Source organism: Schistocerca nitens, chromosome 5 (genome assembly GCF_023898315.1).
Source record: "Schistocerca nitens isolate TAMUIC-IGC-003100 chromosome 5, iqSchNite1.1, whole genome shotgun sequence".
Classification (NCBI taxonomy): Eukaryota; Metazoa; Arthropoda; class Insecta; order Orthoptera; family Acrididae; genus Schistocerca; species Schistocerca nitens.
In genome coordinates, this window is record NC_064618.1 from 243,255,696 (window position 1) to 243,399,874 (window position 144,179).

At 41.7% G+C, this 144,179-nt stretch overlaps 1 protein-coding gene, 1 long non-coding RNA gene and 1 pseudogene across 2 annotated transcripts; all 3 read right to left on the reverse strand.

Moving 5' to 3' along the window:
- Positions 1-15,228: 15,228 nt before the first annotated feature.
- LOC126259184 (uncharacterized) lies at positions 15,229-15,949 on the reverse strand. The gene is made up of 3 exons (XR_007546481.1): positions 15,832-15,949; positions 15,567-15,673; positions 15,229-15,390 (listed from the first exon to the last, which is right to left on the reverse strand). It is a non-coding gene; the product is annotated as an uncharacterized LOC126259184 (long non-coding RNA).
- A 38,870-nt stretch (positions 15,950-54,819) lies between these two features.
- Positions 54,820-113,631, reverse strand: LOC126260364 (outer dense fiber protein 3-like). The gene is made up of 4 exons (XM_049957692.1): positions 113,553-113,631; positions 112,336-112,554; positions 84,034-84,235; positions 54,820-55,099 (listed from the first exon to the last, which is right to left on the reverse strand). The coding sequence occupies exons 1-4, from the start codon at positions 113,629-113,631 to the stop codon at positions 54,820-54,822; spliced, it is 780 nt and encodes a 259-aa protein (XP_049813649.1).
- Positions 113,632-132,344: 18,713 nt separating this feature from the next.
- LOC126261226 (5S ribosomal RNA) lies at positions 132,345-132,462 on the reverse strand (annotated as a pseudogene).
- Between the last annotated feature and the right edge of the window lie 11,717 nt (positions 132,463-144,179).

A 144,179-nucleotide genomic window follows, 5' to 3' on the forward strand; every position in this document is an offset into this window, starting at 1 on the left:
GAGAGCTTTGATAGTGACACATTTGTGGCAGCAGTTGATATAAACGCTTCGTTATGGAACACGTGAGGCAATACTGACCTTACGCCTTATCTTAGAAGAAAGATTAAGGAAAGGCAAACCTACGTTTCTAGCATTTGTAGACTTAGAGAAAGCTTGTGACAATGTTGACTGGAATACTCTCTTTCAAATTCTGAAGGTGTCAGGGGTAAAATACAGGGAGCGAAAGGCTATTTACAATTTGTACAGAAACCGGATGGCAGCTATAAGAGTCGAGGGGCATGAAAGGAAAGCAGTGTTTGGGAAGGGAGTGAGACAGGGTTGTAGCCTGTCCCCGATGTTATTCAATCTGTATATTGAGCAAGCAGTAAAGGAAACAAAAGAAAAATTCGGAGTAGGTATTAAAATACATGGAGAAGAAATAAAAACTTTGAGGTTCGCCGATGACATTGTAATTCTGTCAGAGACAGCAAAGTACTTGGAAGAGCAGTTGAACGGAATGGACAGTGTCTTAAAAGGAGGATATAAAATGAACATCAACAAAAGCAAAACGAGGATAATGGAATGCAGTCGAATTAAGTCGGGTGATGCTGAGGGAATTAGATTAGGAAATGAGACACTTAAAGTAGTAAAGGAGTTTTGCTATTTGGGGAGCAAAATAACTGATGATGGTCGAAGTAGAGAAGATATAAATGTAGACTGGCAATGGCAAGGAAAGCGTTTCTGAAGAAGAGGAATTTGTTAAAATCGAGTATAGATTTAAGTGTCAGGAAGTCGTTTCTGAAAGTATTTGTATGGAGTGTAGCCATGTATGGAAGTGAAACATGGACGATAAATAGTTTGGACAAGAAGAGAATAGAAGCTTTCAAAATGTGATGTTACAGAAGAATGCTGAAGATTAGATGGGTAGATCACGTAACTAATGAGGAGGTATTGAATAGAATAGCGGAGAAGAGGAGTTCGTGGCACAACTTGACAAGAAGAAGGGATCGGTTGGTAGAACATGTTCTGAGGCATCAAGGGATCACCAATTTAGTATTGGAGGGCAGCGTGTAGGGTAAAAATCATAGAGGGAGACCAAGAGATGAATACACTAAACAGATTCAGAAGGATGTAGGCTGCAGTACGTATTGGGAGATGAAGAAGCTTGCACAGGATAGAGTAGCATGGTGAGCTGCATCAAACCAGCCTCAGAACTGAAGACCACAACAACGACAACAACAACAACAACAACAACAACAACATGTAGCGACTGGACCATTCCTTGTGATTATTGCGGGGATGTCCTCCATTTGTATGCATAAGTGTTTCGTTGTGAAACACGCATGTGTAATAAGGTTAAAAAGGGCCGAGAAATAGGCTGTTCTTAATGTTTTTCATAAATTTTTAAGGTAATCGGCTTTGAAGTTTTCCCAGCTACTTATGTAAAACAGTTGATACTTAAACCCACCTCGTACGTGTTGCGCAGTCGGTAGCGTAAAACAATGACTTTTTTTTTCTCGTTCAATGTTAAGTACCTACATTTCGTACTTATAAAATTCATCATCATTTTTTATGAATGACGCACACCTTCTTGTTTCTAATTATATATTGGACGCGAAATTCCTGTTTTCATTTCCAATACAAATTCTTAATTATCGATGGTTAATGAAAGTCTTCATACTCTTTATGTGGACTATGTCCATCGTTTTATGCCACAGAGATAAATAACTATCGTAGAAACATGAAGAACAATCATTTTCACATCATCGAGCACATAACACAAATGCTGCATTTTTAGATTTGCTGCTGTATCATTACAATATGAACCCAACAGAATTGCTCTGGAGCCAAGTTGCGGGATTTGGCCCGAGAAGTAACAAGACTGTTAAGCTGCCAGACGTACTGGAACTAAAGCACGCAGCTTTTTCACATGTCACTGCTGAACGCTGGCGGGATATAAAGTGGAACAACCCGTCGTAAAAGAATAAGAGACAATGCGGCGCCTAGTTGGCTTCGTGGATTCTGTTGTTGATAGGCTCGTTATCAACGTAGCAGGTGACATTTCCAGAACTGAAATGTATTTCTTGGATTCGGATAAGGAAAGAGCTAAGAGATTACCTTCATTGGCTTTGGTATTCAACAGCATGGTGAAATCCCTGCAGTATGTTTTTGTATTACACCCAGCTCGCTCACAAAAATTATCCTATGCTTAAGTTAAAAATTTTCATCACTCTTGTTTGTAATTAGATCACTATGGCAGATGAGAACGAGTGCAATTAATGCTTTCCGTCTGGTCACTTAAGAAGCGCGTGGTAGTGCTGGAGTTTCTACGAATATTATTTCATTCTCTTTAAAAATTAAATGACATTCGAAGCGATATTGTTTCTTTGCTCGTCTCTTCTTACGTCTGAACTGCAACTGCTCACATCATTGCAGGTTAGTTGGACTGCTGGCTGGCCAGCGCTGTCCAAGTCAAATGCGTCGGTAAAGCTGTTGTCCCATATTATCGCTCAGTTTATGTGCGTGTGACACAGCATAAAATGTATTCTTATGATCGTACTTGATTGTACTGGTCACAGCTTGGCTTCCGCTCCTCGTGAAAAGAAATCCAATGAGATTCAAGCAAACGCGGAAGAATACATGGCGTAATGTTTACATCAGGTATATTCTTATGCTGAACCGAGTACAGCATCTGGAAGGAATTAAAAACTTGTCAGACCATCCACTTTTATGTCGCTTAAGGTAGATACCGGGATGATTCCTTAAAAAGGACACGGACGATTTTCTTAGTAGTCGTCACATCTGATCATGTGCCCTTTCACTAATGGATTATTCTTTATTTATTTTCCTTCTGATGGAAACTACAGCTTCGTTCGCAGTGTTTGCTCAGTGTTGGAGCCCAGCAATAGATTTGTACCTGACGGAGTCGAGGTTTCGACGGCACCTGCTCGTCACTGAATTGATGACACACAGACCACTCCATACGCTTCCTTTGTCTAGAAATCACAAATTCCTAAGACTGCAATGTGCAAGCGACCATTGTCGCTGGAGAGCTCAGTGACAAACTCTAGTGCTCTCTGACGAGTTCCTCTTCAACCTGCTCTATACTGATGGCCACACGAATGTTAGACACTACTGTGGAGAAGGCAATCACGCAGCGTGCGTTGTCGGGCAGTTTAGCGGACAATCGCAAAATATAATGGGTTAGGGCGCCGATAGAGCAATATGCTATCTCATCTCTTACGCGCTGAATGCTGTAACCTCTACATCTGGGAGGTCTTAGAGCTATAGGCCTGTCCCTCCGTCATGCAACTCAACGTGTTATATTTCACTAGGAGACTGGCTGGACAAGAGAGTGGGCAATAACGACTGACACCGCTGCTTCCATGACCTGAAAGTTCGTGTGACATGTCTCTCGTCGATCATATTTGGGGCATGGTTGACTGTCAGCTTATTCATCAAACAGTTCCATCATTTACTGTTGATTGATTTTAGGCCCCCGTACAAATCACGTAGATGAATATATTTATGGCATGACTTCATTACACGATTTTTAGGAGCTCTGTTTGTAAAACGTGGATGCTTCGCGCAATACTAAATTTTCAGAGATGGAGATGTTTCACAAATCTGATACCTGTAATTCGTGTGCTGTCAAGTATCTAACATACGGTGCCAAGCTCACTTCACACACATGTAACCTTCTAAGTGTTGCAGCTTTTGCAACTGTTAGTGCATCAAGTTGAAGTCAGTCTCATATTCAGGAAATGAGTGGTTCGTGTAGATGATTAGAACCGCATTACTATCCCGGGAAAGGTTCCAATGGAAGTAGCTTGTCGTTGCCTTCCTCCAACATTTTACGAAGTATAAAGAACGTACCTGTGTGGTGTGGGTGAATGTGGCAAATGTTTGTGCAGTGTAGGGTCGCGTTTATGTCGTTCCAAACGAATGGAAAGTAAAGGACGAAATTCTTACTTCTTTCGAATAGCATCAAGGGTACAACCGAGCTTCGTGTCCCCATCCGACGGACATATCACTATCAACAGTATCACATGGACTCCTTCCATGAGACACTGCACAGAGGTTTGAAATTTATCCAGGACATTAGTGCAAAATTTTATAATGAGGAATTGTACGTCATCATCTGGTTTCCCCTCGCCGACTGGATATTTGCGATGAAAATTGCTGCCATCGGCAAGATTCGAACTGGTTACTTCTGAGTCGTGCGCGAAAACACTGGCGTGCATTAGCAATTTCGGCTATGGAGGCGGTTAGTTCGTAAGAATATTGTTATTTTGGTTGCAGATTGAGAACTAGATTTATTTTATTTTTCTACCACCTGATCCATATACTTTTGTTATCGAAGAGGCTACGTTTTAATGTATTTTTCAAAAGATGTTCCAAATGCCATTATGTATAAAATTATCGCAATCTTCTGGTTTCCAGCCTGACCTATGGCTTAAACCGAGGGCTCAAACGCTTCTGTGACAATCCTGGATACAGATTTCTTGACCTCACTACCAACATGAGAGTTGTAGGGCCTTGCGTAATAGTTAGGGTGTGCGCTACACACAGAAAGCGGAGCCAGAGAAATCCGTTCACAGACTCAAGGACCAATTATGTGTCATATTCAGAGGGGAGCATATATCAGCTACATTAATTACATAGGATAACATTTTTCCTTGTAGGTAAAAAAGAGAAAACGTGTGTGTGAAACATTTGTTAATTGCATGACGTTAAAAGGAAATGTGCCATTATTTGTCTTACTTATTAATTAATTTTTAATTGTGATAATGACAATATACTATTAAAACAGAAAGCTGACCGATACCTAAAGCCAATGTCAATGAAACTTTTATTCTGATTGGAATATTGTAAAGCTGGACACCAGTGGCAGCGGATTGTTTACTAATGTAAAAAATTAGGTCACATGAAGTAAGATTATTACAGAAACCGAAAGCGAAGCCACCTGGATGAAGATAAACTTCAAAGTTGGGTGTAGCATAGTAATCGAATGCTTTGAAAGACCACCTGCTTCCAGGGCTTTGGCAGCAAATACATCAAGATAAACCTGGAAAACAGAGCACGTAAACTCCTTGATAATACCGTGGTAATGGGGGAAGATTTAAATTTACAAAGTATATGCCGAAAATCACATGATTAGAGCAGAGAGCATGGACAGGGATTCGTGTGAAATCATTCCAAACTTCTTATCCAAAAATTGGCTCCAGCATGTAGTGCACTTAATCGTAGCCTCAAAGCTATAGATCTACCGGTGGCGAACTGACAAGAACTTTGCGATTCACTTAATGTCGAGCAGACAAACAGTAACTACAGGGCTGTAGCAGTATCAGGTACGACAAATGTCAAATGGAAGGACAGCATGTTACATCCATGTTTGGGTGTACAATAATGTTGTCAATCCCTTGTTATGGGGAAGAATGATAGAAATTGGACTGCCCTAGAACTTTGTTTAAGGTAAAGCAAATTTTTGCTTAGGAGTGTCCTCTGAAGCCTAAAAAATAGAACTGAAGGCCTAGTTGTGCCACTGTTGGTCTTCCACAGGGATAAATGTCAACCTCACTACTATTTACGCTGCCGAGAGCCATGCAAGTACTTCAGTATGCTGACGATGTGTGTATGTATACCTTTGCTGCTACATTTGAACAAATGAGGACAGCAATGAGTTCAGCTACGTCCCAGTAACATAGACGGGGGTCAATTGAAGAAAGGGATACAACCCGTCAGCTTTGATCAATGACGTCATAGTTTACTCATAGATATTAATGTCTTTATTTCCGAGTCATAGATAATAAAACGGTTATCTGCTGTGGATAAGCGCCATCATTGTAAATTCAAATACATGAATGTGTTTTTACAAGACAGCGCTAGGCATTGCGTGAGATGTTTTTCGTTTGCATTCATTTAAATAATTGGTACTTTCCAATCTGTTCGCTACTTAATTTCATTATTAGTGAGTCTGAGATAATTTGGAAGAATAGTTTTTCATTTAGAAGAATTATTACTTTGTAATTTTCGTTTGTGGGTATGTATTTATCTTTTCACATGAATATGGAAGACTTAAAGCAGGCTTTGGACGTAGACATGATGGCAACCATTCGATTTTTGCAAATGTGTGGCCTTCTTGCTGATTACGTTCGATGTCGTGAGTGCAGCGAACATATGCGCCTGATTCGTGGTCTGCTCGTCGTAGTCACGATTTTCTCATATGGCTTCGTAGCAAGGGTCGACTATGGCGGTCAATTAGACAAGGAACATGGCTTGAAAATGAATGTCGTGTGAGTGAGTGTACCGTTTTAAAGTGGTATTTATTTTGTACATAAGTTTGTAGGGAAGATATAAAGTATAGGATGCCTTTGGGGGGTGGGGAGGGGGGGGGTGGAGGAGGAATGTAATGTCGAAACCGATGAGTCTCATTCTGGCAAAGCCAAGTACAACAGGAGGGAACCTGCTGTGGGGTTATGGGTTTGGAGGACTGTAATTTCAGGTCCAGAATGCGGTGATGTAGGTTTTAAAGTAGTTCTTAATCTAAGGAAAAAAGTGTTGGCGAAATTAATTGAAGATCATTTTGCAAAAGGTTATGAAGTTATTTCCGATGGTTTCTCTTCATATAGGGATTTGGAGAATAGGGGTTTTCAGCGTCTTGTCGTCAATCATGCTACTGAATTCAGACATTCATCAACTGGGGCTTGTACCAATAGTATAGAAGGTTATTGGTCAGTCGTAAAATCCATTGTAGGGAGGAGTAAACGACGCATTTTAACACTACAGAGCCATTTAGATGAATATTCATGGAGGCGTAGTGTACCCGATACATATTGCCCGTTTAAGTGTTTCCTTAAACATGTTGAGCAAATGAATCCTCCAACATTTGTTAATTTCCGGTTGGGATGGGGGGAATGATAGTTAAGGAAAAGGGTGGGTGTAGTCGGGATGGTTAAAATATTGATTTAGGTTTTTTGGGGTTGATCCATCATTCTCCATTTTTTTGTGTTTGGTAATTTTCTTCTGTGGATATTTTTTTTATTATTTTAGTTTATATCGTTGATGTAACCGTCTGGGTTTATATGTTTGTATGTATTTGTGTATGTGTGTTTCTTGTGTATGCGTGTATGTGATTTTTCTTGAAGTCTTTCAAGGTGAGCTTTGGTCTTTTGCGGAGGCGTTTTCGTATGGTAAGTTCAGTTTTTTATTTTCGTGTTGTACTGAATTTGTCTATTTTGATGTATTTCTTTGTCATATTATATTGTTCTGCGTTAAGTATGCGTTCGTCAGCTTCAGTACCGAATACAAATTTTACAGTTGTTGCTCATTTTTCCTTCCCTACTACTAATATCACTACGTTTCTTTCGGATCTGTATCAGCACTACTGAAAGCGAAAAGACTTCAGTTGACTTATATAGGTAAAGTCCGGGTTACTGGTGCTGTAGGTCAACTGAAGAACAGGATACAAATGTATGTCCCTATTTTTCGCCTTCACTAGCACCTATACAGGTCAACTGAATAACATATTATGTATGTAGGTCCTTTCGACTTCGCTAGTAATAGTATCTACGTTAATAACAGAATGCTAGTAGTAGCGAAGGCGAAATAAGCAACACCTGTGAAATTTGTATCCCTACTTCAACTGACCTATATACGTCTACCGAAGAATAGGTTACTAATGCTATGTTGTTGTTGTGGTCTTCAGTCCTGAGGCTGGTTTGATGCAGCTCTCCATGCTACTCTATCCTGTGCAAGCTTCTTCATCTCCCAATACGTACTGCAGCCTACATCCTTCTGAATCTGCTTAGTGTATTCATCTCTTGGTCTCCCTCTACGATTTTTACCCTACACGCTGCCCTCCAATACTAAATTGGTGATCCCTTGATGCCTCAGAACATGTCCTACCAACCGATCCCTTCTTCTTGCCAAGTAGTGCCACAAACTCCTCTTCTCCCCGATCCTATTCAATACTTCCTCATTAGTTATGTGATCTACCCATCTAATCTTCAGCATTCTTCTGTAGCACCACATTTTGAAAGCTTCTATTCTCTTCTTGTCCAAACTATTTATCGTCCATGTTTCACTTCCATAAATGGCCACACTCCATACAAATACTTTCAGAAACGACTTCCTGACATTTAAATCTATACTCGATGTTAACAAATTTCTCTTCTTCAGAAACGCTTTCCTTGCCATTGCCAGTCTACATTTTATATCCTCTCTACTTCGACCATCATCAGTTATTTTGCTCCCCAAATAGCAAAACTCATTTACTACTTTAAGTGTCTCATTTCCTAATCTAATTCCCTCAGCATCACCCGACTTAATTCGACTACATTCCATTATCCTCGTTTTGCTTTTGTTGATGTTCATCTTATACCCTCCTTTTAAGACACTGTCCATTCCGTTCAACTGCTCTTCCAAGTACTTTGCTGTCTCTGACAGAATTACAATGTCATCGGCGAACCTGAACGTTTTTATTTCTTCTCCATGGATTTTAATACCTACTCCGAATTTTTCTTTTGTTTCTTTTACTGCTTGCTCAATATACAGATTGAATAACATCGGGGACAGGCTACAACCCTGTCTCACTCCCTTCCGAACCACTTCTTCCCTTTCATGTCCCTCGAATCTTATAACTGCCATCTGGTTTCTGTACAAATTGTAAATAGCCTTTCGCTCTCTGTATTTTACCCCTGCCATCTTCAGAATTTGAAAGAGAGTATTCCAGTCAACATTGTCAAAAGTTTTCTCCAAGTCGACAAATGCTAGAAACGTAGGTTTGCCTTTTCTTAATCTAGCTTCCAAGATAAGTCGTAGGGCCAGTATTGCCTCACGTGTTCCCATATTTCTACGGAATCCAAACTGATCTTCCCCGAGGTCGGCTTCTACCAGTTTTTCCATTCGTCTGTACAGAATTCGCGTTAGTATTTTGCAGCCGTGACTTATTAAACTGATAGTTCGGTAATTTTCACATCTGTCAACGCCTGCTTTCTTTAGGATTGGAATTGTTATATTCTTCTTGAAGTCTGAGGGTATTTCGCCTTTCGCCTGTCTCATACATTTTGCTCACCAGATGGTTGATTTTTGTCAGGACTGGCTCTCCGAAGGCTGTCAGTAGTTCTAATGGAATGTTATCTACTCCCGGGGCCTTGTTTCGACTTAGGTCTTTCAGTGCTCTATCAAATTCTTCACGCAGTATCATATCTCCCATTTCATCTTCATCTACATCCTCTTCCATTTCCATAATATTGTCCTCAAGAACATCGCCCTTGTATAGTCCCTCTATATACTCCTTCCACCTTTCTGCTTTCCCTTCTTTGCTTAGAACTGGATTTCCATCTGAGTTCTTGATATTCATACAAGTGGTTCTCTTTTCTCCAAAGGTCTCTTTAATTTTCCTGTAGGCAGTATCTATCTTACCCCTAGTGAGTTAAGCCTCTACATCCTTACACTTGCCCTCTAGCTATGCCTGCTTAGCCATTTTGCACTTCCTGTCAATCTCATTTTTGAGACGTTTGTATTCCTTTTTGCCTGCTTCATTTACTGCATTTTTATATTTTCTCCTTTCATCAATTAAATTCACTATTTCTTCTGTCACCCAAAGATTTCTACTAGCTCTCGTCTTTTTACCTACTTGATCCTCTGCTGCCTTCACCACTTCATCCCTCAAAGCTATCCATTCTACCTTCTACTGTATTTCTTTCCCCCATTCTTGTCAATTGTTCCTTTATGCTCTTCCTGAAACTCTCTACAACCTCTGGTCCTTTCAGTTTATCCAGGTCCCATCTCCTTAAATTCCCACCTTTTTGCAGTTTCTTCAGTTTTAATCTACAGTTCATAACCAATAGATTGTGGTCAGAGTCCACATCTGCCCCTGGAAAGTCTTACAATTTAAAGCCTGGTTCCTAAATCTATGCCTTACCATTATATAATCTATCTGATATCTTCTAGTATCTCCAGGGTTCTTCCATGTATACAACCTTCTTTCATGATTCTTGAACCAAGTGTTAGCTATGATTAAGTTATGCTCTGCGCAAAATTCTACCAGGCGGATTCCTCTTTCATTTCTTAGCCCCAATCCATATTCACCTACTATGTTTCCTTCTCTCCCTTTTCCTACTCTCGAATTCCAATCACCCATGACTATTAAATTTTCGTCTCCCTTCACTACCTGTATAATTCCTTTTATCTCATCATACATTGCATCAATTTCTTCGTCATCTGCAGAGCTAGTTGGCATATAAACTTGTACTATTGTTGTAGGCGTGGGCTTCGTGTCTATTTTGCCCACAATAATGCGTTCACTATGTTGTTTGTAGTAGCTTACCCGAACTCCCATTTTTTTATTCATTATTAAACCTACTCCTGCATTACCCCTATTTGATTTTGTATTTATAACTCTGTATTCACCTTGTAAGTAGGCTGTTTATGTTTTCTTATTGGCAACGTTACGTAGCGCTCTGTGTGAGAATCACTGGCTGTGCTGTGTGCAGTCTGTGGCTGGTTTGCATTGTTGTCTGCCATTGTAGTGTTGGGCAGCTGGATGTGAACAGCGCGTAGCGTTGCGCAGTTGGAGGTGAGCCGCCAGCAGTGGTGGATGTGGGGAGAGAGATGGCGGAGTTTTGAAATTTGTAAGACTGGATGTCAATTATGACTATTAAGGTAAATACATTGTTTGCTCTCTATCAAAATCTTTCATTTGCTAACTCTGCCTATCAGTAGTTAGTGCCTTCAGTAGTTTGAATCTTTTATTTAGCTGGCAGTAGTGGCGCTCGCTGTATTGCAGTAGTTCGAGTAACGAAGATTTTTGGTGAGGTAAGTGAATTGTGAAAGGTATAGGTTAATGTTAGTCAGGGCCATTCTTTTGTAGGGATTATTGAAAGTCAGATTGCGTTGCGCTAACAAAATATTGTGTGTCAGTTTAAGCACAGTCAGGTATAATTTTTCTAAGGGGACGTTTCATATGTCGACCCTTAGCCGAGGATACCTGACTGGAATCTTCTGGTTTATTTCTTGTAGTTTGTGTAATTAGTGTAGCTTTTGTTTATTGCCAGCACGTAATTATAGAGAGAATTTCCATTGTAGTTGTAGTTTTTCATTGTTGTACAGTAAAACAGTAGTGGCATGCATGTAGATTTGCACCAAGTATTTCGCAGCTGCGCTTGAAATTCAGTAGACATTATTTCCATTGCTATGTTATTTTATTTTGCTCTTCAAATTGTGCTTTTCTGTGTTATTGTGTGCAATATTGTGACAATTATGGCGTGTGAAAAACGTAATACTAGGCTCCAAAGTAAACTGAGAAATGACAGTGAAGACGAAAGCAGTGTGTTAGCGCCGCAGAGTAATGAATTAACTAATGTTCAAAGTAGTAATTTGGTAATTGCGCATAGGGAAATGGAGCGGGTTGCAAATAATGGTGTACACAGTGAAACAATTAGTGAACAGGGAAGCATTATCGATCGATCGGTCGGCAACAGCTCGCCTCAGGAATCCGAAATGACAGGAAAGAATCTCGCAAATACTGTAGATTCAGGTTTTGGGTCCTCACCGTTTTCTCAAATAAGTCAAGACACATTTTCTGCTTGTCAAAATGTGAATGTTGCCGGTGCAAATGCACTGCCGAAAAGCATAGAGGAACAGATTCCAGACACTAATACATTATTATTGCAATTAATGCAACAAATGAAACAAAATCAGAGACAAACACAGCAACAGTTAAGACACAATGGAACAAAATCAGAGTCAAACACAGCAAAAGCTACAAAAGTTAGACACAATGGAACAAAATCTTAAAAAGTTAGACACAGTGGAACGAAATCTTAAAAAGTTAGACACAATGGAACAAAATCTTCAAAAGTTAGACACCACACTTGAACAAACACGTGAAGATTTAACTACTGAGTTACATAAAATCGAATCGAAATGTCAAAAAGTCTGTAATGACGTAAAAACACAAATTTGTGAGCATTTCCTACCTATTTTTTCGCGTCATGAAAATGCATTACAGAATCACGAAGCAGCCATAAAAGAACTGCAAACTATTGTTCATGAAAATCACGACACCTTGCAAGCTAAAATTGACTCAGTTGCATCTACCGATTCGGTTATGCAACTTGCAAAAACTCAAGAAAACGTAAAGGGCGCAGTAGATACGATTTCAACACAAATGGACACTCTGAAACTTGGTTCAGAAAAACACAATGAGGAAATAAGTACACTATCGGAGAAAGTAGCCGAACTTTGAGATCAGTTCACTAACTTATCTGCAAAGGTAGATGATGATCTGAATGACACAAGACCTGTAGCCATCACTGACACAGAAGAGTATGAACAAATTAAGAAATTCAAACAAAATGAGAATCAAATTAATACGCAATACAAAAGAGAAATCCGGGAAGTACAAGATCAGTTGGCACAAGTAATACAAAAATTTCATATTTCAGAGGACACTCGCGCTCCAACACGGGAAGAGGAACTTAGAAATACGGAAAAGCCACAAAATAATAACACAGGGCATTTCGGAAATTATGAAAGAAATTGGCAAGGTGCACCGAATTTTGAGATGGAACCGCCGACACGACGTAACAGTGACCGACATGCGACTCGCCGACATGATGATTTTGACTATAAGCTGTTCATTACTACACGTAAATTCAAAACATTTAAAAATTCCGGCAACGACATTCATCCACAAGCGTGGCTTCATCAATTCTCTCATTGTTTTCCTCCCAACTGGTCATTAGAACACAGATTAGAATTTATGTGTGGCTACTTAGAGAATGAACCAGCTGTAAGAATGCGGTCGGTCATTCACGATTGCCACAGTGAAGGAGAGTTTTACCATGCCTTCCTCTCAGCATATTGGTCTCAAGCTACACAAGACCGAGTAAAACATAGCATCATGATGATGAAATACTTTGAACAATCTGAATTTTCCAGTCTTGTCAAATATTTTGAAGACATGTTGCATAAGAATCAGTATCTTTCAAACCCATACAGCCCCTCAGAACTCATCCGCATTTGCTTAATCAAATTGCCTGAACATTTACGACATATTATTTTAGCAGGACGTTGCAAAGACGACATTGAAGCTTTTCAGGGACTGTTACAAGAACTGGAAATTGACACTGACAATGGCGGAACGCGAAAACAGGAGCACAACAATTACAGGTCCCATTCGTCGCAATTCCGCGATGAACGAAATAATAACTGGACACGACAAGTCTATTCTTATACCGCAAATCATGACCAAAACAGACGCCACCCATATGACAACCACTGGCAGAGTAATAATAGTTACAGAGAAAGATCGCATTTCCGTAGTAATGAATATGACAGAGACAACCATAGAAACAGACAATATGGAAACCAAAACAATTATTATCAAGGGAGACAAAATAACTTCAGACGCAACAGTTCAGCGCGCAGTTACGATTCCGGGAGAAATTCTCCACCAGATGACCGACAAACAAGAAACTATGTAAACTACCAACTAGTGGTGGGCAGGAAATCGCGTATCTGTTAGAAATCACCGTGACTGAGAAGTCACAGATATCACAGTAGCAACTTTACAGAGTCTAACTGCGATTTCAGTCACAGTTAGCAGTCGCAAGTAGTATTTCAGATTCAAAGACATGAGCCATCTATTGGTCGAATTTAGCACTGCTTTCTGCGATTTCAGTGACAAGTCGGAAATAAGAGTCGCAAGTAGCAACTAAAAAGCGCGGTTAACAGTGGCATCTGTTGGCCGAAGTTCGTACTACGTCCATCTCTGCGGTACGCTATGGAGACTAACTGCGATTTCCGTGACAAGTCGCAACTAAGAGTCGCAAGTGGCAACTAAAAAGCGCGGTTAACAGTGGCATCTGTTGGCCAAAGTTCGTACTACGTCCATCTCTGCGGTACGCTATGGAATCTAACTGCGATTTCCGTGACAAGTCGCAACTAAGAGTCGCAAGTAGCAACTAGAAAGCGCGGTTAACAGTGCCATCTGTGGGTCAAAGTTCGTACTACGCCCATCTCTGCGGTACGCTATGGAGTCTAACTGCGATTTCCGTGACAAGTCGCAACTAAGAGTCGCAAGTAGCAACTAAAAAGCGCAGTTAGCACTGCCATCTGTTGAGCAAAGTTCATACTACGCTATTCGCTACCGAGTCAAACTGTGATTTCTGTGACAAATCGCAACTAAGAGTCGCAAGTAGCAACTAAAAAGCACAGTTAACATACTTTTCCTAGTGTCATCTGTCGACCGACGTACGTACTTCGTTATGAGAGCCTTGTGCCTCACGAGATCGATGTGCTGTGTGTGCATATGAAGGGCTTATTTCAATAGTGGTACAAGTCCATTTTTGTTAATTTTGAGATATAGAGTCGTAAAGTTAAATGAGCGCTGAAAAATCTGCAGTTGAGATACCAGAAATATTCAAACATATGGCTTCTTGCTAGAGATGAACCTTTATTTATGTTTGTTTGGATCACTAATTTCAGAAGCATTATAGACAGAAGAGTGTAGGTAATGGACTTGTACCACTATTGAAATAAGCCTTTCATATTATATGACGACATGCACATTCAGCATCAGTTATGGCTGGTCAAATACTGCTGTGACTCTGAATGTATTATATTAATAAGAAGCAACATTGCCTTTTTCTCCTGAAAATATCAAGTAATGTAACAAATGTGTTTGATTCTGCTTCCAATATGACAGTTTTGGTTAATACTCCACATGCCTACAGGACTTTGCAATGTTAACACAGCAGAACTCAGACATTTGTATAAGTGTAGAGAAATGAAAACAGTCATATGAATGCCTCACTTTTGTTCCGACACAGTTCAAGACTCGGGAGAAAAGTTTTACACCTGGTGTTCTACATGGCAACTTCACACACAAGAACTTTTTGCCGGCACTACTACCACCTACATAAGTAAGCTTTTCCTGTGTCACTTTCAAGTAATGCACTTAAGCTATTCCTGATTTAACTGGAAGATCTGTACTTCCCACTTTCATATCAACAGCCTCAAAATGCATATTGTAGACTTCGGGATATGTTACAGGTCAGTGTCACACCAAGATTGTGGAGAAAGGGGGGGGGGGGGCGGCACGTCGGTATCCAACAAGTGTTTACCAATAAATAAGTGGCGGAAAATTACGGGTATAGGACGGCTTAACATGTGGAAAATGAGATCTTTATTATTCACTCAATGTATTTAACATTTATTATTCCTTTAAAATCGCACAACAACTTCAATAAAACACTTTAATCAGCCACACACTTATTTCATAATTATTTCACTTTTAAACTGCAAATCCTCTAAGAGCTGTCTTGAATCTTCACGAGTCTCTCTCAACAGCCTTGATGTGGATAGATATGTACAGCAACCAGTAATCAGTCAGAACTGCGTCTGCAAAAACACAAGGATTATTAAACAATTTTTGCTGTCACTAATTACTAGCAATATAATTGACAGAGTAGATTGCTAATATTTGCTATATCACATTTGCTAATATTTGCTGTATCACATTCGCAAGAACCATCTCACTTAAGTAATTAAGTCCATCAAAACGCTTAGAAACTAACCTCTCGTCTGACGAAAACGGTCTAAAGACTGGCAATTTCTTCAGATCTGTTGACAATGATATTTTGAATTATCACTTTACTGAGTGACTGAAATGTAGTTCAGGTACCTATGAACATAACAATATGTTAGAATTCATTTTCTAAACACGAACTATTACGGTACTGTGCGGCTACTTACATATTAATTACACTATTAATATCTTCACAGTTGTTTCTTTAATACAAAATTAAAGCCAACGGAAGAATAAACGTAAAACGTACTTACCAATGACAGGTTTGTTGAGATGCAATTTTCTGTGTGGACAGATGTAACTTTTTCATACGGTGGTACGTCGCAGAAATCGCAGGAGTCACAGAAATCGCAGAAGTAGCAGAAGTAGCAGAAATCGCGGAAGTAGCAGAAGTCGCAGAAGTAGCAGAAGTCGCAGAAATCGCGGAAGTAGCAGAAATAGCAGTGGCGGAGGGATACGCGACTTAGGTTCCTTAACTGCGACTCTTAACTGCGACAAATCACAGTTAAGAATAACAGATACTGAAAAGTAGCATTCACAGAAATCACTGATATCGGAAAATCGCAGTTTAGCCCATCACTACTACCAACAAAACGACAGACCTGAATTCCATCAGAACTGGCGAGCTTCAAACAGGGCAGGGCCTTCTCGTCAAGGTGAATTTGTAGAAGTTCAGTCTCCTAACCCCAATAACGGCGCGCGCCAACAAAGAGACAGACAATGACTCGCACAGCAGGCAGCCGCGTGCGCCAGCTGACTCAGAGAAAAATAACATAGATGCTAACCTTGAGAAAAATTCCAGTATTCTTTACCGACGTATACCACATGATAATTGCGTTCAAGTTGAAACTCTGAGTACTATGAAGAGTAAAGGATTTCACCACACTTCACATGTAAAACCGCTTATTGAGAGATTATCTGCTTTTCAACTTAGTCTTTGCTATACAATTTTTCACTTCACGTTACTAGTATGCTTTGTCAGACTTAGAATCTGTTAACATGCAACAATGTTTGAAGTTAAATATCCAGTCAAGAACCAAGAGAACTTATTTAAACAGAAATTACGAATGCATTGTTATTGTGAACAGATGACACAGTGGTTAGTTTATGTGACAGCTACACGATTTCATCACGACGCTACTAATGAGTGACAATTTACAATGTTGCTTTTGCGGTGTATCTGTTTTATATCTGCACAGTTTTCTGAATTCTTCTAGAAAGTAAAACATGTTTTAGTAGTAACTTTTGTGGTATAGCTACAATGAGACAGCCTTTTCCGTAGCACAACAATACGTTACAGTACAGTACTTTCTTCATCACAACAAGAAGCGTAATAACTACGATATCTATACACAAAGCATTTCACTTTCGTTTATGATGAGGTAAGTACATTGACTTCAGCAGAACTTTGCTTACAGAGGACGATAACTACGACACTTCCACAGAATTATCTTACAGCAAGACGCACATTCACACGTTTCTGTTGGTCATAGTATATGGATAATATGTAAGAGGTAGGGACTGTTAGTGTTTGCACGTGTGTTGATAATTCAGCAAGGGACTGGTTAACAGCATTGCTGGTTCTAAGGACATGCCAAAAAATTTGTGAGTGCACAAGTGGTGGTTATGGACTTGCTATATTATCCGCAAGACTCTTCAATGGTGATTGTGCACCTGCACAGTCACAACAGATGGCTGCTGGCCATTTCTACAAGGACTAAAATGGGTCTACACCTTTGCTGACTCACCAGTACCATTATTTCTACAAGGACTGCAGTGGGTCTGCACCTCTGGTGGCCCACCAATACCGTAATCTCTACCAGGACTACAGTGGGTCTGCTCTGTGATGACCTACCTACCAATACTCTTCAAAATTTCGACTGACTCTGCTGTGGGTTTGCTCTGTTGTGGCCCATTACCTGTCTGCATGTCAAGAGTCACCACTGTCTTTCCATTGGAAGGACAACACTACTTCTTCAAGACAGCATGGAAATCCACTACTTCTGTGTGCATTTACTTTTACTGCTCAGACTTTGAGAAAAACACTGCTATTTTACTGTGATGAACGATCAGGACTGTCTTTATGGACTGTGAGAAAATTTTAGCTTCTGACCAACATTGTATCAATAAGTGTGTGCATTTGATTTCTTTGTTATTGTAATTATGGAAAATTTTATCAAATCATTATTGGCCACTGCCCAAAACAATTTGTAAAATTTTTTGTGGGGAGCATGGGGGCTATGTAAGTAGGCTGTTTATGTTTTCTTATTGGAAACTTTACGTAGCGCTCTGTGTGAGAATCACTGGCTGTGCTGTGTGCAGTCTGTGGCTGGTTTGCATTGTTGTCTGCCATTGTAGTGTTGGGCAGCTGGATGTGAACAGCGCGTAGCGTTGCGCAGTTGGAGGTGAGCCGCCAGCAGTGGTGGTGTGGGGAGAGAGATGGCGGAGTTTTGAAATTTGTAAGACTGGATGTCAATTATGACTATTAAGGTAAATACATTGTTTGCTCTCTATCAAAATCTTTCATTTGCTAACTCTGCCTATCAGTAGTTAGTGCCTTCAGTAGTTTGAATCTTTTATTTAGCTGGCAGTAGTGGCGCTCGCTGTACTGCAGTAGTTCGAGTAACGAAGATTTTTGGTGAGGTAAGTGATTTGTGAAAGGTATAGGTTAATGTTAGTCAGGGCCATTCTTTTGTAGGGATTATTGAAAGTCAGATTGCGTTGCGCTAACAAAATATTGTGTGTCAGTTTAAGGACAGTCATGTATAATTGTTCAAAAGGGGACGTTTCAACCTGACCAAAAGTCTTTTCCTCCTGCCACCGAACTTCGCTAATTCCCAATATATCTAACTTTAACCTATCCATTTCCCTTTTTAAATTTTCTAATCTACCTGCCCGATTAAGGGATCTGACATTCCACGCTCCGATCCTTAGAACGCCAGTTTTCTTTCTCCTGATAATGAGTCCTCTTGAGTAGTCCCCGCCCGGAGATCCGAATGGGGGACTATTTTACCTCTGGAATATTTTACCCAAGAGGACGCCATTATCATTTATCCATACAGTAAAGCTGCATGCCCTCGGGAAAAATTACGGCCGTAGTTTCCCCTTGCTTTCAGCCGTTCACAGTACCAGCACAGCAAGGCCGTTTTGGTTAATGTTACAAGGCCAGATCAGTCAATCATCCAGACTGTTGCCCCTGCAACTACTGAAAAAAATTGACATAAGTTAAATTTGTTTCCCCTACTGCAGTTAACCTATACAGATCGACTGAAGTTTCGGACTGAAGTTTGCAACTGAGGTATTCCATGCTACTTCTATACCCTTTTTTTCTTTATTTTTTACAGAAGTACTAGGACTGAAACAAGCGATATGCTTAACATTGTGCTCGAAATATTAATGGACGTTTGTATATGGCTGCCATCTGTTTTCTCTCTCCTGCGTTCCTTTGTTTGTGTAATATATCATCTCTGGCAATTCTGACGTCATTGGTCAAAGCCGACAGGTTGTATCCCATTCTTCAGTAGTCCCGATGCACGGTTGGCATCTAAAGGCTTACATCTTCCAGTTATCAAGACTAACACGGCCAGGAGGAAAGAGGGTAGATAAGCAGTACTGATAAAAGTTAGCCTTTAGCACTCGAGACTGTACAGCACTCCCTAGACACAAGACCCTGGTACCTGGTCCTTCCCGCTCTCTGCACTGCCTGCTACGATGTGTCCTGTAATAACTATTGTCTATCAGGGAGAGGAGCCACTCACACCAGCAATACCAAGTTGATCTGGCAGAATTCACCGTATTCTGTTAAACACTCGCAAAGGACGGGGCTACACTGTTTGCAATAAACATTATTCCACAATGGACGTTATCAGTATTTGTACTCCAAGTACATGTCCGTTGCGACGTATAAGGTTGCTGTCTAAATGATGGTATCCAATACAAAAACACGGTGCGTAGAACACAAAATGATCACTGTTCAACGGATGATTTATCAGTCGACGATTGGCACAGTTTTTCCAACAGTATTGAACAATTCAACAGCTTATAACACGAGTGTGCGAGTGACCGACTAGCGGATGCTCCATAAAATTTTGGGTACGATATATGAACGAGAACGTACCTGCGCTCATGATATTCAGATAGTCAAAACGAAATGTTCATTATTTTTCCGTAACCGCCGTCGCGACGCAGTTGATTGTTGTTCTACCGACACGACACACGAAACCGAGAAACATCGCCTTTTGGATAAACATTGATACTGCGTCATGAGCACTGAAATCAAACGCAAAACTTGTGTGGCAAACATTTTCAATTACTTCACCATACCTTGTAAGATACGCGCTGCAGCCACGGCAGTAGAGGGCCAAGGGCGGCGTCACCCCTAGTACCGTTATCCAAGGTGGCGGCGATGACGTCATCCAAGATGGCGGCCATGACGTCATCTGATAACGTCATCGAAGATGGCGGATTTTGGCGGGAAGTTTGAATTTTGGCGGGAAGATAGGTCAATTGGGCTGCTTCCACTAACCTAACCCCAATTTCCCCCCCCCCCTTCCCCCAGAAAATAGCGAGAAGTTCAAATTCCATCAGGACAATACAACACACCACAGCTACCTCTACTAACCTAAGAAAATGGCGGGAAAATAGGTCAATTGGGCTACCTCCGCTATCCTAACCCCCTCCCCTCCCCCAGAAAATAGCGAGAAATTCAAATTCTATCAGGACAATGCAGCACACCTCTACTAACCTAAGAAAATGGTGGGAAGATAGGTCAATTGGGCTATCACTTCTACCCTAAGAAAATGGTGGGAAAGAAAGGACAGTTGGGCAACCTCCACTAACCTAAGTTACCCAACCACCACCTCATCCTAGGAACTGGCGGGAAGTTTGAAGTTTTGAAGTTTGGCTATCTCTACTAACATATGAAAATGGCGTATATTATCAGACCGGCTGTTTGGTTACACGTAACCAACGATGCATCCTCGTCATAAAATCGTTGAATTTTGAAAGTGATTCGGCTAAGGAACATGGTATGAAACCATTATCTGCATCCCCCTCACGCTGCTGTCACTAGATATTTCTCCAGTATTTGTAACGTATTCTGTTTCGATACCATGTCAGAGGTTCTGCGGTATATTCACTGAGTTATAGGGGATGACTGATTGAGAAGGATCACAAACAGTAGTTGTTGGTGTGCTGATTGAGATCATGAGAAATGTACACTAGCTTTTCAGATCTCTAGTGTTACGCTATCTCCTAGAAGTGATGTCTATGGTTTGGAATCAAGTCTTTCCATTCATCCTGCATTGGATCCTAAGGAGAAGTCCTCTAATGATTACAGTCACTAGTGAATCATATTTCTGGTACTCTCATATCTCGAAACGAGCCACTTTTCTCGAACCTATCTGCTACAGTAAAATTACAACATGGTTTTAGGTAGCCCCTTTGCATCTTGTAACTACCCCTCAGACTCTACACTACCGTCCCTGTAGCTTTACACATGTGATTGTTCCAATGTAATTCGGAACTGACTAGAAGTCGGAGAAAGCTATATCTACAACCTTTTGCAACCCATGTAGAAATAGGCTAAGCTGCGACAAGACTGTGTTTTGACCATTTGATGGAAATGGGAACTGCAGTATGGTGCAACCCCAAACTACATACGAGTTCTACAGTTCCACGTCCATTCAAATCTATCTCCCCAACATGCTACCTTCGTTATTCTGTACCATCCATCAGAGAAAAATTACGAACTATAAAAGCTCAACTAACTTCATCTGATAGAGAACTAGGTAAGATTTTTACCGAATCTCCCTCCTCCCGTGTATCAAAAACAAATACCGCTTGCATGCAGGCATAGAGCACATGTGTCAATCCTATTAAATATACAGGCACTGATCAACTGCACAGACCAGTTTAAAGTTCCATCATCTGTACTCTAGGAGAATGATCGTATCCCACGGACTATACTAGTATAAGTCACAAGAGACGGCCACCTATAGCCCTGTCTTGTTGTTTGAAACATTTTTTTTTTCTTCTCTAACACACACTATACACTGCCAGACATTTTGTATTTCTACCACGACGTCAAGGTCTGTGTCGGGTTCTAAACTGACATTAAGACGTTCTGATCCATTGCCTCTTGCAGACAACAAGGACATACCCCCAAAGTACAATTATCCAAGACGTCGCACTGTGACGCGATTGACATCATTCATTAAGACGTTCTGATCCATGGCCTCTCACAGACAACAAGGACATCACCCCAAAGTAAGACAGTTAAGAAGAACAAGAAACAGATGATTTTTATGCGTGAAGGAGGTTCAGGCGAATGGAGTTGGACGCATTTTTACGTAAATGAACCAAGCTATCAATTTTAAAGTATTATTCCAGAGTCTAGGATCAGTACCTGGTAGGTATTGGTAAGAGAGAACATAAACACACGCACTCCTAAGGCTACAACGTTCTGCACTTAAAACGGTCTATAATGTTAGATCGCTTGCGTTTCCGACCAATCAGTCGTATGGAATGTAGTGCTGTTAATATCCCAGTGTAAAAAATATATTAGCACAGGATATACATCCTTCTTCCCGGTTTCTCTATGATAAACTATGTTACCGAACCCTAAAACAAAAAAACTACTGCCGTAAAACATCGGCTCTGTGTGATACGAACACAATTTAGCTTTCCGCAGGTGTATGGCGTCCACTGTTCATATCTGATCATGGTTCAGAAATTATACTATGCCTGCCTAAGCCCTACATAAAATCATTGTTAGTAACGGGGAATACCTCGTACAAGGAAACAGATAAACTCATACCAGCAGCGTCCGACATGTGAAAATCACAAGTCAATCCGCCACTAAGTCTGTAAACAGCACATCTGTCAGGTAAATGTATACACAGGGATTGCAATACCTCACAAGCACCTATCGCTAATTTAATTATGAAGCTGAAGTCTGGGTTTTACACCCCAGATGTGACAGGGGGATGAAGTATATCGCATAAATCATAGTTCGTTTAGAGGAGTGTGTCACATTTTATCACACATGAGATGGAAGTCCTCTGATGACTGACAGGTTTACCGTTAACGATCGCAAGTAGACAGTGCTTTAAACCACATACAGAACATGTGGCTGTGTACGAGTAGAACACAGGCTATGTCACGCTACTGATGCATCCTGACAGAACAGTGGAAATATTGACCTGCAGCAACTTCTCCCTCTCTAGAATGCATCATCAGGCCACTATTAAATCGTACCTCTTTAAAGCTACATCTCAATCGATCACCCCGTCCACTCTCTGTTATCCTTTAACGCAGATGCATATAAGTTTAGAGGCGGATGGTTCTCTGTCTTCCTGAAAAGCGTCAAATACAGTAGTCAACTCGCGTGTATCATTGGTAACTCAATAGACATACAGTATAATGCTGCCTCGATGGAGAAAATTTGACTTCTTCCCTGATTCCCTTCACTTCCATGTCGACGTTTTCTCAGATTCCTCTTGCTGCCTCATACTTTTTCCAATGTACAAATTGTTCTGCGCGGACCAGAAGATACACAAGTACTTCCTCAATTTCCCCACATTTCGGTGTATATTCGGTCAATTTATACCTATTCCCCCGTCATTTTTCGCAATTCTATCGATTTTATGTCTGATAGGTCGGAAACACAAGCGACCTAACATCATAGCTCGTTTTAAGTGCAGAACGTTGTAGCCTTAGGAGTGCATGTGTTTATGTTCTCTCTTGCCAATACCTTCCAGGTTCTGATCCTAGACTCTGGAATAATACTTTAAAATTGATAGTTTGGTTCATTTACATAAAAACGCGTCGAACTCCATTCGTCTGGAGCTCCTTCGCGCATAAAAATCATCCGTTTCTTGTTCTTCTTAACCGTCAGCTATTACATCACGACACTTTCAAATCTCTTACTATACATCGATAAGGAGTGCTAACCTCCTCGACATGGGCGCATCTCGAGAAATCTTGTGCACTTGTATGAGTGAGGGCTCGGTAAGCTCCATTCATTCACGAGACGTGGAATGTAGTGGTCTACTTCTGGTCGGTTGCAGATAAATCGGTTACGGTGCTGCAGGACGGGTTGGTCAATGACAGTGTAAGGGGGTCTTTCAGTCTCTAATTTTACCCTAAGACTGTGAGAATGCTCTGTCACTCCCATCAGCATAGAGTTGGATCACAAATTAAGCACTATGCTCGAGGTATTAGAAATATGTAGAGTGCTGTCTGATATACTTTGATGATGTATGTGTTCTAGAATTAACAATGAATGGACGTACTGCATAGTCATCTATCCACACTCGCAATGATACTCGCAAAGTGGAGAAGGGGCGGTTGAAATTGGGAAACACGATGTCACATCATTGGTCGGTATTGAAATTTGTGTAAAATTGCTAAAATTGTTCACAGTATCAACTCTGATGCTTATTATTTCAGTACATCGGTGGTGTCTTTTCCATCCCATCCGTCTACTGGCACGCTGTTGGTTACGACATAATGATTGACTGACAGCGCTTGTTTGAAATGGAGAAGGAGTTTTGTGGCGGGTTGACACCTTCTGGGGATGGCTAGAACCGAAACAGTGATTGCGTACATGACTGCAATATGAGGAATTAGTCGAAAAGGAATGCAGAGCCATCAGCTATTTGGTCAATGTGACAGATGAGTTTAAATGTAGTTTGAGAACCTACGCCAACTCCGTAAAATTCGTACAATTTCCTTATGTTGTAAATGACTTTCATTTAAAATCATCCAGTGTGTGCAGTGTGTAATGGTAACAGCATTAACAATATGATTTACACAGTGCGACATCTAGAGGTAGCCCAATTGACCTATCTTCCCTCCAAAATTCCCGCCAAAGGGGTTTGGCAGGGAGGTATGGCACTTTCCAGCTACCTTGCGTAATAGTACTCATGTCATCAGCTGACGTCATGGCAGCCATCTTGAATGATGTCCATCGCATCACAGTGCGATGTCTTGGATAACTGTACTTTGGGGTGATGCCCTTGTTGTCAGCGAGAGGCCATGGATCAGAACGTCTTAATGTCAGTTTGGAACCTGATACAGACCTTGAGGCAGTGGTAGAAAAACAAAATGTCTGGCAGTGTACAATGTGCGATAGAGCAGAAAAAAATAATATTTCAAACAACAAGACAGGGCCATAGGGACCGTCTCTTGTGCCTTACAGTATAGTCCGCGGGATACGATCATTCTCCTAGGGTACAGTTTATGGAACTTTAAACTGATGTATGCAGTTGATCAGTACCTGAATATTTAATAGGATTGACACATGTGCTCTATGCCTGCATGCAAGCGGTATTTGTTTTCGATACACGGGAGGAGGGAGATGTGAAAATCTTACCTAGTTCTCTATCAGATGAAGTTAGTTGAGCTTTTACAGTTCGTAATTTTTCTCTGACGGATGGTACAGAATAACGAAGATAGCATGTTGGGGAGATAGATTTGAATGGACGTGGAACTGTGGCACTTGTACTTACTTTGGGGTTCAACCATAGTGCAGTAGCAGAAATGCTCGTCCTTCTCTCAGTTCCCGTTTCCATCAGATGGTCAAAACACAGTCCTGTCGCAGCTTAGACTGTTCGACATGGTTTGCAAAAGGTTGTAGATATAGCTTTCTCCAACTTCTACTCAGTTCCGACTTACATTGGAAAAATCACATGTGTAAAGCTATAAGGACGGTAGTGTAGAGGTGTAGTTTCAAGATGCATAGGCGCTACCTAAAACCATGTTGTAATTTTACAGTAGCAGATAGGTTCGAGAAAAGTGGCTCGTTTCGAGATATGAGAGTACCAGAAATATGATTCACTAGTGACTGTAATCATTAGAGGACTTCTCTATAGGATCCAATTCAGGGTGAATGGGAGATTCCAAATCATAGACATCACTTCTAGGAGATAGCGTAACACTAGAGATTTGAAAAGCTAGTGTACATTTCTTATGACCTCAGTCAGCACACCATCTACTACTGTTTGTGATCCTTCTCAATCAGTCATCGCCTATAACTCAGTAGATATATGGCACAACCTCTGACATGGTATTGAGACAAAATATGTCTCAAACACTGGAGAAAAATCTAGTGACGGCGGCGTGAGGGGGTTACAAATAGCGGCTTCATACCACGTTTCTTTGCTGAATCACTTTCAAAATTGAACGATTTTATGACGAGGTTGTATCATGGGTTATGTGTAACCAAATAGCCGGTCTGATAATATACGCTCCTACGATCACCGCCTCAGTATTTGTATGGAAAAACCATGTGATTCGTAGGTAATGCCATGTGTGGATTGATAAAGTCGGTATACCTTTTAACAAGGATACTTGTGTGCACATGTAGAACCAAGACCGCTTGTGATAGTAACATACAGTAGTTGTTGGGATCGGGTTTTTTAAAATCTGGCGGTTTGTAAGACGATTAAACCTCTTTTTCTAAGACATGGTTGTAACACTCGCAAGAAACATTTATGAGACATGCCCAACTATCGTCGATCGCCAGCGATCAGTTATTGACGAAGTATTATATGGGGGACACAAGATACCTGTATTTATCCTAAGTAGAGGATGATCACACATTGATGGACTTGCCGATAATGATGCTTTTTACTACTACAACATTAAAGGGGATATACAAAAGAAATGTTTATAAGCCTTCATTCCCATATGGATGTACTTAAGAAACGTATGGTTGCATATCAGCATGTGGTGGGCTGCATGAAGCGCATCTTGCTATTCCATAGCTCTTAAGGAAAAACCCACCGTAAAACTGCTACTGGTCCCTGCAAATACTGTCATTCCACGGGAGGTAAGAAGATTTTTTTTGTTTTTTGTTTTTTTGTGTGCTGCTTAGTTTACACTGCATTGGAGACACATAGTCAGAACGCTTATGGCAGAGTTAGCAAACCTGTTGTGTAATTTATATACACCGAAAGTATGTAGCAGTTTTTCGTTAAATTGATATATTGCACATGAACATCCTATATTGAAAAATTTAATATCTGCATAGGTCAGTCCTTAACATGATGGCTATGATTACACCATGATCTTAACACTTTCTTCACGAACACTGACGAACGTTAAGGAATCCTGATTTTAGTTTTAAAAACTGTAAGTAGGCTGTTTAGATTTTTTTATTGGTAACGCCACCTCTGTATGAAAATCACTGGCTGTGCTGTGTGCAGTCTGTGGCTGCTTTGCATTGTTGTAATACTCGCCATTGTAGTGTTAGGCAGCTGGCTGTGAACAGCGCGTTGCGTTGCGCAGTTGGAGGTGAGCCGCCAGCAGTGGTGGATGTGGGGAGAGAGATGGTGGAGTTTTGTAATTTGTCATGATATCAAGGTAAATACATTGTTTGTTCTCTATTAATATCTTTCATTTGCTAACTATCCCTATCAGTAGTTAGTGCCTTCCATAGTTTGAATCTTTTATTTAGCTGGCAGTAGTGGCGCTCGCTGTATTGCAGTAGCTTGAGCAGCGAAGATTTTTGTGAGGTAAGTGATTTGTGAAAGGTATAGTTTAATGTTAGTCAGGGCCATTCTTTTGTAGGGAATTTTGAAAGTCAGATTGCGTTGCGCTAACAAAATATTGTGTGTCAGTTTAAGCACAGTCCTGTAAAATTATTAAAAGGGGACGTTTCATATGTCGACCCTTAGCCGAGGATACCTCACTGGAATCTTCTGATTTTTTCTTGTAGTTTGTGTAATTAGTGTAGATTTTGTTTATTGCTAGTGCGTAATTGTAGAGAGAATCTCCTTTGTAGTTGCAGTCTTTCATTGTTGTACAGTAAAACAGGTGTGGCATGCATGTAGATTTGCACCAAGTATTTCGCAGCTGCAATTAACTAGATATTATTTTCAGTGTTATGTTAATGTGTTCTCTTATTTTTGATCTTCAAATTGTGTTTTTCTGTGTTGTCGTGTGAAATACTGTGACAATAATGGCGTGTGAAAAACGTAATACTAGGCTCCAAAGTAAACTGCGAAATGACAGTGAAAACGAAAGCAGTGTGTTAGCGCCACCGAGTAATGAATTAACTGATGTTCAAAGTAATAATTTGGTAATTGTGCATACGGAAATGGAGCGGGCGGCAAACAATGGTGTAGACAGCGAAACAATTAGAGAACAGGGAAGCATTATCGATCGATCGGTCGGCATTAGCTCGGCTCAGGAATCTGAAATGACAGGAAACAATCTCGCAAATATTGTAGACTCAGGTTTTGGGTCCTCACCGTTTTCTCAAATGAGTCAAGACACATTTTCTGCTTGTCAAAATGTGCATGTTGCCGGTGCAACTTCACTGCCGAATAGCACTGAGGAACATGTTTCAGACACCAGTGCACTGTTATTACAATTAATGCAACAAATGGGACAAAAGCTTCAAAAGTTAGACATAATGGAACAAAATCTTCAAAAGTTAGACACAGTGGAACAAAATCTTAAAAAGTTAGACACAACACTTGAACAAAATCAGAAACAAATAGGACAAAATCTTTAAAAGTTAGACGCAATGGAACAAAATCTTCAAAAGTTAGACTCATTGGAGCAAACTCTTGAACAAACACGCGAGGATTTAACTACTGAGTTACATCACATTGAATCGAAATGTCAAAAAGTCTGTAGTGACGTAAAAACGCAAATTTGTGAGCATTTCCAACCTATTTTTTCGCGTCATGAAAATGCACTACAGAATCACGAAGCAGCCATAAAAGAACTGCAAAATACTGTTCATGAAAATCATGAGACCTTGCAAGCTAAATTTGACTCAGTTGCATCTACCGATTCGGTTACGCAACTTGCAAAAACTCAGGAAAACTTGAAGGACATGGTAGATACACTTTCAACACAAATGGACACTCTGAAACTTGGTTCAGAAAAACACAATGAGGAAATGTGTTCACTATCGGAGAAAGTAGCCGAACTTTCGGATCAGGTCACTAACTTATCTACAAAGGTAGATGATGATCTGAATGACACAAGACCTGTAGCCTTCACTGACACAGAAGAGTATGAACAAATTAGAAAATTCAAACAAAATCAAAATCAAATCAATACACAGTACAAAAGAGAAATCCGCGAAGTACAAGATCAGCTGACACAGGTAATACAAGAATTAAGTATTTCAGAGGACACTCGCGCCCCAATACGGGAAGAGGGACATAGAAATACGGAACAACCACAAAATAATAACACAGGACACTTCGGAAATTATGAAAGAAATTGGCAAGGCACACCGTATTTTGAGATGGAACCGCCGACACGACGTAACAATGACCGATATGCGACTCGCCGACATGATGATTTTGACTATAAGCTGTTCATTACTACACGTAAATTCAAAACGTTTAAAAATTCTGCCAACGACATTCATCCACAAGCGTGGCTCCATCAATTCTCTCATTGTTTTCCCCCCAACTGGTCATTGGAGCACAGGTTAGAATTTATGTGCGGCTACTTAGGGAATGAACCAGCTGTAAGAATGCGATCGGTCATTCACGATTGTCACAGTGAAGGAGAATTTTATCATGCCTTCCTCTCAGCGTATTGGTCTCAAGCTACACAAGACCGAGTAAAACATAGCATCATGATGATGAAACACTTTGAACAATCTGAATTTTCCAGTCTTGTCAAATATTTTGAAGACATGTTGCATAAGAATCAGTATCTTTCAAACCCATACAGCCCCTCAGAACTCATCCGCATTTGCTTAATCAAATTGCCTGAACATTTACGACATATTATTTTAGCAGGACGTTGCAAAGACGACATTGAAGCGTTTCAGGGACTCTTACAAGAATTAGAAATTGACACTGACAATCGCGAAACGCGAAAACATGAAAACAACAATTACAGGTCACATCTGTCACAATTCCGCGATGACAGAAATAATACACGACAAGGCTATTCTTATAACGTAAATCGTGACCAAAACAGACACCACCCTTATGACAACCGCTGGCACAATAATAGATCCAGAGAAAGATCGCATTTCCGTAGTAATGAATATGACAGAAATAACCATAGAAACAGACAATATGGGAATCAGAACTATTATTATCAAGGGAGACAGAATAATTTCAGACGCAACAGTTCAGCGCGCAGTTACGATTCAGGGAGAAATTCTCCACCACGTGACAGACAAGGAAGAAACTACGGAACCTACCGACATGACGACAGACGATATATTCGTAACGACAGACCTGAATTGCATCAGAACTGGCGGGATTTAAACAGGGCAGGGCCTTCTCGTCAGAGTGAATTTGTAGAAGTTAGGTCTCCTAATCCCAATAACGGCGCGCGCCAACAAAGAGACAGACAATGACTCACACAGCAGGCAGCCGCGTGCGCCCGCTGGCTCCGAGAAAAAAAACACAAGACGCTAGCCTTGAGAAAAAATTTAGCATTCTTTACCGATGTATAAAACATGACAATTGCATTCAAGTTCAAACTCTGAGTACTAAGAAGAGCAAAGGTTTACACCACATTTTACACGTAAAACCGTTTATTGAGAGATTATCTGCTTTTATAACATGAGATTTTAATGCAACATTTTGGTTTACTTGGAAATACATTATGGATTCAAGGTGCTTTCTGTGAGATACCAGATGATACAGTGGTTAGTTTATGTGACAGCTACACGATTTTATCACGACGCTACTAATGAGTGACAATTTACAATGTTGCTTTTGCAGTGTTTGTTTTATATCTGCACAGTTTTTCTGTATTGTTCTGGAAAGTAAAACATGTTTTAGTAGTAACTTTTGTGGTATAGCTACAATGAGACAGCCATTTTTGTAGCACAACAATACGTTACATTATAGTACTTTCTTGATCACGATAAGGTACGTAATAACTACGATATCTATACGCAAAGAATTTCACTTTCGTTTATGATGAGGTAAGTACATTGACTTCTGCAGAACTTAGCTTACAGAGGACGATAATTACGACACTTCCACAGAATTATCTTACAGCAAGACGCACATTTAGCGCTACAGGACACGCATTTGAGTGATTAATTTTGTACTTAAAACATTTATTTTTAAAGATTTTTGAATTACAAAGAAAGTTTTCCGTGATACATTTCATTCCATTGCTGTAATCTGTAACACCTGAGGGTATAATTACATTCATCCTCAGGGGGGTACACGCCTACTTTGTGTACCATGTGTTTGGCACGCACAAGGAGCCCTAGCTAATATGGTATTTGCTTATACAACTTTACACATCGGTACCATATTTCTCTAACACACAAATTACACAGCTATCTGATCATTTAACTGAGAGATCAACATTTTTTTTACTGCATTAGTGACAGATGTTTACGTAATTACACAGTTGAATAACTTCACACTTGTGAAATTGCATTTTGTCTGTACTTTGTGAACTGTTCATATTTTTTTGGAACCATTGTGATACTATGAGAGCTTTGAATGATGTATTTGGTAAGGGAGCATGATTTTAAAGTACGTTTGAGGTAGATGACACTATTGAAATGAGCAGAGAATATTTTTTAGGGTTTGAAATTATTGCAGAAAGCTACGACGTTTTTGAGATTTGACTTAGGTGTTATGATGTTATTTTTACAACGACGATGTGTATTATGCTGCTGAGGTATGTTTATGGTCAAGAAGCTGATGCTATATGAGGAATTTGATTATGCTACATATTTCATATAATGAAATATTAAAGAAGCGTCGACGAATATATATATGTGTAATAAGGTAAGGAGTAATGAGTAGCGGTTAGGGACACTGATTTGTGAAAAAGGTTGTTGGAAACTAAGAATCGTACTTTAAGAGTTATGAAATGTGTGTATATGCGTGAATGTATCACAATGCTGGCGAAAATTTTTTGGACGCTGTTATATTTATAGGATTTTGTTTCTACAGATTTGTAACCCAGATTCTTGACCTGTGAAATATTTTTATATGAGACTGTGACTGTAGCGGAAACTGGTGTCGTAAATATTTCCGTATGAAAGTTAAGTGACCACCTGCACGTAATGCGTTGTGAGCGGCCAGGTGTGCCAGCCGCCTTGAGAAAAAGCCATTAGTGTGTGGTGCAGATGGTAGAAAAAAAAAGGGGAGGCCATTATCCTCGCTATTGACATTCGTTTGTAGAAAGCATCGTAAATACGACACACTAATAATAGCTTGGAAACATTCTTACATCTGCACACCTGATTAGGACAAGTGTCTATCTACGAGAATTGAGAGAAATGCCATATGGCTTGCTTTATGTATTTATTTACTCATTTTGTTTAATATCTAGTTTCTAGCTGCACTGCAGCACTGGTTAAAATAAAATTTTATAGCTGTACTAATATAAATATTTTCTGTCTCCAGATCCAGTAAATAATGGTTTTGTGATATATTTCCAAAAAGTGAGGGAGCATAAAAAGACATTTCCCTTCACAGGAACTGCATAAACAATTTCTTTACGATTTGGTAACTTATCTGCTAGTGTAAGTTCTCGTGATGCATCACTCTAGTGTTAAGATGTGACATAGGTATTAGACATGGCCATTTTTGGTGTAATACTTTTTCTGCTTGAACTTTGTCATGTTTAGGTATAAGTTATGCTGTTTGCCAGGCATAGTGCTACTGAATTTTAATTTGTGTTACTCTGCTAAGCCAGATTTATTTTTCTTGTTTGCTGTGCATTGCCTCATATTAGTTGTAATGTTGAATTGCTTGGTAATTTAGATTTACTGTAGCTTGCTTTGCCAGCTTGAAATTTTTGTCATTGATGTTTGTGTTACTTGATTTGTTGTGCTGCATTGCCTCGTCCCTTAGTTTAGCATCTGAGCTCAGTAGATTTAAGTTAGCTTAAGAGGGGGTAGACTATATAAGAACCGAACTATGGAGAATAGGGAAAGAATGCTTTGGAGGTTATATGAAACAGATTTGGCAAAAATGAGTATTGTGCACTGAGAAATAATTATTTTGAAAGAAATATGAATAGAATACAGAAAGCAGGTATAGATAGGACTTTTTGGGAATAATGATGAACGAAGGGAGATCTCTGAGAAGTAAAGAAAGTTTTGTTTGTAAAATACTGCAGTAAAAGAAACCCTGTCCTTTCCTTGTGTTATCCCACTATGTGTTTGTGTTCCCTTGTGTATTTATGTTTTTCCTGTATTTATATGTTTATGTGATAAGACTTAAGTTGTAGAATTTTCTAATACTAAGCTACATTCACTATGATGAGGAATACTGTTATCCTCAAATATAATTGGCATTAATAATATGTTATTTACCTTGTAAATATGCTTAGACATTATTTATTCTGTTTTGTTTTAATGCTCATGTGTGAAATTAATGTTTCGAAAACTATTCTCATTATTTTATATATTCACTTATGTCATAATTCCTGTAACATTGATGTATATGTTTATTTCTGTTCTGTTGTAAAACCTGTATTACAAATGTTATCTGTATTGTTATGTTCTTTAATAATGTATTTTGTACCTTTGTAATTGTATTCTCATGTTATAATATTGTAATTGACACCAGTTCTTCAAATTAAGTATCATTTCACCGCACACGTTTCTGTTGGTCATAGTATATGGACAATATGTGACAAGTAGGGACTGTTAGTGTTTGCACGTGTGTTTATAATTCAGCAAGGGACGGGATAACAGCATTGCTGGTTCTAAGGACAATTCCAAAAACTTTGTGAGTGCACAAGTGGTGGTTATGGACTTGCTACATTATCCGCAAGACTCTTCGATGGTGATTGTGCACCTGCACAGTCGCAGCAGATGGCTGCTGGCCATCTCTACAAGGACTACAGTGGGTCTGCATCTCTGATGACCCACCAGTACCGTCATTTCTACAAGGACTACAGTGGGTCTACACCTTTGATGACTCACCAATACCATTATTTCTACAAGGACTGCAGTGGGTCTGCGCCTCTGGTGGCCCACCAATACCGTAATCTCTACCATGGCTACAGTGGGTCTGCTCTGTGATGACCTACCCACCAATACTCTTCAAAATTTCGACTGACTCCGCTGTGGGTTTACTCTGTTGTGGCCCATTACCTGTCTGCATGTAGAGTCAGCACTGTCTTTTCGTTGGAAGGACAACAATACTTCTTCAATACTGCATGGAAATCCACTACTTCCGTGTGCATTTTCTTTTACTGCTCAGACTTTGAGAAAAAGACTGATATTTTACTGTGATGAACGATTAGGACTGTCTTTATGGACTGCGAGAAAATTTTAGCTTTTGACCAACATTGTATCAATAAGTGTGTGCATTTGATTTCTTTGTTATTGTAATTATGAAAAATTTTTTCAAATCTGTATTGGGCACTGCCCAAACCAATTTGTAAAATTTTTTGTGGGGAGCATGGGGGCTATGTAAGTAGGCTGTTTAGATTTTTTTATTGGTAACGCCACCTCTGTATGAAAATCACTGGCTGTGCTGTGTGCAGTCTGTGGCTGCTTTGCATTGTTGTAATACTCGCCATTGTAGTGTTAGGCAGCTGGCTGTGAACAGCGCGTTGCGTTGCGCAGTTGGAGGTGAGCCGCCAGCAGTGGTGGATGTGGGGAGAGAGATGGTGGAGTTTTGTAATTTGTCATGATATCAAGGTAAATACATTGTTTGTTCTCTATTAATATCTTTCATTTGCTAACTATCCCTATCAGTAGTTAGTGCCTTCCATAGTTTGAATCTTTTATTTAGCGGGCAGTAGTGGCGCTCGCTGTATTGCAGTAGCTTGAGCAGCGAAGATTTTTGTGAGGTAAGTGATTTGTGAAAGGTATAGTTTAATGTTAGTCAGGGCCATTCTTTTGTAGGGAATTTTGAAAGTCAGATTGCGTTGCGCTAACAAAATATTGTGTGTCAGTTTAAGCACAGTCCTGTAAAATTATTAAAAGGGGACGTTTCAAAACGTAGAATTGGCAGACAATACTACCGTTTGTCAATGTAGACAATCTTCCAGAGGATTAAAAATGTCATTTTATACCGCGAAGGGTACTATTGCAGATTACTATTATTAAGGCCTGTACTAGGCAGTAAGAAGTGCTATGTCATATGGGAATAGCACTCCAATGGCAATTTTCACAGTATTTACAATATGCTCCACTGTACTCTGTCAATCGCTAGTATGTGGTGCAAACTAACGGCTTCTGTGTGCGAGGAGACCATCAATGAAACAGAAACACTCTAATATGTTGGATTCTGTGGAAGACTGTCTCAAAAGTGTACAAACGTTAATGAGTTTGTTGACAAAAGTGGTTAACTTACTTTGTGTTTATTAAATTAAAAGATATACGAAAAAAAGTTGGTTAAAAACATCCATTCCTATTTGAATATGCTTAAAAATGGTTGTCGTATTGTATCAACATTAGGTACACAAGGAAACATTATGCGTCTAGCACCTGAAAACCTGATTCTGGGGTTTAAAACTGACGGAATACGTAAATTAAACGATCATTCGTTTCCTTCCGCAAACGTCTTTACATGTATAAAATAGAGCAAATTGACCTGCAAGTACAAATAAATTTAGATGGTGTGGTTGGAAGTGACGTTAGAAGTACATGATCGAAATTGCCGCCATCTTTGAATTTTTAGAGTAAAAAAGGAGGACTGAGAGTCTTCCGTGGTAGTTCGAAGTGTTAACATGTCCTAACCTAAAGTGTTTAATAGCCCTCCACTTCTTGAGAGGAAAACGAGCGCATTTGATTAGCGCCTTTGCTTATGGTTTTCTTTTCTTTTTTTTTTCCGAGAACTTCGACGATCTTGCTGCTGACACTGGTAATATAAATTACAAAGTAAATGTCTCGTTTCTTATCAATAAGAATTGAAATGCGCTTATACCGATTACAGAACCGCTTTGTGAAAATATTAGCATGTTTAAAGTCTCGGATCAAGCTTACTATTAGCAGAAATTAAAGAAGCGACTGCCTGTAATGTTAAAGAACAAGTTGTATGGGTCATTTAACAGTTATCTATGTGATTCCAATAACTTTTACGAAAATTGTCTCAAGTTGAACGGGAAGAAGATTTATTTATTGATGACAGGTTTTTTACTGTTTGCTCATTATTGAATCAGCCTGAGGGGTAAAATACGGGAGATGTTAAAGCATATAGCAATAATAATTACAAAATTGCATTACATTAGCAACTTAGGCTCAAAACACTAATACTGTTTCAAACTAGATGACATTCCATAAGTGTAAGTTTTACATTACATCAGTCATGCAAGTGGAAAATTGGCCATGGAATCAATAATTGTGATAACAGATAACGTAGCCTCCACATGTGCTCGTTGTTGTCAGAGTGAAGACTACCTCTAAGTGGTGTTTATGGCGTCCACGTGTCCTAGGAGGCCGCTAGTGGCATCATGCATCCAAGGGCTGGGACCTTTTATTATAACCAGACAAAGTCAATAGATGCATTACTACACCAGTATGCTGGGGATACAATTATCTATATAGCAATTTCTCCAAATTCATATCTGCAATATATGATGTCAAGGCAAATACCATTTCTCTTACATATAAGTGACCAAGGGAATTTTGGAAAAGATCGCCAAGGAAGCACTGAAAAACATTTCGAAGAGATTTAAAGTCCTATGGTTATATTATAAAAAGTGGTACTGGCTGGAGCCAAAAAGATGTTCTGGTGGATCAACTGTTTGGAATATTGCATCATCTCTTCGTAAACGACTATTTTCTTGTGAATCTGGATATAACGTAAGATTTTCCTGGGATTTTTAACAAAATGCAAACGTGTGATTACCTAACACCAAACCACGACCTCTGTGTGGTAGGAGACTACCAAGGAAACAGAAAATAATTTGTGAACAATGATAAGACAGCTGGTATAATCTGCTTAATGGAGGAGCTCTAATAGTAGAAAAAATATATAACAAATTAACAGTCAAAACAGAAGCCTTGTAATGAATAAAGATATTGGTAACTATCTTACAGATCATAAAAAGTGCCCACACATGCAACTACGACAAACATTTATATCTTTCTTGGTTAACGATGATGGTACTACCAGACTGGAGGCTTCAATTTATAGCTACAGAATCGACAGTGTGTTTAGCCATACAGAAGACTGTATGAATGTATCAAACATCAACAAACACTACTGTACTCTGTGCTGATAGCTTCTATATGGGGTAAATTAACGTACAGAACGGTTGCTGTGTGGTGCGTAACAGCGTTCAGCAGTTAGTTACTCGGGTATTAAGAATATCCAAAAGTTGATTTGTGCACAAAGAAACATTCCAGACAGTTAACACCGAGAAAAATTATAAATCATGTTCTTTGTGCCCATAGTTGTAATCTATGAGGAGATTCTTAACTCTGCCTCCAACAAAGGCGATATATATATTACACAGAAGTTTTATATTAAAGAGGGAGCGACGTAGTTTTCCCAATCCAGAACATTATTCTAAAAATATCATTTAATACAGATATTTCTAAGGACCGACAGAAATTTCAGTTTCGGCCAGTTTCGACAAAAAAAGAAAAGAAGTTGGCTCGACCGCAGTTCTGGTTTAGGCCACAAATCAACCGAATCTTCGGCTTGGCCAAAACCAACTTCTGTGAACTCACGGATGAAGTCGGATCGCGTTCGGAATGGATTCAGTCATCAACAGTGTTTTACCTCAACTGGCGGGGCGCAGGTTAACTTGCGTCAGAAGTGTGAGTATTTTTTTGTTAAGCACAACATAATGTAATAGTATCTGATAGTGATGTTTTAATACTGAGTTAATAACAATTAACTTAGTCAATATTGTACTTAATGGAATGGGTTATCATATTGTTATGCTGAAAGATTTTGTTAATGAGTTCCTTTGAAAGTGGGGAGAGGCATTTTTATAACAACCAAAATGGGTTTAGAACACATTGGTCATGTGGTACACAGCTTTTCTGGCTCAGTTTGCATAATTTTACACTGATAACAACCGTACTGTTTGTCGGAACTGTGATGTTATTTTTAGACTAACTTCCCGCAACACTGATTGAAGCTGATTTATTCACTGTAACTAATACTATTTGTGTGATTAGGAATGACAGACAGGAGATACGTCAGGTTGTTTGTCGATTGCAAAAACGGAAGTGAAGATGGCTGTATGTAGCTAGCGCTCCTAAGAAAGGAATTGTAAAGGCTACTTGTGGAAGCAAACAAATTGTTTTGTATTGTGATGTGACAGATCATTAGTCATGTCCAGGCTATAGTATTTCGTAGTATCTACTTGGCAGAATATCTTCCTGCAAGAAGGCATGTAGGACTGTAATGTTTTTATATGATGCGTAATGTTTTGCCGTAGCTGTATCTAGTTCATCTTACTTATTCTCTAACTTACTCTAATTTTTTAAGTGTAAAATGTTACATTAAAGAGAAAAGAATCCTATTTGGAAGTACTTTAGTAAAAGTACCACCGATTTATCTAAAGCCATTTGCACGGTTTGCAACAAAACACTTTCGTTGAGCAGCCGTGAACCTAAAAGGCAATCATTGCATGAACTGAAGCAACATTTATCAAAATTTCATAGCTCAGAATATAAACAGGTTTTAAAACGTCAGTCGGAATTGGACAATTTGAAAAATGAAACCACTCAAAGCGGATGTATTCCATAATCTTCTTGAGTACCGGTACCGAGAAGGATGAAATCCCCAATCTAATTCATTCAACCATTCCGAGTTTGACAACTAAATCTGCACGCTGACCAGACGACCATGAAATTACGAAAACAATAGATAAAGGTATTATGGATTTAATAATTGTTGGTATGCTGCAGTATTCTTTGGCAGATGGTGATGCTTCCGGAGGCTCAATTTTACTGATCTACAAGCTGTTCACAAATATCGGCTCATATGTGAAAAATTCTTTAGATGCTGCAGACCTACGACAAAGTGAAAGCCAACGTAAAGAATCTGACTGCGAAACGCGATTGGTTAAGTGCCACCACTGCCATAAGGACCAATGCGAGCAAAACATGTTCACTCGTCAGCTTTACAGAGCATTTCATCACGGTGGAACAGCACATAACTTGATGTTACAAAGACTTTTGGAACATACAGGCCAGTTAACTTGTATAGTGTTGAACATTGCGAATTACCACACTTTTCAATTCTGAGTGGAATATTATAACAAATCTCATAGACGTCCTGAAATTTTCTACGAAGTATGTAGTTTTGTAAGTCTCATAGACGTCCTGAAATTTTCTACGAAGTATGTAGTTTTGTAACAATACCTTGAAAGGTGGCTACACTGAGCCACAGCGCCAGAGATCGCTAGAGAGCATTGTTCCGCCGCCTCCACTGGCAGTGATTATTGAGATGTCGTAGTGGCAGTGCTTGTCCAGGACTCGTAGTAGTCAGTTCGTGTTCAGATGTGCTAGTAGGGAGTGCTTGCTGAGATGTGATACTGAAAAGTTCTTGTTGAGATGTGGTAATAGCGAGTCGGTGTGGAGATATATTGTAATGATTAGAGTGATTTTGGTCAATATATGAAGGTAACGAAACTTGATTTATTTTTCATTATTTCCATGTTTTAAATAATGCGTCATTACAGGTTCAGTCAACAAAGCATCTGGCTTGTGTTCTTGGATTAGAGTGTAATTCTGGTTCTCTTGAGTAATTATGGTATTTTTATTTTCTTTAATTAATTCAGTATAAATGATATTTAAAATTTCTTCAGATGTTGAAGAAGAACCGTGCCAGATGCGTACGTTGAGTCATACTTCCACACACAGAACAGTTATACTTGTGCTTTGATTTCGTAGGTTTTATAGTTGCTGGGGACTTAATTAATTAATTGTGTTAATGAAAATTTCCATTTCATTCTTTGTTGTTGTTCTAGCAGTCAGATTGCGTAATAATACTAGTCAGGGCCAACCGTTACGAGACTTCGTAACCGAACAGACAGTTACTGAAACAAAAAATTAAAATTATTTGCATTCTATATTAATTAAGCCCCCATGCACGTGGCGACCGCTGCTTCGGATCGTCCCTTGGAATTCTTCTGATTGTAAAAATAGTAGACAGTAGTATTGTTGTAGTAATTTGTAGTTTAGTAATTGTAGTCTATTTTGCATGTGTAGATTTGGTAATTGTCATTCTTCTAATGGTATTTTTTTTCTCTGAATTTGATTTGTTGTCTTGTATACACGTTTGACGATTTAGTGCAATTATTTCAATTGTTCGTTAATCGTGTTTGAGGGAAACATTTCGAGTGAATGGTATTGTTGGAGATAAAGAGTCATTGTGTATAATTTCCGTACAGTGGCGAGTTTTGTATGTTTTGTAAATGATTACGCGATCAATGAAAAAGGCGAAAATGATGGATAGTGAGAATGACGAAATTGTTAACATGGCGAACTCGCCAACAGAGGAAAACAGTATGATGGATAATGAAGTGGAAAACAATGTAATAAGTAGGGAAAATAGTCCGGAACCATTTCAAAATTTTTCTCAATCAGAAAATTCACAGAATCCGAGATTAACGACAGAAGATTCTGAAATAGTATCGAACACAGATAGCTTTACAGCCATGACGAAAGAAGTTGGTTTCGCGGGAAATGTTGGGGGCGAAAAGAATTTCGAACCGGCTATTACGGAGCAGTTGATGAGTGCTATATTAAATTTGGGAGCACGAATGGAAACAATTAAAACAGAGATAGGAACTTTAGCAACACGGTTAGACTCACAGGGATCACAAATAGGAATAATTACAACTGGTATGGGAACAATGGAGCAGTTTCGATCTGAATTTAAAACAGATATAGGAACAATTAGAACCACGATGAAAGCAATGACAACACGGTTAGACTCACGAATAGGGACATGTTTCAAAAATACGAATGATGAATCAAACAAAGAAATTAGAGAAGAAGTACAATCGGTTTTGAATGCTCACAATAATAGCTTAATTTCAACAGAAATCAGACAAGAGGAACAGGACAGAGAACGGGAAGAAAAAGATTGCGTGATAGTTCAAAAATTTTCAGAGTTAAATTTACAACTTGCACATGATAAGGAAGAAATATTTGAGAGAATCGAGGAATCCGTAACAAATGACTTAACGCAACAGTGTGAACAGTCAACTACTAAATGTGACAATACCGAAACCCGAGTTGCGACACTGACGGAAGACGTAAACTTATCGGAAAGAGTTGAGGAGATTCCAGATAAATTGACAAGTCTTAACTTAAATGGGGACAGAGACTCAGATGATACAGCACCATTGCCATTTGCAGAAACCGAAGAGTACCAGAACATAAATAAGCATGTTGAAAATCAGGGAAAAGTTAATGAACGCGTCAAAAGGGAATCTGAGGCATTACAAAAGCAAGACAAATATATTGAAAGCGAAATCGCAGGAAAAGACAGCAGACGAAATTTAGTATCACAGATAGCAGAGGGCTTTGAAGAAAGTAAATTGTTTCATTTACGGGATGTAACAAGAGAGCGCCAGGCGCGGGAACTTGACAATAATCGACATTGGGACTGGGACAGACGCGGTAGGTCTTTGTCGCCGCGAGGCGGAAGCTTTGACTGTAAACACTTCTTGACTGTTCGGAAATTTAAGATCTTTTGCAATTCTAGAAATGACATACGTCCATGTTCATGGTTGGATCGATTTACGTGCGCACTTCCGCCAGATTTGCCACTGAGTCACAAACTGGAATTTATGTGCAGCTATTAATGTCCTCAGGGGATTCACTACACTAAGTGAATATGTGCCGTAGCGCTCACAGGGCCCCGAGCTGTAGTGGTGCTATTTCCCTTTTAGTTTTCAGCACCGCTGCCTACTCTTTCACTATTCTTTGCATCTATAAAAACAACTCTTCTACTATCCATCTGTCTAAACAGTAGATAAAGATTAACTGGATATGACGATTTTCCCCAAAAGTGACTTTGGAAATTACCGTTTGGACTTACTATATTTTCTGCAGCATTCATTCGCAGTTTAAACGAAATTTTACCTGTTTATCTTCGTGACAATATTACTTCATATGTTGACGACATTCTTATTGCTAAACGTTCTTGGAGTGAGCATAACAAAATTTTGGATTACTTATTACGTATTTTTGCAAGAGTTGGCATTACAGTGAACTTGGAAAAATCTGAATTTGGTCGTTCTCAGGTGAAATTTCTCGGTCACATTATTTCTACAGAAGGTATTCTTCCTGATCCAGAAAAATTAGACGCTATTCGTAATTATGCTGTTCCTACCACAAAACGTAATGTTCGTAGTTTCCTTTGTGTCTGTAATTTTCTTAGACGCTTTGTTAGATTGGATGATTTGGCCACACCTCGTTTACACATTTCAGTTATGCGCACTTTGGTCCCAGAAAATGCTTTCATAAATTACGAGAAAATTGCTACTTCAGTAACATGGAAAAACGTATTCGATCTGTTCTTGCCAAATGCAAATTATGTCAAAAGGCTAAGCCGCCAACAATTTCTCACAGAGCACCGTTGTTTCCTATCATTCCAGCGAAATTAAAGGAGATGGCTGCAGTTGATTTGTTCGGTCCAGTGGTTCGATCTACTAATGGTTTTGCATACATTTTTGTAGCAGTGGAATTGACATCAAAATATGTGTGTTTTACACCTTTACGCAAAGCAACAGCTCGTTCAGTATCTAATGCTTTCATCAAACATTTTCTTAAAGAAGTGGGTCATGTTGATAAGGTTATATCAGATAATGGATCACAGTTTCGCTCTAAAATTTGGCTTCGTACTCTACGGCGTCGTAAAATTAAACCAATCTTCATTTCACTTTTTCACCCTCAATCTAACGCTTCAGAAAGATGGATGAAGGAAATCAATAAATTGTGCCGTCTTTATTGTCATCAGAATCACAGAACTTGGGATCAGTATCTTCATATTTTTCAAAACATTCTGAATGAACTTCCTAATGACTCAACTTCTTTACCGCCTCTATTGATATTAAAAAATAAAGTACCAACAAATCGCATTTCTGAAATCGTTCCTTTTCCGCCTTCACGGAAACTGCGGCATTCTGAAGTTGTCAACCTGGCTCTACAAAATATTGCATCTGCGGCTGCTAGAAGAGAGAAATCAGCTAAACATCCTGGTCGTTTAAAAATCTTGTCAGTTGGCCAAAAGGTGTTAATTAAGTCTCATCGTTTGTCTCACAAAGGAAAAGGCTTGTGTCGCAAATTTTTTCTGCTTTATAACGGTCCATATAGAATTCGCAAAATTATACATGATAACACTGTTGAAGTAGAAACTCTTAAATCTCGACGCTCTAAGGGAATACATCACATATCTAACGTTAAAATTTTTGTGGAATGACATACTTTAGAGAAACTAACAGCTACATGTAAACATGCAGAGAATACAAGGATACCGCGCCGTGTTCCGGCGGCGGCACATAATCAAAGCAACAGTCAAGTCGGCGCGCCGCACAAGGCAGTCGTTGACCGCAAACAATCGCTTCCTACGTCACGCGCCTACAGCTGATCGAGCGCTCAGTGCGAATGCACTGACAGACGTAAACAAATACACAGTCTAATTTCTCCGACTAAATTCAGTATAAAGCTATAGTGACTTGATAAATTATGTTATTAACGTTCAGTATTTTTCAGGATACGGTTGTATAAAATATTTAAGACCTTCAGGTAAATTCTATGTGTGTCCGACGTTAAGAGGACTTGCTATGGAGAAAATTTCAGGAAGAATGTAATTTCAAAAAAAAAAAAAAAAAAAAAAAGGAAGTAAAAAACCAGAAAAGGTAACGATTAATTGAGTTTATTTTTCAGGTAACATATTTCCACTTAGGTACGTACTTTAGACGTAATTTGCTGCTCGCGATTACGTGATTCATACTTTGTGCTAAATTTCATGTTCTATGAATTTACTAGTGAAGCGACGTGCTTGCGCACATTAACTGATTTTGACAATGATTGACTAATGAACCGGGTTGTTATTTGTATATATTATGCATTGCTTGGCTGCACTGCTTTTTCACTGATGTCATATTTTTTAATTATGTGCCTGCTGTGCTTTTTTATTTAAATTGTAATTGTCACCTGATTAATTGTGCTGATATGGTTATGTATGTAGGTTACACTTTGTGATTTCTCTGCTTGCGCCTTCATGTTTACTTATTAAGATTACATATAAACATTTATTTGCTTATGCTGATATGATGCTAATGACTCGTTTAATACGTAAGATATATGTTTGCTGCTGTGCGTATGGATTGCATATTTACACATTTCTGTTTTGTTGTCATAACTACTCTTCAATTTAGTATATAGAAATGCTGATATACTGTGTACAAATATAGAGTTTAGGTTACACTGTGGTATTAATTATAGATTGTTCGCTTGGCAGAGCCTCGTAGGAATTGTGCTGCATCCACTTGTTGACATTCAGTTCTCTACTGGTATATTTACTCGCTATTGCATGTTTTGCTTATGCTCAGTGCCTTATATTTTTAAGATAAGAAAATGAACTGCTATAATTCGACGAACGACATGAGTACAAGAAACTTCATAGAAGTCACATGAGCTGAGGTTTTATGGAAGCTGTATAAATTTATGCTAATAGGAAGGAAGCTAACGACGTGACATACCAAAACTAGGTTTAGACCATTGACAGTTATTACACTGCATTTTTCGTGAGCAATTGAAATAGGAAGTGACACTTGACACAAAAAATACTCCACATGTTTGCTTCTGCTATGATTCTTGAAGTGGTGTACACACTGTGAAATATTATGATCATTCACACTCCGTAATCGTACTTAATTACTGAGAGTTATTCGAACTAAGTCTGTTAGAGGTGATGTATGCATTTCTTTTATTTAATGATGGACAAGGAACCAAAATGTATCTTATAATTTATAATGAGTAGAAAATTTGGGTCAGATGGATTACACAGAGGTTGTGTGTAGACACTGTGTCTTCGGATTGTATGGGATGATGAATTGAAGTTGCACTAGGATTTTGTCTGTACTTGTTCGAGGAGACTGACTAGAGGAAAGAGTTGTTATGGAAGTGAAATGATATTGGTGCTGAGGTTTATATATATCGACGTAGTGAAGAGGTATTATTGAAGTATTAAGATTAAGTGATGATTATTGGAGTTTTCGTGGACAAGAGGTAAGGTAAATGATATTGATGATAAGGTTTATATGTATCGATGTATTGAAGAGGTATTAGTGAAGTATTGAGATTATGCTGATGATTATTGGAGTTTTGGTGAATAAGAGGTAAAGTAAGTGAGGAGCATATTTTTTTTGTTGGTCCATATGGAACAAGGAGGATGAAGATGGCAGACTAGAACACTCAAGTAGAAGGAAGATTGTCTACACACACACTTTGTCAAATCACTAAGCAGTATATACTTTTTTTTTTTTTGAGAGAGGAAGCGTGCATATCTTGGCTCACTGACAGTTGTTCAGCAACCGTACATTTTGATCTGGCTTGGCAAACATTGGTCTAGACATGATGACTATGACGTTGACTTAACTATTATTGACTGTTATACATTGCTGCCACTACTACTTGGTACACATGATGAACATCAAATCTTGGACAGAGTTACATTTACACAGTTAACACTATTCAATTACACAGTAGTACTTAATGTGGATGAAAGATGAGTGAGTGTGTTTTGTGTGTTTTCCTTTCCTAATCCTACCCACCTATCTCCTAAATATTATTTTATTTGTTGGTAGTGGCTTGCACTGACACCCATAAATGTTATAGGTTTACTGGTATTTGTGTATTGTAATAGTTAATAGGACAATTATCTGATATCATTTGTGTGTTTGTTATGATTTGTATGTTTAGTGTAAAAGCACTGTATGTGTATTCAAACTATTGTTCATGCCTGAACTGTCTGATTAGTGATGGTGCTGCACTTTTCAACATGATGTGTGACATTTAGTCATGTTTAATTTCTGCTGATGAACTGTGTGATCAGTGATTGTAAAAATTATGGACTGTTACTTGTACCTTTTCTACATGATTGGTGCCACTAGGACATGTTTAATTTCTGCTTATAAACTCTGATGAACAGTGTGATCAGTGATAGTGAATTTTATGGAACTGCTTCTGCTGAGAAATGTGACTTGTTGCTGTGTGTACCTGCTCAACATTGCTGGTGCCACTAATGGAACTGCTTATACTGAAATGGTGTTACTTGTTGGTGTCGGCACCTGCTCAACATTGCTGGGTGCCACTGATGGACTGCTTCTACTGAAATATGTCACCTGTTGCTGTGTGCATCTGCTCAACATTGCTGGTGCCACTAATGGAACTGCTTATACTGAAATGGTGTTACTTGTTGGTGTCTGCACCTGCTCAACATTGCTGGGTGCCACTGATGGACTGCTTCTACTGAAAAGATGTCACCTGTCGCTGTCTGCACCTGCTCAACATTGCTGGTGCCACTAATGGAACTGCTTATACTGAAATGGTGTCACTTGTTGGTGTCTGCACCTGTTTAACATTGCTGGGTGCCACTGATGGATTGCTTCTACTGAAAAGATGTCACTTGTTGATATCTGCACCTGTTCAACATTGCTGGTGCCACTAATGGAACTGCTTATACTGAAATGGTGTTACTTGTTGCTGTCTGCACCTATTCAACATTACTGGGTGCCACTGATGGACTGTTTCCACTAAAAAAAAATGTCATTTGTTGGTTTTGCACCTGTTGACCATTGCTGGGTGCTACTGCTGGAACTGTCAACTGCTTATTCTTGAGCTATGGAAAGCGTTTATGTGAATATTTGTATAAACTGATTTTTTTGTGTATTACTGTTTGTGAAAAGTTATGAGACTCTTACCTGCACATATTCGTCATTTCTGACGCTATTGATTGAATTGTTTAACCACATAATACTTGTGTAAACTATTATGTAAAGTCACATGTATGAAAGAATTTGTATTGCTTATTGTATTCTATATAATAGGTTATTGAAAGGTCAGTGCAAAGCCAAAATTTTATCTAGTTATATGATATTTACGTATTAATATTATCTTTTATTTTTGTCTGTATTTTTTTGACGAATTTGGTGGTATTTTCACCACCAATGCTGGCAAAAATACCATCAAATTCTAGCCGTGGAGGAAGGGAATATGAAAGGTGGCTACACTGAGCCACAGCGCCAGAGATCGCTAGAGAACATGGTTCCGCCGCCTCCACTGGCAGTGATTATTGAGATGTCGTAGTGGCAGTGCTTGTCCAGGACTCGTAGTAGTCAGTTCGTGTTCAGATGTGCTAGTAGGGAGTGCTTGCTGAGATGTGATACTGAAAAGTTCTTGTTGAGATGTGGTAATAGCGAGTCGGTGTGGAGATATATTGTAATGATTAGAGTGATTTTGGTCAATATATGAAGGTAACGAAACTTGATTTATTTTTCATTATTTCCATGTTTTAAATAATGCGTCATTACAGGTTCAGTCAACAAAGCATCTGGCTTGTGTTCTTGGATTAGAGTGTAATTCTGGTTCTCTTGAGTAATTATGGTATTTTTATTTTCTTTAATTAATTCAGTATAAATGATATTTAAAATTTCTTCAGATGTTGAAGAAGAACCGTGCCAGATGCGTACGTTGAGTCATACTTCCACACACAGAACAGTTATACTTGTGCTTTGATTTCGTAGGTTTTATAGTTGCTGGGGACTTAATTAATTAATTGTGTTAATGAAAATTTCCATTTCATTCTTTGTTGTTGTTCTAGCAGTCAGATTGCGTAATAATACTAGTCAGGGCCAACCGTTACGAGACTTCGTAACCGAACAGACAGTTACTGAAACAAAAAATTAAAATTATTTGCATTCTACACTCCTGGAAATGGAAAAAAGAACACATTGACACCGGTGTGTCAGACCCACCATACTTGCTCCGGACACTGCGAGAGGGCTGTACAAGCAATGATCACACGCACGGCACAGCGGACACACCAGGAACCGCGGTGTTGGCCGTCGAATGGCGCTAGCTGCGCAGCATTTGTGCACCGCCGCCGTCAGTGTCAGCCAGTTTGCCGTGGCATACGGAGCTCCATCGCAGTCTTTAACACTGGTAGCATGCCGCGACAGCGTGGACGTGAACCGTATGTGCAGTTGACGGACTTTGAGCGAGGGCGTATAGTGGGCATGCGGGAGGCCGGGTGGACGTACCGCCGAATTGCTCAACACGTGGGGCGTGAGGTCTCCACAGTACATCGATGTTGTCGCCAGTGGTCGGCGGAAGGTGCACGTGCCCGTCGACCTGGGACCGGACCGCAGCGACGCACGGATGCACGCCAAGACCGTAGGATCCTACGCAGTGCCGTAGGGGACCGCACCGCCACTTCCCAGCAAATTAGGGACACTGTTGCTCCTGGGGTATCGGCGAGGATCATTCGCAACCGTCTCCATGAAGCTGGGCTACGGTCCCGCACACCGTTAGGCCGTCTTCCGCTCACGCCCCAACATCGTGCAGCCCGCCTCCAGTGGTGTCGCGACAGGCGTGAATGGAGGGACGAATGGAGACGTGTCGTCTTCAGCGATGAGAGTCGCTTCTGCCTTGGTGCCAATGATGGTCGTATGCGTGTTTGGCGCCGTGCAGGTGAGCGCCACAATCAGGACTGCATACGACCGAGGCACACAGGGCCAACACCCGGCATCATGGTGTGGGGAGCGATCTCCTACACTGGCCGTACACCACTGGTGATCGTCGAGGGGACACTGAATAGTGCACGGTACATCCAAACCGTCATCGAACCCATCGTTCTACCATTCCTAGACCGGCAAGGGAACTTGCTGTTCCAACAGGACAATGCACGTCCGCATGTATCCCGTGCCACCCAACGTGCTCTAGAAGGTGTAAGTCGACTACCCTGGCCAGCAAGATCTCCGGATCTGTCCCCCATTGAGCATGTTTGGGACTGGATGAAGCGTCGTCTCACGCGGTCTGCACGTCCAGCACGAACGCTGGTCCAACTGAGGCGCCAGGTGGAAATGGCATGGCAAGCCGTTCCACAGGACTACATCCAGCATCTCTACGATCGTCTCCATGGGAGAATAGCAGCCTGCATTGCTGCGAAAGGTGGATATACACTGTACTAGTGCCGACATTGTGCATGCTCTGTTGTCTGTGTCTATGTGCCTGTGGTTCTGTCAGTGTGATCATGTGATGTATCTGACCCCAGGAATGTGTCAATAAAGTTTCCCCTTCCTGGGACAATGAATTCACGGTGTTCTTATTTCAATTTCCAGGAGTGTATATTAATTAAGCCCCCATGCAACCTCTGTTATCTTTGTTGAACCGCAAATTGCAAGTAGTTCGATGCGAAAAAGAAGATGAGACAGTGGAACAATAAATTCTCCTATGTTAAAGGTCATCCTTCACTGACTGCTGCGACATTACTCGACCCAAGGTTTTAATGTAAACATCTTACTTCCAAAGAACTGGACATTACAATGTCCGAAATAACTGGATTCTTGAAGGGGCATAACGATAGTGTACTGGCAGACAGAGGCAATGAGAAAACTAACACGTCTCTGATCAGATGCATTCAGACACAGACACAACAGTATTGCGGGATCAAACTTCGGTGTTCAAGCAGACCATCCAGCGTTATCTTTTGGAACCACTGTTATAACACAACGCTGACATACCTGGAACTCTAGTCCACACCTCACCCTAAGAACAGCTCCACCTTGTACTTCTCCAGGCATACGAAGACATTACAGACAATACGGCATGAAACAGAGACCAGCTATTACAACAGCAACAACACTGGTGACAGAGCCTCGACTAGTAGGTGTCGGCGTAGAGAAGTGGCTGTGACAACGCAGTTTCAGTCGCTATGGTGAGCTGAAGTGTCGAACATCGTGTGTTCGTGGCTGAGCAGTTCTTTAGAAACAGTGATTCTGTGGTCACAGTTCAACGTCTTTTCAGTCGAAAATTTATTGTTGGACGTCGAGGTGTAGTACCAAATCGAAACACTATACTACGATTGGTTGCAACGTTTAGAAGTACTGGATCTTTGATGAAAAAGATTCAGTTTGAACTCCGGGAAACGTAGTCAGAGTGAGAATGGCAGTTTTTGCTAGTCTGAAACGATCCACTAGGCGACAGGCTGTATCCGTGGGTATGTCACCTAGTTCGCTTCATCGTATCTTACATGATGATCTCAAATTTCACCCATACAAAATAATGGTTGTCGAGCAGCTGAGTGAAATGGATTTTGTGCAGAGCAGAGAATTTTTTTGGCAAAATGGATGCTATTCTTACGGATGATGCAAATGTCTCAGTATTATGAGTGATGAAGCCCATTTTCATTTGAATGGTTTTAATGAACCGAACTGTCGCTACTGAGCATCGGCGAAACCACGTGAACTACACCAAAACCTCTCCACAGCTCCAGTGTATCAGTTTGATGTGTTATCTCCAAAGTAGGGATTGTTTGACCTTACTTTTTTGAAGAGGGAGGAACCGCAGTTACTGTGACATCAGCGCGCTTTGTCGAAATGTTAACTTTCTTCACGTAGAACTTGAAACACGCCTCGTGAGCATGAGAGGAACGTGGTCTCAGCAGGATGGTGCTACAGCTCACACAGCGACCATGAGAGTGGTTCGACAGGCGTTCCTAGGACATTTCATTTCACGATATGGTGATGTTCTTTGGCCCCCACGCTCACGTGATCTGTCGAGCTGTGACTTTTTTTACAGGGCTATTTGAAATAAAGGGCGTACGTGAACAAGCCCCGCAAAATTGGATACCTCAATATTTTCATTCTTCAGGAAACTGAAGCTATGCCGAGTGAAGTATTGGAGAGAGCTGTGCGTAAGTTGCAGGAGAGGATTCAAATTTGTGACAGCCAAAAAGGACGTCATCTCAACGACATTATTTTCGGAACCTGATTTAGGCATATAGATTTCAAAAATGCGATGAAAGTACTAATACTTATGCAAGATTTTTTAAAATAAAAACAGCTTTCAGTCACTCAATAGTGAAAAAGATATGTTTCTTCTGCTCCAACCTTGGTTCAAATGGCTCTGAGCACTATGGGACTTAACATCTTAGGTCATGAGTCCCCTAGAACTTAGAACTAGTTAAACCTAACTAACCTAAGGACATCACACACATCCATGCCCGAGGCAGGATTCGAACCTGCGACCGTAGCAGTCGCGCGGTTCCGGACTGCGCGCCTAGAACCGCGAGACCACCGCGGCCGGCCTGCTCCAACCTGTGACGTGTTAAGTCCAGTGTCTGTGTCCTGTCTTTGCGGTTTTTGTGAAGTTATCTTTCAACAACATAACGCAACATCGTGCGTTGTCCACCCTGTCCCGACCTAACTAGATACTAAGGGTGTTCGACTGTTGCCCTGACCAGCACATGCTCCTGATCTCTTACCACTGAAAACATCATCTGGTCATCTGGCACAGAATTAAAAGCAGCGTGGAATGACATACTCATACGATAAGCCAAGCTCAATCCGACCAGATGCCCAACTGAGAGAATCGTTGCTGCCAGAGGTGGGAGTTATTTGTACTAAATTCCGCATCCTTGAAAGCATCAAAATTACCTTTAAATTTAATGATATATTCGTCCTGATATACTGCACACACACACACACACACACACACACACACACACACACACACACACACACACGAAAAATAAGAAAAATTCATTATTTGCTGTGCTTGCCCTGGAAATGAGAAATCATCTCCATAGGCGGAAGAACCAGCTGATGGTCAACGGTGTAGGATGTGGAAGGAAACGGGAAACCACCACATTAAAGAACTACGGTTATCCCAAGCATCAGCAGTAAACCATGTCAGTATCTTCTGTAAAATTTTCCGGAGATAAAATGGCCCCCAATCGGATCTCCGGGTGGGGAATGCAAAGGATACAAAGGATACAGACAACGTGAAGGAAAAGAATCCCAATTTTAACATAGCCACTTGGAATGTGAGAACACTGCTTCAGTGTAGCAAGCTATAAAATGTAAAACTTGAAATGGAACGACTGGAAATCGATATCCTAGGCATAACAGAGATGAGATTATCCCAGCCAGGTGATTTCCGGTCTGGAGAATACAGAGTCATTCACAACGGAACTGACCAAGATAGACCAGGAATGGGAGGAGTTGGAATAATTTTGACGAAAAATTATGGCTCACGTGTCAAGGGATACGTGCAATATAGCTCTCGAATAATACTAGTCAAACTTGAAACTAAACCAAAGGACACTGTGATAATACAAAAATATACATGCCAACATCCAAAGAAGAAGATGCGGTCATTGACGAAATATACGAAGAAATAAGTAATGCGATGAGAAATGTTAAGGGAGATGAAAACCTGATTCCCATGGGGGACTGGAACGCGATTGTGGGTGAAGAACCGGAGGAAGGAATTGTTGGCAAATATGGACATGGAAGAAGAAATGAAAGAGGAGATCGGCTTATCGACTTCTGCTCGAGGAACCAATTAGTTGTTGCAAACGAAGAAGACACATATGGAAGGCCCCTGGAGACCTGAGAAGACAACAAATTGATTACATTCTAGTGAAAGCACGTTTTAGGAACCAGATAAAAGACTGCAGGAGCTATCCATCTGCAGACATAGGCAGTGATCATAACCTGGTCCTGATGAAAAGTTCACTGAGATTCAAACGTTTGAATAAGAAGCCAGTAAAACTTAAATGGGAACTAGAAAAACTGAAAACTGAGGGACTGGCAAAGCGCTATGCACATGAAACAGATAACCTAGCTAAGAATTTTCAACATGATGGAGTAAATGAAGACTGGGATCAAATTAAATCTGGTATATGCGAAGCACCAGAAAAGATAGTTGGAAGAACTGAATCCAAAAACAAGAGGAAATGGATTACAGCAGATATAATTGAGCTTATAGAAAACAGGAGAGTATACAAAAATGCAACTGATGAACAAGGAAAAGCTGAATACAGAAGACTGAGGAATTTAGTTAACAGAGAAGCTAGGAAAGCAATAGAAAATTTTCTTGAAGAAATGTGCAGAGAAGTAGAAGAAAAAATGCAAAACGGAAAAACTGATTTAGCCTACAGAACAGCAAACCAATTTTTTAACAAACGTAAAACAACACTCTCAGGCACAATAGAAAATAAAGAGGGGAAAATTCTGTTTGGTGAAGACATGGTGAAAAGATGGAAAGAATACGTAGAGGACTTGTGTGCCGGAACACCTCTTTCGGAGGAAGTAATAGGAAGAGAAGAGCAAGTAGACGAAGATGACAAGGGCGATGACATTCTGCAAGAAGAATTTGATAGAGCTCTAAAAGAACTACGGGACAACAAAGCAACGGGTATTGACGACATCCCTGCAGAACTAATAAAGAATGCTGGTGACAGCATGAAAATGATGCTGTTTAAACTTATTAGGTCCATCTATAAAACAGGAGAGATACCGACAGACTTTCAGAAATGTATCATTGTTCCTATACCAAAGAAGGTAGCAGCTACAAAATGCGAACAGTACCGAACTCTAAGCCTAATATAACATGCATCAAAAATTCTCATAAAAATAGTTCTGAAGATAATTGAAGATAAGGTGGAGGATATGCTGAGTCAAGATCAGTTTGGCTTCAGAAGGGGATTGGGAACAAGAGAGGCGATTCTGGCACTGAGGCTCGTTATCGAAAAGCAATTACAGAAAAATAAACCAACTTATATTGCCTTTGTAGACATGGAAAAGGAATTTGATAACGTTATCTGGCAAGAGATGTTCAGAGTGAAAAGGAATTTGATAACGTTATCTGGCAAGAGATGTTCAGAGTGCTGAGGAAAAGTGGAATAAAGTAAAAAGACATCTGTGTGATACTCAGCTTCTATAAGAATGAGGTGGCAGTGATTAGGAACAGTCACCATGAACAAGAAGCAAATATTAGAAAAGGGGTAAGGCAAGGATGTGCTCTCTCTCCTCTTATATTCAGTGCTTGCATCCAGGAAGCTATAGACCAAGTTCGAGAAACTACTGAGGTGGGGATCAAAATTAATGGGCAGAAGATAGACATGCTTCATTATGCAGATGATTTTGCTATAGCCACGGAGACAAAAGAAGATCTAGAGGAAGTCCTCAGAACAATGGAAAAAATTCTATGCAATCAGTATGGAATGAGAACAAACAAGAAAAAGACTAAAGTGATGGTATGCATTACAGGAGTAGAATATGAACCTTGGAGAATGAGAATTGGAAGAGAGGAGCTGGAAGTGATAGAGGAATTTACTTACCTGGGAAGCAAAATCACAAGAGTTGGTAGAAGCCGGAAAGAAATTGCAACCAGAATACAAAAGCCAAAATTGCATTTAATCGGAGAAGTAACTTACTCACCAGCAACAACATCAGTCTGAAAATAAGGAAACGTTTCATGAAAGGTTTCGTTTGGAGTGTGGCCCTATACAGATGTACAATTGGACGATTGGAAGAGAAGAGAGAAGACGGCTAGAGGCCCTGGAGATGTGGTGCTATAGAAGGATGATGAAGATCAGCTGGAGAGACAAAGTAACAAATGAAGGAAACCAGATCTCTGTGGAGGCACATCCAAACAAGAAGAGACAAACTTGTAGGGCACATCCTACGACACAACAACATCATAGGAGCAATAGCAGAAGGAGCTATTGAGGGAAGGAATCGGCGGGGGTGACCAAGGATATCATACATGCAACAGATCATGGATGACGTTGGATGTAAGACATACATGGAAATGAAGAGGAAGGCAGACAGAAGAGAGGAATGGCGCTCTGCTGCAAACCAACCTCAGGGTTGAACACTAAAAGAAGAAGCTGGGCTTCCTGATGTTGCAAATGTAATGGTCAGTCCTGTATTAAAAGTGTCACTTGCAATTAAAAGCCGGCCAGTGTGTCCGAGCGGTTCTAGGCGCTATAGTCTGGAACCGCGCGACCGCTACGGTCGCAAGTTCGAAGCCTGCCTCGGGCATTGGTGTGTTTGAGGTCCTTAGGTTAATTAAGTTTAAGTAGATCTAAGTACTAGGGGACTGATGACCTCAGCAGTTAAGTCCCATAGTGCTCAGAGCCATTAGAACCATTTGCAATTCAAACCACGTAGCACTGTTATGAAAAACAAGCACGCAGGATTATTTTGAAAACTTTATTATTAGTCTTAGTGCTTAAATACCGTCCCGAGAAGCTAGTATTTGTGTTTATCGGATCACCGACAAGCAGGCGCTTCTTAGGCTAAGTAAATTCCAGTCTAAGTTAACTGGTGGGAGGGCAGTAGAAAGGTGGGTAGTCGTTGTCGATGCCGGAGGCGGGCGAGTTGATGCACTCGGAATGGCGCACACCGAAGGAGAAGCGCGGCGCGCGCCGTCCTGCCATTGGAGGCAGGTAAGTGTCCGGGCCCGGCTTGACCGTCTTGTCGCCCGGCGGGTAATTGGGCCCGCTCGCAGTGTAGTGGGGTCCGCGCCGGCCGAGCTGCGGGTAGTACACGTCCGGCCCCGGCGTCTGCGCGTACTTGGGCGCGCGGGGCACGTGACACCTGCAACAAGAACCCTCACTGCAGACACACTTCTACACCTGCACACACTCATATAAAAAAGTATTCATACTGCGTTGTTCATGTAAAATAACTTTATTTGTTAGCACTAAAGCCTAGTTTACACGATGACATTACATTGCAGGCAACTGCGCTACCGGCCACTGCGCTTGCGCGCCGTGCGTTCGCGCAACTCGTTGGTGAAACTAAACACTTACAGAGTGTTTATTTATTTATTTATATATTTATCCATCTTTAAGAATTTACATGCAATCGAAGTCGTCATAAGTAATGTTCAATTTACATATTAAGAAATATAACTATTGTGAGGTATCACACAAAGCTAAAGTATACATTTTAAAATAACATACATAATAAAGGAATACATTTGATACATAAAGATATCCGACATCACTAAAGTGTGCATTTTAAAGAATGTGCATAATAAAAGAATACATTTCATACATAAGGATTTCTCCACATGTTTAACAGTTAAATGTGGAACTACAGAGACAAAAAAAAGCTTAGGAAGAGGTACAGTGTTGCAAGTTGTTTCGTAAGTCAGGTCTATTTTCGAAGGGTTTTCAAATTCTTTAACACTGTAAAAAGCTTTGTCTTTCAGCCATTTTTTGTCTTACTTTTAAATATATTAAGAGAGACACAATGTGCCTGCAATGTGCTTAGGAAGAGGTACAGTGTTGCAAGTTGTTTCGTAAGTCAGGTCTATTTTCGAAGGGTTTTCAAATTCTTTAACACTGTAAAAAGCTTTGTCTTTCAGCCATTTTTTGTCTTACTTTTAAATATATTAAGAGAGACACAATGTGCCTGCACAGGTAATGTGTTGAAATGCCTTATTCCCATGTATTCATAACTGTCTTGTATTTTCTTGAGTCGAGTTGTTGGTATGTCTATCTTAAATGTTTGTCGAGTGTTATGATTATGAACGGACTACCTAAGGTTGTAACTGTTAAAGTTTTCTTTTATGTACAAAAGGCAGATGTATACAAAAAGAGAAGGGACTGTCATTATCTGTAATTCTTTGAAGTATGCCCTACATGATATGTTATTTTTGGTAATCCCAGAGGTGCTCCTGATGGCTTTCTTCTGACAAATAATAATTTTCCTGGACCATGGAGAATTACCCCATAGAAGAATACCATAGCTAATATGGCAATGAAATAATGCATAATAGGAATTAATCAGCAGGCTTTCAGAAACACAGGTCCGTAATTGTTTCAGTAGATAGATAACTCGCGAAAGCTTTCGAGATATGTTGTCTATGTGATTCTGCCAGGTTAATTTCGTATCTAAGTATATGCCAAGAAGTTTGGTAGAAGTGTACTCAATATCAGCATTGGGTAAGCTGAAGGATACATTTACAGTCTTTTCATAGTTAATAGCTAACTCATTGGCTTCGAACCACATATTGGATAGTCTGAGAAAATCTTTACTTTTCTCCTTCAGTTTATTTATGTTCTTACCAAAATTGATGAAAGTTGTATCATCTGTGTAAAGCACAGATTTGCATGGTATATTGCTGGGCAGGTCATTTACAAATATTATAAACACTAATGGCACAAGCACTGAACCTTGGGGAACACCTCTAGTGACATTCAGTAACTGTGACTTTTGACCGTTGTAGCTTACAGTTTGCATTCTGTTACTGAGATGTGATTTAATGAGGGAGTGATCCAGATCCCTAATGCCATAACACCATAGTTTTTCCAGCAGTATTGTGTGGTGTACAGAATCATATGCTTTGCTTAAGTCCACTAGTGTGGCTTCACAGATAATTTGCATTCAAAAGAAGATTGCACAATAGAAACAACATTTTCAATAGCATTAATTGTTGATAACTGGGCCCTAAAACCATATTGAGACTTAGTCAGTATATTATTTTTTGACAAATGCATGTTCCAACTTTGCCGACACTAGTTGCATGAGTTTTGAGGTTATGTGCGTTCGTAGAGTGCAGACAAACTGAAATACGAAGTGGGGAACTGAGAATAATGTTCGCTTGTTGGATATCTATGCTTTGAATAGGTGTTTGTGGGATTTCAGTGATGCTGATTACAAAAATAAGCAACATATTGCTGCCGCTGAGACCGTCATGTGCGATAATAACATAGATGGTTTGACAGTATCTGAGCTGCAGGGCAAAATTTATTGAGTTAGGAGCACATATACGTACAACTGAATTAAGAAAAATACAAGCAAATGTAATTCTAGCTGTGGCTACAAGACTAAAATCCCATCGTTTGAGTTGGCCAAGTCTTTTTTAAGGAATATTGTTGACAGGAGGGAAGGCTATACAAATTCAAGAAGCTGCATTCTTTATCCAATATTCATCTATTTAAAATGTGGCTGCAGTGCTCCCCATTCACATACGTTAAAATTTTGAAATATTGCCACTGTACAGATCTATCTTCAAGAGTATAGAGAGAGTAGTTTGGAAACCATTCTCTTCTTAATGCGGGCTGCTTCGAATAATTATTGTTCCATTATGTTAATCATTATTACTGTTAATGTTGATAATTATTGGTGTTAATGAAATAGCATGCCGAATGTTCTCGATTGTAATGCACGCAATATGATATGTACCTTCAGTTCTGGCGACAGTACTGCATGCATTACAGTACCTTTATTCCTTATTGCATAATTAACTCTATTTAGAACAAACGTGAACAGTTCTGGTGACATTCTAAGATAATTACAAGAACTTCTTGCATCTTTTGTTATAAATTATTTCAGCAAGGATGCTGAGCAACCGAGCTGAGGTCTTTTCTTCATCCAGTCACGAATCGAGACACGTTTCTCATTTTTTTCTTATGCAGCGATTCCACGCAACAAGCTTTAACTGCATCACAACTCGTGCGACGTGCAGCTGCCAAAACAGTCATTTCAGATACGACTAAGGGACGACAAAACAACGAAACTGAAGTGTATACTGGTGTCGCCGTGTCTAGTCATATATGAAACCACTTGCGTGCAACTCATTCCACGTAACGAGTGGAGCAACCCAAGGCCGTCGTGAAAACTAGGCTTATGGATCACAAGCAGAGATATTATTTGGTAAACTAACGGTATGTGGTTTCCTTCCTAATCTGTGTGTATAAAAGCATTAACTAAATTAGCCTTCTGCTAAAAGTAAATAAAAATTCTGTATCAGCTGGCCTCACAGTGGGGAAAAACGTATTCTTACACTACTGTACTGTAAACATAGAAATTACTAAAGAACCGCTTGCAACTAAGAACGCCTTTAGTGAAAAGCTACATCTCGTGCATGTTGATTCTGATATAAGGTGAATGCCTTATAAATATCTGATATTACTGGAAGAAACCAGGCAACTGTGCTGTCCATAATATCGCGATTTAGATAAAGAAATACTCTGATTAACAGCGAAAGAAGAGATTGAGCACAGAAGCTAACGCAAAGAGAACGTAATATGTTAATAAGGATGGTCAAAGAAGATCCTAAACTGATGACTTCTTCATTGTCTGGGCATGTTAATGATTAGGGAAGAAAATCACGCCAGCTGTTGTGGGCTATATTTTAAGCAGGGCTGGTTCTGAAGCTAGGGTACCAAGAAGAAAACCATGAATCAGCAAGAGGAACAAGAAACTGAGACTAGAATTTGCTCGAGAGCATGCAAGCAAGAACACCGGTTTCTGGGACACGGTACCGTTCACAGATGAAAGTGCATCTCAGACATTTGTAAATGGTGGTAGAGTTTTGTTATGCAGACGATCAAATACCGAGATGGAACACAAACACATTCAACTCACGTGGAGCACTATAGTGGAGGAATTATAGTACGGGGATATATGACTACATCTGGTGTTGGGCATATTGTTTTTGTTGAAGGTAACACGGATAGATTTCAGTATTTTAATATCCCAAAGGGAAATATGCAAAAAAAAAAAAAAACTGTTGACAGCTTGGGCTTAGACACGGATCTGTGGTTGTTGGACAATAGTACCCAAGTTCTTAAGTTCCCAGCACAGAAAGTAGACCTTAATCCAATTGGGCACGTGAAAGAATATTCAGAAAACATTAAATACAAAGTAAGCCTGCCCTGAAACAACATCTACAACAAGAATGGCAAAGTATTACTTCAAAGACTGCCAAAAAACTGGTTCAAACCATCCCAAAGTCGTTAACAGAAGAAATACACAGAAAATGAATGCCTACAGAGTATTAACATTGTCATTATAGTTACGTACATTGTAATTTTCTTTGAATGTATAAATATTTTCCCCCAGTTTGTGAAAAGAGCTGGTACAGAATTTTTATTTACTTTTTGCAGAAGGCTAATTTAGTTAATCTGTTATATGTATATACAGGAAAACCCACACTGTTAGTTTACCAAATAACATCTCTGGTTGTGAGTTTTTCGTTCTAGTAAATGAAGTTGTTCTAAATGAACAAAGGCGTATGAATACTTCTTTCCATGACTGTACATGCTTCTCAAGCCACTATATGATGCATAGAGAACGGCATAGTATACGGCTGCTAGTTACTCCCTTTCCCGCTTCACTCGCAAATGGAACGAGGGAAACACGACTGCCTGCACTCTTCCGTTAGAGCGCTGATTTCTTTTGTCTTCACGGTCCTTGTCTGCTGCTCGTGGTCTTGCGGTAGCGTTCTCGCTTCCCGCGCACGGGGTCCCGCGGGGTCAGGGATTTTACCTGCCTCGAGATGACTGAGTTTTGTTGTTGTTGTCTACATCATCATCATTCATCCCCATTACGGTCGGAGGAAGTCAATGGCAAACCACCTCCGCCTAGTCAGCGGTGCGGGTCTGCCGCATCGTTCCCTACGCTCCTCGGAGTATGGGACTTCAGCAACATCACGGTCCTTACACGTGTTGCACATTGGTGGCTGCAGAATCGTCCTGTACTCTGTCCTGGATGTCAGTTCTCACACGCCATCAGTAATGTTTCGCCAGAAGAACGTCTTCTTCCTTCCAGGGCAGAGATGCTCAATCCGTCGATCCCAGTGGAACTGCAGATGTCGCCATGGATTTATGAGTCGATCTTACAAAATCTTTGTACGAAACATGTTTAAAAGAGCTGTCTTTGTAAAATACCATTTTGTTGACAATGAGTGTTTCGCACGGTATTTGTTGGCGGTAAATCTGAACACTGTCTCCGTCTCTTGCGACTCCATCTGCATTTCACCGCCTTTAACTCTCGCGCCTAGCAACAGTCTCCTCCTGTATAGTGAGGTTACTGCTGCCTTCAGATAGCAAACTTACACAAATTAAATTCGATCTCTTTCCTCAAATACAGTCAGAATTGTCGGATCAAGGAACATCATTGAATAAAGAAGCTGCGAAGAAGGTTACGGGCAGCCTGGCAACACTGAAGACGGACTTTGAAAACCGATTTTCTGATTGCAAGGCAATGGAACCTGTTCCAGCTTATTTTCCAAATAAGTGGATGAGGAAGATATTTCAAGTAAAACGAGTATTCTTTTATATTTTGGTGAGAATGAAGTTGAAGAGGACATAATTAAATTTAACTTTGGCATTTGCTTAAAGTCAAAATACAATGAAGATAACTCTTGAGAATTAGTGAGTGTGAAAACCTACGCAAACACTGTAAAAGAGGCATCGTACGTTTTATCTTTTTTTGGGTCAACTTGGTTGTATGAGGCAGCGTTTTCAACGATGAACATAGTGAAGTCTAAGTGTAGAAATGAACTGACTGATCCTTATCTTCCAGCTGTGTAAGGTTAGGTCTAACAAACTATTCACCAGATTACAATAAGCTCACCGATGATATGGAGAGACAAGCATCTCACTAAACTTTTTTTCACGTTTAAGAAGGTGTGTAATTTTTTCATATTTCTAATATCTTGAAAATTGAGCAGTAGGCGTACAAATTTCGATGGAGAGAAAATTACCTTTTACGTATATTGTGTAATTAAAATGGATAATTTGACTAAGATATTGTACCGTGCTTAAACTTTTATGAATTTTTAAGTCAGTAGATATGTTAGTGTACTAAACTGCATGTATTATATCCCAAGCCTAAAACAGTTGTGCACCCTTCGTCTAAAAGTTTCTGTTAGAGCTTCTCTTGTTTCCAGGGTCCTTACACGGGATGTATGTTGGCGGCAGTACAATCGTTCTGCAGGCCGTCCCAAATGTTGGTTCTCTATACTTTATCAATTGTGCTTCGCCAGAAGAACGTCTTCTCCTCTCAGGAATACCCATTTGACTTCGCAGAGCATATCGGTAATACTCGAGTCTTGATCGAACCTACCAGTGACAAAGTTAGCAGCATGTCTCTGATCAGCTCGCACAAGTATTCTTTACGTAGTCTTCAACACAGATGAGCTACACTTTACCAGAATACGCCCAATAAACCGAAGTCGCCCATTCGCCTTCCCTACAGATGACCTCTCTTCCCATTCAATGTGGTTATGTTACGTCTAGATATTTAATCTACGTGACTGAGTCAAGCAGCACACCACTAATACTATATTCGAACATTACAGGATTGTTTTCCTAGTCATACTCATTAATTTACATTCTTCCACATTTACTGCAAGCTATCCGGCCGCTGTGACCGAGCGGTTCTGGGTATTCTAGTCCGGAACCGCGCGGCTGCTACGGTCGCCGAGTCGAATCCTGCCTCAGGCATGGATGTTTGTGATGTCCTTAGGTTAGTTAGGTTTAAGTAGTTCTAGGGGACTGATGACCTCAGATGTTTAGTCCCTTAGAGCCATTTGAACCATTTTTATGGCAAGCTACCATTCATCACACCATTCGGAATTCCATCCAAGTCATCCTGTATCCTCCTTGCTACAGTACACTACAGAACGTAACTGAAAGAAGTACGCAATGAGGCGAACAGAAATGACACTTTTCTTTCTTTCTTTCTTTCTTTCGCTTGTGCCTTGTCCCGCAGTTTCACAGGGTCGGCATGGTTAGGGACGGATTTGGCGAGGTTAGTTTAAGGGGTGGCCAGATGCCCTTCCTGCCGCCACCCCACACCCTCCAGGACGGAATCAAGAGTATCCCACCTGTCTGCATCTACTGTAATCCATGGAATGGTGCAAACGTGTCCAGGTGTCTGTGAGTCGTGTAACTGAGGTGGAACGTGGGGACCAGCCCGGTATTCACCTAGCGGGATGTGTAAAAACACCTAAAAACCACATCCAGGCTGGCCAGCACACCGGCCGACGTCAGTAATCGTCCTGGCGGATTCGATCTGGGGCCGGCGCGCCTACTTGAGTCCAGGCATTAGCGCATTAGCACTCACAGCTAACCTGGCGGGTAGAAATGACACTTTCATTCGAAGATAATAATTACACTGAAGTCAGCGCGATTTGTGATGATCCCCTGGACGTTACAAAAGGCGGGACGTGGTTTTTAATAGGGTGTGTGACCACCACAGACGGCAGCGTATTGCCACAAGATTGGTAAGGAGTTCTTGTGGTACGGCATTCCATTCCTCCTCCAGCGCGGTTGACAATTGCTGGAAGGTCGTTGGTAACGGTGAATGTGCTGCAAGACGTCTCCTCAACGTAATTCACATGTGTCCGATGAGATTTAAGTCGGGGAAACTGGCAGGCCAGTCCATTCGTCGAATATCCTCTCGTTCCAAAAGCTGTTCCACATGCGCTGTTCGATGCCATAGAGCATTGTAATCCATAAAAACGACGTCAGGTTTGAAAGCACCTTTGAAAAGACGCACGTAGGGAAGGAGTACAGTGTCATAACGTCGACTGGTGAGTGCTCCAAGTCCAAAGAATTGGAGGTCAGTACGTCCGTGCAACATTATGCCTCCCGACACTGTACCACCTGGACCACGAAAACGATCATGTTTGATAATGCTCCAGGGTGCATTATTCCCACCTCTTGCCATACGAGGGTAGGTCTTGAATCGCTAAGCAGACTAAATCTGCTCTCAGCCGAGAAGGGCACGCAACCTCCTTCCTATCTGGTCCAGTACCTACGTTCTCGGCACCACTGCAAATCTTTGAACAAAGTACACTCACTGGTCGACGTTATTGTGACACAGTACTGAAGCTGAAATCGCTATAAGAACAGAAACCTGGCTAAAGGCGGAGGTAAATACTGCCGAAATTCTTACAGAGGCGCAGAAAGGATAGATTAAATAAAGTAGGTGGTGGTTTGTTTGTGTCTGTTGGTAGTAGTTTATCTTGTAGTGAAGTTGAAACAGATAGTTCCTGCGAATTAGTATGGGTAGACGTTATACTCAACAGCCGCACCAAAATAATAATTGGCTCCTTCTACCGACCCACCGACTCAGATGATATCATAACTGAACGCTTCAAAGAAAACTTTAATCTCATTACAAATAAGTACCCCACCCATACAGCTACAATTGGTGGAGATTTCAATCTACCCTCGATTTGTTGGCGAAAATGCATGTTCAAAGCCGGTGGTAGACAGAAAACATCTCCCGAAATTGCACTAAATGCTTTCTCTGAGAATTACCTTGAACAATTAGTTCATGAGCCCACACGAATTGTAAATGTTTGCGAAAACACACTTGACCTCTTAGCCACAAATAATCCTGATCTAATAGAGACGCATTCGGGAGGAATTATGTAAGTGTAGACCAGATATGGCTCAAATTCAAAGATAAAATATCGACAGCAATAGATACATTCATACCGCATAAGTTAATAAGAGACGGGACTGATTCCTTATGGTACACGAAACACGTCAGAATACTGTTGCAGAAGCAACGAAAAAAGCAGGCCAAATTAAGAAGAACGCAAAATCCCCAAGACTAGCTAAGTTTCACGGAAGCTCGAAATTTAGTGAGGACGTTAATGCGAAATGCTTTTAATAGTTTCCACAATGAAATATTGTCTCAAAATATGGTAGAAAACCCAAAGAGATTCTAGTCGTATGTTAAGTACACCAGTGACAAAAAACAGCCGGTACCGTCACTGCGCGATAGCGATGGAAATGTTACCGATGATGGTGCCACTAAAGCGGAGTTACTAAATACAGTTTTCCGCAATTCCTTCAGGAAAGACGACGAAATAAATATTCTAGAATTCGAAACCAGAACAGCTGACAGCATGAGTGACATAAAAGTAGATATCTTAGGTGTTGCGAAACAACTCAAATCACTCAAGAAAGGCAAGTCTTCCGGTCCAGATGGTATACCAGTCAGGTTCCTCTCAGAGTATGCAGACACAATAGCGCCTTTCTTAGCAATCATATACAACCGCTCACTTGACGAAAGGTCTGTTTCTAAAGACTGCAAAGTAGCACAGGTCACACCAATATTCAAGAAAGGAAATAGGAGTAACCCATTGAATTATAGACCCATATCACTGACCTCTATGTGCATTATGATTTTGGAGCATATACTGTACTCGAACATTATGAATCACCTTGAAGAAAATGACTTGTTGATACATAACCAACACGGATTCAGAAAATATCGTTCTTGTGCAACACAGATAGCTCTTTATTCCCATGAAATAATGAGTGCTGTCGACATGGGATCTCAGATCGATTCCATATTCCTAGATTTCCAGAAGGCTTTTGATACCGTTCCTCAGAAGCGACTATTAATCAAATTGCGTGCATATCGAGAACCGTCTCAGTTGTGTGACTGGATTCGTGATTTTCTCTCAGAGAGGCCTCAGTACGTAGTTATAGACGGTAAATCATGGAGTAGAACAGAAGTGATATCTGGCGTTCCGCAAGGTAGTGTCATAGGCCCTCTGCTGTTCCTGATTTATATAAATGATCTAGGTGATAATTTGAGCAGCCCCCTTAGATTGTTTGCAGATGACGCTGTAATTTTCCGTCAAGTAAAATCATCAGACGATCAATTCCAATTACAAAATGATCTAGAGAGAATTTCTGTTGGGTGCGAAAAGTGGCAACTGAGACTAAACAGAGAAAAGTGAGAGGTCATCCACATGGGTATACGATAAATCGCACAAATCTAAGGGCTGTCGACTAAATACCTAGGAATTACAGTTAAGAGCAACTTAAATTGGAAAGACCACATAGATAATATCGTGGGAAAGGCGAAACAAAGACTGTGATTTGTTGGCAGAACAATTAGAAGATGCGACAAACCCACTAAAGAGACAGCCTACATTACACTTGTCCGTCCTCTGCTGGAATATAGCTGCGCGGTATGGGATCCTTACCAGGTAGGGTTGACGGCGGACATCGAAAAAGTGCAAAGAGGGGCAGCTCGTTTCGTGTTATCGCGCAATAGGGGTGAGAGTGTCACTGATATGATACGCGAGTTGGGGTGGCAGTCACTGAAACAAAGGCGGTGTTCTTTGCGGCGAGACCTATTTACGAAATTTCAATCACCAACTTTCTCTTCCGAATCCGTAAATATTTTGCTGACACCCATCTACGTAGGGAGAAATGATCATCATAATAAAATAAGAGAACTCAGAGCTCGAACGGAAAGATTTAGGTGTTCCTTTTTCCCACGCGCCATTCGAGAGTGGAATGGTAGAGAAGTAGTATGAAAATGGTTCGATGAACCCTCTGCCAGGCTCTTAAGTGTGAATTGCAGAGTAACCATGTAGATGTAGATGTACTTCAACACCCGCGTTTTTTCGTAGGTGTATTCGGCACTGACGTCGTTTTTGTGGATAACAGTGGCAACCGGATCAAAAAGCGCAGGTGGGGAGCTCTTGGAATGGGGGGATACTGGTCGAATGAACTGGCCAGCCCCTGATTTAAATCCCATCGAGCACGTGTGGGATTCGTTGGAGAGATGTACTGCCGCACGGCCACAAGCACCAACGACCATCCAGCAGTTGTCAACCTCACTAGTGGAAATGGTTCAAATGGCTCTGAGCACTATGGGACTTAACTTCTGAGGTCATCAGTCCCCTAGAACTTAGAACTACTTAAACCTAACTAACCTAAGGACATCACACACATCCATGCCCGAGGCAGGATTCGAACCTGCGACTGTAGTGGTCGCGCGGTTCCAGACTGTAGCGCCTAGAACCGCTCGGCCACAACGGCCGGCTTCACTGGTGGATAAATGGAACCCCCTACCACAGGAACTCCTTACCAACCTTGTGACCAACATGGGAGCACCTTACACACACACACCCATGCCAGAGGGAGGACTCGAACCTCCGACGGGGGAAGCTGCATGGACCGTAGCAAGGCGCCTAAGACCGCACGGCTGCCCAGCGCGGCGAGGGAGGAGTGCTAGTGTGCAAAGCCACTGTGCCAGGATGACGTAATGGTTGGCGCATTTGCCTAGTGAGCTTGATACTCAGATTAGAATCCTGGCCTTGGTACAAATTTTCATTCGTTGCTTGTCTGCATATATACATCACATATGCTGTAAGTATTTCAGGTTCCTAGGAGACCTTTTGTGGCATGTTGTTGTTGTTGTTGTGGTCCTCAGTCCTGAGACTGGTTTGATGCAGCTCTCCATGCTACTCTATCCTGTGCAAGCTTCTTCATCTCCCAGTACCTACTGCAACCTACATCCTTCTGAATCTGCTTAGTGTATTGATCTCTTGGTCTCCCTCTACGATTTTTACCCTCCACGCTGCCCTCCAATGCTAAATTTGTGATACCTTGATGCCTCAAAACATGTCCTACCAACCGATCCCTTCTTCTAGTCAAGTTGTGCCACAAACTTCTCTTCTCCCCAATCCTATTCAATACCTCATCATTAGTTACGTGATCTACCCACCTTATCTTCAGCATTCTTCTGTAGCACCACATTTCGAAAGCATCTATTCTCTTCTTGTCAAACTGGTTATCGTCCATGTTTCACTTCCATACATGGCTACACTCCATACAAATACTTTCAGAAACGACTTCCTGACACTTAAATCTATACTCGATGTTAACAAATTTCTCTTCTTCAGAAACGATTTCCTTGCCATTGCCAGTCTACATTTTATATCCTCTCTACTTCGACCATCATCAGTTATTTTACTCCCTAAATAGAAAAACTCCTTTACTACTTTAAGTGTCTCATTTCCTAATCTAATCCCCTCAGCATCACCCGATTTAATTTGACTTCATTCCATTATCCTCGTTTTGCTTTTGTTGATGTTCACCTTATATCCTCCTTTCAAGACACTGTCCATTCCGTTCAACTGCTCTTCCAAGTCCTTTGCTGTCTCTGACAGAATTACAATGTCATCGGCGAACCTCAAAGGTTTTACTTCTCCATGAATTTTAATACCTACTCCGAATTTTTCTTTTGTTTCCTTTACTGCTTGCTCAATATACAGATTGAATAACATCGGGGAGAGGCTACAACCCTGTCTCACTCCTTTCCCAACCACTGCTTCCCTTTCATGCCCCTCGACTCTTATAACTGCCTTCTGGTTTCTGTACAAATTATAAATAGCCTTTCGCTCCTTGTATTTTACCGCTGCCACCTTCAGAATTTGAAAGAGAGTATTCCAGTTAACGTTGTCAAAAGCTTTCTCTAAGTCTACAAATGCTAGAAACGTAGGTTTGCCTTTTCTTAATCTTTCTTCTAAGATAAGTCGTAAGGTTAGTATTGCCTCACGTGTTCCAACATTTCTACGGAATCCAAACTGATCTTCCCCGAGGTCCGCTTCTACCAGTTTTTCCATTCGTCTGTAAAGAATTCGCGTTAGTATTTTGCAACTGTGACTTATTAAACTGATAGTTCGGTAATTTTCACATCTGTCAACACCTGCTTTCTTTGGGATTGGAATTATTATATGTGGCATCACATATCGATATCACCCCACAGGCGTCATAGCAACGGAACTGTTAAGTTTCCGTGTAACACCGATAACAGTCGCGCGGGAGCTGCCGGGCCCAATCGTGAGCGACCGCTGAGCCAAGTCACCAGCGGCTCGTAAAGCTCTGTGTAGAGAAAGTACAGCCAACTTGCCAGTGGCTGCCATTTTGGGCCCACTGCACCGCTGGTGATACATTCTTCTGTAGCAAATTTAGCTGGGTATATTAAAGAAGTGCACTCAACCGTCTAATGCACTGCTAAAACTGATCAAAGGCTTAAAACGGAACATGTCGGATATTTAGCTAGAAAAAGTAACAACAACTTTAAGCTAAAGAGTCGAAAACATTTGTTGTGCCGAGCATGAAACACAGTTTTTTCCCTGTTATCATTTGTTAATAACGAAAGCAGATTTCGCGGTCCTTATTGCAGTATCGAGTTTGACCACATTTTTTTCCTGATTAGCGTTAAATTGGTCCCATTCAATAGTCTGCAGGACAAAAGGGGACCAATGCTAGTTCGTAAGTCCAAGTGTGATATTTCTGGCTGTGGCCGCCAGTATTTCATTTTGCTAGAAGCTCGCCTTGATGCAGGTTGATACACGTGAAGTAACATGAGGTACAAAAGTGGAGCGAGGTACAAGTGACAGATGGTACAGTATGTACCAGTCACGTGGGAGAGTCCACCAGTTGTATTGAACTTGCTTCTGATTGGTCGGCACATTCAGCTGCTAGGCGCCAAAACGCCAAACTTCTCTTATTAATTGTTTATATACCGTTCATTGTATTTAATCCACTTTTCAGTATGACAATCTCTCATGATTACCCTACGAGTCTACCGTTGTTGTTTATTAAATTTCCCTAGTTTTGAGAAACATAAATGTAACGATATTGCACCCGAAGTGCTTCGGACACCTTCGGGTCACTTTGGCGCGACTGGGACATGAAGTACTTTGGCTGCACTAGTCAGTAGAGATGAGTCGAACTTGTTCATTCCAGTGAACTACTTCATTCATTTCACTCTTTGCCGTGAAGCGTTCAAATGAAGTAGTTCATTCGTGAAGTACGGAAGCCTGTCGAAGTTGCCCAGTTCGCCGCTCAGCCGCTGCTACGCTCGCTTCGCCTCGCTCGTACAATGAAGCTTCGTAATACTTCATAATTTTACCAACAGATGGCCGAACTATGCAGTAACGTGCACGCAACGTTTTACGCTCTTACAGCGTCTGAGTTAACTTAAATAGAGCATGGTCGAAGGGGACAAAGGAAAGATAAACAGAGAAGCCTGTCACATATAAGGAAGGTATTACATTTAATCTTGCTCGAAATTTTCTCATGAAGCATCCAAAAAAGTCTTTATCTGCCAAATGAAATATTATTTGTTGTATTCATGAACTGAAAAATAGGGCTACCAACGAAATGCAGTCCAATTTTATGTTCCTTGTAAAATTTAATCCAAAATAGAATGAGTATGTTTACCACTGTCACAGTCTATATACCTACGTTAAGTAATTATTCAGAAGTTTTCCTGTAGATTTTATTTTTGTTGAGAATAATAACCCTCCAGATTTAAAACGTAAACTGTCACCTGTAGTCATAGTTACGATTTCAGGTAAAATCCCTTTTATTTTCATGTTGGCTGTGCGTGCTCACACAGCCAGTCCCTTCGTTTATATCTTTAATATTCATTTGTCTGCAAGCGCTGCCAACGTAGGCTACCCGTAGACGCGAAGTATAGCTGCACAAATAGTCACGAGTAATGTCAGCACTGCACGTAGCAGCTGACGCTGCCTTCCCCTCGCCCCTCACCACCCAACCCGTCATAAACCTATCGTTCCCCACAAACTCCGCGCGATTCGTCGACAGGCAACAGAGTAGTGATGGGCTAAACTGCGATTTTCCGATATCAGTGATTTCTGTGAATGCTACTTTTCAGTATCTGTTATTCTTAACTGCGATTTGTCGCAGTTAAGAGTCGCAGTTAAGGAACATAGGTCTTGTATCCCTCCGCCACTGCTATTTCTGCGATTTCTGCTACTTCCGCGATTTCTGCTACTTCTGCGATTTCTGTGACTTCTGCTACTTCTGCGACTTACTACTGTATGAAAAAGTTACATCTGTCAACACGGAAAATTGCATCGCAACAAACCTGTCATTGGCAAGTATGTTTTACGTTTTTTCTTCCGTTGGCTTTAATTTTGTATTAAAGAAACAACTGTGAAAATATTAATAGTGTAATTAATATGTAAGTAGCCGTACAGTACCGTAATAGTTCGTCTTTAGAAAATGAATTCTAACATATTGTTATGTTCACAGGTACCTGAACTACATTTCAGTCACTCAGTAAAGTGATAACTCAAAATATCATTGTCAACAGATCTGAAGAAATTGCCACTGCGTCTTTAGACCGTTTTCGTCAGACGAGAGGTTAGTTTCTAAGCGTTTCGATGGACTTAATTACTTCAGTGAGATCATTCTTGCAAATGTGATATTCATTATAGCAAATATTAGCAATCTACTCTGTCAATTATATTTCTAGTAATTAATGACAGCAAAAATTGTTTAATAATCCTTGTGTTTTTGCAGACACAGTTCTGACTCTGATTACTGGTTGCTGTACGTATCTATCCACATCAAGGCTGTTGGGAGAGACTCGTGAAGATTCAAGACAGCTCTTAGAGGATTTGCAGTTTAAAAGTGAAACAATTGTGAAATAAGTGTGTGAATGATTAAACTGTGTTTTATTGAAGTTGTTGTGCGATTTTAAAGGAATAATAAATGTCAAATACAGTGAGTGAATAATAAAAATCTCATTTTCCACATGTTAAGCCATCCTATACCCATAATTTTCCGCCACTTACTTATTGGTAAACACTTGTTGGAGAGCGACATGCCGCCCCCCCCCCCCGCCCCCTTTCTCCCCAATCTTGGTGTGACACTGACCTGTAGCATATCCCGAAGTCTACAATATGCATTTTGAGGCTGTTGATATGAAAGTGAGAAGTACAGATCTTCCAGTTAAATCAGGAATAGCTTAAGTGCATTACTTGAAAGTAACACAGGAAAAGCTTACTTATGTAGGTGGTAGTAGTGTCGGCAAAAAGTTCTTGTGTGTGAAGTTGCCATGTAGAACACCAGGTGTAAAACTTTTCTCCCGAGTCTTGAACTGTGTCGGAACAAAAGTGAGGCATTCATATGACTGTTTTCATTTCTCTACACTTATACAGATGTCTGAGTTCTGCTGTGTTAACATTGCAAAGTCCTGTAGGCATGTAGAGTATTAACCAAAACTGTCATATTGGAAGCAGAATCAAACACATTTGTTACGTTGCTTGATATTTTCAGGAGAAAATGGCAATGTTGCTTCTTATTAATATAATACATTCAGAGTCACAGCAGTATTTGACCAACCATAACTGATGCTGAATGTGCATGTCGTCATATAATATGAAAGGCTTATTTCAATAGTGGTACAAGTCCATTACCTCCACTTTTCTGTCTATAATGCTTCTAAAATTAGTGATCCAAACAAACATAAATAAAGGTTCATCTCTAGCAAGAAGCCATATGCTTGAATATTTCTGGTATCTCAACTGCAGATTTTTCAGCGCTCATTTAACTTTACGACTCTATATCTCAAAATTAACAAAAATGGACTTGTACCACTATTGAAATAAGCCCTTCATACGCACACACAGCACATCGATCTCGTGAGGCACAAGGCTCTCATAACGAAGTACGTACGTCGGTCAACAGATGACACTAGGAAAAGTATGTTAACTGCGCTTTTTAGTTGCTACTTGCGACTCTTAGTTGCGATTTGTCACAGAAATCGCAGTTTGACTCGGTAGCGAATAGCGTAGTATGAACTTTGCTCAACAGATGGCAGTGCTAACTGCGCTTTTTAGTTGCTACTTGCGACTCTTAGTTGCGACTTGTCACGGAAATCGCAGTTAGACTCCATAGCGTACCGCAGAGATGGGCGTAGTACGAACTTTGACCCACAGACGGCACTGTTAACCGCGCTTTCTAGTTGCTACTTGCGACTCTTAGTTGCGACTTGTCACGGAAATCGCAGTTAGACTCCATAGCGTACCGCAGAGATGGACGTAGTACGAACTTTGGCCTACAGATGGCACTGTTAACCGCGCTTTTTAGTTGCTACTTGCGACTCTTAGTTGCGACTTGTCACTGAAATCGCAGAAAGCAGTGCTAAATTCGACCAATAGATGGCTCACGTCTTTGAATGTGAAATACTACTTGCGACTGCTAACTGTGACTGAAATCGCAGTTAGATTCTGTAAAGTTGCTACTGTGATATCTGTGACTTCTCAGTCACTGCGATTTCTAACAGATACGCGATTTCCTGCCCACCACTACAACAGAGGGAGGACTGAAGTGAAGTGAGTGACGTAGCACCGATGTAGTGGGAGAGGGGAAGAGAGTGAGTGAACTAGAAAAAAGTGTGGAGTGTGCTATCTGTGAAGAGTTTGAAGTACCAGTTCATTGAAATTGAGTGGTTAGTTCACACTTCACTGAAGTGAAGCGTTCATTTGAACGACTCATTCACGAGCTCCCCATCACTACTAGTCAGACTGTTCCGGGCGTTCTGAAGGTCCGGTCACGCAACTCTGTTACTGTCGTTTGGAGGGCCGGAAGTGTGACACTATTTCGAGCGTTCTTCAGAAACGGACATGTAACTTTGTTTCAGGCGTCCTAGAGGGACGGACGCGTAACTCTGTTTCGGTCGTTCTGGAGTGACGGACACGTAAGACTGTTTGGGGCATTCTTCAGAGCCGGACATGTCGTACTCTATATCGGAAGTTGTCAGAAAATTACCGTACAATTAAGAAAGCTATGTCGAGTGTTCTAAAAGACAGTGTAGAAAGTGTGATTATTTAAATATAATAAAACAGGATACAGTAATGAGAAGTGTCGCCTACCATCGTTGTCAGTACTACAGATCTTGCCCTCCGTGGATACGGAGACTAACATGGGCAAGCGGCATCCCATTAAAAGCACAATCACAGGTTCCAGATGACGGCATAGCAGCCTCCGCCGAAGAACATCCCATGAACGGAAAAAAGGGAGGGTAGAGAGGAAAAGCAAAAACGGGGGGGGGGGGGGGGGGAGCCGATGGAGGGAAAGGACACAGAAAAGTGGGGGGGGGGCATGGTGGACGTGAGAAGGAATGGGGAAGGCAATGGAGGGGTTCAAAATGGCTCTGAGCACTGTGGGACTTAACATCTATGGTCATCAGTCCCCTAGAACTTAGAACTACTTAAACCTAACTAACCTAAGGACAGCACACAACACCCAGCCATCACGAGGCAGAGAAAATCCCTGATCCCGCCGGGAATCGAACCCGGGAACCCTGGCGTGGGAAGCGATAACGCTACCGCACGACCACGAGATGCGGGCGCAATGGAGGGGAAAGCAAAAGGGCTTGGGAGAGAGAAAGGAGTCAAAGAGAGGGTAGGTGGTGAAAAAGAAACAGGATGGAAGGAGGGGAGAAGGATCGCAGGAAAAGGACAGAGGCAGGGAGGGGGAGGTGAGGATCTGAGATGATACGAGGGATAAATGAAGGGAGAGAGTGCATCATCCAGGAGGGGGAGTTGACAGAATCCACCTTGGGAAAGGAGATGAAGGGTGTAGAGGTGGATGGTAGGGGGGACACAACAGTGAAGGTGTCGCCGTGGGTGGGGGTTGGAGAGGAGAGGAGTAACCAGGGGGTGGGGAGGGTGGTATCAAGTCAGCGGGAGGTGTAGAGGACTTGGATATGTTCGAGGAAAAGGATCGGATGGAGGAAAGGAATCAGGTTATAGAGGATCCGCATGGCGGACAGGAGGCGTATACGGAAGGCGAGGTGGAGTGCATGGCGTATGGCGCTCGAGGATCTGGAGGGACTTAATAGAATTTGGGGGGGGGGGGGGCGGATATCCAGGCAGGACTGGCATAACATAATACTATTGTCCCCAATTGAGAACGATAAGCAGATGATTTTCAATCTTTCTTAGGGTTCTTCCTATTTTCCCAATATTTCTTCATTTTCTCCCCGAAGGCCTTCTTTCTTTCTTTGATCCACTTTGGTCGGTATGGTTTTGGTTCCATTTCTGAAATAAACTTCCACTTACAAATTTTGCTTCTGTATGTATCCCTGTCTGATGTGTTTGTTACGTCAATCATTGCTTTTGTCCTTCCTTCTTAACTTCAGTTACCCAAGGTATTGATACTTTAAGGGATGTCACATAGTCCAATAGACATTTAGTTAGTCTATTTCCAAGTTATCCGTCTAGGTGTTCATAGAACTTCATTCGTCTCTTTCTGTTGTCACTTTCGATGTTTGATATTTTTCTGTTGCCTCGATGGTTTGCAGTCTGTATCCATCTTGTGTGTATCGTTGTCCCAGAATTTTTCTAATAATCTTTATCCCTATTTTCTTAATTTCTTTTAAATGTAGTTTTTCGTTCAATGACAGTGTTTCAGTTGCATATGTGACTATGAGTTTGACTACTGTCTGCTTCCGTAGTGTAGCGGTAGCGTTACCACCTACCACGCAGGGGTCCAGAGTTCGATTCTCGGCAGGGGCTGGGTGTTGTGTGTCCTTCATAATCATTGACTCGCAAGTCGCCGAAGTGGCATCAACTAAAAAGGACTTGCAATACGGCGGCCGAACTCCACCGAATGGGGCCCCCGGCCAACAATGCCATACGATCATTTCATTTTTTCAGTTTGAATCTGTTTTTTGTGCTATTTTTTCAAGTCCTGTTGGTCCAATCATTACACGGAGGTTGATTTTACCATAATTTGTTTTAAGTTTCGGAAAATCTAACTTGGAACACATAAATTCAGTCTTCTCAAAGGACATTTGCAGGCTAACCTTCTCTGCAAATTCTTTGAGGGTCTCGATTTGTCTTACTGCTGTTTCTTCACTGTCGGTTAGAATCGCAAAGTCACCTGCAAACGCTAAGTATGGGACGTTCAGTTTTCTTGGCCTCTTTCTGGTTCGATTGGTTCCAAAAGTTTTGTTTTCTTAGTTCTATTTCCCATTCTTTCATTACTTTGTTTAAAACTATATTGAACAAAAGTGGCGAGATCCCATCTCCTTGTCTTACTCCTATTTTAACTAAGAACGGTTCCGAAATTTCATCTATAAATTTAATTTTTGATTTAGTTTCTGAAAGTGTTTCTTCGATCAGTTTTCGAATTTTGGTGTCCAGTCCGCGTTCTTCTAGAATACTGCATAGAGATTGTCTCTCTATAGAATCATATGCTTTCTTAAAATCAACAAATGCGCAGACTATTGGTTTCGAACTAATTGCTTTAATTTTTAATATAGTTTTTTTTAAGATTAAAGATCTGTTACGGGCATGATCTATTACGTCGAAAGCCTGCTTGATGAAATTTTGTAAGTGACCGGCAAAAGTGAAACGCCTCTGTAGCTGTTTACATCTGATTTCTCTCCCTTTTTCGCAATGGGTGAATTAGTGCACATTTCCAAGCCTCTGGAATTTTTTCTGTCTGCCAAATTTCTTGGATGATTTGAGTGATCTCTTATGAGGAATTTGGACAAAGGTTCTTCAATAGTTCAACTACAATTCCATCTTCTGCCGATGACTTATTGTTTTGAGCTTTTTAACTAATTTTTATAACCAAAAACTTTTACATCGAAAGATGCAAATAATGTTTAATATATTGCGACATAATTTGGAAAAGTGTAGAATTTTTGTAAATGCTTTAATATAATGCATAAGTCCATTAGACATGAATACTGTACATCATAACTGCAGTTAGAATAAACATTGGTGAAAGAAGGGACAGGATCACAATTTTTGGTAAACTGGTATCGCAGACTATATTTGACATAGGAATCCCATAATTTTCGTTTGTTATGAACTAGAGGCCATCAAACGTTTTTTTTTTTTTTATTTCAGAGCCAATACTGACTCCATGAGGCGGCACCTCGGACCTCATATATACCGATATTATTATTAAGTGGTAACCTACTTGAATTAGTGAGTTATGAGCCCAAACGGACTAGTAAGGGTGCGATAAGTTGGCCACAGGGCTCCAAGTAATGTTTGTTACAAGTCGGCACCATTCGGAGCACTTCGTGTTGACTGTTCTACTGCAGATTGCTGCTACCTCAGCAATGCTCTAACACGTGTGTGACTGGTTCTGATCTATCTTCCTACCACGGTTGCGCGAGGACGCTCTGTGAATGTTTTAGGAATCTGGTGTTGAACCTACGGCCTGCAATGTAGGAAGACACTATGTCACACATACAAAGTTCAGAAGAGTGAAGCAATATAGACAGTGATGTAATCAGACAATGATATCACTGTCGGTTCCACTACACTCCCTGTGAAGGAAACGTTATCACTTAGAGAAATTAGTGTACGGGTTCAGATGTAACTATATGTTAGCAAAAAATGAAAGTCTTAGCCGACCGGTGTGGCCGAGCGGTTCTAGGCGCTTCAGTCTGGAACCGCGTGACCTCTACGGTCGCAGGTTCGAATCCTGCCTCGGGCATCGATGTGTGTGATGTCTTTAGGTTAGTTAGGTTTAAGCAGTTCTAAGTTCTAGGGGATTGATGACCTCAGACGTTAAGTCCCATAGTGCTCAGAGCCATTTGAACCATTTTTTGAAAATCTTAGTTTTTCGTTATTAAGGTTTATTTTTACTGTACGTATGACTTCATGATACAGCAATGTTAGCAAAATGACGTACATGTTGGTAAACTGTTGATACTGTGTGTTCACAACTGTGAAGCGAAATTGCTAACAATTAAAAGGTTTTTTAATGGTAAGATGGTTGATGGCCATATCTGGGGATCGATAAAAATACAAACAAATACAATTTGGGTCAGTGATTAAAATGTGTGTGAAATCTTATAGGACTTAACCGCTAAGGCCATCAGTTCCTAAGCTTACGCACTACTTAACCTAAATTATTCTAAGGACAAACACACACACCCATGCCCGAGGGAGGACTTGAACCTCCGCCGGGACCAGCCGCACAGTCCATGACTGCAGCGCCTTAGACCGCTCGGCTAATCCCACGCGGCTGGGGTCAGAGATATTAATTACCCTAAAATGCCCAATGAAAATACCCAAAATTCAATGGGGGTCGGTAATGAGCAATCAAAAACAAATGCACAATTAAAACAATTCATAACTCTACAGTGACTAATCAGTCCTTTCCGTCAGATCGAACATCTCGCGCCGTTTCTCTTCAGTAAGCCCGACAATCATGAATATGTTTAACTACAGGTCATGGTTGAATGTACAAAAAAATAGGAGAGACGGAGACCGCAGTTCTTGAGTTTCAATTGAATATCACTTGCTGGCGTGGTGTGAGTGCGCGTGTGTTTACATTGCGTCGTCGGCGGCAGTGGCGGCTGTCGGCGCGAGCTGTGAACCTGAGAATCTATTCTAAATCTCTCTCGACTGTTAAACACCAGTCGGATACATTTCCTATGTGTTTGGTGAAGCCGAAACTCCTACTAATTCCCAAGCTAAGATAACTGGCATAGTAGACGCTATGTGGCTGGAATAGCGCATACGTCATTGCCCTCAAATCGCTCACAAGCGTTAACTGTCAGTGCTCGGTGCGAGTCTCCTTGCTAGGAGACTTTGCAGTTTAACTCCTTACGGGTTAAGACCAGCCTGTGCACAAGTGTTCACATAATGCCTCTCACAATCGTCTCAGCACGGTGCGTGTCGCCTTGCTCAATCACTCGACGATTTCTGCAAGAGAAGAGCCAATTACTCTGACCACCATTTGCCTATACCAAAGCTGGTGGCCACGCGTTTTTGTTTCTGGCCAATCAGAGCATTTGTACTTTGTTACAACTCCACCCACTAGACTCTAGAGTTTTGTAGCCTATGACAGATGTTTCTTTCGTAGGGTAGAGTTTAACTTTTCCTACGTAATACTGAGATTAACAGCTTTTTCATTCATGCGAGTTTTTAATGCAGGTGGCTACAATGGGTCATCTATGTTGTGAGTTGGGTTTCACTGGACATTTTATCTCCGGACTTTTTATCTGGCATCTGTGTTCCTGGGGAAAGGCCTTCCGAAGGGTCATTGTTAAAAGCAGGGACAAGGAGCGGCTTTTGCCGATGGTCTACACAGTGGCGGCGGGCATCTCATTGTGTCCGCTAGATGCCTATATGGGATGGGAATGGCCGTCGTAAAATTCTCTTTCCCTCAGAACTGCATCTCGTAGGTCAGGTCGGGGAAATTACCAACATGCAACTACTAGTGTGAGCGTTACTGGTTTATATTCACGAAATACTAGCTTATTTATTACATCAGCATTTTAATGACATTCATTCAATTTCACGTAAGTGTCGTATGACACATCGAGTTAACGGGAATTGTTTCAGGAATTCAATGTAAGGTATGTTATTTGTTTGACACCTTACAATTCCAAATTGTGACACTGTAATTATCTGACGAAGTGTTGTCTTAATTGATTAATAGCAATAATTATGCTAAGATTTAAACAGGTTAAGCGATGTGAGTCTCGATAACAAATGTTTACTAAATGATTAGAATAGCAGTTTTCTTCTACTCATTGTGTTGCACCAGAGAGCCTTAATTTGATTTCATATTCCTTGCAACAAATAAATACCACGCTTTAAGAAGTTCGTCTCTGCAACTCGTATTTACGAGTCTACATCACTCCCATGTTTAAATTTATACCATAGCAGCTGATCGGTTCTGAACGAATTGCGCGCGGCCGTGACTAGTCAGTGCTGGAAGACAAGCAATAAAACATTCCCCCTCTCACATCCTAAAACACTGCAGTGCTACTTATCCATCTGTGCCTGAGGTAAGCAGTCATCTTTACTTAGCTCATGGGCAAATTCAGAAACAGCAAAGTAAGCACATCTTAAAATATTACTGTCTCCGTAAATATCTTTGTTTCCTTCTGGGCAGGAAAACTACACTCCTAAGGAGTTCTTAATGTTAGTAGACTATTTGGATTTGGCTGTTAGTTGCAAGGTTATTATAAAATACAGCTGAGAACAATGGGCCGCACAAATACTTGATTCAGGCCGGGTCGCAGTTTGGCGACCACTGCATAGGGTGATTCAAAAAGAAAGTACAGATTTCAGTTGTTTATCACAGAAAAACTATGAAAAACAGAAACACATTGCGCATTTCAGTGGATACACGAAGGTTCAAAGTTTTATGATCGCACAGACACTGTACCATAGCCTACACTCAACATGAGCACCATGCGTTGCTCAAGAAACATCGAAACGGTAATACATTTCATTTCACACACGAATCAACAGGTCCCTCTTTACTGAATCGACAGCTTCAACAATTCGTTTTCCCAGCTCTTGAGCAGTAGCTACTGTAGGTGAGACCTTTTATGCACCCTCCACAGAAATAAAAAGCACAAGGTGTCACGTCTCGTGACCTGGAAGGCCAAAAGAAATTCACAAGATGTTGTCGTCCACCTATTCCAATCCTTAGTTCTGGGATCGTGTTGTTAAGATAACGCCGTACTTTCAGGGGGTGCCATCATGCATAAAACTGAAATCACTGGAATCGTCGTGAAGTTGACGACACAACCAGTTCAGCAGTTATGTCCAAGTGCGACACTCCTGTTACAGTTTTCCCCGAAAAAAGACAGGTCCGAAAACTTTGCGAACAGAAATGGTACAGAAGACATTCAGTTTCAGCTAGTCTCTTTCATGTTCGACGACGACGGCAGTATTTTGTGACCCCCAAATTCTTACATTATTTTATCCATTAGTTGGAACGTCGATTCGTCCGAACAGATGAGTCATTCGGAAAAAGTGTTCTCTGCCATATCCCGGAGAACTGAAATGCAAAATTCGTACTAGCTGTCGTGGTCGCAGGGATACAGTTGTTGCAAAAACTGCAGCTTGTAAGGCTTCATACGTAGGCGTCGTTTCAGAACATGCCACACCGTTGTTTGAGGAAGTTTGGGCTCCTGACCTGCCCGTCTTGTGGATTTCCGAGAGCTCCACGCGAACACATCTCAGATACGCTCGACATTTCCATTCGACGTGCGTGGCCGAGAAGCACTCTTCCCTTTGCATATGCAACTAATTCTCAAGAATTCTGAATGCTAATCATAAATCTGTTTGTGGAGAGGCGTATTCTCGCTGAATAGACGGCGCAATGCACGTTCCACTTGAACAGTGGATTGACTTCGCACAAGTACCAACACACAAAATGATTTCTCTTGTGGTGTAATCACCATGTTGCTACAGACAAACAGCACATATGTTTCCAAACTTTGCACATTCGTCAATCCAGTAACACGTGCAACGAGTTTTTACCTTTTATAGTATGTTTGTAATACACAACTGAAATCATTTTTTTTTTTCTTTTTAAAGAAGTTTCAGTAGATAGAAGAGTATGGCTGGTTCGGGTGCGGCGCATACTAAACAAGACCATGGTGCCAGGTTGTCAACAAGGCATTTTGCAAGGTGGTGGTGGCTCCACAATGGTGTGGACTGTGTTTACACTGAATGAACTGGATCCTCTGGTCCAAATGAGCTGATTGTTGACTGGAAATGGTTATGTTCGGCTATCTGGAGACCATTTGCACCATTCATGGACTTTACCCTCCCAAAAAACGATGGAATTTTTATGGGCGACAATGCGGCATTGTCGTGTCCCAGCACAGCCTCACTATACCAGAATTAAGTAAGTGCGAACTGCGTATCGCAAAAAAATGGCTCTCAGTACTATGGGACTTAACATCTGTGGTCATCAGTCCCCTAGAACTTAGAACTACTTAAACCTAACTAACCTAAGGACATCACACACATCCATGCCCGAGGCAGGATTCGAACCTGAGACCGTAGCAGTCGCGCGGCTCCGGACTGAGCGCCTAGAACCGCTAGACCACCGCGGCCGGCTGCGTATCGCAATCGGGACGTTAACGACAATGGGTTAGTTATAAATTGCTGTCAACCTTTATATTGGAGATGAGAGGGACCGAATCTCCTTGGTTTGAAGCAAATAAGTTTCCTGAAAATAGGTTACAGAATTGCAATAGGCAGAAAAGATTGGTTAGTTTCTATCAAGTTTATTCTCACATATACTTATGTGAGGTGTTGGACCATAAACCCTTAGTAAGATTCAGTCTATTTATTCGGACTTGCTACTTCAAAGCTAATTGCCGGTACATATAAGAAACAAGTACAAAGCAAACACTTGTTCTTGGTTAGCACTGAAATCTCTCTAGGTAATTGAGACAAAGACTGACAGCCTCTGTTCAACACTGTTCCAATGAAACTCTAAAATTCCTACTTGACCTGCAGTTCCTGAGTGTCCACCAGAGTCTATCACCATCTTCTCGTAGTTGAAGTCTGTATCAGCTGTATCGGCTGCTATGGCCCTACTCGGCCCCGCTGGCGTCTCGCTGCGTAATCTCCAAATTGCCGGCACTGGCTCTGCATCTGCATCTGAATCTCTGCCCCTAGCTATTCCGCTGCATGGCCTTTTATTTCGTTTCTCATGTACTTGGGTGCACGAGTTAATTTGTTTCACACGACCCTTTCATTTCCAAGTGATCTGACTGCACAAGAATGCCTATGGTTCCACACGACACTCTCGTTTCTCATTGGTCGGCTTGCTCAAGAATGCCTTTGGTTCCACACGACACTTTCGTTTCTAACTGCACACAACTTAATTTGGTTCCACAGGAGTCTTTTCCGCACGTGACTGACACTCTCTCTTGCTGAATTATCGCCCTGGTGTTTGCGTCTTCCATTGCGCAAGTGTGATTCATGCTGCTTCCTCTGGCAGGAAGTCAAACACTAAGTTATTTGACCAGCAAGCCATACTTGGCAGCCTCTCCCGCTTACCTTGTCCCTACGTCCTGGTGGACTATTTCATAATGTCGGTTGGCTGTTTACCTATGGAGCCTGGACTCTTATTATGGTCACAAAAAAAGAATAAAAATTAAAATTTCCTACGGTCACTACAGCATGACAATAGGCCATAGTTGTTCGCAATTGGTTTGAAGAACTTTCTTGACACTTCAAACGAACGGCATGGTCACCCAGACCACGCCAAATGAATCCTATCGAACATGTATGGCATACAATCGAGAGGTCAGTTTGTGCCCAAAATCGTGCACCAGCAACACTTTCGCAATTATGGACGGCTATAGAGGCAGCAAGGCTCAATATTTCTGCAGATGACTTGCAACGTCTTGTTGAGTCCATGCCACGTCGAGTTGCTGCACTACGGCAGGCAAAAGGAGGTCCAACAAGATATTGAGAGGTATTTCACGACTTTTGTCATTTCATTGTAAAGCATGTACTCTGTAACTGCAATTAGAATGAACATTGGCAAAAGAAGGGTAAGATCGAAGTTTTTGGTAAATTAGCATTGCAAACTACACTACTGGCCATTAAAATTGCTACACGACGAAGATGACGTGTTACAGGTGCGAAATTTAACCGACAGGAAGAAGATGCTGTGATATGCAAATGATTAGCTTTTCAGAGCATTCACACAAGGTTGGCGCCGGTGGCGACACCTACAACGTGCTGACACGAGGGAAGTTTCCAACCGATTTCTCGTACACAAACAGCAGTTGACCGGCGTTGCCTGGTGAAACGTTGTTGTGATGCCTCGTGTAAGGAGGAGAAATGCGTACCATCACTTTTCCGACTTTGTTAAAGGTCGGATTGTGGCCTACCGCAATTACGGTTTATCGTATCGCGACGTTGCTGCTCGCGTTGGTCGAGATCCAATCACTGTTAGCAGAATATGGAATCGGTGGGTTCAGGAGGGTAATACAGAACGCCGTGCTGGATCCCAACGGCCTGGTATCACTAGCAGTCGAGATGTCAGGCATCTTATTCGCATGGCTGTAAAGGATCGTGCAGCCACGTCTCGATCCCTGAGTCAACAGATGGGGACGTTTGCAAGACAACAACCATCTGCACGAACAGTTCGACGACGTTTGCAGCAGCACTGACTATCAGCTCGGAGACCATGGCTGCGGTTACCCTTGACGCTGCATCACAGACAGGAGCGCCTGCGATGTACTCAACGACGAACCTGGGTGCACGAATGGCAAAACGTCATTTTTTTGGATGAATCCAGGTTCTGTTCACAGCATCATGATGGTCGCAACCGTGTTTGGCGACATCGCGGTGAACGCACATTGGAAGCGTGTATTCGTCATCGCCATACTGGCGTATCACCCGGCGTGATGATATGGGGTGCAATTGGTTACACGTCTCGGTCACCTCTTGTTCGCATTGACGGCACTTTGAACAGTGGACGTTACATTTCAGATGTGTTACGACCAGTGGCTCTACCCTTCATTAGCCCGCATCTCGTGGTCGTGCGGTAGTGTTCTCGCTTCCCACGCCCGGGTTCCCGGGTTCGATTCCCGGCGGGGTCAGGGATTTTCTCTGCCTCGTGATGGCTGGGTGTTGTGTGCTGTCCTTAGGTTAGTTAGGTTTAAGTAGTTCTAAGTTCTAGGGGACTTATGACCACAGCAGTTGAGTCCCATAGTGCTCAGAGTCATTTGAACCATTTTTTTCTACCCTTCATTCGATCCTTGCGAAACCCTACATTTCAGCAGGATAATGCACGACCGCGTGTTGCAGGTCCTGCACGGGCCTTTCCGGATACAGAAAATGTTCGACTGGTGCCCTGGCCAGCACATTGTACAGATCTGCCACCAATTGAAAACGTCTGGTCAATGGTGGCCGAGCAACTGGCTTGTCACAATACGCCAGTCACTACTCTTGATGAACTGTGGTATCGTGTTGAAGCTGCATGGGCAGCTGTACCTGTACACTCCATCGAAGCTCTGTTTGACTCAATGCCCAGGCGTATCAAGGGCGTTATTAAGGCCAGGGGTGATTGTTCTGGGTAGTGATTTCTCAGGATCTATGCACCCAAATTGCGTGAAAATGTAATCACATGTCAGTTCTAGTATAATGTATTTGTCCAATGAGTACCCGTTTATCATCTGTATTTCTTGTTGGTGTAGCAATTTTAATGGTCAGTAGTGTATATTTGGCGTGGGAGTCCTATAATTTTGGTTTGTTATAAACGGTAGCTGACGGCGCCACCGGAGTATGCTAGAAACCATTGCGTGACTTCGGCTACTCGTGTGAAGACGGTTCACCGACGCTTCTTTCGTTATTCGCAAACCGGACAGAGAGAACAGTGAGACACGGTACTGACATGTTGTAGGCCGGCGAGGAGGGCTTGTCGGGCACGTGGTGGCCCAGGCAGGAGGGCAGCGCGTAGTCGATGGGCGCCGGCGCGGGGCCGCGCTTTCGGCGCGGTCCCTCGCGGAAGCGCAGGCTGTAGACGGGCGCGCGCCGCCCCTGCGGCGGGAAGTCCTCCGGTCGGTGGGCGCCCGGGCCCGGCACCGACAACGTGCCTGCAGCACCGTACAAGTGCTGTCCGCATCCGCAACTCCCTTACATTTACAGTTATTACAACGACTGATGCTAGAATACACGGTGGGGGTCACGAGCAGGCGGGCTGTGAGCTATGACGTCACCGTGAAGCCTCTCGCCACGCCGCACCGCATTGCAGCTGATAAGACACATGGCGAGCACATGTTTAACTCGTGCAGTTTAGATTAAATGTAGTTTTGATTTACCTTGTTTTCGTCAATTATTATTATTATTACTATTAGGCTTTATGTTAGTTTGACTACTTTCTTTTCAGTTCTCGGTGAAATTCTAGTGGAAAGCCTTCGAAGGACGTCAGTCTCTTCCACCGTTTCGGAGGGCACTGCTTTTTTCTGGGAGAATAGAGACACACAGTTTTTACCACATATACCTGTAGTAAGGAAGAAGCCCTAAAATGTCAATTTAAACGCTTTAATTGTATTAACAGGTTTTCTTTTTCTATTCTGGAAAAATGTTACAACTTTTTACATTTTTTTCAGTTTTTGCCTTAGGTCACTCTCAGTATGCTCACTACCTTTGCATTTTTTCACTTGTTGATAGCTTTCATTGTGATGAAAGTGTATGTCCTTACGAAATGCACTACAGAAAAGTCCTCCATTCCTTCTCTTTCGTCTTTTTCAAAATGACTCTGAGCACTATGGGGCTTAACTTCTGAGGTCATCAGTCCCCTAGAACTAACCTAAGGACATCAGACACATCCATGCCCGAGGCAAGATTCGAACCTGCGACCGTAGCGGTCGCGCGGCTCCAGACTGTAGCGCCTAGAACCGCTCGGCCACTCCGGCCGGCGTCTTTTTCAAGTTTTGTAAATAACTCTACTTGAGTTTTCACAACACTAAGGTTTAAACCAATACAACTGGTAGAACGTTCAATTGCTGAGTCTCCTTTGATAGTGACTTCACTAGGTAGAGGATATTTCAATATGTCTCTGACAAAAGATAACGCTTTATAGGTAAGCAACATAAAATTTAGCCTTTGCAATATGAAGATGGTATCAGTTCTTTTGGACATGTCCGAAAGAACAGATACCATCAGTGACCATGCATCTCTCTTAGAATGAAATGATAATTAAATCAAGACCCTAAGCTGTCGACAGGCGTTCGTATACCTCAACGGCGACAGTTGAAAATGTGTGTCCCGACTGGGACTCGAAGCCGGGATCTCCTGTTTACATGACAGACGCTCTATTCATCTGAGCCACCGAGGGCACGGAGGATAGTGCGACTGCAGGGATTTATCCCTTGCATGCTCGCTGTGAGACCCACATTTCCAACTTAATGTCCACACATTACATGCGTAGTGCACCTGCCCATTACACTCATTACTCGCTGCAGACAATCTTACCGAGTCCCGTAAGAATTCAGGCACAGAAGAAGAAGAAGGTCAATGGCCGGTTAGCCGTAGCTATATGAAGATAGTATCTGTTCTTTCGGACATGCCATTGACCTTCTTCTTCTTCTGTGATGGATGCACGTGCATTGCCCGAACTCTTATGGGACTCGGTAAGATTGTCTGCCGCGAGTAATGAGTGTAATTGGCAGACGCACTACGCATGTAGTGTGTGGACATTAAATTGGGAATGTGGGTCTCACGGAGAGCGTGCAAAGGATAAATCCCTGCAGTAGGACTATCCTCGGTGCCAGTGGAGGCTCAGATGGATAGAGCACCTGCCATGTAAGCAGAAGATCCCGGCTTCGAGTCCTAGTCGGGGCACACATCTTCAGCTGTCCCCGTTGATGTGTATCAACGCCTGTCGACAGCTTAGGGGTCTTGATTTAATTATCATTTCAGCTTTTGCAATGTCTTGCCTTTGCAATATCTGCAAATGACCAGTTAGTACACCATCCTTTCAGAATTACTTATTGCTGACAGTCAGAAAAAGATCGCCGAATGATTTTTTTAACATACTTTAATTTCAGTTACTCAGAGAGAGACGATCCTGTAAATCTGCTTCCTACTGCCTGAGGTCTTTCATTGGAATTGTTGGCGTAAGCTCGTATTGTCGCATTCACAGCAGTGTTCGTTTTCACGGCTAAAGTTTTGTCTAGTGGTAATTTCTTCATTACTTAGTAATAGATTTACCTTGTAACCTCCTCCTTCCTTATCGGACTGCCGGACGGCGATATAACTGACCGTGATCGCATATGCCTAATGAAGTTTTACTGTGAGTAAGGCTATCATTACCAAAGGAAAATAACACCGGTTAGTAGGAGGAAAGTATACAACAGTCTCTTCTGAAGGAAGAATCTATTCTAAAAATAAGCTGAATAATGATAATAATTGAATCACTAATTGGAAAAAAGGAAGAAAGTCCATTTATTTCGAAATTAAGCTGAGATATACATTTAATTTTCCATTTGTCCACTCATCGATGAGTCGAAACGAAAAGAAAAATCAGTAATAATACGGAAAGTACAGCCTTTTAAAGTTTGAAATTAGTGGAATAGAAAAGAATGTCCGGACATTCTTCTGTTTTCCACTCACTAGTGTAAGTAACAACACCAGATGTTAGGCAAAGGATGTTAACAGCAATGCTACTAAGTGGCATTTAAACAAATTGTTTCAGTTTTACTGTCCCAGATTATTGTTGCTGTTTGTAGACTCGTAACATAATGACTGAAAGTGACTCTGAAATTGAAAAAGTGCATGGGAGAAGAAAATGTGTAAGAAATGCAGAAAAAGAAAGACGCAAGAGAGCTAGATCACTAGGACAGGAATATGTAACCTCTAAAGGATTACTTCTGCCAGCAAACCGGTCTGGTCCGTCATGCACGTAAGTTTTATATAAGTGTTTTCATGTGATATTTGTCCTCATTTTACTGCTAAATATTTAAGTGAAGTATATTGTAGCTTGCTACAACATTCTCTTTTATTACAGCTGTTCCAAAATGTGTTTCGAACATTTCAAAGATAAGGATCAAATGGAAATAATTAGGAGATTGTACGATGATAAAACTAAGAGAGAGAAAGATCTGTATTTAATGGAACTCATAGAGCCTTCACTGTACAAAGGAGAAAGAGTAGAAAGAAAATCCGACATTTGTGAAGAAAGGTAAATACAAATTCTTTGTTATGAGACAGACCGAAAGGATACAGGTATGTCGCAAAGCATTTTGCATGCTGTGAGTCAAGGGCGTACCCAGGATCTGAACTAGGGTGGAGGGGGGGGGGGGGAGGGGCGGGCAGGTCATACTAGTCTCAGGAAACAAGGACTCGAGACAACATACAGCACTTCCTATTAAATAAAACATTAAACTAGCAAAAAACTGCGAATATCTTCTGGGGGGGGGGGGAGGCAGCGGCCCCCCACCCCCCACCCCTGCCCCTCGCTGGGTACGCCCATGCTGTGAGTGATAAGGCTGTGTTGTACGTTTAACATCGCTCCTTGTTAATGGCCAGTCTCCAGATGACCGTAGAGAAAAGCATATTAACAGAGGAAATACAGTTTGATCTGATGTCATTGCTAAGATTGATGCTCATATTCGATCCTTCCCAACCCACCAGTCACACTACAGCATTGTATGTTTGGATTCCATCTTAAATGTGATAAAGATACACGACTTCTTTTGTGATAAAAATCCAGAATTGACAGTGAAGTAAGAATATTATCTCAAATACTTCAATGAAAATTTTAATTATAGATTCGGTCGCCCATAAGTAGACGTATGTTCTGCCTCTGAGGAGCTTCTAGCCAAAATTAAATCTCCGTTCCTGAAGAAGTTGCAAAACGAGTGGCTGTCGCAGAATTGATGGTTCACAAGCGACGAGCATCTAAGTTTTATAAAAAACAACAAGAGGTGATCAAACTGTCTGCTGAAAGGAACGATGCAGTCGGCCTGGTGTTTGATTATATGCAAAATGTTCCACTTTCTTGTCTTCATGTACAGGAAACGTTCCACATACGAATACTTTGCCTTTTTGTATTAGGAATCCATAACCTGAAAGACAATACAGCAAAGAAAGTTTTACTGCTACCATGAAGGACAAGGCAATCGAGGTCCCAACGAAGTGTGCACATTTCTCAGTGACTACATAAGTGGACTACCTGACTCAGTGAAAGAACTACATGTGTTCAGTGATTCTTGTGGCGGGCAAATTAAAAACAACACTGTTGTACTGTACCTGATGTATTTCGCAATGACTGGGAAATTTCAAATAATTCAGCATTATTTTCCTGTTCGAGGTCACTCCTTCCTCCCATGTGATAGGGATTTTGCCTTAATCAAGAGAATCATACGACAACAAGATAGAATCTACTCTGTCTAACAGTACCTTGAAATGACAGTTAATTCAAGAAAAACACTGTATTCGTTTCAAGTCAAGATTATTGAACATAAAGATATTGTTGACTTTAAGGAATGGTGGCCACACCACTTTAAAAAATCTTCATTTGCCAGAAATTGTCAAGCAAAGAAAAGACTTTCACCTGCTAAATTTCAGAATTTGACCTATAAGCATCAGAATCCAGAGTATGTCGTTTGTTCGGAATGGGTAGATGGACTGCTTCGCAATACATACAGGCTTTTTAAAGGAAAACAAATGCCTGATTATCCCAGAACTATGGCATACAACAATAATATTACCATAAATACGAAGAAGCTGCAAGATCTTAATAAAATAATGAAGTACATTCCATTAGAGTATCAAGAGACTTTTAACAACATTCTTCAGTGGCCCACAGCAAATAATGATTTCCAGTCTGATGGAGAAGAGTAGGACTTCCAAACAGACAACATAGTACAATTTGATGAAGAAGATTAAAAGGTGTTAAAGAATATTGTTAATTAAAATTTTTATATTGTATCACAGTACATTGTTGTTCTTGAGATGTTTTATTAAATACATATCAATGCTTTCTAATGGTTAGTAACATAAATAAAAATAAATAGCTGTGTAAACCTATGCTACTGTGACATTCTTTGCAAATTCTCCAAGAGAGGATCATTTATTGGAAAAGGGACGAATGTCCACCAACTTCTAAAGAAGACAGATTCAAATATATTTATCGAAAGCGCTGGAACGACTCATCACTGTGTATAGATAATCTAGTTCTACAAGTTTGTAATGGATCGCAAAACTGTAGGAACAATACTGTTAAGTGTTAAAAAGTTTTTTTAGTTTTCTGCAAACAGAGGTGATTGAAATTTCTTCCTTTTTGCAATCAGTGATTCAATTTTGAAATGGGTGGAATATATTGCAATCGCTCAAGAACCGCGCAGGGGGGACAAGGGTACCACGTAATATTTACTACAGAAATTACTGATAATACAAAGAAAACAGTAATTAGCTAAAAAGAGTATAATTCAATGGTTGCCAGCCCGCTAGGGAAATGGATCTCCAGAATCTTGCGAAAGGTAATGGCAAAGAAATTTAAGCAATAATCACTGGCGTACCAACAGAAGGTTGTCACACTTTTCCACAGCACAACAGTTCACAAGAAACTAGATGAATCAGAAAGCACTAAGTTTGCAGTTACTTATTCTGAAATATTACAGATTGAAAGTAAATTAAATGGGCTTACTGGTTAAATAAATGACTGGTTTAACTTAAACTCTGTTATACAAAAAAATGACTTTAGTAACCTCAGTGCAACGTAATGTAAAATTTAGAAAAGGCAAGCAATTTACTTTTGATTATTGAAAACACTGAATTGAAATTACTCCACGCAAACGAGGAACTCATTTTACTTTTAAAACTACAACAATAAAATACATACCAAGCCAGCAGAAGTCACTCGCTAAGCTAGATACATAATAAATGAAATTGCACACTCTTAATTTGTGCTGTATCTTTAGTTATTAGTTTTCCCTGTGAAATTTTACTTTACTTTAAGTGAATGAAGCTGATATTAAAAATTACAAATTATTTAGGCCTCTGTTATGCAATACAAGTATGAACAGTTACTGAGGCAACAAATTTAGACTGAAACTGGTCGTTTACAAACACTCAAAACTGGCAGTAAATAGTAAATCAAATTTCATAGTCTTACGACACTCGGTGGCTACATGGAAAGGAAAGTGACCCTGCCTGGTAGTAATGTCTGAGGACAATGACAACATGGGTGCCCTACAAGTTTTAACTGTTGCAAGTTATTTTTCAAGTTAGTCATACTTTGTGAAAGAAATTCAACTGGACAAAGCCTCTACAATACTACGAGTATATCTGTGAGTTAACAGTCTTACGATGTTTAGCTGTGCGGACGATGAAGAATGTAGCCGAGGACAATGCTGAGCGGCCGCTGTTGCTGTTTGAGAACGCCAAGTCGTCTCCAGGGCCACCGATAATTTCGGGGTAGGCAACAGTTAGAATTGCAGCTTCCTCCGCCTGTCCACTCCTGCCGTGCTCTCAATACACGAGGGTTAACGAATAAGGCGCGTATATACTGGCGTGAGCATACAGTAGCTGCACGCCACGTCGGCAGGAGCGCCCAACAAACACTTCCGCAATCATTCATCACTCAAGCTACTCTGCTTCTTGTCCGCTCGCAACGCAACAGAGAATCTCCATACGCAAAGATCAGCTACTGCTATTTCGTCGTTGCTATCGATAAATTTAAATAAAGTTCCCTTGGCTATTACCCACCAATTTACAATATTTTCATTACAATTACAATCGGTTATATACAGTCAAGAAATAAATACACTATTACGTCGATTACTTATTAAACATAGTTTTTGTAATAAAGCAGATAGATTCAGAATCAGAAGTGCGATACAAGTTATCAACGTATATTAAACGGCGAAAAATATTGGATGGTGCAGAAGGTATTTTATCTGCATTTTCGGTGTTACAACCTGCAAAATACTTTCATCTTTATGGTACCTTCGTTTTTGTGCCCGAATATTTCTCTCATGATTAAGCTCATTTCCACAGCCTACATCGGCAACAGAGGATGGCAGGTTTAGCGTTAGAACAGCATCAGTCTTCAACTTGCGGTTTGAATGAATATTCAACAGTTCGCTTTTCAAATCGCTTTCATAATCCAAATTTGTAAAATGTATTGAGCACACATGATATTATTCGACTGAAAATGAATCTGAACGTTTAAAAGCATTTATCTCTTCCCATCTCGTCTCGCTACTTTTAGAAACTATATGAAACTTAATTACTAACTTACTTACTTGTCTGATATGGTTACTACAACTGGCGATCGCGCAACGAGTCATAATTTTTCACTTAAAAACTTGCTCTAAAAAAATCCCTCAATACTCTGTGAATTACGATGTAACTCTGTACTCAATAATAATAAAAATTCACAGTGCTGTAAACAACCTTGTTCCCGCTCCTAAACGCAATTACAACACAATGCGTTATGGCTATTGCGGGCTACTGAGCGCTGGTTGGGTTCACTCTGACGTCAATGGCGCAGCTTGCTGCAGCAGATGCACCTCGAGATCCCTACCGTGTATTCTAGTATTCGTGATTACAATGACGAGCCAAAACATTAAAGATCACCAACCACCGGGAAACTGAATGCCGTCTCGTGGTGTTGTGGGCACGTGACGCGATAAGGGAACTATGTAGGCGGAACAGAGATCAATGCAGAATGATTCCAGCGGGCATAACGGGCCGCAAATAGGGAAATACAGGGTGTTTGTAAATGAATGGCGAGGTTTTAAAAATTAATAATACATCGATTTATTATTTTATATGAGCAAACATTACAGCATGAGCAGCGGCCGCCGGCCGCTGTGGCCGAGCGGTTCTATGTGCTTCAGTCTGGAACCGCGCTGCTGCTTCGGTCGCAGGTTCGAATCCTGCCACGTGCATGGATGTGTGTGATGTCCTTAGGTTAGTTAGGTTTAAGTAGTTCTAAGTCTAGGGGACTGATGACCTCAGATGTTAAGTCCTGTAGTGCTTAGAGCCAGAGCAGCGGCAACTGTCCAAGTTGTTGATGCCCTATTCGCTTTTCGCTTGTCATACTTGCTGTGCAGGTGTACCATCTGTTTCAAAGATGGCGTCGCAACATGAAAAGGTATTCTGTGTCCTCCGTTTAGAAGTGTCTGGATGTATGGCTACAGTGCAGCGTGAGTTTCGTGCTCGATTCAAGACAGACCCACCACACAAGAATAACATACACTGAGGTGACGAAAGTCATGAAATACCTCCTAATATCTTGTCGGACCTCTTTCTGCCTGGCGTAGTGCAGCAACTCGATGTGGCATGGACTCAACAAGTCGTTGGAAGTCATCTGCAGAAATATTGAGCGATGCTGTCTCTATAGATGTCCATTAGTGCGAAAGTGATACTGGCGCAGGATTTTTGGCACGTACTGACCTCTCGATTATACCCCATACATGTTTGATGGGATTCATGTCGGGCGATCTGGGTGACCGTATCACTCATTCAAAGTATCCAGACTGTTCTTCAAACAACTCGCGAACAACTGTGGCCCAGTGTTATGGCGCATTGCCATCTATAAAAAATACTTTTGTTGAAACTTCCTGGCAGATGAAAACTGTGTGCCCGACCGAGACTCGAACTCGGGACCTTTGCCTTTCGCGGGCAAGTGCTCTACCAACTGAGCTACCTTGCAGTTCTGCAAGGTTCGCAGGAGAGCTTCTGTAAAGTTTGGAAGGTAGGAGACGAGGTACTGGCAGAAGTAAAGCTGTGAGTACCGGGCGTGAGTCGTGCTTCGGTAGCTCAGTTGGTAGAGCACTTGCCCGCGAAAGGCAAAGGTCCCGAGTTCGAGTCTCGGTCGGGCACACAGTTTTAATCTGCCAGAAAGTTTCGTATCAGCGCACACTCCGCTGCAGAGTGAAAATCTCATTCTGGAAACATCCCCCAGGCTGTGGCTAAGCCATGTCTCCGCAATATCCTTTCTTTCAGGAGTGCTAGTTCTGCAAGGTTCGCAGGAGAGCTTCTGTAAAGTTTGGAAGGTAGGAGACGAGGTACTGGCAGAAGTAAAGCTGTGAGTACCGGGCGTGAGTCGTGCTTCGGTAGCTCAGTTGGTAGAGCACTTGCCCGCGGAGGCAAAGGTCCCGAGTTCGAGTCTCGGTCGGGCACACAGTTTTAATCTGCCAGGAAGTTTCATATTAGCGCACACTCCGCTGCAGAGTGAAAATCTCATTCTGGAAACATCCCCCAGGCTGTGGCTAAGCCATGTCTCCGCAATATCCTTTCTTTCAGGAGTGCTAGTTCTGCAAGGTTCGCAGGAGAGCTTCTGTAAAGTTTGGAAGGTAGGAGACGAGGTACTGGCAGAAGTAAAGCTGTGAGTACCGGGCGTGAGTCGTGCTTCGGTAGCTCAGTTGGTAGAGCACTTGCCCGCGAAAGGCAAAGGTCCCGAGTTCGAGTCTCGGTCGGGCACACAGTTTTAATCTGCCAGGAAGTTTCATATTAGCGCACACTCCGCTGCAGAGTGAAAATCTCATTCTGGAAACATCCCCCAGGCTGTGGCTAAGCCATGTCTCCGCAATATCCTTTCTTTCAGGAGTGCTAGTTCTGCAAGGTTCGCAGGAGAGCTTCTGTAAAGTTTGGAAGGTAGGAGACGAAAATCTCATTCTGGAATTCTTTTGTTGTTTGGGAACATGAAGTCCACGAATGGCTGCAAATGGTCCCCAAGTAGCTGAAACATAACCATGTCATGTCAGTGATCGGTTCTGTTGGACCAAAGGACCAAATCCATTACATGTAAACGCAGTCCACACCATTATGCAACCTCCACCAGCCTGCACAGTGCCTTGTTGACAACTTGGATCCATGGCTTTGTGGGTTCTCCGCCACACTCAACCCACACCATCAGCTCTTATGAACTGAAATCGGCACTCATCTGACCAGGCCACGGTTTTCCAGTTGTCTAGGGTCCATCCGATATGATCACGAGCCCTGGAGGGGCATTGCAGGCGATTTTGTGCTGTTAGCAAAGGCACTAGCGTTCGTCGTCTGCTCGCTATAGCCCTTTGAACGCCAAATCTCGACCCACTGTCCTAACGGATACGTTCGTTGTATGTCCCACGTTTATTTCTGCGGGTACTTCACACAGTTTTGCTTGTCTGTTATCACTGAAAACTCTAGTCAAACACCACTATTCTTGGTCGTTAATTGAAGGCCGTCGACCACTGCTTTGTCCATGGTGAGATGTAATGCCTGAAATGTGTTTTTTTTTCGTACACTCTTGACACTGTGGATATCGAAATATTGAATTTCCTAAGGATTTCCGAAATGGAATGTCTCTTGCGTCTAGCTCCATCTACCATTCCGCTTTCAAGGTCTGTTAATTCGCGTCGTGCAGCCATAATCACGTCGGAAACCTTTTCACATGAATCGCCTGAGTGCAAACGAAAACGTCGCCAATGCACTGCGTTTTTATACCTTGTGTATGCGGTACTACCGCCGTCTGTATACGGCGCAGCGTCTGTTTCCAAGATGGCGTCGCAACAGGAAAAGTTCTTCTGTGTGCTCCGTTTCGAGTGTCAAAATGTGTGGTTACAGTGCAGCATGAGTTTTGTGCACGGTATAGGAAAGACCCACCTCACAAAAACAACATTGGCAGGTGGTACGGACCGTTTGTGGAAACCGGATGCCTTTATAAGGGGAAGCTTGTCATGTCGAATGTCTGATGAAAGCTTCGCAAGTCACTCAGTAAATCAAGCAGCGAATTGTTCATGCCAAAGATTACGGTGTGGTAGGTGTTGCGTAAGAGGCTGTGTTTCAGGCCGTAGAAAGAGGGATTAGTGCAGGCTCATACACCAATAAACAGAGAGAAAAGCCTTGACTTTTGTAAGGAGGTGCAGCTAGAAATGGAGGACACTGGTTTTTTTTTTTTTTTTTTTTTTTAGAGAGACTCATCTTCCTATGCAAGTGTCAAGGTGAATCCACATAATATCCGTATCTGGGGAAGCGATAAACCACATTCGCTGATACGGCATCATCGTGATTCTCCAAAAGTGAAGTTTTCTGAACGGTGTCGCGCGAGAAATTGAACGGCCCATTTTTCCTTGAACAACGAACGGCGACGGGGAACTCATTTCGTGACGCGTTGGAAACCTAGTTGCCGGCTCTGCTGAACACTAGTTATGATGATTACATTTTGCAACTGGATGGTGCTGCGCCTCATTTTCACAGGAATGTACTAGGGTTTCTTAACCGCGTTCCTCACCAGCGCTGAATAGAACTTGCTGCAACGGCAGACACCAACCCTCTCGCCTGGCTACCCCATTAGACGGATTTAGCACCCTCCGATTTCTGCCTACGGGGGTTTCTGAAAGCCCGAGTTCATGTACCACCAGTGCCCGTATCACTTGAGGAAGTGTGTGACATGGTAAAACATGCACTGCAGACCATCACAGATGGCGCGGTGTACCGGGTATGGGAAGAGTTTGGTTAACGTGTAGATGTGTGTCGTGTGGACAAGGGTATACATATTGAAGGATGGTGATTAATGCATCAAAAACTTGGACGCTTGGCGCTACTTAAATTGCAAGGTTTGCCCATATAAAGAAATGAAAAGATTTATAATTAATTTTTAAAACCGCACCATACATTTATAAACGCCCTGTACACTGGCATGAGACTTTGACAGAGGGCAGAGTTTTATTGTCTGACAACTGGGAACAATCATCTCGCAAACGGTGGAGCTAGTCGGCTGTTTTCACACTGCTGACGTGCACACCCAAGTATTACAGGCACGCCGTTCGGCGCACATAGGGCCCCGCAGCAAATGACCCACGAGTGTTCATACACTGACGTGACCGAAGTCATGGGATAGCGGAGCTGTCATTTCTAATCAGGCGAGCCATCGGAAAAGATTTCTGACGTGATTATGGGCGCACGATGGGGATTAACAGACTTTGAATGCGGAATGTTGGTTGGAGCTAGACGCATGGGATATTCCATTCCGTTCAACAGATCTTCCATGTCCTTTGCTGTCTCTGACACAATTACCATGTCAAGGGGCCTCAAACTTTTTGTTTCTTCTCCCTAAACTTTAATTCCTACTGCAAATTTTTCTTTGGTTTCCTTTACTCCTTGCTCATTGTACAGACTGAATAACATCCGGGATACGCTGCAACACCGTCTCACTCCCTTCTCAACCACTGCTTCCCTTTCATGCCCTTCGACACTTGCAACTGCCATCTGGTTTCTGTACAAGTTGTAAACAACCTTTGGCTCCCTATATTTTACCTCTGCTATCTTCAGAATGTCTAAGAGTGTATTCCACTCAACATTGTCGCTTTCTGTAAGTCCAAAAATGTTTTCCCCGACGCCGGCTTGTATTAGTTTTTCCATTCTGCTGTATATAATTTGTGTTAGAATTATGCAACCATAACTTATTAAACTGATAGGTCGGTGATATTCACACCTGCGAATCCAAAGGGCATTTTTTCTGTCTCATATACCTTGAACACCAGGTGGAATAGCTTGTCACAATGGGCTCTCCGAAGCATCCCTAATCCTGAAAAAGAGAAGGCCTCACACATGGCTAATCGATTCGGCTCACCTTTGGAAGGTCGCTTGTATACAACCTAAAAAGAAGGACTGTAAGATATTTTGGTTCAACAGCCCGCCCTACGCTCCCTTCCCCATTTTTGAGAAAACGGCATCTATAGTTCATGACCCGCAATGGACTCAGAACCGACGGCTCGACGTATAATTGAAAACTGAGCAGTTTTCATGAATATGTACGGGGTCTGCAAATGCATGTTTTCCTAGAAATCGAGGAAAGAAACTTTAGCGACCTTCACTTCTGTGCCCATAATGTACACCCTACTAAACTAAAGCGCCTCTTGCGTAGCGACCTAGGCATCTGGCTCAGAAGCAAAACCTGTATTTGACTCCACGTTGCATTCTGCGGTTTTTTTTTCCTTTTGCATTTTTTCCTACATAGGAACTGGTAGGAATCGGAGGACTAATAAGGTAAGTAAATCAATCTGACAAGGGAACCTCCCAATCGCACCCCCCTCAGATTTAGTTATAAGTTGGCACAGTGGATAGGCCTTGAAAAACTAAACACAGATCAATCGAGAAAACAGGAAGAAGTTGTGTGGAACTATGAAAAAAATTAGTAAAATATACAAACTGAGTAGTCCATGCGAACATAGGCAACATCAAGGAGAATATGAGCTCAGCAGCGCCGTGGTCCAGTGGTTAGCGTGAGTAGCTGCGAAACGGGAGGTACTTAGTTCAAGTCTTCCCCCGACTGGAAATTTTACTTTCTTTATTTTCGCAAAGTTATGATCTGTCCCTTCGTTCATTGACGTCTCTGTTCACTGTAATAAGTTTATTGTCTGTGTTTTGCGACTGCACCGCAAAACCGTGCGATTAGTAGACGAAAGGACGTGCCTCTCCAATGGTAACCGAAAACATTTGATCGCAAGGTCATAGGTCAACCGATTCCTCCACAGGAAAACACATCTGACATATTCTATACGACACTGGTGACGGCATGTGCGTCACATGACAGGAATATATTGTCGACCCACCTAACTTGTACACTTGGCGAATGGGTAAAAAGATTCTTCTACCTTGCCCGATTTAGGTTTTCTTGTGGATGTGATAATCACTCCCAAAAAAGTGATGAAAACATAAGAGTTTGTCACATAAACTGAAAATAAAAAATTAAACTTTTCACTCGAGGGAAGACTTGAACCTAGGACATCTCGTTCCGTAGCTGTTCCCGCTAACCACGGGACCACGGCGCTCCTTGACTCCCATTGTCCTTGATGTTGCCTATGTTCGCATGGACTACACAGTTTGTATATTTTACTAATTTTTTTCATAGTTCCACACAACTTCTTCCTGTTTTCTCGATTGATCTGTGCAGTTTTTCAAGGCCTATCCACTGTGCCAACTTATAACTAAATCTGAGGGGGGTGCGATGGGGAGGTTCCCTTGTGAGCACTATGGGACTTAACATCTGTGGTCATCAGTCCCCTAGAACTTAGAGCTACTTAAACCTAACTAACCTAAGGACATCACACACATCCATGCCCGAGGCAGTATTCAACATGCGACCGTAGCGGTCACGCAGTTCCAGATTGAAGCGCCTAGAATCGCACGGCCACACCGGCCGGCGTTAATCAATAAGTAATAACGTCAAAGTACGTAAGTAATTTTCTCAAACGACGTGGATTATTAAAGAATTAAAATGTGAAGCCTTGTTGTATGAAAAGAGTTTCAACTAAGGTCCCTGCGGAAACGAGCATTCGGCGCACGTTGTCGCATAACGGAGAAAAACACCCTTGTTTCAGCTGGTACTGTACACAAAGTATCGCATTCACAAACGGCTCAATATTCCAGCATATCGTCTGGAAAATTGTTGCGTAAAGTTGTCCCGTACCTATAAGAAACTAATGACTAATTTGGTCCACAGAATGTAGAAGAGGTCAGTCGTTTAATCGAATTGTTCAAAAATGTTTACTGCATTTACTCCAAATCCGCGAAATAGAAGAATTCAAATTACAAAACATATCTTGAGAAAATTTTGAAACCATACATTGGTGATAAAAGTTTCGCTGAATTGGATTCCTCAGCTAGATAATTTAACACCGTCATGTATGACAGCAAGTTTAAATGACGAGGGATAATCGACTTGCACGGTAGAAGTAATGCCGCCAAACTGCACGTCTATATGCCACACATGCGAGTTTATTTTTATCACCAAGTTAAGAACTTTATCTCGAGGCTTCAAAATTACAATCTACTTCTGGAAACCCAGCGAGAATTGCACAACCGAGCGGATACAATAAATAGTCAAAACCTAATTCATGTTTAACTTTCAGCACAGATTTTTCAAAAAATGTTGTCGTGTGCGTGGTATGCATCGAAATTAATTCCTGAAAAAGTAGTATTTTTAAATGTAAGCTTAAGTTTGTTTTCCTCTGATCTTTGGAAGTAAAATTTGGAAATTTGTGGTACGTTCTTATGGGACCAAACTGTTTAGGTCATCGGTCCCTAGGCTTACACAACACTTAATCTAAATTAAACTAACTAATGCCAAGGACAACACACATACATACACACACACACACACACACACACACACACACACACACACACACACACACACACACACACACACACACACACACACACATGCACGAGGGAGGACTAGAACCTCTCCGACGGGGGGAGCCGCGTGAATCGTGGCAGGTGGCCTTAAACCTAGCAGCTCTTCGCAACTAACGAAGTAGAGACGCGAAGGTAGCATTCGTTAGATGTCCTTGGTGCTGCGAGTATATTTTCTACGAATGTTCAATATGACAGTTACTATCCACCTAGTTGTTCGAAGGAAACTGAAGACATATAACAGAGTGAGTGAAAGAACCATTGATGATAATTAAATCTTTAATTCGTTACTAATCCAAGTGGTTCGACAAATTTATTTGCCTACCTTGTACCTATTCCCTATTGCTTTGCTCATCTTTTTAATCCTGCTGTCCATACCAATTTCGAAACGGATAAAATACAGATAATAAAGCTGCAGAATTAACTAGGCTGGACTAAGAAAAAGGCGAAACGCGTGTGCGAAAAATAAATTACAGTCGATCTCTAGGAAAATATGAACTTTCCAACCCCATATATGTCGATGAAAAATGCTCAGTTTTCAATTATCTGTCGACCCCGACAACTGAGAGTCGATTGCAGGTCCTGAACTTTAGGGGTAGTTTTCTCAATAAAAGGAGAGTTGTTCATCCAAAATACCGGGTGACTCAAGAAGAAAGAATAGCTTTCAATTGCGTATTACGAACTGTAAAACATATAAACACATTGCGCAAGTAACTGGATAGAGGAAGGTTCAAAATTTTGACCCACCTATGCTGCTTGTTGGTAGCAACATGGCGACTGCACCACAAGAAAAATCATTTTGTGTGTTGGAATTGGCTCTGAGCACTATGGGACTCAACTTCTGAGGTCATTAGTCCCCTAGAACTTAGAACTAATTAAACCTAACTAACCTAAGGACATCACACACATCCATGCCCGAGGCAGGATTCGAACCTGCGACCGTAGCGGTCTCGCGGTTCCAGACTGCAGCGCCTAGAAACGCACGGCCACTTGGGCCGGCCTGTGTTGGAATTTGTGCGAAGTCAATCCATTGTTCAAGTAGAACGAGTCAATACAATATTGAAGTGAAACGTGCATTCCGCCGTAGGTTCAGCCTCTCCACAAGCAGATTTATGGCTGGCCTACAGAATTCTTGGAAGATGGCTGCACATGGGAAGGGAAGAGCTCTGGTCGCCACGCACGTCTGATAAAAATGTCGAGCATATCCGAGATGCTTTCGCACGGAGCCCTCGGAAGTCCACGAGACGGGCCGGCCAGTAACATCAATTTCATCAAATGACGGTGTGGGGTGTTCTGAAACGATGCCTGCATATGAAGCCTTAGAAGTTGCAGTTAGTGCAGCAGTTACGATCCGGCAACCATAACAGAAGCTACGAATTTTGCATTTCGGTTGTGAGGTAACGAGCGAGTTGTGGCGCCCTGGAAACAGTCTAAAACCGTCGGCACACGGACCGTGCTGTCGAACTCTAACGTGGAGCGTGCCAAGTTCAACGTACTGCTCAACGCTCAGGAACGATGCGACTTGTGCATACGGTACGTGGGCCGCAACGTGGTATACGCGATCGCAACGCACTCCAGCGGCAGTTGAGGGATGCTTCTAGTTCGTAATCACACTGTTTACTCAACGGGCGCTCGTAAAATTCCCATGCTAGCTCTATTAAAACGCACGTTTCCTCCATCGACCACGAAAAGGAAAGTACCATATCCAATCAATAAGGACAAGGCTTATATTCAAGTAGCGCAAGCTGTCCTGTAGATTAAGTCAATCGAACAAAGTCACCCCTCAAAAAGAGGTGAACTTATATTTATATAACATCAAATATTATAATGTATACCTATATTAAACAAATAATAAAGTATCAGAACCTAATAAAAACGCGAATGTTAGGAAAAAAATTCGATAGTGTCAAGCACCGAATTACCGTCCACACATACAACTGCATTTAGGACCGTGACGCTAGTCATTACGCTAAACTAACAACTCGCCCTCTTTATCAAATCATATTACGTTACTCCGTGCTGAAAACCTTAATCGTAGATATGTTACTAGTAAAAAATTTAAATATAACAACTTGTACCAAGAACAATGCGTTTTGGGTGGATCTTCAGTGTGTCGCTGCCTTCAAATAGCCTACTCTCATAATATGCAAGTTACAATAATTCTTTTGGCACGAATATGTTTCTCATTATTTTATTGGAACGAATCACACAGTTAACAACGGGTTTTCTAGTGATTCTCAATTTGCTGGTGCTCAGAAACGGCATATATACCTATAGGCTTGAAATGAATTCCAATATGGCGCCTCACAACTCTGTACTGAAGGGAGATGGCGTGCGTTTGACGTAGGTGGCGTTGTGCCATCACATTGGTCAACGCTCAGAATGTCTGACATGCCAGATACTGCTCTGCACGTTCGGAAAGACTCCCGAACGTGCTATTCCACGCTATGACGTCAGAAACTCGGCACGCTCAACGCTCAAGGTTCGGATGCACGGTCCGTGTGCCGACGGCTTAAGTTCGGAGTTGGCGTGGCCGCACGGGCCGCTCGGCGGGCTCGGGCCGCTCGGCAAGCCAACCACGTAGTGCTGGACGTTGGCGGAAGCAAGAGGGGTCCAGCCCGAGCACGTGGCTGGGAATTCCGTGGAGACGCTGTGTAGACGAAAGAGACTTGTATGCTCAGAGTGCCAAAGATGGTGGACTTTGTGAAACCATCACGGCAGACATTTCATTGTTCGTATAGAAAATAATAGTAGCCAGATGAATCATGATACCTCAAAAAGAAACATATTCATTACCATTATTTGCACGACGATTCTGATGGTGTAATCAGATTTTCTATATCCTTAAAGTTCAGTATCTGACGATAAATTATACAAGTAACACACAGCAACGAATTTCCAAAATCTAAACGGTTCATCCGATTTTGTCGATCGACGAGTCTTTAGAAAGCTATTAGAGTAAACCCAAATTGGTATAAATTACAGGTATGTAACTTGAATGGTACATGAGTTATTGAAGGTCAAAGTGACCGATTACTGTCGATAGTGCCAGGCCATAAGTTCTCCACAGTTACACGAAAAAATGGTAGCAGCGTGCTTATAAATATATGTATTCATCTATGTCTCTGTTTATATCCGATATATACTATTCATGAAGAAATTGGCTAAATATTTACTGTGTTTTAGAAAGCACAGAGACATTAGGCTACTGGCCTACCTTTTGTTCTATTCCTTTGATATATATTTATTTAATTTGTTTATATATCTAATAATATGTGTTGGAGCGTGTTTATGGTCCAGCTGTAGGAATATTTATTTAATTTCAAATTATTTAAATGTAAATCCAATATTTCGAATATGTTTCATTATGATTGTGAGTGTGCGTTGGCTTGAAGACAGGGCGGGAGCGCTCTAGCCAATCACAGCGCTCGTGAATGGGGAGACTGGATGGAAGTGGGAGAACAGTACGGGACAGGACATAGAGAGTCGGGGGACAGTACGGCGAGGGACGTACAGTCGCAAAAGAGAGGGTTCAAATGGCTCTGAGCACTATGGGACTCAACTTCTGAGGTCATTAGTCCCCTAGAACTTAGAACTACTTAAACCTAACTAACCTAAGGACGACACACACATCCATACCCGAGGCAGGATTCGAACCTGCGACCGTAGCGGTCTCGCGGTTCCAGACTGCAGCGCCTAGAACCACACGGCCACTTCGGCCGACCGCGAGAGAGACTTGGAGTGTGGAGTGGTTTGCGGGTGGTCGCGAGAGAGACTTCGGAGTGCGGACTTGTGAACTTGTGAGATTTCTGAGGTTTCTACAGTGAAGACGTAGTATGCTTTGAGAAGCGAATATCTCACGAACTATGTTGTCGTTCACAACTAATTACGTGCAGTAGAAATCTATTGTTTCCCTGTTATTTAACTTATATTTTATTTAATTGCTGGACCGTCAACACCAATAAGTGTCTTGCAGAAATATACCACATTCTCAAAAGTACTTCTACTATCTTACTCATCATATAAAGTCGTTAAGATAGCAACTGCAGATTTTATTTATTGCAATCTTTTATTTATAAATTTCTACGTTACATTCGCGATTGCCGAGTGATAGGAACCTTCGACCATTCGATTCATGTGTATACGAGGGGGAACCCAAAAGAAACCGGACTCCGAGGGCGCTGCCACTCGTAGACGTAGTGCAGGGTTCTCACGCTAGAATGATGGTGTTAGTAGAGACCGTCATGAAACAGCTGTTCAGACGGCGTCAGTGTAGAACTGAACGTGCAAGTGTGGTATTGTGTTTCTGACTGTTGACGGGTTACCTCTGCGAAGTCGTTATGGCAACTTTAAAAGAACAAAGAGAGTGTGTGTGAAATTTTGTTTCCTGCTTAAAAAACTGCAACGGAGACACACCAGATGCTTCAGGAAGCTTTCCAGGAGGGCGCTATGAGCTGCACACAGGTTTTCGAGTGGTTTGGGCGCTTTAAACGTGGTGAGATGTGTGTTGAAGACCAAGCTTGTTCTGGACGCCCTTCAACATCGCGAAATGAAGAGAACATTGAAAAGGTCCGCCAAAAGATCACCGAGGATCGTCGCCAAACGATCGACCAAATTTCAGCAGAGACAGGAATTAGTTGGAGCTCGTGCCAGCGGATTTTGAGTGAGGATTTGCACATGAGACGTTTTGCTGCTAAATTTGTTCCGCGCCTTCTCACACAGGAGCAAAAAACCATCCGCATGAATGTGTGTCAGGACTTGAAAACAGAGACTGCACGTGATCCACACTTCTTGAACAAAGTCATTACAGGGGATGAGAGTTGGTGTTACGGGTATGACCCAGAAACCAAGCAAGCGTCAAGCCAGTGGAGGACTCCCAACTCTCCCAGACCAAAAAAAGCAAGTCAAGTGAGGTCAAATGTGAAGACGATGATCATTGTCTTTTTGATGTTCGTGGAATTGTGCATCGGGAATTCGTATCCCCTGGCCAGACTGTTAACCAGCACTTTTACTTGGATGTTTTAAGGCGTCTGCGAGAGGATGCGAGGAGGAAACGCCCGGAACTTTGGCGATCAGGTGAGTGGTTTCTGCATCACGACAACGCTCCAGCACACACGGCCGGCCTTACGACTGACCCTCTATTTGGCATCTCAGAGGTGGTCTGTCGTTCCCCACGCTCCGTATTCACCGGACCTAGCCCCGTGCGACTTTTTCCTATTTCCACGAAAGAAAACAACGCTAATGGAAGCGTTATGACGATGTGGAGGCGGTAAAAACAGCTTCGCAAAGGACACTGGACAATATCAAACTTGAAGAGTTCAAACATGCTTCCAACAGTGGGAAAAGAGACTTGACAAGTGCATCGCATGTAATGGAGAGTATTTTGAAGGTGACTGAAGTAATTTTGTAAAAAGGTTCATCAATAATTTTTTTGTGACAACAATCCGGTTTCTTTTGGGTCCCCCCTCGTATTCATACTATATACTGTAGACTCAGTAGTATTTGGCTTGCAATGCGGCAGTTACGTATCCCAACCCCTAGACAACGACATCAGCCAAAACTTTTAATATTTCAAGTTTGAGTCTGAGGGTACGTAGTTAAGGGCCACCCCACATCACCTCTCATTTCATTAGCTTATTTGAAAGCCCGCACAGTACTCCAGGATATGGCAGAGGACACTTTTCCCGAACGACTCATCTTTTCAGAGGAATCGACGGTTCATCTATTGGTTAAAGTAAACCGCCGTAATGTAAGGATCTTTTTGTGTGTGGGGGGGAGGGGGGGATCACAAAATCTTGACGCAGTCGTCGAACATGTAACAGACTCACCGAAACAGAATGTGTTTTGTGCCGTTCCTGTTCACAAAGTTTATGGAGTTTTCTTTTATGCGGAGAAAACTGTCAAAGGAATGTCGTACCTGGACATGCTGCAAACTGGTTGTTTCCTCAACTTCACGAAGATTGCAACGATTCCATTTTTATGCATGATGGCGTCCCGCGTCACTTTCACCTTGAGTCGCGGCGTTATCTTAACAACATCATCTTACAACACTGGATTGAAAGAGGTGGAGAACGAGACCTTGTTCATTGCTTTTGGCCTCCCAGGTCACCAGACCTCACAGTTCGCGATTTTTTTTCTTACAACACTGAATTGGAAGAGGTGAAGAACAAGATCTTGTTCATTGCTTTTGGCCTCCCAGGTCACCAGACCTCACAGTTTACGATTTTTTTTTCTGTGGGTATACGTAAAAGACAGAATGTTTGTCCCACCTATGACAGCTACTCCTCAAGAGCTGAGAAATCGAATTGTTGAAGCTGTCGATTTAATAAACAGTGACTTGTTGATTCGTGTGTGGAATGAAATGAACTACCGTTCCGATGTTTCTCGAGCAATGGATGGTGCTCATGTCGAGTGTATGGTATAGCATCTGTCAGAACATAAGACGTTGACCATTCCTCTATCCAGTGACATACGCAATGTGTTTCTGTTTCTCATAGTTCCTCTGTAATACACAAAAAATGGTTCAAATGGCTCTGAGCACTATGCGACTTAACTTCTGAGGTCATTAGTCGCCTAGAACTTAGAACTAATTAAACCTAACTAACCTAAGGACATCACACACATCCATGCCCGAGGCAGGATTCGAACCTGCGACCGGAGCGGTCGCTCGGCTCCAGACCGTAGCGCCTAGAACCGCACGGCCACTACGACCGGCTGTAATATACAATTGAAATTTTCTTTCTGTTTGAATCATCCTGTGCAAGTTGGTTATAACTAAACTTTCACTACTTGAGAGGTCTCCCATAATAAAAGATTGATCGTAGGAGACTGAAACTGTGTGGAAACATTTGTAAGGAGATGAGGAAGAGAAATAATGAACAAACATTGAAAGAAATACATTTTAATTTCCACATGAGAGGGTAAAATTTGTTAATTGCATTCGTTCCATGTTTATATTCCTAAGTTTAATACTTCACTGACGACTTTGCCTTCCGACTTGGTCTTGATTGTGGTTTCGATGTGAAAATATTGCCTTCGGATTCACTTCCCTTGTATAGGCCTTCAATACAGGGTGGTGAGAAATGTGAAAAGCTTGTAAGAGTGTAGCAGGGTAGGTTGTGCTGAGAAATAACTGTTAAATTAGCCCATAAGGCCGTTGCGCGGGCAAATTCAAGCGGCCCGCCAGAGACCATATAGCGAAACGTGTCCTTCTTTGGATTCCTAAAATCGACCAGTAGAGCGATATAAAAAAAATCAGACATGGGACGATAGTAAGGATCGAACCCGAGCCAAGGGCTGAGCAGCCCCGTGCAATATCATCTACGTTGTGAGAACAATATTGCAGGACCTGTGTCCTTCAGAAGTGCGATGAAAAAACAGACACTGCGACGACTACAAGAGTTATGAAATACATGAAATGTATTCGCAGTTGCGAATACTGGCACATCACCTGTATAATGGAAATGACGACACTGAAAATCTATTCCGCACAGAGCCTCGAACCCATTTTTCACGCTTATCAGGAGCGGCCGCCTTACCATTAGGCTATCAGAGTACAAGTCATGGCCAGACCCTAACCTCCACATGTCGTAAAATATGTGTGTACAACCTTCACTCGCACGTTCATTGTATTTATACCCCCACAATGGAGACAATTTAATTGAAAGTTACTTGCCCGGCGTCGGCGGATAAATACGATGTTAGTGTTGCTCAGAAGTACGATGCAGTTTCCTTCTGACATGCATACATGCCCAAAGGAACAGACACTGCGGCGACTACAGCCGTTATGAAACACGTGAAACGTGTTCGCAGTTAGAATATGGACAACTTGGAAACGGGTCAATGTATCGAATTTTTTTCTTAACAATTATGTCTCAGCACAACCTACACTGCAACACATGTACTAGCTTCTCAGTCTGTTTCTGACCACTCTGTATATTGCGGCTTTTACTTAGCACTAGCACACTGTCTGAGCTCCTGAAATTCATATAGCTATTTCTCTTTTCTCCAAATCTTTGTTACATTCCCCTGTAGGCGTCTTCTATCTTTCCCCATGCGCGCTTTTAAAGTATTACATTTATCCCCTGCCCGTCCCAGCTTTGCCATTTTGCTCTTTGTCACTCTCATTTTTAGTTGTCTGTATTTTCTTTCGTCTTCTCTATTCACAGCATTTTTATATTTTCTCCTTTCATCAATTAAATGCATTATCTCCAATATCCGTACCGAATAAATATGCATGCTGCACAGTGAGGTGACAAAAGTCATGGGATACCAGTATGCTCATATAGAGAAGGCGGTAGTATGGCGTACACAAGGTATAAAAGGCGAGTGGACTGCCAGAGCTGTCATTTGTATTCAGGGGATTCATGTGAAAAGGTGTCAGATGTGAATTAACAGACTTTGAACGCGAAATGGTAGATGGAGATAGGCGCATCGGACATTCCATTTCGGAAATCGTTAGGGAATTCAATATTCCAAGGTCTAGTGTCGAGAGCGTGCCGACGGTACCAAATTTCAGACATTACCTCGCACCATGGACAATGGAGTGGCCAACGGCCCTCACTTAACGACCAAGAGCAGTGGCTTATGCGTAGAATTGAAGTGACAACGGACAATTAATTCTCTGTGAAATAATCGCAGAAACCAACGTGGGACGTACGAAGAACGTATCCTTTAGGACACTGCGGCGAAATATCGCGTTAATGGGCTAAGGCAGCAGACGACCGACGCGAGTTCCTTCGCTAACACCACGACATCGTCTGCAGCACCTCTTCTTGGCTCGTGACTATATCGGTTGTATCCTTGACGACTGGAAGACCGTGGCCTGGTCGGATGTGTCCCGATTTCAGTTCGTAAGAGCTGATGATAGCGTTCGGGTGTGGCGCAGATCCCACGAACCCATAGGCCAAAGGTCAACAAGGCGCTGTGTAACCTGGTGACAGCTCCTTAATGGCGTGAGCTGTGTTTACGTGGAATGGACTGGGTCCTCTCATCCAACTGAATCGATCATGGACCGGATGGTTATGTTTAACTACCTGAAGGCCATTTGCAGCCATTTATACACTTGAAGTTCCAAAATAACAATGATATTTTATAGATGACAATGTGCCGTGTCACCAGGCAACAGTTGTTTGCAATTGGTTCGAAGAATATTACGGACAATTCGAGCGAATGATTTGGCTAACCAGGTCGCTGGCGTGAATCCGATCGAACATTCTTCTTCTTTCTTGGCTCTACAGCTCATGATGAGCCTTGGCCTCTTCTATAATTTCCTTCCATTTCTCTCGGTCCTTTGCCAGTACTCTCCAGTTTCTATAGCCCATCTTCCTAAGGTCTTCGATTACTCCATCTTCCCATCTGGCTCTTGGTCGACCACGTCCTCTCTGCCCTCCTGGCTTTCCTTGTAATATACTTTTTGGTACTTCTGTACCATTCATGCGAGCCACATGTCCCGCCCACCTCAATCTGGATGATTTCACTATCCTTCTGATGGGTTGGTCTTTGTATATGATATACAACTCATGGTTGTATCTCCTCCTCCATCTTTCTCTTTCACAGATTGGGCCGATAATTCGTCGAAGTACCTTTCTTTCAACTGCATCCAGTGTTTCAATATCTTTAGTTGTTAATCTCCAGGCTTCAGAGGCATATGTAGGCTCTGGTCGTATAAGTGATTTATACATAGTTAATTTCGTGGTACGAGTCAGGAGCCTTGAGGATAGAAGTCTTGTTAGGGCAAAATAGGCTCTGTTGGCTAGTATTAATCTCTGCTTAATTTCATAGGAGGTATCATTTAGATGTGTAACTGTCGAGCCCATGTACTTGAAATGTTCAACTCTCTCAAATGTATAATTGCCCATTGATATTGCATTTGGCACATTTTCTCTATGTGCTTTCCAGCTGCCATAAATTTTGTTTTTTGTTCATTAATAATTAACCCCATGTTCCTACTGGCCTGTTCATGAGCTGTAAATGTCTCTTCCATTGCTTTTTGGGTTCTTGCTATTATATCTATGTCTTCTGCGTAGGCCAGTATCTGCGCTGATTTATAGATCATTCCCCTATTCAGAAGGTTTTCGTTTCTCATCACCTTCTCCAGGGCGGCATTAAAGAGAAGGCATGCCAACGCATCCCCTTGTCGCACTCCATTTTTAATAATCAATGTATTGGACATCTTTCCTCCTATTCTTACACTACCCTGTGTTTCGCTCATTGTCATTCTCACCAGCCTTACCAACTTTCTGGAGATTCCCAGTTCATCTAGAGCTTGATATAACTGCTCTCTATTCATGCTATCATAAGCTGCTTTGAAATCTATAAAGAGGTGACGCGTGCCAACTCCGTGTTCTTTTGTTTTTTCCAGGAATCCAATCGAACATTTGTGGGGCATAATCGAGAGCTCAGTTCGTGCACAAAATCTTGCACCGGCAACACTTTCGCAATTGAGGAAGGCTATAGAGGCGGCATGGCTCAGTATTTCTGCAGGGGACTTCCAATGACTTGAGTCCATGCTGCGTCGGGCTGCTCTACTGCAATGGGGTAAATTAGGTCAGACACAATATTAGGAGATATCCCATGGCTTCTGTCATCTCGGTGTGTGATGAGTGCAGGCAGATTAGATTAGATTAGTACTTGTTCCATAGATCATGAATACGACACTTCGTAATGATGTGGAACGTGTCAGATTAATAAAAGGTGTCTATACAAGATATTACATTAGACAAAATATTACATGACACTCAATAATTTTTTTGTGGAGGTTGGGAAATTACCCACTTACTATATCCAAAAATTCATCTAATGAGTAGAAGGAGTTGCCATTAAGAAATTCTTTTAATTTACTTTTAAATGCTATATGACTATGTGTCAGACTTTTGATGCTATTAGGTAAGTGACCAAAGACTTTTGTGGCAGCATAATTTACCCCCTTCTGAGCCAAAGTTAGATTTAACCTTGAGTAGTGAAGGTCATCCCTTTTCCTAGTGTTGTAGCCATGTACACTGCTATTACTTTTGAATTCGTTCGGACTGTTAATAACAAATTTCATAAGTGAATATATATATATTGTGAGGCTACAGTGAAGATTTCTAGCTCTTTAAATAAGTGTCTGCAGGATGATCTTGGATGAGCTCCAGCAATTATTCTGATTACACGCTTTTGTGCAATGAACACTCTTTTACTCAGTGATGAGTTACCCCAGAATATGTTGCCATACGAAAGCAGAGAATGAAAATAGGCGTGGTAAGCTAATTTACTGAGATGTATATCGCCAAAATTTGCTATGACCCTAATAGCATAAGTAGCTGAACTCAAACGTTTCAGCAGATCCTCAGTGTGTTTTTTCCAGTTCAACCCCTCATCAATGCATACACCTAGAAATTTTGAATATTCTACCTTAGCTACCGATTTCTGATCGAAGTCTATATTTATTAATGGGGTCATTCCATTTACTGTGTGGAACTGTATATACTGTGTTTTGTCAAAGTTTAATGAGAGCCCATTTGCAGAGAACCACTTAATGATTTTCTGAAAAATATGGTTTACAATTTCACCAGTTAATTCTTGTCTGTCGGGTGTGATAGCTATACTTGTATCATCGGCAAAAAGTACCAGTTTTGCATCTTCATGAATATAGAATGGCAAGTCATTAATATACGAGGGCCGTTCAGAAAGTAACCTCCGGTTGATTTAAAAAAATACACCAAGTTAAATAAAAATATTTTAATATATACATCTTACAACTACATCTTTGCACTATTTTTCTACATAGTCTCCATAGCGATTGAGGCACTTATCGTATCTCTTCACAAGCTTTGAAATTCCTTCTGCATAAAAATGACCCGCTTGTGCCTGGAGCCAGCCTGTGACCGCATCTTCGAGCTCTTCGTCGTCATCAAACCGCTGTGACCCGAGCCATTTCTTCAAATGCATGAAGAGGTGATAATCACTTGGCGCCAGGTCTGGGCTGTAAGGTGGATGGTTGATAACGTCCCACTTGAAGGACTCAAGAAAGGCCGTTGTTCTGCGAGCAGAGTGAGGACGGGCGTTATCGTGCAAAAAAAACGATACCGGAAGTCAGCATACCACGGCGTTTGTTCTGTATAGCCCGTCGTAACTTTATTGTTTCACAGTACACGTCTTGATTAATAGTCGTACCACGTTCCATGAATTCAACCAACAACACCCCTTTGGCATCCCAAAACACCGTTGCCATCAGTTTTCTGGGAGAAAAATCTTGCGAGGCTTTTCTTGGTTTGGTAGGCGAATTTGAATGTGCCCACATCTTTGATTGTTCTTTTGTCTCAGGGTTCACGTACTTAATCCAGGTTTCGTCACCGGTCACGATTCTGTTTAACAATGGTTCTCCTTCGTCCTCATAACGTGACAGAAAGTCTAATGCAGAGGCCATTCTTTGAGTTTTGTGGTGGTCGGTAAGAATTTTGGGCACCCATCGTGCACAGAACTTACGGTAACCCAATCTTGCTGTCACTATCTCGTACAAGAGAGTCTTAGAAATCTGTGGAAAACCAGTAGACAACTCCGACATTGAGAAACGTCGATTTTCACGAACTTTTGCATCAACTGTCTGAACGAGTTCGTCAGTCACCAATGATGGTCTACCACTCCTCTCTTCATCATGAACTTTTCTCGTCCACTTTTAAATAAACGTACCCATTCACAGGACAACTCCTTCACTCATAACTCTTGGTCCGTACACGGCACAAAGCTCACGATGAATAGCTGCTGCAGAATATCCTTTGGCTGTAAAAAACCTTATGACAGCACGCACTTCACATTTGGCGGGGTTTTCTATTGCAGCACACATTTCAAACTGCCACAAAAACTAAACTAGCGCAGGTACGACGTTCACTCGACCACGGCTTGATGCCGACTGACCTGTTGAGTGCGTGAACGCACAGATGGCGTCGCTACTCCCCCCACAACCCGCACTGTGACCAATCGGAGGTTACTTTCTGAACCGCCCTCGTATATTAAGAACAGCAGAGGACCCAAGACCGAACCTTGTGGCACCCCATTCTTGGTGGCGGCTACTCACGCAGAATGGTCCAGGGTCCGGAGATGGGCACGCCGACGTGTGGCGCCGGCCCGTTCCTCGTCATGCCCTGAGGCACGCCGTGCGCCGGTCCGGGCCCTACCGATTCGTAGCTCCTCTGCTGCACGCCGGCCATGGTGTAGCCGGGCGCGCGGTGACGTGTCGGGTCGTGGTCCTCCAGCCCCACCGTACCGGGCAGCGCGTACGCCGCCGGACCGGGGCCTGCAAGACACGTGACGTCAGCGGTAGACGGCTTCCTGCGGCTTCAGGCCGCAGGCCACACACTGGCGCGGACAGGTCGTCGGCTTCGATGTACACTAGCTGATCACAAGTATTCGGACACCCTTGTGTAATGCGGAAGTGACCACCAGAAATCACTTGAGGTGGACCTTCTAAACTCCATTCATCACAATAAACCTGTCCGCGGCTCGTGGACAGGGATTTTCTCTGCCTCGAGATGACTGGGTGTTGTGTGTCTTTCATCATCATTTCATCCTCATTCACTCGCAAGTCGCCGTACCGCCGAACCGCCCCGCGAGGGGTCTCCCGGCCACCAATGGCATAAGTCGTAAACGTTCCAATAGAAATAGAGAAGTCTATAAGAAACGCTGTGTACTACCTGCTGTGGGGGCGGGAAGTTTTTAAAGTGTCACAAGCCATCAGCACTCTTCCTAGAGAAAGAAAATGGCTCTGAGCACTATGGGACTCAACTTCTGAGATCATCAGTCCCCTAGAACTTAGGACTACTTAAACCTAACTAACCTAAGGACGTCACACACATTCATGCCCGAGGCAGTATTCGAACCTGCGAGCGTAGCGCCTAGAACCGCTCGGCCACTCTGGCCGGCATCCTAGAGAAGAAGGGGGGCTGGGTTTGATAGATGTCACAGCAAAATTCGCGGCACTGTTGCTCCATAGAGCACTAAAAATGGAGGACAGAAGTGTAGACTGTACCACGTCGTCTCTACTGAAGCAATACAGACCAGACTCCGAGGAAGCGCCGGTAGACGTCAGTCGAATACCCTTTAAGATGCGCTACCTGAAGCAAATAATAATGGACAGTAGCTACATCACATCCACCTTAGCAATCAAGGAGAAGAGAACAGCAGGGAAATTCTATCGCGCACTACGAGGTAAACAAAACAGAAGCAGAACAGAGACGAATCTTCCAGACCACGACTGGCCACAAGTCTGGAAGAATCTCTCCGAAAAAGCCATACCTCCAGAAGCTAGAGACACGTGGTACAAGGTCGTGCACAATACCATACCCACGAACGAGCGTCTAGCGCGCATCGGCATGCGCGAGTCGCCGCACTGCGAAGCGTGCAACGAGACTCACTCTCTGGAACACCGTTTCATATGTCCGACAAGTCAGGAGATATGGGAGACATGCAGAAAAATGGTGGCACATATGAACAGGGCGGACCACCAAACTATAGAAGTTTACAGCTCTCAAGGTCCCTGCTGCAAAATGTTTCCCACGACCCAAACGCGTCGCGACCATGTGGACGTTCGCGAAGACAGCGCACGCCATAATCGCGAAAAAGCAAACGGACGCAGTGCAGTTCCTCACAGATCTCTGGGAGGAACACAAGCGAGCCAGGCAGAAAAGTAACTACCGCCAGACGTTCCCGAACTACCTGCAGATAGCGCTGGACGCCGCCTTCAAGGACGCCCTCCCTCCCCACACGCCGCGACCGCCCCCACCGCCGCCGCCACCACCGCCACCACCACCGCCGCCGCGGCCATCATACCAGGCCCCCCTAGCCCTCCATGCCTTCGTCGTCGCTGGTGCAGTGACCCTCCAACACTCCCGAGGTGTGTGTGTTAAAAGTGAGTGCGGTATAAAATTTGTGCAGTGCAACTACAGTGTCCTCGAATGCAAAATAGTGCGACACGACAATTAATATCGTCGTCTCAATGGGAAAATAAAAAAAGTGTAAATATTATTAGATGTGTGCTACGACTACACGTATAGTGCATACCTAGATAGCGTGCATACAAATCTGTGAAACATCTCTCGCTACGTCGAAGATGATCATGTGAGTACATTAACAAAACAAACATCTCTCTGCAATTCTGGTCAAATCACGTTAAGCTTACCTAAAATGTGTTTTGTTACTTATATAAATAATTTTTTTAATGTCTCAAATGTGTTCCCCCCCCCCCCCCTCTCACTCTCTCTCTCTCTCTCTCTCTCTCTCTCTCTAATGGTTCAAATGGCTCTGAGCACTATGGGACTTAACATCTGAGGTCATCAGTGCCCTAGAACTTAGAACTACTTAAACCTAACTAACCTAAGGACATCACAAACATCCATGCCCGTGGAAGGATTCGAACTTGCGACCGTAGCTGACGCGCGGCTCCAGACTGCAGCGCCTAGAACCGCTCGGCCACTTCGGCCGGCCCTCTCTATCTCTCTCTCTCTCTCTCTCTCTCTCTCTGTCTCTCTCTCTCTCCCTCTCAACCACCATCTCGTGGACACCTCGCTAAACCAGGTATGGTACCTCCCTGCTTTGTTGATGTAAGCCTTAGCCAATAAGATAATGCTACAAATAGTTATGACATGCCACACTATGGCACCAGACCAATAACTCTCTCTAAAGTCAGGAACTTAGAAGTGATTGAATTAACAACCCATAAAATTAACAAAAACCCAAACAAAACTGAAAAGAATGAAAATCTCAATGTCCCTCTGACTAACAAACCTAAAGAACTAGAACTAAAATAAAATCACAGCAACATTGTAAATCAATCTGCAAACGAACAATATATAACGAAACAGACAATTACAACAAATTTAAATATCAGAAAATCGATGTCAGCAAAAGAACAGAAAAAGACTCGATAACTAACAGAAATAGAAATTGAAAGGTACCTTCTAACTCATTACTGTATTTGTTATTTTGTAAATAAAAGTTTATTACGTTACAAAAAAATGCCATACGCTGATTATTATTATTATTATAAACCTCATGTAAACATTACGCTATCTATTATTCCGCGTTTCCTGGAACCTCTGTGGATTTCGTTTCACGTGGAGCGAAAGCCGAGCTGTCTCGAGTACAGTCAAGTACGATCATGAGGATACGTTTTATGCTGTGCGTTATGAGTACAACGACTCAGCGATAATACGGGGCAACAGTTTTACTGACGCATTTAACTTGGTCAGAGCTGGCCTGGCAAGCGATCCAACTAAGCTGCAGTGATGTGAACTGTTGCACTAAAGACGCGAAAAAAGGCGAGTGGAGTACAGTAAAGCCCTAATGTCATTTCATTTTTAAACAGAAAGAAATAACATATGGTGAAATTCAGGTGATGCGCTTTTTATACGACCAAATGGAAAACATAACATGCTCTAGATCTTAGCTAACGAAGTATTGTAATTAAAGACAAGAGTGATTAAAATTTTTGATTTTAACAAGGATAATTTTTCTGAATGAGGTGCGCGCAGTGTAAAAGCGCACTGCTGGGATTTCACTGTGTTATTGAGGGTATTACAGTCAGTCGTCTGGTAATCTCTGAACATTTTCCATATCGAACTCCGAAGAATACATTTCAGTATTGCAATGTTGATAACGGGGCGATCAGCAACAGAATCCCAAGCCACCAAAAACACGTTTCCCACCTCCTCTTTTATGACATATTGTTCTGCATTTCGCCACCGTTCGGCAGTTACGTGTCGCAGAGCTTTGTGCATTAGTTACAGTACGTTTGGCAGCTTAAATGTCTTGTTATTTATCGCGACAAATCACTTAACTTGGCTCCAGACACATTCTATTGGGTTCAGATTGCAGTGTTAAGGCGAAAACTGTGAAAATGCAGCGTACACACTGTACATATGCTCGACGCCGTGAAATTTATTGTTTTCCACGTTTCTACGACGCTTATCACTCTGGCTCGTGTGACACCACACCTGTCCTACAAAGCATATTCAAACAAAGAGTATTTGATTTTTCATTTTTCTCCAAAAAATTCAGCTGTGTAAAGTTTTCTTAACTTCAACAATCTTTAACAGTCTTTTATAAAATATCGATAATCAAGAAAATGTCTCATAGTGCTCAGAGCCATTTGATAGTCAAGAACATGTATTTACAGTGAAAACCAGAATTTTTCGTGCGACAGGTAATTAGAAATTAGAAGACTGGTTAAGAACGAGTTAATTACCACATAATTGATGAATTCCATATTTAAACGATTTAGGTATTCATACCGAACACACACACAAGATTACAGGCCTCAACGAGTTGCAAACCGCCGCCTGCACGTACGCATGTTTACCCATGTAAGGTTCAAATGGCTCTGAGCACTATGGGACTTAACATCTGAGGTCATCAGTCCCCTAGAACTTAGAACTACTTAAACCTAACTAACCTAAGGACATCACACACATCCATGCCCGAGGCAGGATTCGAACCTGCGACCGTAGCAGTCGCGATGTTCCAGACTGTAGCGCCTAGAACCGCTCGGCCACCCCGGCCGGCCGTGTTGTGCAGAAGTGTTTTTGAGAGAATTCTGAAACAGTGGGTTATTATGTATGTATTAAACCGGGTTCACAAACCCACAACAGGTCACAGCAGTCCACCCACCCCACCGCCGCCCCACACCGAACCCAGGGTTACTGTGCGGTTCGGCCCCCAGTGGACCCCCTGGGAACGTCTCATACCAGACGAGTGTAACCCCAAATGTTTGCGTGGTAGAATAATTCTGGTGTACGCTTACGTGGAAACAGTGTTTGCGCAGAAACCGCCGACACAGTGTAACTGAGGCGGAATATGGGGAACCAGCCCGTATTCACCGTGGTAGATGGAAAACCGCCTTAAAAACCATCCACATCCACCGGCTGGCCGGCACACCGGACCTCGACATTAATCCGCCGGGCGGATTCGTGCTGGGTACCAGCACATCTTCCCGCTCGGGAAGCAGCGCGTTAGACTACGCGGCTGGTTGGGCGGGCAACAGTGGGTTATTAAGTTTGTTAAGTGAGGAGCTGTGGAAAAGTTAGGTCAATAGCTTATGAAAAACACACCCTCTGTGCAAAAATAAACGTTTAATGTTTTCACTTATGTTGTTCCAAAACCCACAGCTTTACTCATTTCGGCCGGCCGGGGTGGCCGAGCGGTTCTAGGCCCTACAGTCTAGAACCGCGCGACCGCTACGGTCGCAGGTTCGAATCCTGCCTCGGACCTGGATATGTGTGACGTCCTTAGGTTAGTTAGGTCGAAGTAGTTCTAAGTTGTAGGGGACTGACGACCTCAGAAGTTAAGTCCCATAGTGCTTAGAGCCATTTGAACCATTTTTTTCCCCTCATTTCGCGAGCTATCGATAGCCTTAAAATTTACATTCTGTCATCGAGAAAAAATGTAATTAATGGAATAAAGGGCAGATAACGAATATTTGCATAGTAACCATATGCAAAAATAATCTCCTCTTTGCATGCTATCACTTGCCAAAATCTCATTTAGATACCTCAAACTGTTTATGAAATATGAGGAACGTTCCGGATATTTCATTCTAGCCTTATCGCTGGCACATGCGATCACAAATGAGTGTGCTGTATCAGATCAATTTTCTCGAGAATGGTGAAAGGTGGAGACCTCCACACATGTCTAAAGAAAACTTCCATGCGTTAATTAAATTTCAAACGCAGCAACGTATTATGTAATATGCATCAAACGCAAAATTATAGCTATTCCTGTTTTTCATTGCAAACTTTTCGAATTTCACAGAATGTCTTACTCAAACACAAACATCACAATAACCATGGCAATTAAACAAAATGATGGGCACGTCATCATGAAGTTGACGTATAAAACTATAAGTAGAATTTTTTACCGAATAGTTTCCATAGAATCGTTTGAGAAAGATTGCAAGGCGACCGTCTCGATTCTGTCACCGCAGTGTGTCGTTGACTGGCTGAAAATAGGCAAACAATACTGGCCTCTCCTTCTGAACAAGCAAATGATTGACCTTGCCCATGGCTTTGGACGGAAACTGATCACTGCACATCAGCCACAGTATCCTGTGAGGACTCTAACAGCAGATTGGGTCAGTCAGGACAACTCAGTGACTTCGCAGGTGGACTAGTGACTGGATGTCACCTGACTTATTGAGTCCACCAAGGACATTTTATCTCTTCTAAAGTATTTCATCGCCTCTAAAGCTGTCCAGAGCGACTGTTGGTGATGTGGTTATCAAGCGGAAAAATGAAGGACCTACCACATCTAAAAACAAGACCAAGCAGATCTCATGTACTGACGGACAAGGACCATCGAGCTTTGTGGAGGGTGGTTGTAAAATACACTACTGGGCATTAAAATTGCTACACCACGACGATGACGTGCTACAGACGCAAAATTTAACCGACAGGAAGAAGATGCTGTGATATGCAAATGATTAGCTTTTCAGAGCATTCACACAAGGTTGGCGCCGGTGCCGACACCTACAACGTGCTGACATGAGGAAAATTTCCAACCGATTTCTCATACACAAACAGCAGTTGACCGGCGTTGCCTGGTGAAACGTTGTTGTGATGCCTCGTGTAAGGAGGAGAAATGCGTACCATCACATTTCAGACTTTGCTAAAGGTCGGATTGTAGGCTATCGCGATTGCGGTTTATCGTATCGCGACATTGCTGCTCGCGTTGGTCGAGATCTAATGACTGTTAGCGGAATATGGAATCGGTGGGTTCAGGAGGGTAATACGGAACGCCGCTGGATCCCAACGGCCTCGCATCACTAGCAGTCTAGATGACAGACATCTTATCCCCATGGCTGTAACGGATCGTGCAGCCACGTCTCGATCCCTGAGTCAGCAGATGGGGACGTTTGCAAGGCGACAGCCATTTGCACGAACAGTTCGACGACTTTTGCAGCAGCATGGACTATCAGTTCGGAGACCGTGGCTGCGGTTGCCCTTGACGCTGCATCACAGACAGGAGCGCCTGCGATGGTGTACTCAACGACGAACCTGGGTCCATGAATGGCAAAACGTCAATTTTTCGGATGAATCCAGGTTCTGTTTATAGCATCATGATGGTCGCATCCGTGTTTGGTGACATCGCGGTGAACGCACCTTGGAAGCGTGTATTCGTCATCGCCATACTGGCGTATCACCCGGCTTGATGGTGGACGTTACATTTCAGATGAGTTAGACCCGTTCCTCTACCCTTCATTCGATCCCTGGGAACCCCTACATTTCAGCAGGATAATGCACGACAGCATGTTGCAGGTCCTGTACGGGCCTTTCTGGATACAGAAAATGTTCGAATGCTGCCCTGGCCAGCACATTCTCGAGATGTCTCACCAATTGAAAACGTCTGGTCAATGGTGGCCGAGCAACTGGCTTGTCACAATACGCCAGTCACTACTCTTGATGAACTGTGGTATCGTTTTGAAGCTGCATGGGCATCTGTACCTGTACACGCCATCGAAGCTCTGTTTGACTCAATGCCCAGGCGTATCAAGGGCGTTATTACGGCCAGAGGTGATTGTTCTGGGTAGTGATTTCTCAGGATCTATGCACCCAAATTGCGTGAAAATGTAATCACATGTCAGTTCTAGCGTAATATATTTCTCCAATGAATACCCGTTGATCATCTGCATTTCTTAGGCTCGTAAGCGAACCACACCCTAACCACAAAAAACACTCCCATATCGTGACACCACGTCCTCCCTACTTTGCTATTAGCAATAGACATCATGGCAGATAGCGTTTCTAGGCACCTGGCACCTGGCACCTGGCACCTGGCAACCAGATGATCAAGGGGTATTCATTGGACAAATATATTATAGTAGAACTGGCATGTGATTACATGTAGCAGTTTTAATGGCCATTAGTGTATTACGTGGAATCAGCCGCAGAAGTCACTAGCGGGTTCCAAAGTGATACTTGGAGTCCAGCTAGCACAATCACTGTGCGAGCAGCATCACAAAAGCCACACATTTCTGTCGTCAGACTAAGAGAAGCTTGAGTTGGTGTAAAAAGCCGACTGGAAACCACTGATTCCAGTGATAAATCACGCTACGTCCTGTGGAAATTCTGTAGAAAGGTTTGATGTTGTCAGGTACCTAGAAACGCTATCTGCCATGATGTCTATTGCTAATAGCAAAGTAGGGAGGACGTGGTGTCACGATATGGGAGTGTTTTTTGTGGTTAGGGTGTGGTTAGCTTACGAGCCTAAGAAAATGCTAAATGCGGATATATCTAAATACATTTTTTGCTATTGTGTGCCGTATATAGCAGAGACAGTTCGGAGGCAATGATTGTTTGTATTAGCGTGAAAATGCACTTTGCCATAACGCAGTTTCTGTGAGGCAATGATTTGTCCACAGTAACATTGCTATGAGACTTGCACCGATTACAGAAGGAAATACTCGGAGACTACCAGTGCGGTTTTCGACGGGGCAGATCAACAACTGACCAGGTCTTCATTATAAGACAAATAATGGATAAGTGTTATGAATATAATGTGAATGTACACCAGCGTTATGTGGACTTTAAACAGGCCTATGATAGTGTTAAAAGGAAAAAGCTATGTGACACGTTAATGGGGATGGAATTCCCAAGTAAACTTATCAGACTGGTACTAAATGCCAGGTAAAAGTAGAGGAAAGTTTGCGGGTTTAAATCACCTCGGGGTGTGACCATGCGGTGCATTTGACCTGCGGTCGTCGCACGGTGGCGCTGGCAGCAGTCCACGTACGCAGAAGTGTGTTGGTGCATGTCAGAGTAGGGTGCAGCGAGTAAGAGTGCAGATGTTTTCAGACGTGCTAATGGTGACTGTGTGTTGAAAATGGCTCAAAGAACACATATTGATGACGTTATGAGGGGTAGAATACTAGGGCGATTGGAGGCTGGTCAAACACAGCAGGTCGTAGCACAGGCCCTCCGTGTGCCTCAAAGTGTGATCTCAAGATCATGGCAATGATTCCAGCAGACAGGAAATGTGTCCAGGCGGTACAGTACGGAACGTCCACAGTGTACAACACCACAAGAAGACCGATACCTCACCATCAGTACCCGCAGACGGCCGCGGAATACTGCAGGTAGCCTTGCTCGGTACCTTACTGCAGCCACCGGAACAGTTGTCTCCATACACACAGTCTACAGACGACTGAACAGACATGGTTTATTCACCCAGATACCTGCAAGGTGCATTCCACTGACCCCTGGTCGCAGGAAAACCCGTAAAGCCTGTTGTCAAGAACACAGTACACGGTCATTGGAACAGTGGTCCAAGGTTATGTTCACGGACAAGTCCAGGTATAGTCTGAACAGTGATTCTCGCCGGGTTTTCATCTGGCGTAAACCAGGAACCAGATACCAACCCCTTAATGTCCTTGAAAGGGACCTGTTTGGAGATCGTGGTTTGATGTGTGGGGTGGGATTATGATTGGTGCACGTACACCCCTGCGTGTCTTTGACAGAGGAATTGTAACAGGTCAGGTGTATCAGGACGTCATTTTGCACTAGTATGTCCGCCTTTTCAGGGCTGCAGTCGGTCCCACCTTCCTCCTGATGGATGATAACGCACGTCCCCACCGAGCTGCCATCGTGGTGGAGTACCTTGAAACAGAAGATATCAGGCGAATGGAGTGGTCTGCCTGTTCTCCAGGCCTAAACCCTATCGAGCACATCTGGGATGCTCTCGGTCGACGTATCACTGCACGTCTTCAAACTCCTACGACACTTCAGGAGCTCCGACAGGCACTGGTGCAAAAATGGGAGGCTCTACCCCAGCAGCTGCTCGATCACCTGATGCAGAGTATGCCAACCCATTGTGCGGCCTGTGTACTTGTGCATGGTGATCATATCCCATATTGATATCGGGGTACATGCGCAGGAAACAGTGGCGTTTTTAGGCACATGTGTTTCGGGACGGTTTTCTCAACTTATCACCAATACCGTGGACTTACAGATCTGTGTCGTGTGTGTTCCCTATGTGCCTATGCTATTAACGCCAGTTTTGTGTAGTGCCACGTTGTGTGGCACCACATTCTGCAATTATCCTTTATTTATGAGCATGAGTGTATTATCCACGTTACTCTTCAACATAATGTTGGAGAGAGTGCTGCCAAGGTGGCACACTGTTTAACAGTATGCACCAAAATCTAGCTTATGCCGATGATGTGTGTATGCTGTCTAGAAGTTTGAAAGAAATTGTAGAAGAATTTGGCAGACTGGAAAAGGAGGCAGAGCAGTTGGGACTTAGAGTAAACAACACAATAACACCGTATCTCTTTGCTTCCAGAAAAAATGCTCTTGTTAAAGAGAAATGTATTAAGTTAAACAGAGGCAATTATGAGAGATGAGATATGTGAGAAGTTCCAATACCTGGGAGTGCTCGTTACGGAGGATGGAAGAATAAGAGAAGAAATAAAATCTAGGATTGCTGCAGGAAATAGAGCTTACTTGGCCCTGATCAAGAACCTTCAGTCACGTAGCCTGAGCAGAAAATCGAAGGTGACTATCTGTCGAACAGTCATAAGACCGGTGGTAATGTATGGCTCAGAAACATGGACAGTGACTGTAGCAGAAGAAGAACTCTTGAGAAGTTGGGACAGGAAAATATTAATAAAGATTTTTGGAGCCATTTATGAGGCGGGGGAATGGAGGATAAGGAGAAACAAGGAATTGGAAGAACTGTATAGAAATACTGACTTGGTGACTGAAATTAAGTGTAACAGATTAAGATGGCTGGGCCATGTAGAGCTGTCCAAAAGATTTACACAGGAAATCCAGGTGGCAAAAGGAGCAAAGGGAGACCCCGGAAACGATGTCTGGAGGATGTGGAAAATGATTTGAGAAAGATTGGAGACAGGAGATGGAGGAAACGAACAGAAAATCGTCAGGATTGGGCTTTGATCATCAGAGAGTCCAAGGCCCTACATGGGCTGTAGCGCCAAGTAGTTAAGTAAGTAACATGCTGCATTGGATTGGCCTACCCAGAGTCCAGGCAGAACTCAATGGAATACATTTGGGATGAGTTAGAACGTCGACTGCATTCCAGATCCCATCACAACGTGGAACATCACTATCTTCACTGATTTCGGCTCTTGAGAAAGACTTTATATGAATGTGCGATGTCTATTCTTTCGGCATCATTAGTCCCTTCCCTTCCCTTTCCTTTCTCTCCCCTACCCCTTCAACTTACATAATTCTGAGGAAGAACTGGATCCTTTTTCACGACAGACTTGGAAGATCTTTCTTTGATCGAAGGAAAGTTACAGTGGAAGCATCAATTGCATATGGTACTTAGAGGGGGCGGAAAGAAGAACTGTAAACATTGAAGTACGAGGCCAGGGGTAAAAACGGCAAAGTGTGTAAAATCTTCAGGGCATTGTTAGAGTAATGAGTCAGTGATGCAGTTATTTGTCGGCATCCAACGGAAGAGCAGAAATATTTTCACGGGCGCAGGTCACAAAATATCAAAGCAATGTTCTATAACGTCGACAGAACGAAGCAGCAGAATCGCTTCTGAAGTGTCAGATTTAGTTGGGGATAACTCTACAGCTAAGAAAGCAGAAGGCCTCGAGAAGCACGCAGTCTGTTTAAAAGGGATGTTCTCTGCAGAAAGCAGCCGGAACGATAAGTCACATATGCCAAAATCGAAAGATGTAATAAGAGGAAGCAACAGTGACTGTTTTCAGTGGAAGAAAAGAAAATTCCCCGGCGCATTCCGCCTGCGATGCCAGTGCAACGGCGAACCACAAGAGAGAGGTGCCTTTGTCGCAGGGTCGGAAAGAAGAAAATTGATGTTGCGTTAGATCATAATATCAAAAATTAGACTTAAGTTTGTGAAATACAGGTAGTGGACTACGTAATGTTGTGAGAAAAGAGCCAGGCGCAGAAGTACAGATAAAAACGTTCGTAAGTGTTTTCTAATGCGTTTACGTCTGCTGTAGAATACAGCGTGGAAATTTGTGGAAACATCTTCCCTCCTGTGTTAGTCTCTCCTGCTCTGGTCACTGCACTCTGGGAGTCCTCGGGTCTCACGATTTGAATACGGAGCTACAGGTCCGGGATGGAGGCAGTCGTTCCGGGTTCGCCCCTTTTAGATGAGCAGTTTCCTTGTCTCACCCGATTACTCGAGGTAGTTGAGTATACTGCAGTGCCCCTGGCTTTCACTCCTGTACCGAGTCTCGCTTGTCATGAGTGGTTGTTTTCGTTTAAGGGCAGACGGAAGGCAAGTGGGCTTCCAAAATTCGATTTTTAGATTTTAGCAAATTTGAAATGCCTGCGTGAAACAGTTTTTGTTTTATATAAATACGAAATTTTTTTCGTGAGATATGATGGTTTTCCTGACGCTCTGTGCATTCTGGGGACGGTGACAGCAAGGCTTATGACCGGATAGGTGCAGAACAACCCAATGGTCCTAATGTCACAATTTCTAAATTAGAGTGCATTTGGGATGTCCAGAAGAGAATGGGGTCCAGGTTGAGAAGATTATTGAAAGAAAAGTCACAAATAGTATTGGAAGATAGTAAGAAGATAGGTGGTAGAGGTCGCCTGACAAATGTTGAAATAGATTACAGAATTATTATGGCTTGGCCATAAGAAGAAATGTAGGGAATTTAGAAAACATGAAAAAAGCTGTATGGACTATCTTTTTCCATAAGTTTTACACAAATGAAAATCCAGTGCACGGTCTTTGCTCAAATGATCCTGATGCTTGGTGCAAATACAGGAGAAGTGCCAGATGTGACCACAAACATTCTTTGCCTGCATCAGAAATGAATGAAATTAAACCCATGTTTAGAGACCTTTGTAAAGATACCTTGTTGAAGAAATGTCTTCATAGGTAAACCCAAAATTTAAATGAATGTCATTTGGAACATGTTACCGAAAACTGTATTTGTTCAGCTTATAACCCTCAAATTTGGTGTAATGATGCTATTTTATGCTTCAGTGATGGTGTAATTAGAAAACTGTATGTTTTGGAATTATTGGACATAAAATCTAGTGGAAATACTGCAAAATCCTTGGCGCAAATTGATAAAGAGAGAAACCGCAAAGCAGATATTGCTAATTTAAAATGCACAAAAGAAGCCAGACAGAAAAGAAGAGGGACCAAGAGAAGAAAAGAAGATCAGAATGATTCAGATGATGCTCAGTATGGTGCAGGAAAAAAATTAGTGGTAAGTAATTCTCATCAATAACTGTACTAGAATTGCAATATTAAACTTTGAATGGATTTTTCTCAAAACTACATTTTTTTACTTTCAGGTACCATTATTAGATAAATTAATGGGGTTAGAAACATGAAATTTGGTCAATTTGTACTGCAGATGGTAATAAGTTATTACAAGTAAATTGAGAACCACCAAACAATCAGAAACTGTTTTATAATAATTAATGTACAAAAAAAGTTAAATTTTAGTAGTGAAAGAACAATTTTTTCCTTCAAAACCATAAGAGGTATTATGTTCATGTTACTTGTAAATTGAGGCATATGTGTTATATATATGCAGTAAAAATTTCATTCTTTTATCACTTGTAGTTCTTTTGAAAAGTGTACCTATTCAAAGGGGAAAATAGCATTGGCAGATTAGGGATAAAAATTGCCTTCCGTCTCCCCTTAAGTCAGCACAAACTTGCTTGTATTGTGAGAGCTGTGTGCTGTGCAGTTTGACACCTCAATGGTGAAAGCGAAGTTATGATGAAACGACCTTATTACAAAATGTTGAAATACATTGAGGTGGGATAGCGATATGCACATATACATTTACATATACAAATACAGGTGGATGTACTCGTAGTATCGCGTGCACAGGGTCTAAAAGGGCAATGCATTGGCGGAACTATCATTTGATTCATGTGAGTCATGTGAAAAGGGGTCCGACGTGATTATGACCGCACAACAGGAATTAACAGACTTTGAACGCGGAATAGTAGTTGGAGCTAGACCCGTGCGGCATTTCATTTCGGAAATCGTTAGAGATTACAATTTTCTGAGGTCCTCAGTGTAAAGAGTGTGCCGAGAATACCAAATTTCAGGCATTACCTCCCATCATGGACAACGCAGTGGCCGACGGCCTTCACTTATCATTTAAGAGCAACGGCGTTTATGTAGAGTTGTCCGTGCTAACAGACAAGAAACATTGTGAGAAATAACCGAAGAAATCAATGTGGGACGTACGGCGAAAATTGGCGTTAGTGGGCCATGGTAGCAGGCGAATACCGCAAACATTTGCTAACAGCAAGACATAGCCTATAGTGCCTCTTCTGCGCTCGCGACGATATGGGTGGGACTCAAGACGACTGGGAAACCGAGCTGATGGCAGGGATCGAATGTGTCACAGACTCCACGAATCATGGATCGAAGTTGCCAACAAGGCGCTGTGCTAGCTGGTAGTGGTTCCATTAATGGTGTGGGCTGCGTTTACACGGAACAGATTGGGTGTTCTGGTCCAATTGAACCTTTGACAGGAAATGGCTAAGTTCAGATACTTGGAGACCATTTGCAGCCATTCGAAGTCGGAATTTTTATGGTTGATAAAGCGCCACTATACCGGCCACAGTTCGCGATTGGTGTGAGGAATATCTGGACAATGAATGATCTGGCCGCGTAGATTGCCCGATATGAATCCCATCGAGATTTATAGGTCATAATCGGGAGTTCAGTTCGTGCACAAAATCCGGCTTTAGAGGCAGCCCCGGATCTAAGATATTTCTGAACCGGGACAAAAACTTGATAGTGGCGCCCCCCCCCCTCCCCTCCCCAAGCGCTTGAGATAAGATGTCAAAAATTTAAAGAAAATAAATTAAAAAAAAGTTCGTTTTGTGGCGCACATCTTTCTGAAGAGTTTGATATATAAACACATATGGCTCAAATGGTTCAAATGGCTCTAAGCACTATGGTACTTAACATCTGAGGTCATCATTCCACTTAACTAACCTAAGGACATCACACCCATCCATGCCTGAGGCAGGATTCGAACCTGCGACTCTAGCAGCAGCGCGGTTCCGGACTGAAGTGCCTAGAATCTTTCTACCCCAGCAGCCGGATATGTTCGAGGAAATGTAACACAAGTTATTAGGTCTTAAGTGTGCCAAAGTGCTGTGCCACGCCTCTTTACACAGTATTCTTGTATCGCACATCACTATATTTCGCTCTGTGGAATTCAAACGTTTATATTTTATAATGGAAGCCAATCACATCTGTGTTCAGGACAGTGGAAATTTAAAATGTCGCGTGGTACCTCTCTTGCTCCCAGTCGGCCAGTTTGACATCCTATGCCCTTAAAAAACTCCTAATTAATACTGGGTGAGAACTGGGTATAGACATAACGGTATAAAGTCTAGAAAGCTAAAAATTCGGGTTAAAATGACCTCTTCAGGGAGTGTTGACATGAGGGAGGAATCAGCTCACACACAGTCCTAGCCGTAGACTGGTGTGCTGAGTGGCTTCCATACATACTGCAAAACTGAGCGCCCTACAACGCCACCAGGCAGAAGCAAATCGGTTAACCATAACTATCACCTCCTATTTGCTACAAATTTAGTTCCTGCACACAGTTTCTCTTTTTTATATTTTACGGCTTTAACCTTCCAATGTTTATTAAAATTCATAAAATTTAATGACACTTGTTGCAGTTCTGGTTCCTCCACATAACACCACTTCTGTAATTTTACAATCTTGATGCCTTTCACTACTTATACATCCATTGTTCTAGGCCTACATTTTTAATATTTTACGAAAGAAAGCTTTATACAATGTTATTTTTATACTTTCATAGCAAGACGTTATGACTTTATATTTTCCAAGCTTCACACTTCAGATATCTTCAGTTACTCTTTCAGTTTTTGGTACCTTATTTATTCTTCTATAATCTACTATTTTACCCCTATTTTATAGTTTTACACATCCATTCTGGTATATTAACAGAATGTTTCTTTATAATATTGACTTTTTGCAATTTTAGTGTAAGACCCTCTCTCGTTTAACCCAAACATCCCTACCATTATTCCTTCCTCCCCCCCCCCCCCCCCCCTCCCTCTTCTCCGTGGCCTTCTGTGCCCATTCTCAATCTCCCCTCGCTCCATTTTATAATTTATTTCACTATTTTATGTTATTTACATTTTATGTATCAAATGTTCAACACTATTAGTGTTTCAATGAGAATTTTTACATGATTATACACACGTCAAAAAAAGTTTTGCATCACCCCGGTTCCCCAAACCCCTAAAGATAGACGTTAACTGTGGATATTGTATTACACACACACACACACACACACACACACACACACACACACACACACACACAGTCCCTTTGACTGTTCAGAGATGTCACTAAACAACCATCCATGAGCAGCGCCTATTAGACGGAGGGGGTCCGACAGCCGATCAGTTCCAGTCATTCTACCAGGAAGGACGTACACAGCTCATGTTGGCTGTAGTTCAACCATGCCTAGACTGTCAATACCGCGGCTAGATCGGTGTCCGCATTGTTACTTTGTGCCAGGAACGGCTCTCAACAAGGGAAGTGTCGAGGCGTCTCGGAGTGGACCTAAGCAATGTTGTTCGCACATGGAGGAGATACAGAGAGACAGGAACTGTCGATGACAAGCCTCACTCAGGCCGCCCAAGGGTTACCAGTGCAGTGGATGACCGCTACCTACGGATTATGTCTCGGAGGAACGCAGACAGCAACGCCACCATGTTGAATAATGCTTTTCGTGCAGCCACAGGACGTCGTGTTACGACGCAAACTGTGCAATAGGCAGCATGATGCGCAACTTCACTCCCGACGTCCATGGCGAGGTCCATCTTTGCAACCACGACGCCATGCAGCACGGTAGAGATAGGCCCAACAACATGCCAAATGGACTGCTGAGGATAGGCTTTACGTTCTCTTCACCAATGGGTGTCGCATATGCCTTCAACCAGACAATCGTCAGAGACATGTTTTGAGGCAACCCGATCAGGCTGAACGCTTTAGACACACTGTCCAGCGAGTGCAGGAAGGTGGAGGTTCCCTGCTGTTTTCGGTTGGCATTATATGGGGCCGACGTAAGCCGCTGGCGGTCATGGAAGGGGCCGTAATGGCTGTACGGTACGTGAATGCCATCCTCCGACCGATAGTGAAACCATATCGGCAGTATATTGGCGAGGCATTCGTCTTCATGGACGACAATTCGCTCCTCGATCGTACACATCTTGTGAATGACTTCCTTCAGGATAACGACTTCGCTGGACTAGAGTGGCCAGCATGTTCTTCAGACATGAACGCTATCGAACAAGCGTGGGATAGATTGAAAAGGGCTGTTTATGGAGACGTGACCCACTAACCACTCTGAGGGATCTACGCCGAATCGCCGTTGAAGAGTGGGACAAACTGTACCAAGAGTGCTTTGATGAACTTGTGGATAGTATGGCACGACGAATACAGGCATGCATCAATGCAAGAGGACTTGCTACTGGGTATTAGAGGTACCGGTGTGTACAGCAGTCTGGACCAACACCTCTGAAGGTCTCGCTGTATGGTGGTACAACATGCAATGTGTGGTTTTCATGAGCAATGAAAATGGCAGAAATGGTGTTTATGTTGATCTATGTTCCAGTTTTCTGTACAGGTTCCAGAACTCTCGGAATCAAGGTGATGCAAAACTTTTTTTGATTTCTGTACGTTCTATATTTTAGCACGACCTCTCTTGTTGACATCCCTACGACACCCTCGCTGCTTTCTTTCCCCTCACCCAATCAATCTCACTCCATTTCCCCTTCGGCTCCCGCCAACCTCCAACTTACACCTATTTAAAACTTTGACCTCAGTTGCAAAACACGTTACTCTGACATGTGGTTCTGGTTAGTAAAGACGGATTGCTGACACAACTACTTAGGTAAATTCTACATTTATGTACAATTTTTTTCTCTTCTACTTATTTAAAATATTAGATGCTACATATTTAGTTTTACTTTGTTTTGGATCCGAAGATGATCCAGAGTGTTTGCAACATGTAATCTAATTAATAATGTGCAACTGAGACGGAACAATAAGTGAGAATTATCTTAAATCACTGAAGTGTATACCTGGCCCATTATAAGACTGCACTTCAGATTTTACGTTTCGATCTCTGTTTTTTAACAAAGCATCACAGTTTTAAAGTTGTGTACGCTGTTGTGTCAAAACAGTGGGCCTCCTTTGGCTTTTCAGTAGTGTTCCTCATCGTTGTCTTCGTGATTCGCCTTCCCCATGAATTTGCTGTATTTATCACAGAGTTCGTGCGATCCTGATGCAGGTGAAGTTCTTCAGGGCAAATAATTTCTCATTTGCTCCGATTCCCTTAGCGCCCTACAATCATAGCAGCACATGTGCCCAGCTAATACACGACCAACTGTGTCTCTGTCAATGGCAGGGGAAGCAGATCTGATTCCACTGGTTACCAGGGCAAGTAGGAATTTTGAGAGACGAACAAGTAGACCAAGCCATCAAGGAGGCCTACAGGGTGCATGACATGACACAGTCTGCCATTTTCCTGGAGGCTTCATTCCGCTGGTGAGTCAGGGAGTCATACATCTATGGAGGGAGGAGTTGTTGGCAGTGACGGACAATAAGGTGTGGTAGGTGAAGCCAACTATCTGGCTAAGGCATTCATCATGTTGGTCGTTTCCGAAGTGAATGCTGATCTGCTTCCAAATTGGGAGTTGTCTGCTAATGGCTTCTTTCTCTGGAGAGAAGACCCCCCCCCCCGCTACCCCCCCCCCCCCCCCCCCAGTCTGTGATGCCTCTGGCGTGTGTATCACAGTGACTCTATTTTAGCTAATGACGATGCGAATGTGGTAAAGCTTTTAAAATTTTGTGAAGTGTCTTGTCTACGGCCTAAGCTTTTAGCTGAAGATGTTTAAAGCTGCCCACTCATCCCTTGTATTCCAGCGATCTGCCAGCGGGAGTTATCTGATGTATTATATTAATTCTATCCACTACTTTTTTCCTTTTCACTGTAAGTTTTAGATATGGCAACGTGATTTTCGTCATTTTGTGTGTTTGTGTGTACACATGTTTTTATGGTGTTCTTCATGGTTTTCTGTGCAGTTCATGTTTTAATAATTTTACGACATTTGTTCACACTTGTGTCATAAAATTTTAGTATGGGCGCTAAAATCATGCTGTCTTTCGTCCATACCACCATATATCGTCGTCAACATCATCACTACTGTAATGAATACGAAGATCATCTACATGGAGATGGAACTGTGGGACCCACTGTAGATATTACTCCATTGATGACAATTGCTGCGAATAGAGTAACGCTTTGGACTGTTCTTGGGGTTACCCCAGCGTCTTTTAAATGATTACTGCTGAGCGTGGCTCCAACAATGGAAGTGTGAAGAGATTTCGACTGGAAATTTCTAGCCTCAAATAAAGAATCAATTAATTTCACCTGTTCTTAGAACTACAATTGCATGTAGGGCTAATTTTCGGTATTCAGTGTCAAACAGAATCGAAACAGCAAATTAAATTTTTAGGACAGTCTGAAATGTGGTAATGAGGTATGGTTATGAAATTGGATATGTATAAAAATAATGGATTTCCAGCAACATTAGTTTGAGGAACATTACAATGTCGTGTAGTATCGTACTAGACTGTTTATGAGAAATACCCGCTCACTAATTTTTGTAAAGCGAGTACTAATTTTTACCACTGTTAGCTATTTTCATTATGATGCTTTTCTCCACAATTGATTGTCAACGTGGCTGCTTCCTCCTGTATTGTACGAAACATTTCATAAATAATGCATACAATTTTTTTACTTACACGTTTATTTTATTATTATTATTATTATCGTTAATTCCCCATTTAAAAGCACTCCGTCTTCAGGCCACGAGTGGCCTGCCGGGACCATCCGACCGCCGTGTCATCCTCGGTGGAGGATGCAGATAGGAGGGGCGTGGGGTCAGCACACCGCTCTCCCGGTCGTTATGATGGTATTCTTTACCGAAGCCGCTACTATTCGGTCGAGCAGCTCCTCAATTGGCAGCACGAGGCAGAGTGCACCCCGAAAAATGGCAACAGCGCATGGCGGCCTGGATGGTCACCTATCCAAGTGCTGACCACGACCGACAGTGCTTAACTTCGGTGATCTCACGGGAACCGGTGTATCCACTGCGGCACGGCCATTGCCAATTCCCCATTTAGGAGAGCATTAAAACACGATAAGTTTTCATGGCACTTTTTTTGTCTCTTTATTTTCTCTTCCCAAAAACCTCTCAGATTTTCATTGTGTTTCTTCTTTCTCTCTTCGGACCACTTCTTTCCTGGTTACTTCTCTTTTTGTGTTTCCTCGAATTTCTGTTTTCTGATTTTTTCTCTGTATTTTTCTGCGTTTGTTATTTCTTCTGTGGAGATATTTAGTTTCTTGAGGTCTTCCATGGGTTCCTTTGCCCAATTAGTTTTCATCATATTACTCATCACTATGTTAAAAATCTTCTTGATCAGCCTATTTTCTTTCATCCTATAAATGTGCCCATAGAATTTAGCCCTTCTTTTTACGACGTTGTCTGTAATTGTCTCTGTCTGTTTATACAGTTCTTTTGTCGGTCTTTTTATCCAGATCCCCTGTCTCTGAACTGGCCCATAAATCTTTCTCAGCTTTCCTCTCTTGCTTTTCCATTTCCCTGATTTTCGTCCTTCCCCTGATTACTGTCGTTTCTGAGGCATACAAGGCTTCTGGTGAGACTACTGTTTTGTAATGTCTTAATTTGGCATTAACGAAAATACTTCTTTTGTTGTAATAGTTCCATATAAGTCTGTAAGCTTTTTGTAGCTTTGCAACTCTTTCTTCATTGGCTGTCGAGTTTAGTCCTGTTTTCTGTATGATCTCTCCCAGGTATTTGAAACTTTCTACCTGTGCTATCTTTCCGTACTTTGTTTACCAATGGGTTTCTGCCTGTGGATTTTGTGTCCATGTTCTGGGTTTTTTCATTCGAAATTTGTAGTCCTGTTTCGGCTACGATTTGATTCATTGTCTCTAGGGCTTCTTTTCTGTTATTTGTTATGATGGCTGTATCATTGGCAAAGGCCAGACATTTTATGTTGATTGTTTTATTTCTGTCTCTCCCCATCTTTACCCCATTGACTCCTTTGTCCCATGTCCTGATTATTTTCTCTAAAACTGCGTTACATAAAATGGGTGACAGGTCATCTCCCTGTCTCACTCCTGTCTTGATTTCGAACGGTTCCGAGATCTCTCCCATGTACTTCACTTTGTGTTTCGTATTTGGTAATGTTTCCTAGATTAGTTTTCTGGTCTTGTTGTCTACCTTCATTTCTTCCTGTGTACGGTATTGAAAAGTGTTTCTCTATGGAATCGTAGGCCTACTTGTTAATATTGTTCTCAGACACCAGATCTGTTCACTGCACGATCCTCTCTTCTTGAATCCTGCTTGGTATTCTCCGACATTTGTATTTATCTGAGGTTTTAGGCAATTTAACAGCGCTTTGGATAGAATTTTGTATGTCACAGACAGTAACGAAATTCGTGCATGGTTATTAGGGTCTGTTTTGTCTCCTTTCTTGTGGAGGGGGTGTATTAGGGATGACTTCCATTCTTCTGGCACTTTTTCTGTTTCCCAGATGTTTTTGATTATTCTGTGTATTTTGGGTGTAATGTTTTCATGGTCTAATTTCCATATTACTACTATCAGTCCATCTTCTCCTGGCGCTCTGTTATTTTTCAATGATTTTATAATTTTAACTATTTCTTCGTGTGTTGGGGGTTCGGAGTCCTGGTTAGGTTCTGGTTTTGTAAACTGTAATCTCTGTTTTGGTTCATCAAGTTGAGTAATGTGTCAAAGTATTGAGCTAATAATTCACAGTTTTTCTTCGGATTTTTATCCAGTGTTCCATTTTGTCTTTTGAAGCATAAGCTAGGAGGTTGATATCCTGTCATATTTTCACGGAATATTCTATAAAAATTCCTTGTGTTGTTTCTGGTGAAGTCCTTCAATCTGCTGTTTTCGTAACCTCTTTTTTCTCTGCAGATGATTTTTGAAGTGTTTTTCTGTATACTGATGAATTCTTCCCATTTTTCTTGTGTTCTGTGGAGGTTAAATTTTTTTCCAGGCTTGTATTCTGTCTTCTATGGCTCTGTCGCATGTCATGTTCCACCATCGATGTTTCCTTTTTCTCGGTGGTTGCACCAATTTTATCAGTTCTCTGTCAGCCCCGGTAGCTGAGTGGTCAGCGTGACAGACTGTCAATACTAAGGGCACGGGTTCGATTCCCGGCTGGGTCGGAGATTATCTCCGCTCAGGGACTGGGTGTTGTGTTGTCCTAATCATCATCATAATTTCATCGCCATCGACGCGCAGGTCGCCGAAGTGGCGTCAAATCGAAAGACCTGCACCAGGCGAACGGTCTACCCGATGGGAGAGGCCCTAGCCACACGACATTTCATTTCATCAGCTCTCTCATTTTTTCTGACAGTTCTGTCCAGTTGTTGCTGTTGATTTTCGTAATTTCTTCTATTATTTCTTTCTTGCTTATTTTATTTACTTTTTCAACATCTCTTTACAGTCCTTCTATATAGTCTCCCTGCTCTCTATGACTGAATCCCTACGTCTTGGAAGCTCTATTATTCCATCCAGGACACCTCTTCTGTTCATCTATCGAATGGCTGGTAGAAAGCTGTTCCACGGGAAGAAAATGACGTCCACGCATAGGTTTTTCCAACTTCTGGAACAAGTCGAAGTCTGGTTTCTGGAACAAGTCGAAGTCTGGTTGACTCATGTCCGGGCTGCAGATAGAATGCAACACTTCCCATCCGTATTCGTGCATTTTGGGCTATAACATTGCCGATATGCGGACGAGTATTGTAGTGGAGAATGAGTGGCCCAGCCTTGAGCAACTATGGCCGGGTTTTGTGCATTTTTCTGTGCAAGTTTTGCATGAATTTACGATAATACACCGCTGTGATACTTGTTCCACGTAGGACTCTGTCATGACGATTCCTTGGTTATCATAAGCAAACATCATCATTTGCTTGTACTTTGATTGAGCGCGTCGAAATTTTTTTGGACGTGGAGAATCTGAAGCTCTCTACTCATAGAACTGTGATTTCAACTGCGGTTCAGAGTCTCTAAACCATGTTTCATTAATAGCGACAGTTCGATGCAAGAATCCTTGAACTTCGCGGTCGACTCGTTTGAGCAGGGTTGCCATGTCCAGGAGTTTCTGCTATTCTTCAGCAGTCAAACAGTGTGGGACCCACCTCTCAGAAATTTTCCTCTTCTTCAAAGCAATTGTAAGAATACGGGATACTAATGTTGTGGGAATTCCCGTGGATTCAGAGAGTTCTCCTCAAGTCGCACCGGATCTTCTTCAAGAGCCTCTGCCACAAGCTTCACACTTCGTTGACATGTTGACGTTTTTGCCTTCCGGGTCAGTTGAACTACTTGAAGAGGCAATAAGACGCCACATATACAATTTATATCCCGTACTTCACTATGGGAAACAGTTTCTTTTTTTTCGCCTTCGATGCTAATAATATCGACTGAAACTTATAGTTTTGATCACAGCAATGACAATAGTATCCCATTCTTTTAGTTGAGCTATATAGCTATACAGAACATTTGTATCATGCTCTCCAGTTGACATATATAGGTAAATCTCATTAATGTTACATATGTCGTTCTTTTCGAATAGGTAGTGCCAAAGTAAAGGTCAACTGAAGGACGGAATACAAATTTTAGTTGTGTCGGGCGTTTCGATATTGCTGGTACAGATTCGAAAAAATTGTAGGCCTACTGATACCAGTGCTCGGAAACGAAAGAAGAACGACACCTCCAAAATTTCTGTTACGTACTAGAGTACACGAAAACATACGTAATGGTGTAATACAACAATGAAATACGTCAAAATAGTCAAATGCAGTAAAAGAAAAAAATGGAAAACAAAACTTACCACACGGGAACTTCTTAAAAGAACCGAAGCTCGCCTAGAAAGATATCAACAAAAATCACATACCCACATACACAACAAACAAAACATTGCAACCCCCCCCCCCACACCCACACACACATACACACACACACACACACACATACACGCACAGACACACACATTCACTCCCCCACCCCCCATCCTAAAGTGAAATTAGCTAACATATTTCGGACGGTACATCTGCCCAACACGTTTAACAAAACATTTAAACGGGCGATATGTTTAGGGAATACTACGCCTCCATGAATATTCGTTTAAGTGACTTTGAAGTGTGGAAATCCTGCGTTTCCCCTTCCCTACAAGAGATTTCACAACTGACCAATAACCCTCTATGCCATTTATGTAAGCCCCTGTGGATAATGATCTGAACTCAATATTGTGATTAACTACGAGATGCTGATAACCCCTTTCCCCTAAATCCCTGTATGAAGAAAAACCATCTGAAATTACAATGGAACCCTCTGCAACGTGGTCTTCAATTAAGCTGACCAAAACTTCCTTCCTTCGATTGGGTACTACTTTCAACACTACATCGTCACACTCTTGATCTGAAACTACAGCCCCAAACCCATAATCCCACCGGAGGTCCTCCCCCCTTAACCCCCCCCCCCCCCCCTTGTTCTATTTCCTTTTGCCAAAATGTGCATCGTCAGTTTCGACCATAACATCCGGCTCCCCCAACGGCCCCCTATATTCATGTATTCCCCAGAAACTTCTCTACAAAAAGAGCACCAATGCACAACTGTACGCTTACTCACACGACAATAATGGACACACAGCCAAACAGGATATCCCAAAACACCAATCGTACATGATTTTCATAATGTCTCTCAAGGCGAGCTTAGATTTTTCGAACCACGTCCCTCGTCTAATTGACTGCCGCAACCGATCTTTGCTGCAGCGCCATACGAATAAGTCGTGAGTACGGCGACGAGATACACTTCTGAGGCGCATATGTTCGCCGCACTCACGACATCGAACGTACTCGGCAACGAGACCACACATATGTAAAAAGCAAATCGTGGCCAACATGTCTACGCCCATAGCCTCTCTCAAATCATCCACGTTGATCGGAACAGATAAATCCATACCTACAAACGAAAATGAGATACTAAAAATTGTCCTAAAATAAGAAACTAATAGTCCAAATTACCTCAATATCACTAAGAATGAAATTAAGTACCGAATGAATAGCAAACAATCAAGAATTTAAATAAATGCACACGATGAATATTTTGAGCAATATGTAGCGATGTATTGTAAACTCACATTCAGTCATTTTAATGTACAATGATAGCGCTTATCAGGAACACATAACTGTTTTATTATCTATGGCTGAAAGTGAAGTTATTATTATCTATGAGTAATGTAAGATGTCATTGGTCAAAGCCGACGGGTTGTATCCCGTGCTTCACTAGCCCCCCGCCCTGTGCATTATTTATGAAATGTCCCTTGTATAACAAAAACATGATTGATGTAGAACAGTGTACAGATTCTATGTGTTTTACCGCTTACCCTTGTTCTTACAAGCCGCTTCTGGACTTAGTTTACTTCGCACTGATCTTCCTGCTTTCGACGACCTCATTTTTGAGCATTCCAATACAGTGCGTTTTATAGACTGAAAATTTTAATGCTTGTTACCATAGCAATCTTGTCGTAAGTCTAACAATGCTGCGGCGATCTGTCGGGGCAAGGATAGGGACTATCTATCTCTGGACGCGTTGTAACGGCAATTTAAAACTGACAAAAATTTATAACAAAACGCATGGGCAAAGCTGGGTATTGTGGAGATGTGAACATAATAATGCCTGCGAGTAATACGTTCGACGGTAATGCGAAAGAGTCCAACGTGACCTGGCACAGAAATTGGGTTATCTTCAATTAACTGTTGCTTGAACTATGTTCTTACATATTTTACAAAACATAAACATCAATTTAATCTGCAACATATGTTTATGGCTTTTAAAAATACTTTCACGTCATCTGCGTCTATACTCTGCAAAATACTGCGATGTGCACTGCAGAGGGTACGTCTCACTGTACCAGTTATAAACACTTTTCCCCTTTCCATTCACGTATAGCGCACGGCAAAAATTACTGTATCAGCCGTAATTAATCTACTCCCGTCATCACGATCCCTACTGAAGCGATACGTAGGGGGTTGATAGTTTATTCCTAGGGTCATCATTTAAATCCTATTGTTGTAACTTTGTAGATAGGCTTTCTTGGTATATTTTATGTCTATCTTCAAGAGTCTTTCAATTCAGTTTCTTCAGCATCTCCGTGACATTCTTCTGTGTGTCAGACAAAACTGTGACCATTCGTCCTGGCCCTCTCTGTATATGTTCAATATCCCCTGTCTATCTTATCTGGTATGGGTCCAACACACTTGAGCATTGTGCTTGGGTAGGTTGCACAAGTGATTTGTAAGCAATCTCTTTTGTGAACGTCGCACTTTCCCAGTGTTCTACCAATGTCCGCCACTTGCTTCACTTGCGGTTGAGCCTATGTAATCATTCCATTCACATCCCTACAAAATGTTACACACAGATGTTTGTATGTGTTGACAGTCTCCAACTGTGACTCACTGACATTATGGTCATAGGCACAAAGCTACATTTCTGAACACCGAAAGCAAGTTACTAATCTTTGATCACTTTGAAATATTACCAAGATCTGGCTGAATATTTATGCAGCTTTTCCCAGACAGTACTTCATACCAGATACTTCCAATCGTCTATAATGTGTGAGGTTGTTTTATATATTGTCGGCATGATCATTGGTATACAACACGAACAGGAAGGGTCCCGACACACTTCCCTGTTGGAGGTGTTACGTCCAAATGGATAAAGTGCAGTACCACAGCTGAATAAAGTTCTTAGTTTGGAGCATTTTTCGCCTTGGAAAATTCAATCAAAGATAAAAAAGTAGAGAATCTGCTGCTTTATATTAAACACTTCATATACATGCATCTGATTCAACCATGCCTGTGCTCCTCTTGATGATTTATTTACAGGTCTTTGCCAGAAGACAGCAATATATAACACATGAAACACAACTCATCTAAGAACAAAATAAACAATTACAAATACTAAACTTTTGAAGGCCAGAACTTGACAACCTCAAGGGCACTTTCCCAGTGTTCTTTTGCTAAGTTATCCAAGTGTACGAGACTGAACAATCAGCCGAGTGGCTCCCAGGTGGTCCATTATTCTGTGTGGTCATAAGGAAGTCTAACTTCAGATTTAATTTTCTTCTGATATGTTGGACTCTCCACATTTTTAATCCCATTCTCTGTGCAGGTGCAATGAGTTCCCCAGCGGTCTCACCTTTAGGCGTGAGCGTGTTTGCTGGTACATAAACCAAAGATAAATTTCTGATGCTGTTAGTGGAGAGGTCAGTGAGAATCAGCATCAGCATTCCTGGAATTCTGACCTCATCACACCTGGACATATGCATCAAGTCCACCACATCATCATTCCTGAAATCCTAACACCATTGCTCTCTGAGAATTGCACCAAGGCCATGACATTATCGCACTTGGAATTCTGAAATCATCGTGTCACTGCACCATAAAGGCCACCCCACTCCCCTCCTCCCCCAGTATGTTCACAACTAAAGCTGCCCTTGGACAAATTCTAGATTTCTCCATAAGCATGATTCTCATCCTCCACAGACCTTCTGGCGAACTCGGTCTTTCCCTAGCGACCAACAACTCAATCTTTTCCAGACCTTTTCTCTTCTAGCGACTCCCTGTACACGTTGGTTGCCACAATGAGATGTCGTGTCCCGATACTAGACTAAATGACTTCCTCCATTGGCTGTATTTTCTCTTGCTTGATATATCTCCGATAACTGAATGCCTTGCTTTCTTCAGTAACCCATAGACAACCCAGTGCATTCTGGATAAGATAAGATGTTATGAATTAGCTGATATTCTTAAAGGCTTCTTTCGTTGATAGAAATTACCATGTTAATCAGTGGAACCACACCTCCCACGAAAATTTCTCTGCAATTAATTCGTATCTTAATAATTAATATCCAGTTTCTGTTTGTGCATAGCAGGAGCCTTTTGTCTGCCCTATTGAGAAGGGGCTGTATTTTTTTTAATTTCAATAAACCGTCGTCGTCATGCAAGAATTACTTTTTCTGTTCCACTACAACGATGACACATCTTGTCGATAAATTTCGATCAGCCACAGATACTCTTTAACAGCTCTGCTGAGCAACACTGAAGTATAAAACTTTAAAGTGGTTTATTCTTCAATGTCAGTTAATATGTGGAATGAGATGTAAGACTCGTAACTCTTTAAAATTACTATGTCCACTTTCCTGCCAAATAGGCCTCTAATCTGAAACTGTTAACGAATAACCTTCACAGACTTCAGACTTCTATACTTGGGAGTAAAGTTCACGACGCTGTATATTATATGATTAATTTTACCACCAAGATCAAATTTACATTCAAGCAATAAAAAACAGCTATTTAGGTGTAGCGCTCGAAGTTCGTCACCTTAAAAGAAGTTAAGCTTTTCCTTTTCCTAATATTCTAAAAGTTTAGTTCTGATGCTTCTTCACACATCGCTAACACTTTAAACGTAGATTCCGCTGTGTAACATACTTCAAAATTTTCTAAATTACTAATAATTTCGGAGCACTGTTCATTAGTCAACTAAAGATTAAAATAGATGACCTGTCCTTTCTTCAGTGCATCAGTTAATGACTTTGAAATGTTATGTCAAAGTATGTCCAGTTTCAATAACTTCTGTATAGCCAGTTGGTACAATTGCTATGGTACTCAATTGATGTAGAACACACATTTAAATAACACTCTTTTTATTTACAAGACATTGACATGACATGCAATGGCCTTACAAGCTCTAGACCTTCTTGTGAACTGGTACATTTTCATATATTCATATTAAGCATATAAACAGTACAATAATACACGTAGGGGATGCGGACAATGATAACCCAATGTTCTCACTGCCGCAAACCATCAGCACTCTTGTGAATATTGACCTACATTGCCAATTCATGTGTCATTGGACCACCTGCCAGGATCTCCTCCACGCAATATGAAATACTTTTATGACCTACCTGATGTCGCTGAAGCAGAAAATAAGGACAGTGATGCTCACTAAAATCTGTAGCCCTACAGTATGCTTGTGATATAGTGGAATTGCAAATGGAATGCACATCGTGTCTTTCACCACTAAATGAACATGTTTTTTGTATTGCAGGATGCACCCTTAACAGCAGTCTTGCCATTTGAAACGATGATTTGCAATATAATCATTACACATATGTACATGTTTCAATAGGCTAGCCTAAGTGCATTACCCTATTTTTTTTTCCAAGTATGAACACTATGCATCACCTCTTTTCAGGTGTGAACAGCTGAAGGTGCAGATGCTGTTAATTTTGGTATAGGGGCAGCGCTGTACAGACTATAGAAGAAATTACGAGAAAAGCCTAACAGGGATATACTAGTCAGACAGGGAAGTTTACATGACTGTGGCAACAAAGATAAGGAAGTATCCATTGGGTGGCAAAGCAATATTTCACTGTCCACAGATGAGAAGTGGGGTATGTCACTGTATTGTCAAGCAAGCCATCCACTCGATGTCGGTGGATAATTCACATTGGAATTACATGACCCATGATCATAGCTAAAAAATGGAATTTTTTACGAAATTCACACATACAAATTGTAAACGATATAACAAAAAATGTGAAATAAAATTTATTTGTAAACTCTCTACTGTTCTTCTACATTACATCCATTTTGCAACATGCACTCAGTTTCTTCATACACTCCCCCCACCCCCCTCAGCATTAGCATCGTTATTGAAAAAATTCGTCAAGGCTTTAAGTATAGCAGTTATTCTCTGGAATAGGAAATTATATACCCATGTTTAAGCAATAATTATTTATTACAAAATTGTTGGAAATATCTCTATTACAATTTCTAGAATACCGCAAAAACCGCAAGATGCATCTGTCATACCCATCAGTGTCTGCACATACTGAACTGTCAAAAAAAGTGAGAAGAAACTATATGATTAGATTGATCAACATACATAACTTTATACACTTATGTGCTAATGCATTTACATTACTTACATTCTTATCAGAATGGAAATAAAACTCACTGTCTTGTTATCACTAACATTTCAGTCAAATAATGCTCTGGAATAAGAAAATATTGAATGCTTAGCAGTGCGATGTGAGATGTTAAACTTGCCAAATAGTTACAGCAGATATCTTCAGCAATCATCATCATTGTCAAGACACAAATGCAGCGAGAGTGTGCTGTGCATGGACATTTAAAACCTACAGTTAAAGATGATCAACATGAGCTGTTATCAATAATGAATAATAATGACTACTACCACTGATGGAAAGGTGTGTCATCTTCACACATGTATATAGTTTTGTTGAATGATTATGATATCGATGTCCCCTAGAGAAACAGTATAATCAAGCTGCAGTGATTAGTACAGTACAATTCTCTTCGCCAGTGTTTACCAATGTACTGAAATATGCCTAATACAAATCAGGATATGTAGAGGATCACCCATAACAATTTGAAATCCTGCTGAATTTTGATTTAATTGACTTCTGTGTTGTCTATACTGCAAGAAAAAATTTTGTTCACTTTAAGTGTATTGTGTAAAAAACAGTTATATGTTAAACTTTTCTTACATATTATCATTATTGTAATTATTTTCTATCATAATAACGAATTACTCATTATTCTCAATTAACAAGCTACACGTATGTGAAATTTAAATTAAAAAACAAGAAAGCCATGAATGTAAAACATAAAATAACATTTTAAAACATAACATAAATATATGTGAAATGAATAATTAGAATAGTAATGAATGTTTAGATATTTTGATTAGGTATGTTGAAAATACTCTAGCAGCACATTGTATGTAGCTTATATTACGAAAACGGTATTTCAGAAACCAACTTTATTACACATGGAGGTATGTGGCTTGAAAGATTATTTCATTTATGTTGTAACAAAAGTTTTCACTTTTCAAATTTAAATAATGGTAGTGGGGTATTTTGTAAAATTTCAGATTATTACAAAAGCTGATTATACAGTTTTCAAGAACATAAATTACATATAAACTCTTATATATGATCATTTCAAATATATTCCCTATAAATTTAAAATATCGTATCACCTTTTGAGGTGTGTTTCACCTCTTAAAAGTGAAATTGGGCACGAACAATATATATATATATTGTACTGTTTCACCGCCTCTCCACTCTAGCCAAGTTTCATCAAGATTGTTTACTGACACTTGCGAATGTTTCTTTCCAAGTGAAGCAGGGTACTTTTACCCTAGTAATGGTGGCAAAACAGTGTGTTTTCATTGGGGTAGATGTTTGAAGTGTTGGCATGAACTGTATAATCTAAGGATGACAAACGCTCTGTGGTTCTCTAAACGCATGTTCCAAATTTGTGTAAAGAATTTTGATTTGTGGATATCTGCCGAACAAAAAAATGTGATAAATACAGCAAACGATGCATCTAATATTAAACTTACAACAAATATTCCTAAAAAAAAGCCGTGTCACTGAATAGCATGTGATTGAGTGGACTTGTCAGTGTAAAATTACTTCTAGGACAAGGTGAGTGTGACATTCCATCAACATGGACATGCTACAACTTGTGTTAAACGTGTGCTCTCGACTTCATTGTGTGTTGGAAGCCTAGAGAATCTCCAGTGAAAGTATTTTTTCGTCATAATTAAGAAAGTATCAGTATACAGTTTTCTTTTTCCTTTTTTAGCATGTAAGCTCCACAATTTACAGTTTAATACCTTTCTGTGAATGTTACATTTAAAATGTATGTAGAATGACTGTGTCTGAGAGTGT

What these genes read in the sequence shown, in the direction of transcription:
- LOC126260364 (XM_049957692.1), bottom strand. Translation starts at nt 113,631, where the DNA reads ATGCCGATGCGCGCTAGACGCTCGTTCGTGGGTATGGTATTGTGCACG. An exon ending in CGGACCCTGGACCATTCTGC is followed by an intron (nt 84,236 to 112,335) that starts GTGAGTAGCCGC and finishes ACGGTGCTGCAG; the next exon opens with GCACGTTGTCGGTGCCGGGC. An exon ending in TCCTCGCCGGCCTACAACAT is followed by an intron (nt 55,100 to 84,033) that starts GTCAGTACCGTG and finishes TTCTTGTTGCAG; the next exon opens with GTGTCACGTGCCCCGCGCGC.